Raw genomic sequence first — 144,179 nt, 5'->3', positions numbered from 1 at the left:
TACAATATAGCGGCGAGTCACGGTGGAACTTTGTACAAGACGAGCCCAAAGGGTGATCAGAACCGACGATGTAAATACTCGTTTTGGATACGTGATTGCTTGACACTTCATACAATGAACAGTTTTTTAAAATACAGATGTTAAAACTATTGAAATAAAAATGGATGAACTGTCCAATGGTCAGCAGTAGCTGTATTTTTTCAGGTCACTTACAAACCTATACAACCGGTTTTGCGACGTTTGAGTTGGATCTTCTGGTGCAAATATAAATGCTATGGCGTAGGTTACTGAATGCCGCAGTGTAACAATTGACGCGGCTAGGAAAGATTTCAGCACTCCTCAATTGATAAGAGAAACTATCGTCAAATGAAAAAAAGACCATCGTCAGAGATAAAAGTCGTGTCATGTCTGGGTTAATCGGAAGACATGACTTTCACCATTGCCGATGGTCTTTTTATCAGTTGAAGGTAGTTTTTTATCAGTTGAGCACTGCTGAAATCTTTACCTAGCCACGCCAATTGTCACACGACGACATTCTTAACCTATGACGTAGCAATTAAATTTTCTGATGTAAGGAAATGTTCTTATTATTAAGCCTCAGATTGAGAAGGGGAAGCAACATATACTTGCGTGGCTCACTTTCCCATTTAGAAAGTGCTGCGTACCATTGGGGAACAGCGAGGCTTTGTGCGAGCGAGGTGCGATTTGAGAAGTGAAGTTCGCTAAGAAATTTCCGGACGTCACTCGCACTGAAAATGTACCTAAGGCCCACTTTAAAACTCAGTTTGAAGAATATTACAAGGGGGGAGTAGAAGTAGTATGTTAACGTCGGCCTCGACTGTTCTGTCCACACAAACGTCGGACACGGTTGACTCCGTGGGAAAAAAAAAACTTGGCACATAGAAAATAAATGATTAAGGTTGTCCAGCTTGCAAATCAAACACAAATTTAGAGTAACTGATACTACAATTGCGAGCTTGGATTTAAAACACATATAACATGTTAACACTTACGTCAATAACAATGACAGAGCCTGAGTGGTTTGAAAAGTTTAGAAGTCACATATAAATGTTCATTCACTAACCACTCTGCGTTTTTCACACATACTAGTCTCCCATGCAACAAAGTAACAGTATATCTCTGTAGATTTAAACAAATTACAGATCTTATTATGACGCCTATGGTGATAAAAAGAGAGTGATAACGTCCGGCAGTGGACGATGGGTTGCGCGCTTTTTTTTTTTTTTTTTTTTTAAATGTCTTCAGAGTCTGCCTTAAATATCGATGTTTTTACAAGCTCGCTGAATTAGTCTATAGTTTCTTAGACGCGTCAATGGTGCTGGATTCACTTCTCCTTGTAAATTGTCAAAATACATCATTACAATTCGTAGTTAAATATTATATACTTTTTCAAATAAATGACTCTTGGACTCTTTCATTGCTCATTTCAGTGTTTTATGTAACGAGATGTGGTGGTGTGAAAATACAACATCTCAAATTGCACCGGAAGATGCAACTTAAAAGTTACGAAACCGGTTGTGTGGATTTTTAAGTGACCTGAACAAATACAGCTACAGCGGGCGATTGGAAATTTCATTGTTTCATTTTATTAGTTTTAACATACGTGCTTTGAAAAAACTATTCACTGTAGGAAGCATCAAGCAACCTCGTATAACTATTTTAGCTGTGGTTGCCCCAATGTTAAATTTATCTGTAACTCGTTATGGAACCACGGTGACTATTTCTTTTTTCAAGATCCGGTGGCTATCGAAATTAAGAATTCGGTGAAAATCCGATGAAGCTTTGAGCAGCTACACTACGCTGTGTGTCTAAAATGCCCGTCGATCGCGTCACATCGCATTTTTCAGTTCTGAGCGCACAGTGAACGTGTAAAGTTGTCTCCAACAGTTTAGTCTACGGCCAAGTGTGACATGCGTGCTGTCGTTTTATTTCTTCATGCTGAGGGTCTCCGCCTTATTTCCGTGCACCCCACGTAACGTAACTGTGATTAATGACAGTAAAGAGCGGTAGTTGTGCGGGAACTTTGAAGACGGAGGGAAAGACGTTCATGAAGATGCAGGTCAGGGAAGGAAGCGAGTGACAGCCAATGATTTGGGCAGAGTGTGCATGAGGTGATTCGAGAAAATCGTCTAGGAAGGGCCATTCAGAACAAGCCAAGAGTAATGTCGTCATCAGGCATTGCCCTTCTTCATGGCAATGCTCGGTCGCGCAATGCAGCTGCGACAGAGACACTCCTGTACCATTTTTGGTGGGACGTGTTTGATCACCAAGCAGCCCGAACTTGGGGCCCTCTGGTTTTCATATCTTTCCTCACGTGAATCCCAAGCTATGAAGATTTCGGAAGAGATGGCGAGCTGCGGGCTAGCATAGAGAATGGGCAGAAAGTACAGGTAACAACTATCTAGAGAAGTAGTTGGAAGATGTAGCTAAATGTTTCATATGAAACCTTTTTTATTTACGTGTATATTATCGTTTCCATTTATCGATCGATCAGACATTGAAATAAAAAATGATAATAGCTTGCATAATTCTACTGTAAGGAACCTGACCAAAATAGTTTTCTTTTGTCTGTATCTGAGACATAAATACTAGCGAAATCATAAAGTTCCTTAGGAAAACAACGAATATTTCTTGTATTTAGGGACGCCATACTTGAGAAGAAAATTCCTTGGGCAGTTGGACATATCACATTGCCTAACTGATGAGGAGGAAATAGGTAAGTTGCGCAGGTCGAAGACAGAAGGATTTGACTGTAAACTAATCGTGGATGATATACGTTTCTAAGTTTTCTCGGCGAATAAATGCACAGTGAGGTGGTTAACTGGACAGATTTCCCAGAAAAATTCATATTGTCTAATTACAAACATTTTCAATCAGGGAGATCGGAATTTGATCGCAGCGAGCAAACATCGTTCTGATCACACCTTCGAACGCGAACTTCTTCTCTGATGTCCGTTGACTTTGTTTCAATAAACACGTCAGTTCTTTTGCAGATAGCGTATACTGAAACTCAAAAGGTCGCAGCCTGTGAATAAAGAGGAGTCAAGCTGTGTTACAGGATGGCCACAATGAGACTTCAACATTTGAACTCATAAAATCTGAGAGGAAAAGACGAACAAATACAGGGAAATCGTACAGCGTCTCATCAAGTTTCCATACACAGGTGGACGGTTCAGTACACTTGAACATGGGCGCCACGGGTAGCGCGAAGAATATCAAGTATATAATTGATTTCGTGCCATGTGTTGCGGAGTATCTGTTCTGTGATAGAGTTGATGACAGTTCTTATGCTCTGTTTCAAGTCTTGCAGGTCCTTTACTGGTATAGCGTGTACACGGTCTTTCACATAACCCCACAAGAAAAAATTGAGGGGAGTTTTGTCGGGCGGACGTGGCGGCTAAGGAATTTTACCTCCACGGCCAATTCATCGTTGCGGGAACGTGTCATTTAAAAATTTTCGGATATCAAGGCTCCAATGGGGTGGTGCGCCGCCCTGTTGAAACATCACATTTGGCTGCAGGTCTGTTATCTGTGGCACGGCAAATTGTTATAAACGTGTCCAGGTAGATGGCTCCATTCACAGTCGACTACTGAAAGAAAAACGGCCCAACAATGCGATTTATCGTCAAACCACACCACACATTAACTTTGGAACTGTCGCGCATGTGTTCCCTAGGTGCATGTGGATTTTCGGACCCCCAGATGCGCCCATTGTGGCGATTGACAGCTCCTGACACGTGAAAGGTTGCATCAGTAAACCTCACGCGTGATAAAAATGTCGCGTCCGCGGCAATGCGATCTAACTTGACACATGCAAATTCTTCTCGCTTTGATCGATCACCAGGCTTGATTTCTTGCACAACCTGCACTTTATATGCGTACAAACGTAATCGCTGATGACGCACTTTGTGCACTGTTGAACGTTTCGTACGAAGTTCACGTGCTGCCTGTCGCGCTGACTTCTGTGGACTTTCTTCGAATGACCGCCGCACTTGTTCCACATGATGTTCGCTGATCCCAGGCTTACCACCACCATGCCCTTTCGCAACACTCCCAGTATCCAAGAACTGATCACACCATTCTGTATGGTCTTGAACGACGGGGGCGCTTTGTTGGAAACTCGACGAAACTTTCTCTGCACTTGGGTCGCCGATTTTGTCTCTCCTTACCACCAGACCACTTTTGCACGCTCCTTCATATCCTCCATTTTGCTAAAACAATTGATTGTAGCTCCACTACAGCCACTTGGCGTATCAAATTTGCGTACCATAAAGGTTATTAAAATGTTGGAGTCTCATTGTGGACTCCCGGTAATTTGATTTGGTTACTCAAAGGGCGTGCTGCGGTACTGTGGCTACGGTTGTTTCAGTGCTTACCAGGACTGCAGAAATGTTCCTAGAAACAAACAAGAAATTTTTACATGATTTAATTGATTTTTTCTAGGTCATGGTTAACCCTGAATGGCTACTCCTCGTAAGACAATATGTTTTTGGGGATTTACTTTATGAATGTGCTGCAAAGGAAGTACTACACAATGAAGAAAGTTGCCCAGGGCAAATCAAGCTGGATAATAATAACAGACACACATACAGGTATGGGAATCATGTTTCCCCATTATGTTAGACGTAGTTTGTAGTACAGTAATGCAAGAATTAAGGTATTTGCTAATGAAAAAGATACTTAAGGCATTTATTAGTAAAGAATATACTTAACAAATTTAACCATGCAGCTCATCCGATATTTGACGTAACAACTCTAAGAATAACTTCGCCAATAAGTTTGTTCGCAGATTTAACGTCCATATGATGTGCCACTGTGCTGACAAAAAAGTTGCATGCCACGTCATCCACTACACAGCCATTTCACCCTAAGCGCGAAGAAGTCCGTGCTTATCGACAAAAGCGGAAACAATTTGGTGGGTTGAGGGGCGACTGGCGCAGACGGAGTAGCGGATCGGCTGAGAGCCGTGCTGTCGTAAATAACGACACCTCCCCTCCCCTTCCCCCGCCACTCTTCCCCTCTTAACCCTCAATCTTCTGGGTCTGCCGGGGCGGCCATGGATTCTCCATCAGGCGCTGGCAGCGAGTCGGGTGAAAGTTGCCCCGGCTGCGAGGGGAACTTGGAGGGGAACAATCACGGCCGCTAATCCTTTTATCATTCAGAAACACGCCGAATAAATTAGTTCACCCCCCCTCTCCCCACCCCGCGCTACGGCGGTAAGACCATCTCAACTCGTATATTCCTCAACGTCACGCGAAAAGTCCGAGATGAGACTTTTTTTTACGGCTTAAACTTGGAATTGAAACGCTACGTGTATTATCTCCATAACAAATGGAAGGTTTTCCAAGCAGATACACAGTACTGAGAGTTAAGTGTAAATTAAGATAACATTATTACGTCTGAAAATAGACGGCGTATCAGAAATTAAGAAAGAAATGTGAAGGTGAAGTTAGGCAGGGGGTGGAAATAAATTAGGTAAAAACTTCGAAATCACAATTAAATCTCACACTAGTTTAAGTCTTGTCTCAAGCAGCGGATAATGACTGCATTATAGTTACATAGATGTTATCTAATGCCATGAATTTTAAAGATATGCACTTATTTAGTTTCTATAAGGCCATCTACAGGAGAGTCTAAGATCACTCACTCTGTATTTAGATTTACGTTGTTTATACAAACTGCACAGTCAAATGCTGACATGGTTCCTACAGACACACCAGCGATATTTATATGTGGGATACTTTTTTTTGGGTAATTGCAGTACTAGTTTGTTGAATTTCAAGTTTATTAGAGTTTCTAACAGTAGCTAAGTAACTAAGAGACTTCCGTACAAGAAAATTGTATTTTAGGAATTTTATTTGCGTAAGTGCCTCTACTTGGAAGAGCAGTTGAACGGAATGGACAGTGTCTTGAAAGGAGGGTATAAGATGAACATCAACAAAAGCAAAACGAAGATAATGGAATGTAGTCGAGTTAAGTCGGGTGATGATGAGGGAATTAGATTAGGAAATGAGACACTTAAAGTAGTAAAGGAGTTTTGCTATTTGGGGAGCAAAATAACTGATGATGGTCGAAGTAGAGAGGATATAAAATGTAGACTGGCAATGGCAAGGAAAGCGTTTCTGTAGAAGAAAAATTTGTTAACTTCGAGTATAGATTTAAATGTCAGGAAGTCGTTTCTGAAAGTATTTGTATGGAGTGTAGCCATGTATGGAAGTGAAACGTGGACGATAAATTGTTTGGACAAGAAGAGAATGGAAGCTTTTGAAATGCGGTGCTACAGAAGAATGCTGAAGATTAGATGGGTAGATCACATCACTAATGAGGAGCTATTGAATAGAATTGGGGAGAAGATGAGCTTGTGGCACAACTTGACTAGAAGAAGGGATCGGTTGGTAGGACATGTTCTGAGACATCGAGGGATCACCAATTTAGTATTGGAGGCCAGCGTGGAGGGTAAAAATCGTAGAGGGAGACCAAGAGATCAATACACTAAGCAGATTCAGAAGGATGTAGGCTGCAGTAGGTACTGGGAGATGAAGAAGCTTGCACAGGATAGAGTAGCGTGGAGAGCAGCATAAAACCAGTCTCAGGGCTGAAGACCACAACAACAACAAGTGCCTCTAGGACATAATAGCTCATCAACGAATGTACAAAACTAAGTCCACTGTCGAAATGGTCGCATCATAGTGTGTTAGTTTTACTTGTGTGTGTGTGTGTGTGTGTGTGTGTGTGTGTGTGTGTGTGGCCTTCCATCTATTGATTAGCAGATACTTTTATTTGCCGTTGTTTCTACCAGAGTGCATGCACTTATAATTTCGTAATAACAAGTAGACAACACTAATCTAATCAATAAAATTCTATCAAAAATTGAGTTAAAAATGAACTGATTTAGTCATGTAGTGGCTTCTGAATTCAAAAATAGGTGGTGTATGTCTCAAGTGCTGCTGAGGTAACGAGAAAGCCTGAGTGCTGCTAAGCAGCTGTAAGGTGCTTCAAATAAGTGTACTGGCTGAAGTTCTCCGACTAAAATGAATTACTAAAAACACACTACTATTTTTCAGATAATGGTGCTTCTCCAGACACAACTAGCTTGTAACTCACAACAACTATTCCCATTTTACTGAGAAATTGTACTTCAGAGAGGCAGTCTATAAAAACAGAGTTCATGGCATAACAGGGCAGAATACTAGAGTAGTTGACTGTTCCGTTTGCACATCAGACTTTTGTTTATACACCGTAAAATTACAATTATAAATTATTATATAAATGTTTACGAACAGGAGAGTGTTTACGAACAGGGGAGTGTAGTATTGGTTCAAATGGCTCTGAGCACTATGGGACTTAACATCTGAGGTCATGAGCCCCCTAGAACCTAGAACTACTTAAACCTAACTAACCCAAGGACATCACACACATCCATGCCCGAGGCAGGATTCGAACCTGCGACCGTAGCGGTCGCGCGGTTCAAGACTGAAGCGCCTAGAACCGCTCGGTCACACCGGGCAGCAGTGTAGTATTCTCAAAAACTCCGGAAAGCAGCGGGATACATATACGGCATACATATGCAAGTTAAATCGAAGTCGGTGACAGTGGCATATTATGGGAAAACATAATATTTTAACTGTGTGACCAGTTTTATGGGGTGTGGCGTATTAAATGGGGTGATAGTCGACCCCTTGTGTCTGAGAAGAACGTTACAACCACTCAGACATAAACAGTGTCGGCACGTGAAGTGTCCTGGGAAAGATTAACTATGATAGGTGGACTATAACAAGCAGCCGGCTATCAGCCTTATCCATAAAAGTAGCTAACAAGCGAATGCATTCTGATATACCCGTAAGTGTGATTCTCGCTCACGTGCAAATACATTGGATTTAAGATTACTGCAATACCTTCGAAAAATTAGACCGGTTAATGAGCCATTCAAGTATTCAAAAAACTTTGTTGAACGTTATGTACGACAGATAGTTCGGAGCCAAACATATTTTATATACTCTAGAGCTTTTACAGTAACAATATATTCCCTACATTTGGCGCTATTCAGTATAATTACTTAATTAATCGTAACTTGTGACTTTTTTCAATTCCTAGTTGTGAAAATTCGTCTTTCAGCTCGGCATGTAAGGTGCTCGAGAACATTTTTTCACACAAGGGTCGTATCATTTGGAGCTTTGCTCCCATCACAATGATATTATCTGACTTTCCTTGTGCTTTTGGTAAGTTTGGTAAGACCTCCAAACCTACATCTAGAGATCATGGAAGTGAGTCGTTTGTTCTTTCAAAATAAACACTATACAGAGACTATATTATAGACATTCCTTTATTGACAGAAATAAATTTATGAACCTTGTTCCAATTCTAAACAGTAAAACAAGAAACAATTCTGTTCCATTTGACGAATTCCTGAGTGATCAGTAAGAGCTTTTACTGCCAGGAGGAAGAACCAAACGTAAAGTATTGTACTAACCTGAATAAATATTCGCTATCTATTAAAATGAATGCAAGCAATTGAAATATAAAATTCCTATCATTTTTTTAGTTCAATATTGAAACTTTTTTTTGGAGTAAATGGACGCTCCAGGGAATAATTGGGCTTGAAACTACTTAGCATTGATAATCGGTAAGATAAGAAGAGATATTTCGGGATATGTACTGAGTTATATAATTTATAAAGTTTCTGAAAATATCGCGGAGAGACCGCTGCAAGAGACATTACACCCCTCTCTGTCCATCACCTCCCAATCCACTCTCTATCCATCTGCTGCTCCAGCTTTGTCCACGCCCACCTCCCCCCGTCTCTGTCGATCCATCCATCTCTTCTTTCCTTTCTTCGTGCATCTCTTCCCCCTTTCCTTGTCTATCTCCTCCTCTTACCTTTCTGTAACAATCTCCTCTTGTTCTGTTTCTCTGACCATCTCTTCCCCCCCCCCCCCCCCCCCCCACTATCAGTGTCTAACAATGATATAATCTCGTAGCTATGTTCAACGATATATTTGAAGAGTGTCAGCTAAATGTGTTGCGATTTAGTTGCAGATTAGTAATAAATTTAAATGTCATGAGGTCAAACCTGATCCGACGGTGTAAATGTAGTAACTGATAATCATTTTTCTTACTTTCATCGTTTTTTCGGGGTTGTAACCAAGAAAAGGTTTCTTAAAGGTTTGAAATTATGTGTAACGTTTGTTGCAAGCTACTAAACGCTATCGCTCACAAGTACTGGATAACGTGCACAGTAGCTAACATTACGCAACGTGTACATTATACAACAAACAGTGCGGAAGTTTGTATTAAATTCATTGAAGACCGTATAAACATTGTATTCATTACGCTGAATCATATCACGTAGCACATATCAACCAATAAAAGCTTTTTGACCAATATGACAAATTTTTGTAAAGTCAAGGAGCAAATATCTTTTTCAAATAGTAGATCTTTTCCGCTAATTCAGGTTCTATTCTTGAAATCGATTAGTATCTTGTGATACACACTTTGTAATGTAACCTATGTTATTACACTGGGTTCACGCTACCTCATTATCTAATTTTATCGAAATCGGTTTAGTGGCAGAGAAACAATAAATTTAAACACCATGCATGATGCGGTAGTTTTTCACACAACTCGGTGTTTATGATCTCATACATCCCGATCTATGAGTTGTACAGCGAAATAATTTTCCAGTCATATGTAAGAACACTGTCTGCTAATTTTATCACGAATACAGTTAGTAGTAATCATTTACTAAATTAAAACGTCGTATCTGAGGCGAAAATGAATAGCGACAATGTTGTAAGCCATAAACTTCTTTTCTTTAATCATTTTGTGGAAGGCAGGAGCGTGTCAGCGGGAAAAGTTTCGAAAAAGTTTTTAATGATGTGTAAGATTTTTACAAGCCAGTAAGTGCTCTCGTTCTCAGTCACTGGGTAAGAAAACTTTTTCTACTCGCTCGTCGTCTCCTGCACTTCGTTTTCGCCTGCAGCCTACCCCCTTGACAGTTTGGTGGTTCATATACAATAGCGATTCTGTGGTTTCGGAGGATGTAAGGAACAGACATACAACATACACACGTTTTATAATACGTATCTGTTTTCCGCTATCCGATATTGATAAATTCGAGCTTATACGGTGCCTGGGGCACAGTTTTTCGAAGACCCTTGTATTATTCACGTCGTAGTTTTGGAGATTGTCGTGTTATAATATACATACAAACAGAAAAGATAATTTTAGTACATCTATAAACTATCTTTGTTCCGTGATCCGATTTTGATGAAGCTTATACGTTACCTCGGCTTCTCGGAAGTTACCAGTGAAAACCCACGCGACACGACGGTTCTACAGTTTTATCCTTAGTATCGATGTAGAGTGGTCGCAATTAATAGCGAATAGTGATACGTGTGAAAGTACACAGGAGGCAAAAACGCTCGTGAGATCAAGGGTCCATAGCAAATAAGACGTTACAACTCACCACCGACATCAGTATAAAATATTGTCCTAGATTCGGTTAAGTCACGTCTAACTGGTTAAAATTTCACCCATGGCCTGCCGTACTTTGCACAACACTGGGGAATGAGGTACATGCATAGTGGGGCACAGGGACGTTTTGCTTCTGACGCAAGACGGCATATAACACGGCAGTCTGACCCAAGGTGGATAGTTCTGCAAAGAATACATCTTGGTATCTCAGGCCACCTGTTCCAAACCCTAGAAATTTTTCTTTCTCATGTCATCTCCAAAGTGAAGATTGTGTCGATATTGACGAAATGAGTCGCGGGTATTTGAAAGAATTCGTAAGTCACTGCACAGAAGAGTGCCCAAATTTCAAGATGACAAGCGGAATAACGCCTTTAACTGGTACGAGCGTACAATAAGAAGCATTTAACGTGGTGCAGTAGTGATCCACCCGGAGAGATAAGCGCGTTAAAGCACCACTTTCGTGATTCGTGGAGGCGAGTCTGCTTCGAATCGAATACTTGTCGCGGATGAACAACGAGGGATGGTTAAGCGGTCTGCCTGGATGTTGCTCGGGGCGGTTTCCCATGTCCAGTTAAGCAAATAACGGGCTAGTATCTATATCCACTCTCAATTACAAGCTACGCAATCACGTAGAAAAGGTTCTAACCCTTGTACATGAGATTTACAAAAGACGCAGACAGCTGGGGGACCCACAAATTCCGTCCTGAGGAGGGGGGATGAGGGGTTGTGCACCGAACTTGCATTGCTCAGACCCTTACAATTTCGACTCTTACGTAAACAGAAACAGGTAAGGAAGGAGAAGAATGACTTGTGCTGAAGCAGTAGCATATTTCTTGTAATAGGCCTTGCGTAAATTTTGATATCAGTTACGTGGATACTTAATTCAAAAGTTTACATTTCATATCCACTTATACCAATTAGGACAACATTTTATTGTCAAGTCATTGATGGCCCGTAACCACCAATGGCTGTGAGGAAAGCGGCAAAGAAGAGAATCGAAGAAGTCGAAACGTGGTGCTACAGAAGAATGTTGGAAATTAGGTAGACTGAGAAAATAAGGAATGAGGAGGTAGAGCCCCGAGAATTGGCGAAGAAAGAAGTATCTGCAAAACAATGACAAGAAGAAATACTGACAAGAAGAAGAGACAGGGTGATAGGACATCCGTTAAATCGTTGCGGAATAACTTCAGTGGCACTACGTAGAGCTCTAGAGCGGAAATCTGCCGAGGAAGATGGAAACGGGAATACATCCTGCAAATAACTGACGAAATAGGTTGCAAGTGATGCTCTGAGATGAAAAGAATGGCACGGTGGAGGAATTCGTCGCGGACCAAATGAAACCAGTTTGAACACTGATGATCTGAAAGAGCTTAATTATCATGCAAAGGGCTCCTGTTTACTGGTACGTTTTTGCCTCTATTGTACTATGCTTTGACCCTTGTCAGGTTTTGCTACAATGTTAGAACTGTACAAAAATTTTGATCTGGCAGCCCTCTAAGCTTGGCGCCGCAACGAGCCGCTTGTGTCACTTAGGCATTAAAGTGTCCCCATGTAGAAGAGGGTCGAAAGAGAAGAGAAGAACTATCTCGCTAGGTATCGTCTCAAGATGATAGTGTTTCTAGTGTATTGTGATAAATTGTATTACGACACTGTTATGTGGTCTAAAAATACAATCTGTAGAACTCACTCCACTTCTTGCACTACGGCTATGTATCAACTTTTTTTGGATATATTAAAATCTCTGTGTTCGTCTATGGTTTTTACTCTCTACAGCTTCCTCTCTGGTGTCTTAATGTCTACCATCCTGTCCCTTCTTCTTCTCAGTGTTTTCCGATATTTGTTTTCTCACTGATTCCTTACCTTATCAGTTCACCCATTTTTCGACGCTCTTCTGTAGCACTGCATCTTAGATGCTTCGATTCTCTTCTTTTCCGGTTTTCCCACAGTCCATGTTTCACTACCATACAGTGCTGTGCTCCAAACGTACATTGTCAGAAATTTATTCCTCAAACTGGGGACTATGTTTGATACTAGTAGACTTCCTTGGCCAGGAATGCCCTTTTCGCAAGTGCCAAACTGCTTTTTATTCCTCCTTACTCCGACCGTCATGGGTTATTCTGCTGCCTAGGAAGCAGAATTCCTTAACTTTATATACTTCGTGATCACAAATCCTGATGTTTAGTTTTTCACTGTTTTCATTTCTGCTGGTCTTCATCGCTTTCGTCTTTCTTCGATTTACTCTGAATCCCTATGCTGACTCATTAGATTATTCATTCCATTCAGTAGGTCCTGTAATTCTTCTTCAGTTTCGCTCAGGGTAGCAATGTCGTCAGCGAATCTTATCGTTCAGATCCTTTCATCTTGAATTTCATTTCCACTCTTGAATCTTTTATTTCCGTCATTCCTTATTCTATGTGTACAGTGAACAGTGTCGGGTGAAAGACTAGGTCCCTGTCTTACGTAATACTTAATCCGAGCATTTCGTACTTGGTCTTCCACTCTTATTCCTTCCTCTTGGCTCTTGTGCATACTGTGTATTAACTGACTCTCCCTGCAGTTTACCCCAATTTTACTCAGAATTTCAAACATGTTGCACCATTTCCCATTAAAGCACGCTTTCTCCAGGATGACAAGGTGTCTTGATTTTTCTTTAGTCCTGCTTCAATTATCAACCGCAATGTCAGAATTGTCTTTCTGGTGTCTGTACCTTACCTAAAACCAAACAGAACATCATCTAACACGTCCTCAATTCTCTTTTCCACTCTCCTGTAGGCTATTCTCGGGATAACTTGGACGCACGAACTGTTATGCTGATTGTGCGATAGTTCTCGCACTTCCCCGCTTGCACTCTTCGGAATTTGGCATATGATGTTATTCCAAAACTCACATAGTGTGTCACCATAACCACATATTCTGCACACAGCGTGAATGATAGTTGCGTTACACTTCCCCCAATTATTTTAGAAATTCTGGTGAAATGTTATCTATCCCTTCTGCCTGATTTGATTTGAAGTCTTCCAGAGGTATTTTAAATTTCAGTTCTAATACTGTATCCCCTGTCTCTTCTATATAGACTCCTTAATCTTCTTCTGTCACGTCATCAGACAAGTCTTCTCCCTCATAGAGACCTTCAGAGTTTCTTTCCTCCTACACGCACTGTTCTCTGCATTTAACACTGGAATTCCCATTGCTGTCTTAATGTTATCGTCCTTGCTTTTAGTTTCACACATGTTTATTTTCCCTTTGCTATATGCTGAGCCAATCCCTCCGCTAATCATTTCATGTTCGGCTTCTTCACGTTTTTCATGCTGCCATTTCCCGTTAACTTACCTGTACTTCCTATTTACTTCATTCATAAGTGACTTGTATCTCTGTAGTCCTGAATCTCCGGGAACATATTTTCGCACTTCCTTCTTTCCTCGATCAACTGAAGTATTTCTCCTCTTAGGACCAACGGTTTTCTTTACAACTTCTGTAATGGCCTTTTTTAGAGATGTCCATTCCTCTTCAACTGAACTGCCTACTGAGCTATTCCTAATCGCAGTATCTATAGCCCAAGAGAACTTCAAGAATACCTATTCGTTCCTTCCTATTTCCTTTTCCCGCCTCTTTGCATATTGATTCCTCCTGTCAAGTCTCTAAAGCTTCGGGCTCTCTTCATCACTACTGCATTTTCATCTGATCCTCCATGTGCACCATGGTACGCCTACAATCCAATATCTGATTTCAGAATCTAATCTAACACCTCCTCTTATGATTCTTGAACAGAGTATTCGCTATTACTTGCTAAAATTTATTGTAGCACTCAATTAATATTTCTCCTGTCTCCATATGCTCCTGTAACCCTTTCTTGTACTCCTTACCCAGCAACAGCATTCTAATCCTCCATGACTATTCGATTTTCATCTCCTTTGACGTACTGAATTAACCGTTCACTATCCTCATAGCCTTTTTCTATACCTTCATCTTCTGCTTGTGACGTTGGCATGTATACCTGAAGTATCGCTGTTTGCTGTCGATTTTGATGAGAACCATCCTATCATCTAACTTTTCATAGTAACTCACTCTCTGGCCTACCTTCATAACGCATCCCTCTCCCATTATAATATTTTCAGCCGCTGTTGGTGTTACCCTTTATTCATCTGACCAGAAATCCTTGCCTTCTTTCCGTTCCACTTCATTGCCCCTACTGTATCTAAATTCAGCCTTAGCATTTCGCTTTCCAGATTTTCTAGCTTCCCTGCCACATTTACATTTCTGACGTTCCACGCCCCAACTCGTAGAACTTTATCCTTTCGTTGGTTGTTCATCTTTTTTCTCATGGTCACCTCCCTCTTGGCAGTCATCTTCCGGAGATCAGAATGGGTGATTAATTCGGAATATTTTGCCAATGGAAAGAGCATCATGACACTTTCTCAATTACAGACCACATGTCCTGTGGTACACATTATGTGTCTTTAATGTTGCGCCTTTCATTGTTTTCTGCATTGTCATGCAGTTGAGCCGGCCGAAGTGGCCGTGCGGTTAAAGGCGCTGCAGTCTGGAACCGCAAGACCGCTACGGTCGCAGGTTCGAATCCTGCCTCGGGCATGGATGTTTGTGATGTCCTTAGGTTAGTTAGGTTTAACTAGTTCTAAGTTCTAGGGGACTAATGACCTCAGCAGTTGAGTCCCATAGTGCTCAGAGCCATTTGAACCATCATGCAGTTGATCATTGATGTTTCTTCCGCCTTTAGGGGCAGTTTTCCACCCCAATGACAAGATAGTGCCCTGAACTGTGTCCGCCCCTTGGCCCTCTTCCACAAGGTCATTGGCTGGATGAGGGTGACATCTTATGTCGAAAGTCTTCAGCAGCCACGGCTGACAATTTTTGTTCAAAATTTAAGCGGTGGTGGGGTTTGAACCCGGGACCGTTTGATTCCTAATCTAATATGCTGGGCGTTTTTATTCATTTACTTTTTATTGGTATCAGGTCGTGGGTTGATGGAGGCAGTGTGGAAGGGGTAGTAACCCAAGGCCTGGCTGTAATGTCTCCTCTCTCCCGTTCCTGGGGATGTGGTAAAAGGGATGAAGAGGTGTTTTTTCATTTGTTTGAAATTTTGATTCTATTTCATTTTTATTTATTTATTTATTTTTGCCTTTTGTAGGTGCAAAACGCAACATGCAGAAACCAAAGGTTCCATTCAACACAGCCAAACGTAAAACGGCTCCCAACGTCGCCTAAATCGAAAGATTTCAGTAACAAAATAAAAACGGGACCGTGCAATGCCCATTTGACACATATGCAGGTCGGCGCCTCGCTAACGTATATACGATATATATTCCCTTAGTACATCAGCCATGAAAATAAGTTCCTGAACCTTGATCTATCTTCTCATTGCACTTTTCGTACTCGAAACATTACATCTAGCAGGAGGTCCGTGGATAACGAACCCAAGTAATTAGAAAAATATGTCATACATTTCACATGTACTCTTGCAGTATGTACCAACAGTCAAATGACGTCCTCACATCGGTGCGATGCAGTTAATACGTCGCCATCCGACCCTCATCCAGTTTACGGCCATTTTCCTGGCGGCGGGGAAGTATAGTTTCTCCAAGAAGAGGAGATCGTCTGCTTTGATCGCCGTGTGCACCGTACGCAATAAAAGGGCCAGGATTTTCATACTGAGAAGCCAACACTCAATTGCTTGCCACAAACAAAGGGTGTTTGTCGGAGTCGAAGATCATATTGGCATGTTGACCAGGTGAATAGAGTGCAGTCGTTGACGGTTCGGGAATTTTCTGTTCACCAATACATTCCACAACGCACGTACCTCTGTAGGCAAATAGGGAGAGAGGGAAATGAACCGCGCTCCATATTCTCTGCCGCTGTATCGCTGGGATCTTTTGCTCGACCACATTGCGAGGGTGTTGTTAAAGGAAGCTTCGATGTATGAGTTTTGTTGTGGGCAACCTGGTCTCCGGCAAACTGTCCTGAACGTAACTGTAATTGACGAAGTCCCGTAGGTTTGCGAGCGGTGCCTTAATGTGGCCTACATTGACGGTTGGACGGAGTGAAAGGGGAGGGGGGGGGGCACTTCGTCGATCTCAGCACCCATTAAGGTGACGTGATCGGTTCTCCAAAAACGTTGCATCTTATTAAGAAGTATAGCACGCACCCTGCTCCTCATGTTTACGAGTCCGATGCCTCCTCCTCTCGGTGGCAGCGACAAGGTATCATAGCGGAGTAACTGAGTGACTGTACGAAATGCGACTGCAGCCTTGACGCGATCGTGGCGGGCAACGCCACTGTGTACGCCAAATGATCTATTTTTGGTGCCAGATAATTGTGCGCGCTGAAACGTATCTCTTGCGCGAAGTGCGTGTTGTCGTACTGATGTGCGAATCTGTCGCAGTAGCCGTCGATAATTACCCGCCCTGTACGTCATTTGTTTCAATGGAATTCCACTCCCAGACACTTGAGAGACCTTGGTAATAGGATCTTCTGTCTTTGGTGGCAGCCCTCCGCCCACTTCCACACATCGGGTCTTTCGTACGTTAATACACTACCCACCACCGTTCCATACTGCTGAAGTCATCATAGTGCCGCCTGATTTTCGTCTCCCGGCTTGACCAAAAGAACAACGTCGTCGGCGAATGCGCGGCATAGACCGTGTAGTGCATTTTCGATGTCGACAACAAGTAAGACGACCGGAAGCGGCAACCTTGCCACACCTTGCAAGACCGTCATAGTTTCTGAGCTAGCACCACTCACCAAGCCCCTGAGTGCGTGGTCATGAATCAACCGCAAAATCGGGTCCATAAACGTAAGGGGGATTCCCATCCGTTCCATGACCGCGAATACAAACACATGGCCATTCGGTCAGAAACGTGATCTAAATCCACTGCCACGAGGGCTCCTGGTAACCTACATGCCGACATCAGTGCTATGACATCCCTGTATGCTCCTAGCGCCTTCTGTATATTGCTGTTCCCACCGAGACACGTTTGATATACAAGTATTTTGTCCTTTATCCTCGCTTGAAGGTGGGCCGAAGGATATTTGTAGTCTCCGTTCAGTAATGTTAAAAACCGGTAGTCTTCTAGTCTTCAGCCACCACAAGGTTTTGGAACTGGTATCGTAATACCTTTTGTGAACTCGGTAGAGACCTGTAAGGCAGATGATAAGAGTTCGTTATACATCTGCAGACATGTCGGTCCCATCAGAGGAACAGTAGAGCTCACGAAGGAGTCCGTCTGCTACAGGAGCTTTATTTAACGCATGACACTTTAGGGTAGCGTTCAGATAATCTATGGTGATTTCAGCCAAAAAGCCGTTCACTTCAGTAGCTAGCATTTTTCGAAGCACATTTGCGATTCCTGCTCCGCCCAGCTGGTCCTCCGTATAGAAAGCGCGATAATGGTGAGCGAAAGTACGTGAAATGCCGTTCTGTAACGTGGTCCGCATTCCATCGGCCATTTCGACGTCTCGCATAAGTTTACGTCGGTGCTGCCTCCTTTCTCTCACTGCATAATGTAATGACGGTCGTTCGTTGCGTAATCTATCGAGGACGCTCGCATGTACTGGAATTCCTTCGCTCTTCACTTGAAACGTCCCCTTGGAAAAATTAGTGAATTACTGTGCTGATAAACCCCATACGTTATTTGATTTTCAAACAGCTGCGCAAAACTGAACGTACTCAGACATTTCTCTCTTTACTTATTCTGATCATCACTAAACTGACACACAATATTTTAAGCGCAACGCAATCTGTTCTTTCAATAATCCCCACAAAAGAATGGTCCTGACTAAGAATAACCTATACCTTTCATGAATCACTTACCTCACAAGAATCTTCGTTACTCGAACTACTGCAATAAGCAAGCGCCACTGCTGCCAGCTAAATAAGGCTGAAGGCACTAACTACTGATAGGCATAGTTAGCAAAAGAAAGATTGATGGAGAACAACCAATGTATTTACCTTAATAGTGTTCAAAAGTCATAATATATATATATATATATATATCAGTTCATGACATCCAGTCTTACAAATTTACTGTCTCTGATGGACACACGTCCAGATCACCCGCCGTCAAAACTCCGCCATCTCACTCCCCACATCCACCACCGCTGGCGGCTCACCTCCAACTGCGCAGCGCTACGCGCTGTTAACAGCCAACTGCCCAACACTACAATAGCAAATTCCAACAATGCAAACTAGCCACAGACTGCACACAGCACAGTCAGTGATTTTCATACAGAGCGTTACGTGACGTTACCAACATAAAAACCTAAACAGCCTACTTACACACTGCCATAAGGTGCAGCAGTTGTGCTTCGATACGTTGAACAGCCAGCTCACTAGGGTTGTGAAATAAAATTCGGAAGTTATCCGTTGGCAATGCGACCGTATAGCGTGAACGTTCTGTGTAAAGCCTGTTTGACACAGCAGAGCCAGCTCCTAAGCGCTGAATTGTACGCTCGTTGACGTCATCTGTTTTCAACTTCCCGGAAACGGTTGTCATCCCGCAAGTGGGTATCGTTGAGCTTCGTGGACTCGTACTGCGGCATGCTTTTGTCGTGGAACAGCGATTGTGCAGACGCAAGCCTGGTGATCTGTAAAGGTCGTAGGCCACATCACAGCGTCAATCGCCGCCACGCGTAGCCTACGCGACACATACACCCTGTCTAGCCGACTGCCTGAATAACTCGTGAAGTACAAATATCTGCGGCTGTCGCGTCTGTAACGCTGGGCTAGGGACAAAGTTAAAGCCACCTCCGACAGTGTAATTCTCCTGACACCCTCGAAAGAATGGTGACACATCCTCCGTGTAAAAAGATGTGCATTCGTGTCTCTTCGTCGAGTCAGACGGCGCGTATACATTCACCAAGGACATCCACTACAGTCAGGCCAACACCACGGGTCGATGGTAAGTATTCGATACCTTTTGCCACTATTTCTTCTCAGCAGTGTGGCAGTACCTCCACTACCGTCGTAACCTGTTACACGATAAATATCGTAACCTTAAACCTCCATTCGGGTGTCGTTTAGTACGTCCTGCATAAAAAACTATGTCGACGTCTTCTGCTCGCAGCATACCTTGCAGTATTTGGAACTTTACTGCGGTGCGAAAACCATTGATGTTAACTTCTTGCAGCGGTGTACCGTAGGTCTCTAGAACAGCTTAGAGTTCCAAAGGATTGGAAAAGAGCACAGGTCATACCCCGTTTTCAACAGATGTACAGAACTATATACCTATATCTCTAACGTCGATCAGTTGTGGAATTTTGGAACACGTATTATGTTCGAGTACAATGACTTTTCTGGAGACTAGAAATCTACTCTGTAGGAATCAGCATGGGTTTCGAAAAAGATGATCCTGTGAAACCCAGCTCGCGCTGTTCGTCCACGAGACTCAGAGGGCCATAGACATGGGTTCCCAGGTAGATGCCGTGTTTCTTGACTTCCACATGGCGTTCGATACAGTTCCCCACAGTCGTTTAATGAACAAGGTAAGAGCATATGGACTGTCAGACCAATTGTGTGATTGGATTGAAGAGTTCCTAGATAACAAAACGCAACATGTCATTCTCAATGGAGAGAAGTCTTCCGAAGTAAGAGTGATTTCAGGTGTGCCGCAGGGGAGTGTCGTAGGACCGTTGCTATTCACAATATACATAAATTACCTTGTGGATGACATCGGAAGTTCACTGAGGCATTTTGCGGATGATGCTGTGGTATATCGAGAGGTTGTAACAATGGAAAATTGTACTGAAATGCAGGAGGATCTGCAGCGAATTGACGCATGGTGCAGGGAATGGCAACTGAATCTCAACGTAGATAAGTGTAACGTGCTGCGAATACATAGAAAGAAAGATCCCTTATTTAACTACAATATAGCAGGTCAGCAACTGGAAGCAGTTAAGGGGCTCCGGAACGCCCTATACTTGCAATGTTAAAATAACGCTTATAAATTACATCTTTCCTCACAAAGTATTTGAGGTAGGAAGTTGAACTTTTTACAGATTATTTATTGGAATATGGGCTACAACTTAACACAGGGATTTTACAAAATTTTAGTTCAGTTATTAAAGATGATTTTTTTTCAATTGTAATGAAAATTCACAACATTTTTTTGTAATTTTTTATTTATATATTCAAAAATATACAGTTTTTTGGAAAAAGGCTGTGTTAAATTATGCAGAAGGTACTGTGTAACATTTACTGAAAGTTTGAAACAAATATGTTTGGAAGATCCTTAGAAAACATGTAATTAGTACGAGAAAATAAAAGTTTTGGGAATCGAACGACAAAGATTAGATTAACTTTTTAGTGCATTCCAGGTCCATAGGATGGATTATCTTCATCCTCTGCAAACTCCTCCTCCAGCTTCCTCTTGTTCCTCCTCCTGTTTACTCTTGCTTGTATTTCTAGACTCTTTACAGCCCTGTCTGCAGCCCGAAGGCGTTCCTTGTCTAAAGCAAGCATCACTCGTTGTTGTGTTCGTAGATTTTGCTACCATTTTCTGCAGTTGCAGTTACTGCAACACTGTTCCAAAAGGTGGTCATGTATGAACACTTATCACATTTCAGTTGTATTTCACTAGCAAGTCCTACGTGCTTTATTATGGAGAGTTCCAGACCAACTTCACTACAATGAATACATCTTACACAGTTTGAAAAAATTCCTTTGAGAACCGACATATCAAATATTTCATTCACATCCGATTCGCCCATAAAACATTCATAGTTTTCGCTCATTGAACCAAGCTTCTTCTGTGAGGTATTTTCTTTCCCACTTTGACTGCTATGGGCAGGTGTACTTGAGAGGTTAGGTTTACTCACTTGGTTATCGTCTTTATTGTTTACAGTAGTAACACATACCTTTGGCTTTCCAACATTTCTCCTTTTCTTGAAAGCCTTCAGAGGATTTATAATAACTTTACTTTTACTCATTATTATACTTCAACAAAACAGAGACTCAAGAAACAGAATTAATTACGAATATTTTCGAGATAACGACAGAGTAAATAAACATGAAACAATCGACAATCACACCAGCGATACATATTGAACCATCACAGGTTAGCCACAACACATACTTTATCTCACATCACTAAAATGTACCTGATGAACACGGACGTTAATAATAACACCATTTGACAGCAGTTTAACAGCGCCACAGTGGGTCACGCCCATGTAGAACACATTTCAAAAAAAATTTAAAAATACTTGTAGTCTTCGGAATTGAATAAATTATATATCTATTAAAAGGTAATAGTCTGCAGATTCAGAAAACGCAAAAAAGTAAAAATTGAACTTTTCGTGATTTTGAGCCTTTCCGGAGCCCCTTAATTCCATAAATTATCCGGGAGTACGCATTAGGAGTGATATAAAATGGTATGATCATATAAAGTTCATCTTTGGTAAAACAGATGCCAGACAGATTCATTGGAGGAATCCTAAGGAAATGCAATCCGAAAACAAAGGAAGTAGGTTACACTACGCTTGTTCGCCCACTGCTTGAATACTGCTCAGCAGTGTGGGATCCGTACCAGATAGAGAGGATCCAACGGAGAGCAGCGCGCTTAGTTACAGGATCATTCAGTAATCGCGAAAGCGTTACCGAGATGATAGATAAACTCCAGTGGAAGACTCTGCAGGAGAGACGCTCAATAGCTCAGTATAGGCTTTTGTTGAAGTTTCGAGAACATACCTTCACCGAGGAGTCAAGCAGTATATTGCTCCCTCCTACGTATATCTCGCAAAGAGACCATGAGGATAAAATCAGAGAGATTAGAGCCCACAGAGAGGCATACCGACAATCCTTCTTTCCACGAACAGTACGAGACTGGATTAGAAGGGAGAACCGATAGAGGTACTCAAGGTACCCTCCGCCGCACACCGTCAGGTGGCTTGCGGAGTATGGCTGTAGATGTAGATGTGTAACTAAACCAATACGGTAGACGTGTGACAGCGTATCGACTGTGAACTGCTAGAAGGTCTCGCACTAACGAATCGGCTGTCTGCGGAGCATTCTTGGTGCAAATGGCTCTGAGCACTATGGGACTTAACATCTGTGGTCATCAGTCCCCTAGAACTTAGAACTACTTAAACCTAACTAACCTAAGACAGCACACACATCCATGCCCGAGGCAGGATTCGAACCTGCGACCGTAGCAGTCGCGCGGTTCCGGACTGCGCGCCTAGAACCGCTAGACCACCGCGGCCGGCACGGAGCATTCTTCCTGAACGGATACGACACGCCACCGCCTCATTGACCGTCATGTACATGTTTCCTTTCCTACTCGTTGTCGGTGGGAGCCAATGACAATGTCGACCTCCTGGATCTCATCAGCGCCGGCCGCGATAGCCGGGCGGTTCTAGGCGCGCAGTCTGGAACCGCGCGACCGCTACGGTCGCAGGTTCGAATCCTGCCTCAGGCATGGATGTGTGTGATGTCCTTAGGTTAGTTAGGTTTAAGTAGTTCTAAGTTCTAGGGGACTGATGACCTCAGATGTTAAGTCCCATAGTGCTGAGAGCCATTTGAACCATTTGATCTCATCAGCTTGGTCCATTTCTTGTGCATTTTCCACTGGTGAATTGATGAAGACTCTCACTGTTGATGGGCGTTCATCTTCAGGTGGGACGTCATCCTGTTGCACAATTATATCCATCGCGTCTCCTTGATGTGGCGGCTCCTCCATGGTCTGTAGCACCGACGCTGTGGGTGTGACGTCGTCCTGATCAGTCGGTTAAAACAGTTCGTGATCGTTCCCACTATCTTGTTCTTCGCCTCGGTTGTACTGCTCGTCTTCTGTGGACAGCCGCCGCTTCTTTCGCCTCTTCGGCGACCGCCGTTTTCGTAGTCGTCCCTCCAAGTCTGCTGAGGGATGCTGGAGGGTTCTATTGGACCGTGGAAGGGCCGTGGCTCTGCAGCTGTTGTAAGGCGACTGTATCATGGAGTTACAAGGTTATTTGCGCCCTCAGTGACGTGGGATCTGAGACGATACTCGTAGGCGCTATGGGCAATGGGCTGTCATGCACGTCGCACACGTCTTTCCGTAGCGCTTCCACGTACGTAATAGGCAACAATACCACCTGCTCTGACGCGTGACGCGTGCTGGGTGTCTCCCAGGTAAATGTAATAGACATGCTGAAGAAGTCAGTTAGGACGTGACCTTCCTGCCCGCAGCCAAAGCAGGTTGTCGGTTGACCATCGTATATGACGTCACATTCAAATTTTGATACGTAAGATGGTATGTGGTTTTGGAGTTCAGTTCTTATTTGGCACCGAGCGAGGTGGCGCAATGGCTAGCACACAGGACTCGCATTCGGGAGGACGACGGTTCAATCCCGCGTCCGGCCATCCTGATTTAGGTTTTCCGTGATTTCCCTAAATCCCTCCAGGCAAATGCCCGGATGGTTCCTTCGAAAGGGCACGGCCGACTTCTTTCCCCATCCTTCCCTAATCCGATGAGACCTATTACCTCGCTGTCTGGTCTCCTCCCCCAAAAAATCCAATCTTATTTGGCACACTACATTGAGTACTGGATACTTTTCGAAAGTGGTCCATTTCTCCGCAGCATGATAAAGGTAAATACTGTAATGGAAGTTCGAATACACGTACCTTTCTAACTCCGAGACCGTCATGATCAACAGAAACCACACCCACGTTTCCTTCTACGTGCCAAAAGCGGTAGGTATTGATGGATCGATGAATGAGTGAGCCGTACGCTGCCTCGTATATGAGTTTTACGTAAATGACGCTGGCCACTATGGACAGGTGAGGTCCTATCGGCTCCCAGGGAACAAACTTCACCACTTCGCGTTTCAAACGTTCGATTTAGTGAGCTTTTGGTCTTTTCTGCTGTGCGTCGAACATGAACTTGATAGTCGCTTTACGGTGGGAAAGAGCCATCGTGATCAGTAGTACTCAATGCACCGCTATGCGAAGCCTCACGGATGTAAACAAAGCTCGCCCTAATGGTGCGCGGCCGCGGGTGCGCTAGGCTCGTCCGAGCCGCTACAACGCCGAAGGTGTTGATCGCAAGTGCCACCACTTCGAAATAACGACACCACTACAGCTCTCGCCTGTAAAGCGATCGACATCGTGGGTGTCGTAAACTTATAACTTCATTCCTGTCCTTCGGACTTTTCCCTACTTCTTGTACATCATCAAAATTCACGATCAATCCATTGCAGCTCAAAAACCTTTGACAGTCAGCTGTTTCGTCTGTTATTAAAGAACTTTTGAAATCAAAAGGCACTTTTAATATACGGAGTTTTTAAATCCAACTGAAAAGTATAAAATTATTTCTCAGAGTCGCACAGAGATTTCCAAACCCACAAAATTTGTCCTGAAAGTATGTCATTATTTGATTATGAATTTCTTGTAACTATGAAAGTCCTTGTAAGATTAAAACGGAAAAGTCCGCAACATGCAATAGATAATACTAAGAAGGTGAATTAATCATGGCCAGCCGCTGTGACCGAGCGGTTCTAGGTGCTTTAGTCCAGAACCGCGCTGTTGCTACGGTCGCAGGTTCGAATCCTGCCTCGGGCATGGATGTGTGCGATGTCCTTCGGTTAGTTAGGCTTAAGTAGTTCTAAGTCTAGGGGTCTGATGACCTCAGATGTTAAGTCCTATAGTGCTTAGAGCCATTTAAATCAATTAATCATGCACAGAAATGTATTGCAAGCACCCCAGTTATGCCGTTTTAAATCTTACAAGAAAGTCGATACACATTTATTTATTTACTTTTTATTTTAAGTCATCAGTCTTCTGACTAGTTTAACGCGGCTCGCCACGAATTTTTCTCCAGCGCCAACGTCTTCATCCCGGAGTAGCACTTGCAACCTATATCCACAATTATTTGCTGGATGTAATGCAGTCTCTGTCTTCCTCTACAATTCGTACCCTCTACAGCTCCGTCTAGTAACATGGAAGCTATTCCTTGATGCCCTAACAGACGTCCTACCATTCTGTCCTTTCTTCTTGTCAGTATTTTCCACATATTCCTTTCCTCGCCCATTCTGCGGAGAACCTCCTCATTCCTTACCTTATCAGTCCACCTAATTTTCAAAATTTTTCTGTAGCACCACATCTCAAATGCTTCGATTTTTTTCATTCCGGTTTTCCCACAGTCCATGTTTCACTACAATAGAATGCTGTGCTACAGAAGTACATGCTCGAAAATTTCTTCCAATACCTTAATTAACGAATACACGCGGGCCATGCTACTTCTGGTCAAATTTAGATATCGTGTGCACACGTGGGCGACAAAGAAGGGAAAACTTAACACGCAAAGGGCCGTTATGAAATGTTCACTAATATCACGGAGTATTGGAAAAGGAAATACATTCGCTGAAGGCGAAGTGATTACAAGGGAAGTTGAATTACACCGAACGTGGTGACAGAGTCCCAAGTATATTTTGCATACTGCAACCGACCAGGCTCTGACGCCAAGTCCAAGAACAAAATTGCTAAATGAGGAAGAAATAAAAGCAATGAGGTGCAAATCCCTCCGAAATTAAAGATCACCGAACGCGTTAATATGATTCGCGACTCAGTCCATGTTGGGATGGGAATTGGTGCACTTTTCGCCGGCCAATTAGGGGGCACGGATCTGCCGCCGAACTATCTGCCGTTCAAGCAGTAATTTTCGACTTGGCGGCGTGACTCACGATTGGACAGAATTTAGTCAGGAATTCGTCAGGGAGGCCTCTTTACAGAGCCAAACGTGCAGGAGAACCTGAGTTTTAGGTTGGCACTACTACTTAGAAGAATAAGAAGAAGGACGACTTTGGCTTCTCCAAGTCGTTCAAACTACCGGCCAATGCTTCCAAGCTCAATGGTCAGCGCTGGAAAAGGTAAGGCAACACGGCTAGCTGATGGACACTACTGAATATGCAAATAAAAGTACCTTGCTCCAGTCCTCTCTCCAGTTTCATTATGCCGTCGATACTGAAAAATCAGCAGAATAGCAGGCATACTATTGCCGTATTAGTAATGATAATAATATAACTACAATATCGTAAATCGTAAATAAATGAAACAAGTGCAAGATAGATGCACGTCTTTCAATATGTCTTACAGTTTTATGGAGCATATTTGCTTTTGTCATCCTCAGAGCATTCTAAAGACAGATCACTGTCAGAAACCCAGTGCAGCTGCCGGTTACATTCATCCATACAACTAGAAACAAGCCATCACATACTTATCTCGTCCCTATATTAATTGAATCTTAAGCCAACTGAACAGTTAGGGATGACTTTCGTTCGTGTTAATCGTTCTCTAAAATAATCGTCACGTACGCTTCAGGAGTCTAGGGAAACATTGCACACACTATATGGTACCAGATGTCCGAACGTGCGACCGGTCGACTACTCAACCACTGCCACCTTTTCTATGAATGAGCTCTAATCTCTATGTTCATGCTATGGAATCGCGATTCGTGAAATTGTGACTCAGCTGCGTTTATATTTGCTGAAGAATCTCCGTAGTATCAGCGATTGTCAGCCTCCAAATACAGGGCGATAAGAGTTATGTTACCACCAAAATGCCATTATTTTAAAGCTGAACATCATACATGCTTGACTCGCTTTTTTCCCTTCATATCATCAAGAAAAATAAAAAAGAGAATCTCACTATAGGTGTATCAGACTACATGAAATAAGACACATTGTTTTCGGTCACAAAAATAGAGCTAGGTCTATACCAGTTACTGAAGCAAAGAGTTTATTACCATTTCTCTATTTGAGTTATTCAGTGATCTGTACAAATATGATGTCAGACATGTTTACCACAAAGTAGGTAAACAGCTTGTTTATTCGATTCCTTTTTTAATGTTGACTGAAGACGTAAATTTCGCCATTATGTTTCTCTCAGCCTGCAGGTAACGTTCCTGATTCATACGTAAGCTGCCAAATGAGAGCACTTATTTATAAGTTTTTGCGTCACATCGGTCACAAATGAACGATAAACAATGAGTTGCTGTCTCGCATTTCTTCCGCTCAGCGTCGTCATTAACACACGGTTGCAGGGTGGGAGATAACACAAAGGAAAAGCGTCGACAGTTTATAATGATTTAATACACTTTCACTATTAATGAATTCGTATGGCTTCACTGCTAACACAGATCCGAAAAGAAGACATTCGTTGTCATAAACGTCCAGCGAGACTTTCACTTCATGCGCCCTTGTCCACCTTCCGACAGCTTATTCTACAGTCATATCCTCCAAATAATTTCACGAGTTCTCGACTCTCTGAGGGTGCTAAATATGGAGAAGGCTTACGGACCGCAAGTTATCAACCAATTTTATTCTCCACAATCAATCTTTAACTCTGAAGAGTGGTATGCTCTCACTGTACTTCCAGACAAATTAACACTATACACGGGATGGTAACTCGAATTTGATACCTGTCAATAAGAGATCGATTATTTCTAAAAATCTATTCTGCAGCCTGATTACTGAAAGGCATACCCACTAAAGGGCAGGAGTAGACACCTACCTCCATACCCTCAAACCTCTCTGTTTTGCAAACAGAACTCATATTCTGACTCGCCACACACACAAAAATTGTGAATTTAGTTTCACTGTGAAGGAAACCAGGATATGTGATAGACAGTGACAAGTAGTAGTATCTCGAAGCTGTCTCTCCACCACCATTATTCTCCTTATAACCGAAAGTGCTGGTGGCTATGTCTTGTAGTAATTGTATCTTCAATTCGCAGAATTTTGCTGTGTCTTAAGAATTACAGATTCAAATTGTAATCCGTATCATCAACTCATTACCTGTGCAAAATCTGCCCTCACCATCCCCAGATTTCTATGAATTAATGGAATGAGCTGTGCATTTTGGGATGTTATTCTTTTTGAACTGCAAATTCCTTAATCTTTACTATAAAGGGAGTGGAAGGACTTGACCCATACAGAGACCATTTCATTTCAACATATTTATCATAGATAAATCATTAAGAGAATTACCATCATAAATCAGAAAAAAATTTATTTAAGGAACGCCACTCAGACAAACTTTACTAACTTCTTGCTATAAAACCACAAATGAATTAATCTCTTCGAAAACATTTTAAAAAACCGCCAATCGGGCAAGTACATCATTTAAAATAAACTTTACATCAAATAACCAGGCAATCAATTATTATTTCCACATAGATTCTCTCCCCCCCCCCCTCCCCACCCGGGACAGATATTACCAAACAACTTTACAAGGTTATAGACAGTTTGGTCAGTAATAAACCAATTATTTCACCATCAAAATTGACATACGCCACTAAGGCTGAATTGCACCGCAATTTTATAAAACGGTTTCAATTAAAACACATTCTTCTAGAAATCCCTCAAAATTCTTTACACAAATATTTAAAACATTTAACCCGGCAACCTTGCAGAGCCACCACAAGTTTTAAAAAACTGCAGCTTGTACAATAACTGATGCCCGAGATTGTGAGGCCACAACTTGGCAACGAACGGTGGATGCGACTGAGTACTTACCTCCGAACTAAGATGTGGACTCCGTTTATACTTTCACCCCGTTCAGAACGCCGAAATCAGAATCAAGCAGCACACGCGAGCTCAGGCGAAGTCCACCGCCCGTACGCCTGCTAGTAATTTAAAAGGGAAGGCTCTGCGCTTCTGTTGCCCATTGCTTCCGATCTCTGAAACAAATCAGAAGTGACAACAGGGAACCAAACAAACCCTCCTTCACCTTAATACTCAAACTTATGCAGAAAACTACTTCGCTAAAATTGACAATAATAAAACTAATTTCATTCCTTTAAGCAGAACCACATACACTAATGATGCAAACGGAACTGGCTCATTAAAACCCAAGCATAACATGGAGCACCTTATGTGGGTCTGTAAGGTACCACACGGCAATCTTTAGACACAGAATAAAGATTAGATCGCTCGGTAAGGATGCGTACATATATCAGTTTTTTTTTTGTTTTTTTTTTTTTTTCTTTTTTTTTTTTTTTTTACGCTTGCCAACTGAAGTAAGAACAATACTATTAAGGAGCGAAGCACATACTTACTAAGAGGCATGAAATAGCACATCACAGTCCCTGCCTCAAGAGTAATCATCCTTATATTTCACTAATCGTTGGTAGGACTTGAATTACTGCTGCCAGCTGCTGGATCGATGTGACGAAGACGCCAGACGTTGCTTAGTCCGATAGTAACAGCGTGTTCCTTCACGGAAGCGAGCACATGCATAACTTCACGAGGTTGCCAAGAAGCCACAGCGCCGGCCCGCTGTTACTGACCCCAGTACGATCAGGCGCCAACAGCCGCCCGTACACAGGCACACCGTGCTCGCTGTCGTCTCTCCAACGTCACGCTAATACGCGCACTGCCGCGTGCGATGCCAAACGGTGTTCTCCCCCTTCCACTCGGTACTGCCCACTATATCCTGAGCCGGCCCAGGCTCCAAAGACAAACTTCTGACAGAGGGAATCGATAGTGCCTAAGCCAAAGATATCCCTGGCGCCAGTCCCGCCACGGCTCACATATATCTCCACGCCTCTGAGAATAAATAAGCGAGAATTGAACTACATACCAAGTATTAGATGACTACACGTCTCCCCCTGGTTACCTTCCACCACCTGATCAACAATAAGTCATTTTCCATTGCTCGAAATTAGCTCATTGCTACCGAACAGCGATTTAATTGTTCATCAAGATTACCAAATCAGTAGGCAAGAGAGCTGGCGTGGAAAATCAGACATGGGTGATGAACCAGTTCTTAGACTAATTTGACGTTTTATTTTGCTCCTCCTGCCGTAATAACCATATAAGTTAAGAAAAAAGCAACATATTAGAAGCTACATTTCACTAAAGAGTCCCCTTCGGGATAAAGTCGCATTAGTTTCACAAAAACAGCAATCTTTCAACATGCAAGTTAGAACATCCCAACAAATATCGCCTTCTCTGACACCTTGTTGACTGAGAATATTTAGATATCACTGTCCCCCTGAGTCACATGCCTGCAGGAAAGAAGGTGATGGAGTGGATGGGAGGGGACCAAAGAAAGCTTGTGTACTGCCATGGGGATGGTGCAAGGTTGTCTACGTATGCTTAGTCAGCAAAGAATTAGAGAAAAGTCGATACCTTTTCATATGTTCAAACTTGCATTAAAGAGGTCCAGCGTTACCTGTCACAAGTCAGTTTGGTTCGTTGTTGTTGTCAGAACACGAATTTACTTAACGTATTTTTTCAACAAAGATATGCATGCAAGAGGGATATGCATGTAAAATATTTAAGACAGTGGTTAGAAATAATGATTTTTCAGTTCATCAATGACAAATAGCATAAGGGGGCTGATTTTAATAATTTTAAGACATATTTAAGCAAGTAAATCTTGGGAACGTTAGGTTTCTTTGTTCCAGGCCAACAGTCAAGATGATACTGCTTGCATTAGTTTCTCATGTGAATTACAGTGAGTGGTTATTTCATATTGAGAAAATTTAAACATTCCATATGCAGTTTTTGATTAAATCAAGCACTTCCATCTGGTGAGTAGACTGTGGTACAGCCTTTGTCTCAGGGCACTGCGCAGACAAAAGGAGAACAGAAGTGCTTGACTAAATTTGAATCAGTAATCATTTTCAATTAGAATCAGTAATCATTTGTTATTCAAAAATTTTTCGTTAGTTAAAGTTTCTTGCTGCGAAGTAGAACAGAAGTTTTATTCAAATAATTCTGGAAAGTTTAAATTTCTAATTAAAAGGATTAGTAATATGTGCTATGTCTACACCAGACACGTAGTGACGTCACAATGGGCTAATCACAATGGGATAACACTCATGGCCTTAGCATCAACAGAAATATTTCATGTAGTAATGGTAGTTTAATTCAGTAATATTTCGTGTGAAGTTCTTTTGATATCTGGTACTCCGAGAAGGGATAAAGCTGAAAAGCCACTTGCCAGTTGCTCCACGTGGACTACGTCGCTCTGCGAAATGAGCGTAAGTGCTCCAGAGATTGAAATGTATTTTATATTGAAGGTTGCATTGTGAAATATGAAAAAATATTATCAGTGTGTGAAACTTACTTCAGCATGGCATGTGATGCTGACTAATATTTAATAATAGTGCAAAAATGGTGCGCAAAAAGTGTTGCCATGATCCTTACAACAAGAGACATGTAACGTGTGAAACTGAGTTAAAATTTTAACTGTGCGATAGCAGAACTGAGAGTTAAATGAAAAATTTTGATGTATTTCGCCTGTGAGAGAAAGATATATATTTTTAAGATTTATTTTCTATTACTTGTATATGAGTCCTCAGTGGGCTTGCAAACGAGATATTGAACCACAACGATTTAATGTTAGGCACTTGATCAGAATTTTAGTAATATTGTGGTTCCGTCTTATGGATGAGCCAAAGTGTTTAACTTTAGAAGTGGATATCTGGATTCTATCCACAACAGTTCACAGTAGAATAGAAATTTACAAGTCCATCGAAAGTGTATAGTGTTAACGATGTATCACGCCATCTGGGTAAACTTATATGTTGTAAGAAGTAATAAATTTCAGTCAGTGACACAAGACGATTATTACAGTTAATTACTAAAGCGCACCCATTTTTCTTCCGGCGACCCGTTACTTGTTCCTTCTCCGCTCAGAATGATGTCCGCCTGCAAATGGGCCCGTGTTCGATTCCCGGCTGGGTTGGAGACTTTCTCCGCTCAAGGACTGGTTGTTGTGTTGTTCTCATCATTTCATCCTCATCACCGGCGTGCAAGTCACCCACTGTGGCGTCGAATGAAATAAGACTTGCATTTGGTGGCCGAACTTCCCCGACCAGGGGCCTCCCGGCCAAAGATCCCATACGCTCATTGATTTGCAGTATTTAGGCAAAGGGTAACAATGTGAAAGATTACGTTAGTAAACTGCACTGTGATTTGTATAGAGAAGAGTCGGTGCAGCGGTAATGTTAATTAACTGTGTAATATTGATAGTTTGTGAGATGGACAAAGCGGATGTGCAGAATTAAAACAATTAAAATCATATTATAAGATCGGATGCTTAGGGTATAAATGTCGATTTGATGGGTTGTCATTGACGTTATGATTAAAAGAAGACTGTGCAATACTTGGCTGCATGTGCCATTAAGAATGCGAACTTAACTTGCCCGTCATATCACATATCTACTTTGCCTGACGGCTAGATAGGCAGCGATAGTAGAACCTTCTCAGCATGAGTTTTTTACATCTTATTACTGAGGTGTAATCTTCAAATATATCTGCTTTGATACCAGAGCCGACAGTTCTGTACGACTGGACCACAGAGAACAATTAGAGAAGACGCATTCTGTAATGAAGGAAATGTGTGGTGATTTTATCAACATGAAGAGTCGATGGGAGAAACCTGATAAGTCACAACTGTCATTTTTCTCAGGGGACGAGAGTTTCAAGACTCATAAAATTTTGGCTTTTCAAGTTACATTCTTCATGAATGCCCCCATCCCCTCCCAGTTACCCGCCTTTGTCCCGCTCTGCTAGCTCAGCATGTGGCTATGGTCTGTTTCTTATGCTTTGTTATTGCCTGCCACTTTTTATGACAGTAACAGTCGAAATCTGTAGCTGTAGTGTCAATACAAAACCCACATTTGACTGGTTAGTGAAGCTGAGTAATATTGTCACCAGTATATGCGTACGCAGTTTTACAATCAATATCTTTCACAGCTGTAGTGTTCAAGCCTGAAGGGAAAAGCGAACTCGAACATAAAATCAATAGTTTGCTGAAGACATCATATCGCGCATTCACAGCAGTTGAGTAGCCTCGCAGAGAGAACAGCTGAAAGCTACGTACCCTCTTCGAAGAGTTAACATTGCGAGTCGACGACGACGGACAGCGCCGGGAGCGACGCCCGCCGGGTGACGGAGGCGTTCGCGCTGCCTCAACAATGCACGCCACTAATTCTCGAGGCCCCTTTGTTCGGAGGCGATCGCGAGCGATCGGCGGCGATCCCTAATGGTGCGCGCGCATTGTTACCACGAACAATGCCACCCCCTCCCAAGTTCTCTCTCTCTCCCTCTCTCTCTCCCTCAGTCGCTTTCTGGTTCGCTCCCACGATCGCTAGAGTTTCTTCTAAAATTAAAATTCTGCGCGGGTTGCCAGGCATTCCGTATCCGGACTAACAGAAAGTGAAGGGATACGTCCCGAAACGTCACATTGCCCGATTGCAGGACATAACGGGAACTTCTATTAGTTTCCATAAGTACCGACTCATTGTGTGCTACACGGGATGTTGCAGTACTACTTCACAGATGTTGTAATACGTCAGGCTGTGGCAGCAATTTTAGCAAACGCAGGATTCCCAATTTTGACTGTTAGATATAGGCAGATCTGAGATGCGTAGCGAGCAATCGTTTTTCGCGGTGCAGGCTGTAGGTATGACATCATTTGACGTGATACAGGCTCACTACCACGAGAAGTACCTTGTAGAGGTGACGCATCGCATCCTTTGCTCTGGAAGTATATTTGTCATTATCGTTGTTTATATTTAAGCAGCCCTCAGCAGGAATGGTAAGTGGGAAATATTCTCGAATTGTAACTGCCGTTTTGCGTCATAACATACATTACTTAATGCTTGTTATATAAATCAGTCGCTCAATATGCTGATTACATCGCCTTCAGTACTACATATCCTGGTGTAACCAGTGGTGCCATCCCAGTGATCTTCCAAAAACCCAGCCAACAAAAATTAGCAAAATGCAAACCCTTCATTCCAACTCAGCGACGTGCATCGTCAAATAACAACCATCCAATTCAGTTAACTAAAACGCTAAAATGTCGCTGCATATTATAAATTAAACTCCCCATCGTGTTTTTCTGTCTTTGTGTGAAGGTTGATCCTACAAACTATTGCAAAGTCATTAGTATCATTTTATACTGACTGATTCACGAGGAACGTTTGTGCATTCCGACTAAATTTGCTGAACTACGACGAATTGGTCTCCTGACGCGTTTTTTGTGTCTCTGTATAAAAGCTAATCGCAGGAACTACTGTAGGAATTTTTGTAGGACTGTCGCCAACAGATAGACTGATTCACGAGGAAGGTTTGTGAATACATTTCATTGCCACTATGCAAGTAATTAGGGATATGTGTGCGAAACCATGTGAGGTCACTAACTTTGGACTGAAACTCGGCCAGAAACCAACCTAAAATCCGCAGCTATCAACTGTCCCAAAGAAATCCTATAATAAACCAAAGCTGCTGACCGGCTGAACGAGGAGATTAAATTTCACAGTCATCATTTTTACATGCAAATAATTCATCCGTTCTACCCTCAGCTGTGCCACTGCATTATGGACACGCAAGTGTTATGACTCGCTCTAAATCCTGGAGTGATATACACGCCGCCTCGCTTTCCGTATCCCACTACCTATTTCCCCCTTTACCTTATGAAGCTCGCACATCTCTTCAAGCACCCAGAACAATTTCACCTCTCCAACACTTTTATCTCTCTTATCCGTGAGAACCCCGGTCTGCCGCCGCGTCTTTATCAATTTATGCGTACCTTTCATCTCCAAACACTGCAAGTCCTGTTCCTAAGTAATTCCAATCGTCTTCGCCTATCAGACCCACAAAGACATCCAACACCATTTTTCATATAACGCTAACTCCGATGTATCCCATGACCCAACCCCTAATCATAGTTATCTGGAAGCGCACACTGTACAAGGTGTTTCAAAATGAACTTACCGGTTTTAAGGAGTTGTAGCATTTATTACGTTCAACTTACAATTGTAAATAATACACCAAATGAAAGAGCAACTGAAACAGTTTTGTTTGTGTTCCTGTGCGCAATCGAGAGAATATGGAATGACAAAGAATGACTAAAAAACGTGTAGAACGAGTTCGAGTCTTTTACGCTTAGCCCCAAGAAATATCCCCAAGGAAAATTTATGGGCCTTTCTTTTTCGGTGAATGAACTGTAACTGATGAAACTTCCTGGCAGATTAAAGCTGTGTGCCCGACCGAGACTCGAACTCGGGACCTTTGCCTATCGCGGGCAAGTGCTCTACCAACTGAGCTACCGAAGCACGACTCACGCCCGGTACTCACAGCTTTACTTCTGCCAGTACCTCGTCTCCTACCTTCCAAACTTTACAAAGCTCTCCTGCGAACCTTGCAGAACTAGCACTCCTGAAAGAAAGGATATTGCGGAGACATGGCTTAGCCACAGCCTGAGGGAATGTTTCCAGAATGAGATTTTCACTCTGCAGCGGAGTGTGCGCTGATATGAAACTTCCTGGCAGATTAAAACTGTGTGCCCGACCGAGACTCGAACTCGGGTCCCGAGTTCGAGTCTCGGTCGGGCACACAGTTTTAATCTGCCAGGAGGTTTCATATCAGCGCACACTCCGCTGCAGAGTGAAAATCTCAAACTGTAACCGATGTTTCTTACCTTTATGTGCTACAGCTATGGCCCATTCCTCTATAGGAAGAAGCTGAATAACACATTTTTATTTGGGAGCAAGTTGGTGCGCCGCCTCACAGGCATAACCTTACAGCCATCCTCAGGCGAGTGTTGACACTGGAGATTGCTAGTTTTTTTTTTACTTTATTGTTATTTTAAAACCTGTACAACTCAGGTAGGCTGGCAGCGGCACACTACGCCGCTCTTCAGCCATAGCGTTTTACAAGAGTATAAAAAAAGGTGAATGACAATGAACAAAGTGACGGGCAAAAGATAGAGGTCACAGAGACACAAAAAACATGGAGTCGTTCACATGTGACGATAACAACACTGAAAACACGTTGGCACGGCGCACAAAACACTGATGAGTCCGACGGCACAAGTGAACGTAGGAGTGGGACGTCGGACACCAAAAACACTATATGACGTCACACACACGAAACACAGAAGGCGACGATCTCCGGCGCGCAAATGTTCACTATGCGTGTGCGAGTCCGAGGACCTGCCAAGAGAGGAGGAGGAGGAAGGGGAGTGGGAGAGCGAGAGGGGAGAGCAGAGATGCCATGGGCAGGGGAGATAGGGGGGAGGGAGGAAGGGGGAGAGGAAGCACGGGGGAAGAGGGGGAAGGGAGGGGATGGGGAGATGGAAAAAGAAGGGAAGAGAAGAGAAGGGAGGGAGGGTGCCGAAAGGAAAGGACACGGGAAGTGGGGGGCGGGGCAGGGTCAAAGTTGATAGGAGGGGTAGATTCAGGGGACGAGGACATCATCAGGGAGAGGGAGCTGGCGGAAGCCACCTTGGGAGAGGGTAAGGAGGGTGGACAGATGGAGACCGGGTGGGACGTGGGAATACAGGTGCGGCAGCGGGCGGGGGTGGGAGAGGATCGGGGATACGACCGGGTGAGGAGGATCAAGTTTACGGGAGGTGTACAGGATGGAGATTGCTAGTGCAAGTCGCTCTATTTATACGTAAAAGTGCCGCCGGCGCGCATGCGCAAGTTACCACAGCATGCGCGCCACCTGTCGATTCCAAGGTCCTCTACAATATTACTGCATCTATGGAGCGCAAACGAATGCGTGAAAAAAGTAAAACATGCACACAGATGTGTCCAAAACTATAAAATGCAAAATTTCAATATTAAAATTAAAATTACTTGTCGCTCGACATGTCAGAAGCCATAAAAAGTTTTCTTTTGGTTGAAATTAAAGAAATCAACGGGTCCCAGGCCTTATTCAATAAGAAGCCGCCATCACGATTAATGAGATTTTCCGCTAAACGTATTTCCACGGATTCCTTCACATCTGAATCCCAGAAAGATATCGATGGGGCCAAGATTTTCGTGGCCGAATAATCTATAGTATGTCCTGTGGAAATACAATGTTCGGCTATGGCTGACTTACTGGGCTGTAAAAGGCGAGTGTGACGCTCATGTTCAACGCAGCGGTTGTGCACTGTGCGTGTGGTCTGACCAATGTAGGCTTTCCCACACTCGGAAGGTATTTTATAAATTCCAGGCTTCCGTAATCCCAGATCATCCTTGGCTGAACCCAGAAGAGCACGAGTCTTTGTAGGTGGCCGGAAGATTGCTTTAAAATTCTGCCTACTTTCGATGAAATGCTCCCGACATATGGGAGAAATGCTCTGGACTTAAACACCTCCTTTTCCTCTTGATGTTGTGGATGGTCACGTTTTTTCCTCCTTAAAGCAGTACTGACGTGATGTGCAGAATATCCATTATGTTGAAATACAGATTTCAAGTGCTCTAATTCGTCTGCAAGGCTGTCTTTATCAGACACAACATGTGCCCTATGCACCAATGTTCGAAGGACGCCCATAGTTTGTGACGGGTGATGACAGCTTGACGCCTGCAGGTACAGGTCCGTAAGCGTGGGTTTTCGATAGAATGCCCCAATGACCCATCCACCCTGCGTTTAACCATGACGTCCAGAAATGGTAGGCAACCATCCTTTTCAACTTCCATCGTAAACTGAATGTTTGTGTGGATGGAATTCAGATGTTGTAAAAACCGTGAAAGCTCTTCTTTACCGTGAGGCCACACTACAAAGCTAACGTCGACGTACCGCCAGAAGACTGTTGGTTTCAACATCGCCGAATCGAGAGCCCTCTCCTCAAAGTCTTCCATATAAAAGTTTGCTACCAGAGGGGACAGAGGACTGCCCATGGCAACATCGTCAAGTTGCTCAAAATATTCATTATTAAATAGAAAGTAAGTAGAGGACAGGGCATGGTGAAACAGCGCCGTTATATCGGCAGTAAACTTATTGCCGATAAGTGACAATGAATCCAAAAGCGGGACCCTCGTGAAGAGTGAAACGACATCGAAACTTACTAACAAGTCCGAATCCTTCAGCTGTAGTGTTCTCAGTCTGTTGATAAAGTCTGCAGAGTTGCGAATATGGTGCGTACATTTGCCAACAAAAGGTCTCAGTAGCGAAGCCAGATGACTAGATAAATCATATGTTGGAGCACCGACATTGCTCACTATGGGGCGTAAGGACACATTATCCTTATGGATCTTTGGAAGACCATATAACCTCGGTGGAACAGAACTGTGAGGTCTCAATCTTTTCACAACTTCTTGCGGCAGAGAAGAGGAGTTTAGCAACTCTGACGTTTTCCTTTCTACTTTCCGAGTAGGGTCTTAATCAAGCTTCCTGTACGTTGTCTCACTCAGCAATCTTCTGTGAGTGAGACAACGGAAGGCTGGAATTTATAAAATACCTTGCGAGTGTGGGAGAGCCTACATTGGTCAGACCACACGCACAGTACACGACCGCTGCGTTGAACATGAGCGCCACACTCGCCTTTTACAGCCCAGTAAGTCGGCCATAGCCGAACATTGTATTTCCACAGGACATACTATGGATTATTCGACCACGAAAATCTTGGCCCCATCGAGATCTTTCTGGGATTCAGTTGTGAAGGAATCCGTGGAAATACGTTTAGCGGAAAATCTCATTAATCATGATGGCGGCTTTTTATTGAATAAGGTCTGGGACCCGTTGATTTCTTTAATTTCAACCAAAAGAAAACTTTTTATGGCTTCTGACATGTCGAGCGACAAATAATTTTAATTTTAATATTGAAATTTTGCATTTTATTGTTTTGGACACATCTGTGTGCATGTTTTACTTTTTTCATGCATTCGTTGGCGCTCCATAGATGCAGTAATATTGTAGAGGGCATTGGAATCGACAGGTGGCGCGCATGCTACGGTAACTTGCGCATGCGCGCCGCCGGCACTTTTACGTGTAAATAGAGCGACTTGCACTAGCAATCTCCAGTGTCAACACTCGCCTGAAGATGGCTGTAAGGTTGTCAGCCGAAACATCGTGGGAAGAAGTCGATGAGATCCAGCTGCAATCCCGAAATATTGTGGAATACCCTGTGTTATTTTCGTAATGAAGAGGAGGAAGATCACCATCACCGCGTCATAAACATAAACGTCTTTAATTCCGTGTTTAATTAAGGTCAAACATTATATAATGCAGTGGCTGAAAAGCTGTAGTACGATCGCTGTCACTTCCCTACAGTGGTGAGAATTTAAGGAACTGATAAATGAAAAAATTAAAAAGATTTCCTATGAAACAAATGAATATGAAGTTGCGAAGCTGTCAGTCTTTGGCCGAGGTCTTTTGAAAAGCCTCTCCATGTCTCGCCCTCTTATCGACTGTCGGCATATCATCTTACATCTACATCTACACAACAAAAGCCTCCGTACAGGTATACGTGTAACTCTATCAATCCCTTACCCCTCCCCCCCCCCCCCCTTCCTCCAGTTAGTGTTGCAGTCGCGAATAGCGCTTGCAGGTATACTTCTGTGTGAGCTCGAATATCTAATTTTACGTTTGTAGCTTTTTACCAGCATATAGGTAGGAGGAAGCAGTTTATTGATTGCCTCTTCTAGGGACGTACGCTCTCGGAATTCTAACGGTAAATCATACCGTGATACTGAATGCCTCTCTCTGCAACTGGAGCTGGCTGAGCATCTCGTGACGCTTTACTACAAAAAACCTTGACATGAAATTCGCTGCTCTTCCTTGGGCCTCCTCTGTTACACCTATCAGTCCTATCCGATGCGACTTCCAACCTGAAGAGCACTACTCTTTGGTCGAATGTGGGTTTTGTAAGCTACCTCCTTTGTGGGATGATTACATCTTGCGAGGTTTCTTCCAATGATTCACTCTGCCATCTGTCTTACCTGCGGTTAGTCTCATGCGGTCGGTCCACTTTAAGTCGCTGCGTACGCATACTCTTTGGTATTTTACGATTGTGACTGTTTTCAGTGATTTTTCTGCGATCGTATAATCATACAATAATGGGTCTTTATGCCTATTCATCTGTATTGCATTACATTTATTTATATTGACGGTCAGTTGCCAATCCCTGCACTAAACGTTGATCCTCTGCTCGTCTTCCTGCATTTCGCTACAATTCCCTAGCTTTGGGGCTTCTCTGTATGCAGCAGCCGCATCCACGATGAGTCTCATAGAGCGTCCAACGTTATGAACAGGATAATTTGTATACTCGTACATTACGAAATATACTGGTCCTACAATACCCCCTTAGTCTACGTCCGAAGTTACTTTTACGTCTGTAGACTTCTCTCCATTGACAGACAGACGTCTTAAATACTGCCTTACAATTCTGTGCATCTGTTCCACGACCATTTTTGAAGACGGGAATGACCTGTGCTTTTTTTCCAATGTGCAGGATCGTTTCAGATCTCCTCCTACAAGAGGAATAAGTTCTTTCGCGTCTGTAGAATAGTACTGGTACTCCATCAGATCCAGTGGCCTTGCCTCTGTTGAGGAATGTTAGCTGTTTTCTTATCACGTGCTCATTTCTTTCGATATCTGTCAGTCTAAAGGTGGTGATGTGAGTTACAGGAAGTACCAAAATACAGTCTTCCTCAGTGAAACAGTTTCAGAAAAATGCGTTTAGTATTTCGGCCATCCTCTGTTCGATGCACTTATGGTCACATGTTACCAGGTCAGATGGCTGCCATCCGTTTACCAGTTTAATATGTAACCAAAACTTCTTAGGACTTTCTGTTCAATGGTTAGAGAGAATTTGTGTTTCGAATTCATTGAACATTTCACGCATGACTCACCTAACGCAAATTATGGTGTAGTTCAAGTTTTATTTCTCTGCTAGGTTTTGGCTACGTTTAAAATCGTAGTAGCTTACTAATACTGCTTTCGAACCAGGACGGGTGTTTTCTATCTCTCATATCTTTGATGGGAACTTCTTAGATTGATGCTGAACAATTTCGGTCCTGGAGATGAATTTTTCATGTTGACTTCTCACGTAATCTGAAGTCTGATTCTTATCACTCTTGCTAAGCAGAAATATCTTCCTACCTTACTTTGAATTCCTATTTACAGCAGTATTCAGTGGCGCTGCAAGGGCTTTATGATCGCTGATGCCCTATTCTTAGCTGAGTGGAATAGTTGGGGCCTGTTGCTGTCTGTGAGATCTAATATGTTGCTTTCACGAGTCGGTTGTCTGATTAGCTGCTGAAAGTAATTTTCGGATAAGGCACTTAGAGGAATTTCACCTGATTTTCTGCCACTACTCCCTACCGTAATCACATGAGTCTGCAGCTAGTAATTTGAATACTTCTTTTAAAACAATAGGATGTCCAGCTAACCTGTACGATATCATCTCCATATTTTCCTTCAAATGATAAATCAGTTCTACTCCTGAGGCAGGGCATTTATAAAAGTGTCCACTGACCATGTTTAATCCTTCAAGAAAATATGAACATCAAAAGAATTAAAGAAGGGTAATGCTATTTAGTTGATTTAAGACAGGCATTGCAGACAGAATTAGAATAGAAAATGGACCGCAAAAGTATCAGATTAGTTTTTCGATTTGGGCTGAAAAGGTTGAATTAGAGAGGATATACAATGTAGTCTGGTTATGGCAGGGAAATAATTTCTGTAAAAGAAGAATTTGTTAACATCTGAGGTTTAAGGAAGTATTTCCTGAATGTTTTTGTCTGAGGTGCAGCCTTCTACGAAATTCAAATGTAGACATTAAGCAGTTCAGACAAGAAGATGAGATAGGCTTTTGAAAAGTAGTGCTAAAGAAGAATCTTGAATATTAGATAGGTGGATCCAGTAAGTACTGAGGTTGTTGTGAGACACCATTGCAACGCCTTGATCGATACAAGAACAGACACAAAATCTGTGACGTACGACAATGCACAGTTAAGTATCTGCACTCTCAACAATGGGTTTCTACGGTTGCTTGAATTACAATGCACGACTGTCTCTAGTCAATAAAGTGAGCTGTGCAGAATGAAGTCAATTGTGAAAGCTTACTGAGGAAAGTATTCGTACTGTAGCCAAGTATCGTACTGAATTGTACTGTTGCGTGTTGGAAGAATACTGAACAGTAATACACAAGTACGGGATGTAGTCTAATATTGAAGGATTCATGAAAGCTGAAGTTTTATTCGAATTCCGTGGCACGAAATTGTTACTATAATTAAATAAATACTGTCGACAAAATATGTAATCTACTAACACTGACATCTCAATGCGTTGTCTTAAGGTATCCAAGCGACTTTCATCTATTACTAATGATGGAACATCAATCATTGACAAGGAGAAGAGTTATTATCAACGAAGTGAGAAAGTGACAAGAGCCTCGCAAATGGCGAAGGGTATGTCGGGCAACGACTTCATCGTAATCTTCGGGGGCGTTCGATGCTGCAGAATTGCAGTAAATGGTGAGCTTTTAGCAATCCACACTACCAGCATCTAATTCAGCCAGAAACAACATTCAAAAAGAATAATAAATATTGAACTCTAATCTGTGAATAGGTGCGATTTTTACAAACAATAGTCTATCTACCACCCTAACAAAGAAATTTGAGAAATGATACCACCAGTGAAGCTGGAATCAGTACACAGGACAATTCAACCTTGATTGTTGACTCTCAAAACTGAGGGCTTAAGGCATGGATAACAAAAACTCCAGTAAGGAAACTGTAAAAATTTTTAGATAAAGACCTCTCAAATTTTAAGTTAAGTAGGCTGAAGGCCTAATCCTAAAATATTTTGCATAAGGTTCGGCTGAAAGCCATATACTGAAGATAGAACAACTCATGGCTTTAAGCCTGGATAACAAATTAAGATAGAGAGGAAACTTTTGAAATCTCAAATGATTTTTGTTTCTTTGATGGCTGAAGGTCATACCTCAAAATACTTCACATAAATTTTGGTTGAAGGCCATATACTGAAAACAGAACAACTCAAGGCTTAAGGGCTGGATAATAAATTAAGATAGAGAGAAAATATTCAACTGATGATTTTTTTTTGCTTCAGATGGCTGAAGGCCGTATCTTAAAAAATTTCACATAAAGCTGAGCTGAAGGCCACATACTGAACATTGAAACAAGGCCTCGCACTGTACTTGAGACAAAAGCAAATCACAATCCCAAACAACTAAACAGTAGTGCTCAGAAGTGTTCCAAGGGTCGGCCTGGGAAGGAAACTCTAACAACAGCTTAGATGAGACAGGCAGCCAAGCGTAACACTAAATAATCGGGTTGTAGCACGACCTAGAGACGGATGAAGAACCAGCCAAAACCTAATCAATTCCCTTCCACCCACCCATCGGCACGACAACTGAAAATATCAGCGAGGACGAAAATCGCAGCAGCACTATGTCTTGATAATTGCCATCCAAACACAGTCAAGGCACAATAACCACGCAAAGAGAAAAAAAGAGGAGAACAACATCAACCTGTCAATCTACTCGTCTTGCCGGACAGCATCAACACGGTTAGGAAAACACACTGCTGGGAAACTACGCTAACGACCAGGGGAGGTAACCGGAACGTTGAAGGCTACAAGGCAGAAGATACCGCTGGTGCGCTTGACTAATAAGTTATAATCATTTCAATAGTTAAACACCATACAGGAAGACGGCTGCAAAATTTGCCGACTCCAGCACACCATACTGAACTCCAGCATCCAGGTTCTGTGGGCGATGAACTTTGCAGCTGTCGCAGCTAGCGCCTCAGAACTCCGACCGCGCGTGCACACCGCCAGTGGCCCTGGCCTGACCACAAGCTGTGGAGGCTTCCTCGCTGCTCTGTTGCAACCGACCCATTATTCACACCACACGGAAAATATAGCGGTCACACCTAAGATGGTACAGTAGTACTAGTATCGATAAACGCGGCTGCTTCTGCCACTGACGCAAGCAAGTGAGCAACTCGTTCATGTAGTCACTGAGGGAGCAATAAGGCGCCCCTCCATGGTGAGAAATTCCAAAAGGAAAAAAAGGAAAAAAAGATGGCATCAGCGCGAGCTGGCCACGACTAATTGATACCATACACAACAAAACCACCCTTGATGACAAGAAAGAGATAATCAGTGAACACTTGCAGAGATAGTACAGAGTTAACGTTCACAGTATAGTCACTCATTGAAATTATATCTGTTGCATAGGAACAATACACAGATCTGGTCATTAAATTCGAGCATGTGCAGCAGCCCATTTTAGATGAACATATTACAAGAGTCTGGCCCTAGACTCCTACTGTCGGCGAGCGGGTAAGAGCGACGCAGAATGCAGTGAGGAGGATCTACTTACGCTCGAGACGCTTTGACAACAACACATTCATTAGGCGGTAACATAGGATTGTCTTCCAACGCTCCGCACTTTAGCTTGGCCAGCGCAGCAGCACCTAATCAGGAGCAGAGTATCAGCATGCACTCGACTGGCAATATTGCCAGAGCAGCGAGACATCAATTGGTGGGTATTGCGTCAGTGGGGTGGTAGTCGACTCGTGGTCTCCGGCATCCTCCAGCTCTACATATCGATCTTCACTGATGTCGAGGGTTTGCACTCAAGGGTCTCGGTCAAGGTCCACCTGAAGTACTCACTGGCTTGCAGAACTCGGCTCCGAGCCACCTGCTTAGGAGACAGGAGCGGTAGCATTGGTGTCTGCCACAGGAACAGGAACACGATGAGCGACAGTAGGGGTCTCTAGCCCCCTCTCGAAGCCGGATGTCAGAAAGCGTCCAGGTCACGCACGGCGAGCCTCCAGCAGGCTTGCAGGATGATGGTGGCCTCCGCACGTAATCGGTGTTGCCTCGGAAGTTGGCAGTGCAGATGGCAGCAGCACCGTCTTTCCTGCAGGCCTCATGGTTCTATATACGACTGAAGACAGCTAGGCACGCTGAGGGTCAATCTCCATTGCCGCCCCTCACACTGGATAGCTGCAGCTGACACAAGGGCTGAGACTACGCAGTCGGCTGTCGGCGCTCAGCAGTCAGGCATTTTTTAAGAAGGATGGGATATTTATGTTGGCACTTCCTGTGTGGTCTGTGGTGGTAGGGACGTCTATGACGTTATGAGTCCAGGTATTCTCCCTCTGTCAGCTCTCCTAGCGAATTTCGCAAAGTCGCCTTTCATAGGCTCTTTTGTGTTTTTTCAGCACTTATTGTTGCATTGCACTTAACCGCCCTTGCGACACCCTGCTTTGTCAGTAGTATGACGGTAGTTCTTGGCTTCCATGATGTCATTATGCTTCGCTTCCTGATTTCGGCGCTCGATCGTTCCCCCCTGACGCTATAGCTTCCGTGTTTGGTGCAGCTTGCTCAGTACCTCCCATAGCTGGCAATCTACTGGACACTGGCTCAGGCAGTTCGCCTTCTGGGAGCTGCCAGGGTAGAACTTGGACAAATTTTGAGAGTGAGCCCGAACACTAGCCTAGGGTGTAACATCTGCCCCTTCTTTGAGAAAACTGGCGTCGAATTTTTCATTTTGGAGTGCCCGTCATAACACCATCCTTCATATTTACCACCAGTAGTTACACAGTAAATAACTTTAGTGTTCTTCCATCCCCATACAGCTAATCTACAAGATTTCCAATGGCTGACGTATCGAAGCGACAATGTAAGACTTCGTAAAAGCCATTTTCTTAGATATTATCACAATTATTCATATACTTAGAAGTCCATCTATTAATTTACACGTAATTCTATTTGCAAATCACCCAACAGGTATTTGGTACACAGATAGATCTGGGCGGTGCACTTACTTTCGTTTAAATCACAAAGCGAAGTCAGAACTTCTACAGTGCAGGAAGATGTCACGCTTATAGTCGTGGTACTATGGTGTTGTCTGTCGCGGTATTCCTGTATGTGCTGGAACATTTGTTCTGCTGTAGTTATACATCTTTGCACGGCTGCTAGTTCGTCTAGAGAGCGTAGAATGTCTGCTTCTCAAGCCAGCACAATGTAGGATGTTTCTACTTAAGTGTGGTCATACCAGTGATCATAGCTGGTAGACGAAATGTCGTACCTGCCAAGGCAGAAGTCGTACCAATTATTATTATTCTGCTTTCCCACAGTTTATCTCTATTCATACCTGGTGCTATCCCAGGTTTGTAACAGTTTACTATGACTGCTTCTAGTGAAAAAACTGGGTAGACCCAGTGGGTACCATCTCTGTGGAAATGTGGACTCCGCGTAGCACTTCACGTTGACATTCAGTTGCTTCGGCATTTCCCAGGAACAACTGGACCTTGCATGCCTGTCCGCCACTCTGTATCGTCCTACCTTACCAACGCTTGGCGTTAGTCGTACTGTTCTCGGTCTTTTGAATACCATCTCAAGCTGTCATAAATTTACACCTACATCTACATCCATACTCAGCAAGCCACCTTACGGCGTGTGGCGGAGGGTACCTTGAGTACCTCTATCGGTTCTCCCTTGTATTCCAGTCTCGTATTGTTCGTGGAAAGAAGGATTGTCGGTATGCCTCTGTGTGGGCTCTAATCTCTCTGATTTTATCGTCATGGTCTCTTCGCGAGATACACGTAGGAGGGAGCAATATACTGCTTGACTTCTCGGTGAAGGCATGTTCTCGAAACTTCAACAAAAGCCCTTACCGAGCTACTGAGCGTCTCTCTTGCAGAGTCTTCCACTGGAGTTTATCTATCATCTCCGTAACGCTTTCGCGATTACTAAATGATCCTGTAACGAAGCGCGCTCTCTCCGTTGGATCTTCTCTATCTCTTCTATCAAGCCTATCTGGTACGGATCCCACACTGCTGAGCAGTATTCAAGCAGTGGGCGAACAAGCTTACTGTAACCTACTTCCTTTGTTTTCGTATTGCATTTCCTTACGATACTTCCAATGAATCTGTCTGGCATCTGCTTTACCGACGATCAACTTTATATGATCATACCATTTTAAATCACTCCTAATGCGTAGTCCCAGATAATTTATGGAATTAACTGCTTCCAGTTGCTGACCTACTGTATTGTAGCTAAATGATAAGGGACCTATCTTTCTATGTATTCGCAGCACATTACACTTGTCTACATTGAGATTCAATTGCCATTCCCTGCACCATGCATCAATTCGCTGCAGATCCTCCTGCATTTCAGTACAACTTTTCAATGTTACAACCTCTCAGTATACCACAGCATCATCTGTAAAAAGCCTCAGTGAACTTCCTATGTCATCCACAAGGTCATTTATGTATATTGTGAATAGCAACGGTCCTACGACACTCCCCTGCGGCGCATCTGAAATCACTCGTACTTCGGAAGACTTCTCTCCATTGAGAACGACATGATGCGTTCTGTCATCTAGGAACTCTTCAATCCAATCACACAATTGGTCTGATAGTCCATACGCTCTTACTTTGTTCATTAAACGACTGTGGGGAACTGTATCGAACGCCTTGGGGAAGTCAAGAAACACGGCATCTACGTGTGAACCAGTGTCTATGGCCCTCTGAGTCTCGTGGACGAATAGCGCGAGCTGGGTTTCACATGACCGTCTTTTTCGAAACCCATGCTGATTCCTACAGAGTAGATTTCTAGTCTCCAGATAAGTCATTATACTCGAACGTAATACGTGTTACAAAATTCTACAACTGATCGACGTTTGAGATATAGGTCTATAGTTCTGCTCATCTGTTCGACGTCCCTTCTTGAAAACGGGGATGACCTGTGCCCTTTTCCAATCCTTTGGAACGCTACGCTCTTCTAGAGACCTACGGCTATTCTGTGGCCTATGAAAACATTAATATGTCATTCAAATACATCAAACATTGTTTTAATTTCAGTCCCCGCAATACACTATCCAATAAACTCTGAAAGGTGGTGGATTCTTGAGACCGAATGGCTTGCAACGATATTGGAAATGGTTCGCTGGAAGGAATAAGCTGCCTTTGGTCGATCTTTTGGAGATACTTATATTTCGTGGTACCAACTCTTTAAATCCACTGTGGAGAAGTAGTTAAACTGATCCAAGCTGTCGGGAGTCTCTGTTATTTGTGGTGTAGGATATGCATCAGTGATAGTTGGTGAATCGAGGTAGCAGTAATCACAGCAAAATCTCTATTTTTATAGTTAATAATACTGTCAGCTAGCTGCAGGTAAATAAGTTTTTCCATTATCAGATGCTTAGACTTTGGAAGTCGATATTGGTTATTGTACACTGTAGCATTATTCCCTGCTGGTATTCTATGTTGCGTGAAAAGCGTTGCTTGTAATGAACCACTCAGATTAAACATATCCATGAATTCCACTAAAAAAGCTTCTATGCTTCTCTGTCATTTCCCTGTAAATGAATCACTATCCTATGCAATGTAGTGTAGCCTCCCCCTCGCTTATCGACCTTAATGACAGTGAAAAATTAAACCGCGTGTACCTAATGGAAATTCGGGAAAAGCAATCGTCACCGAAGTTAATCTGTCGGTAAAGAGGGAGGAAAGGGTTACATCTAAATGAAAGGAAAAATGCAAATGAAACTGGTGGAAATTAATTTTGAAAAGGGGTAAAGTTAATAAAGAAAGTAAATGTGTGGTCGTCACGTTAACAATTAATTGGCGCTAATTAGATATTTGAGATTTGGGGGAAATTACGGTCGCCAGTCCTAAGGACAATTACTATAGTAACTGAAAAAAGAAAGGTTATTACACATACAATTAGCACTAGAAGCGTGGCAACTGAAGGTTGACACGTGTAGTGTGGAAACTGAAAGTTTGTCAGAAATAATAAATTTCGCTACACTCTGACTTAATTTAGCAAAAGAATTAATAAAACCGGAAAATCGAAAGTTAATTTAGTGACTGAAGTTAATAGTGAGCTTTCTTTCTGAAGCACATCGAAATTCAGTAAAATACGGTTAGTCTTGGACTACCTCAACAATCATTTCAAAAGCTACTTGAATCTACGCAATTTAGAAATAAGAGATTTCACTTTGAACTTGAATTAAATGATTCTGAACAATTAACGATAGTAACATTTAGTACGTACCAAGCTGAGTTGCAGTCACAGGTAAGCTAAAATACGGTAACAAAACTCGCACTCTTAAATTGTGCTTGTGTAATCTAAATATTGTATCCTGCTATGAATACCTTAGCTGAACTTTGAAATTAAAGCATTGAAATCGAATGATGCTGGCGTTTGAATTTCAACGACACTCGGGTTCATTCCGGAAAAGAAGGGACCCTGCTTGGTAATGGAATTGGGACAATGAACAACAAACGTTCATGCTAAGTTGCTGTAATTTTGTGATGCAACAATTTTAAAAGTTTGAAAAGCTGAGGTCTGCCATACAGTTCTAAAACTTTACGTGCTTCCAGTCTTCCTTGTTGGTTGATTGAAGGTTTGAAGCCGTCGATCGAGGAGGTGGCGACAGTCACTAATTGTCGGCCGTCGCTGTTGCAGAAGCTGGATGTTGGCGCGCCTTCTTCTCGACACTGTCACCAGACGAAACGGGCTCTTGATGTGCGCCAGCTAATGCTTCCCGTCCGCGATACCATGTCAGAAACTATCATCGCAAGTCGAGCGCAATTACATGCTGCCAAACCCCGAAAGCGCGGCAACTCGCGGGAGCTTCACACAACACACCTGCTCCACTGCACCACCCCAGCCAGACTCCCTCTCTCTGCCTGCGCTCCACGCGACAGAGTTAACACTACCAAAGATACTAAACACTTTGGTTCTCCACACGACCTATCGATGTATTCGTTCGATAGCACAGTTTTCCCTAGGCCAGACCCAGCGTATAAATGCAAATAATATTCACAAAACAAACCAACATAAATGCATAAATATGTATACATACAAACAGTAAAACAATTACAATATATAAAGAGACAGAAATGTCATATCTTCAGGTGACAAAATAAGGAAAAATCTATAGTACAATAGATGGAAATAGAAGGATATGCATTTCCGGCGTTACAGTAGCTTCTTTGACAGTTTGCTTGCATCAGAGGTCCTGACTTTACTTTTCCATATAATCTTTCTCCAAAACATCCAAACTAACAATCAGTAAAACCTTTGGCATATTCATTTAATTCCTGACCAAATTATCGAGACAGACTGACTAGAACCATAAAGTCTCCGTCCATGTCACTAATACATACTATACTTCTGTGTACTTAACATTGTCACTTGCCCAATTCTTCCTTAATTTCCAATGGGTCATTATAAAATAAAAGCTTAGGGAGCTCCATATATATGCCCACCCAGATTAGCTTCCCTGTACCACACAGTGTCATATCCCTTGAATTGACATGCGTCTGCGGTTTATTGGCAACCACATTCATGATCGATGAAACCTGCGACAAAGTAACACTTGTACCTGTTACGCCAGACGGAAACAGTGTCTCATTACCACTCTAGAATTTTGAAAAGGTATTGGGACTTGCCTGTCAAAGTCACGGGGCGTCTTATACAACAATTCCCGTTTTTTGTTAGCGAAAAATTAGCGCTCGAATGAACAAAGACATCAACGATGTGTATTTTATTGTAGGTGAAATTGAAGATCTTGCCACCAGAAGAAGGCGGCCTGACAACAATAATTCCGACATAAGAAACAGACACAATGAAGTAACGCGGAATGAGCATCAGCGAAACGATCGTAACGAGCCAAGAAAGTATGAAGACTGTGGGCAGCAGAGAAGATGACAGCGGGATAGTCACGAATTCCAGGCGAATGACGATCGCGAGAGTTACGATCCATTGCGGCAACAGAATAAATGATAAAGCTGTTTCAAATAGGAATTCGCAGAAAAACTTACTTTAGTTTCGGATGCATCGCACGCCGAAACTAAACGTACAGAAGTCGAATCACCTGTGGCATTACTAACTGTGCACGTACACAAAACATGAACATAGAAGACTTATTAAGGGAAGATGGACAATGTGCTAAGTATGCCTATACAGCAACCGTTGCAGCAGAGCTATGCGGTGTTGATGGTACTATTTTACAAAATTCTGGCTCGAAGTCCAGTCCAAAGAGAGAGTTATTATTTCAAAAGCAAAAAGATGGCTATTTTTAAGATATATGTATTTGTATTCGCAGCTGTTAATCGAACCAAACCAAATAAATACTACGTTCTGTTGAAATATCAAATTTCGGGAGAAAGTTTTGAGCAACCAAGTTTTGATATTCTGTTTTTGAGCGTTGTTGTCGTATTTGGTATCAATTGGATGACAGATGTTACTGAATGGATTTGGTACAAAGGTCTACTGCCGTGAAGAAGCGGGGAGAAGCGATGAAGATTTACTCTTGAGGAGCTAAGGGCGAAGATTGCGAAAACGCTATGGGCGTCGAGCTTCGTTTTACCAGCATGAAAGTAGATTGGGAGGTGCGGGTCCACAATTTCGAGGGAAAGATAAGACATGAGGACTCAGAACGACGTAAAAGACACTGCTACAGATACTAAACCGGAATTAGGTATGGTAACGTAACTTCGGAGTGTCAAACGGAAGATTTAAGAGATTTATTGTGATATCACCAAGATATAGTTTCGTCCGAAGCAGGAATAATTAAATGATATATACGCAAATTAAAAGTAAAGCCTCATGAAGCATTTTGTGTAAAATATTATTCTGTGCCATCAGACAAGACCAAGAGATTCGGAAAATGTTGGATACAAGAATCATCGAGCGATCGCAGTGTAAGTATAGCAGTCGCATCCATACAGTAATGAAGCAGAATGGTACCCTCAGCATTGTAGTAGGTGACAGAGCAATCAACAGGGTATTTCTTCTGCTAAGGAATCAACCTGAGAATTTAGAGGAGTTATTGCAGAGATTTGACAATGTAAAATGCTTATGTGTCACAAGCAGTTCTGGCAGTTTTCACTGCACTTGCAAAACCTAAAATACTCACAATTACTTCACGACAACAGTTAGAGCTAACAATTTAAGAGAGCACCCGTTTATTTTAACTGTATCGTCTATGAGACCATTTGATCAGGTGTTAGTGCCTTAGCTAGTTAACTCGATGATATTTTAATTGATTCAGCATTGTGGAAGAAACATCTCTCAATGTTATGATATGTCCTCAGTACATTTAAGAGACATGGAGTCACTGTAAATGGCTAAGTAGTAGTTTGGAAGGACGTAAATATGGTTTATTGGACATTTTTATTCACCAAAAATGGGCTGAATCACACTCACAAAAATTAAGACTATGAAAACTATTGGTACCTTCCCTATCCCAATGTGTCGAAAACAAAAGGGAGCAGATTTAAGTTTTGCTGAACACTCTCACCTACTGAAATTTCTGAAGAAAGATGCAGTATCGACCGAGCAGAAGAGCAGCGAAATGCTTTTGATAGTGTTTGTTCTGAAATGTTATCGGCGCCAATTCTACTCCACCCAGACTGGATATAATAATATTACCTAGCCTTAGGGGATCAGTTGCCATCCACTTCGTATGTACGTGGTCGATAGCTGTAGTGAGCACCACACGTTTACCTTCACCGACAAAGCCTTGGTTGTGTGAAAATGAAACAAATACTAAGACAGAATTATTGTCCAACATTTTAATAAGTTTCAATTCTATCTCCTAGGAAGACACATCGCTGTACACAGAGACGACAACGTATTTATCAATTTTGATCAATTTTGATGAATTCTTAAGTGACACACAACCGGCAGCTTGAGGCTGTTGCCAATGGGCACCACTGTGGGGAGCCGGACTTGGGTATCACGGGGATGTCAACCTCGTCCCGTCTGTCCCCAGATCGGTCTGCCGCTGTGGTTGCCCCGGTTGCTGCCCACAGTGGGGCTGAGCCGTCGCCTGTGGTTGATTGGGAGGTGGTTCCAAGGCGTGGCAGGCAGCGAAAGACGTCCCCGGAGGCTGATCAGAAAGCCTCCCCGGTGCGTCTGACAAACAGGTTTCAAGCACTGTCTCTGGCTGAGCCAGATGCAGCTGCCTCCCCTGTTTCAGAGGATGATTCTCAGCCTTCAAGGTCCGGGCAATCACAGAGGGTGGGCTTATTGGTAGTTGGGAGCTCCAATGTTAGGCGCGTAATGGGGCCCCTTAGGGATATGGCGGCTAAGGAGGGGAAGAAATCCAGTGTGCACTCCGTGTGCATTCCGGGTGGAGTCATTCCTGATGTGGAAAGGGTCCTTCCGGATGCCATGAAGAGCACACGGTGCAGCCAGCTGCAGGTGGTGGCACATGTTGGCACTAATGACATGTGTCGCTTTGGATCTGAGGAAATTCTCTCTGGATTCCAGCGGCTATCTGATTTGGTGAAGGCTGCCGGTCTTGCTTACGAGATGAAGGCAGAGCTCACCATCTGCAGCATCGTTGACAGAACCGACTGCGGACCTTTGGTGCAGAGCCGGGTGAAGGGTCTGAATCAGAGGCTCAGACGGTTTTGCGACCGTGTTGGCTGCAGATTCCTTGACTTGCGCCATGGGGTGTTGGGGTTTCGGGTTTCACTGAATATGTCAGGAGTTCACTACACTCAGCTGGCGGCTACACGGGTAGCGGAGGCTGTGTAGCGTGGACTGAGTGGTTTTTTAGGTTAGAAGGCCTCGGGAAAGTACGGGGTGGGCTGCAATCTCAAAGGGTGCATGGCAAATACAGGACGTGCTTTGATCAAGGAACAGTAAGAATTGTAGTTGTAAATTGTTGAAGTTGTACTGGGAAAGTCCCTGTGCTTCAAGTGCTAATAGAAAGCACAGAAGCTGAAATCGCTATAGGTACAGAAAGCTGGTTAAAACCTGAAATAAGTTATGCAGAAATTTTTACGAAGTCTCAGACGGTGTTCATGAAAGGTAGATCAGGCAGAATTGGTGGTGGAGTGTTTGTGTCTGTCAGTAGTGGTTTATCTTGTAGTGAAGTCGAAGTAGATACTCCGTGCGAATTGGTATGGGTGGAGGTTATACTTAACAGCCGAACTAAGTTAATAATTGGCTCCTTCTACCGAACCCCAGACTCCGATGATATAGTTGCTGAACAGTTCAGAGAAAATTTGACTCTCGTAACAAATAAATACCCCACTCATACGGTTACAGTTGGTGGGGACTTCAACCTTCCCTCGATATGTTGGCAAAAATACTTGTTCAAAACCGGAGGTAGGCAGAAAACATCTTCCGAGGTTGTTCTAAATGCTTTCACCGAAAATTATTTCGAGCAGTTAGTCCACGAACCCACGCGAATTGTAAATGGTTGCGAAAACACACTTGACCTCTTAGCCACAAACAATCCAGAGCTGATAGAGAGCATCATGACTGATACAGAGATTAGTGACCACAAGGTCATTGCAGCTAGGCTCAATACCGTTTCTTCCAAATCCACCGGAAGCAAACGCAAAATAATTTTATTTAAAAAAGCGGATAAAGTGTCACTAGACGCCTTCCTAAGAGACAATCTCCATTCCTTCCGAATTGACTATGCAAATGTAGACGAGATGTTTCACAAATTCAAAGATATAGTAGCAACAGCAATTGAGAGCTCCATACCTTATAAATTGGTAAGAGATGGAACTGATCCCCCATGGTACACAAAACAGGTCCGAACGCTGTTGCAGAGGCAACGGAGAAAGCATGCGAAGTTCAGAAGAACGCGAAATCCCGAAGATTGGCTAAAATTTAGAGACGCGCGAAATTTGGCACGGACTTCAATGCGAGATACCTTTAATAGGTTACACAACGAAACACTGTCTTGAAATTTGGTAGAAAATTCGAAGAAATTCTGATCGTATGTAAAGTACACTAGCGGCAAGACGCAGTCAATACCTTCGCTGCGCAGTGCCGATGGTACTGTTACCGACGACTGTGCCGCTAAAGCGAAGTTATTGAACGCAGTTTTCCGAAATTCCTTCACCTGGGAAGACAAATGGAATATTCCAGAATTTGAAACACGAACAGCTGCCACCATGAGTTTCTTAGAAGTAGATACCTTAGGGGATGCGAAGCTACTCAAATCTCTTGATACAGGCAAGTCTTCAGGTCCAGATTGTATACCGATTAGGTTCCTTTCAGATTACGCTGATACAATAGCTCCCTACTTATCAACCATATACAACCGCTCGCTCACCGATAGGTCTGTACCTACAGATTGGAAAATAGCGCAGGTCGCACCAGTGGTTCAAATGGTTCAAATGGCGCTGAGCAGTATGGGACTCAACTTCTGTAGTCATTAGTCCCCTAGAACTTAGAACTAGTTAAACCTAACTAACCCAAGGACATCACACACATCCATGCCCGAGGCAGGAATCGAACCTGCGACCGTAGTGGTGCCGCGGTTCCAGACTGCAGCGCCTAGAACCGCACGGCCACTTCGGCCGGCTTGCACCAGTGTTTAAGAAGGGTAGTAGGAGTAATCCATCGAACTACAGACCTATATCATTGACGTCGGTTTGCGGTAGGGTTTTGGAGCATATACTGATTTCAAACATTATGAATCACCTCGAAGGGAACGATCTATTAATACGTAATCAGCATGGTTTCAGAAAACATCGTTCTTGTGCAACGCCGCTAGCTCTTTATTCGCACGAAGTAATAGCCGCTATCGACAGGGGATCTCAAGTTGATTCCGTATTTCTAGATTTCCGGAAAGCTTTTGACACCGTTCCTCACAAGCGACTTCTAATCAAGCTGCGGGCCTATGGGGTATCGTCTCAGTTGTGCGACTGGATTCGTGATTTCCTGTCAGGAAGGTCGCAGTTCGTAGTAATGGACGGCAAATCATCGAGTAAAACTGAAATCAGGTGTTCCCCAGGAAAGCGTCCTGGGACCTCTGCTGTTCCTGATCTATATAAATGACCAGGGTGACAATCTGAGCAGTTCTCTTAGGTTGTTCGCAGATGACGCTGTAATTTACCGTCTAGTAAGGTCATCCGAAGACCAGTATCAGTTGCAAAGCGATTTAGAAAAGATTGCTGTATGCTGTGGCAGGTGGCAGTTGACGCTAAATAACGAAAAGTGTGAGGTGATCCACATGAGTTCCAAAAGAAATACGTTGGAATTCGATTACTCGATAAATAGTACAGTTTTCAAGGCTGTCAATTTAACTAAGTACCTGGGTGTAAAAATTACGAACAACTTCAGTTGGAAAGACCACATAGATAAAATTGTGGGGAAGGCGAGCCAAAGGTTGCGTTTCATTGGCAGGACACTTAGAAGATGCAACAAGTCCACTAAAGAGACAGCTTACACTACACTCGTTCGTCCTCTGTTAGAATATTGCTGCGCGGTGTGGGATCCTTACCAGATGGGATTGACAGAGGACATCGAAAGGGTGCAAAAAAGGGGAGCTTGTTTTGTATTATCACGTAATAGGGGAGAGAGTGTGGCAGACGTGATACGCGAATTGGGATGGAAGTCATTAAAGCAAAGACGTTTTTCGTCGCGGCGAGATCTATTTACGAAATTTCAGTCACCAACTTTCTCTTCCGAATACGAAAATATTTTGTTGAGCCCAACCTACATAGGTAGGAATGATCATCAAAATAAAATAACAGAAATCAGAGCTCGAACAGAAAGGTTTAGTTGTTCGTTTTTCCCATGCGCTGTTCGGGAGTGGAATGGTAGAGATATAGTATGATTGTGGTTCGATGCATCCTCTGCCAAGCACTTAAATGTGAATTGCAGAGTAGTCATGTAGATGTAGATGTAGATGTAGATGAAATGTACTTCATATGACTTTGAAACTAAATACCTCCAAAATAAAGGAATATTATTTCCTACACGCTGTCACGACTGCTCGAAAATCTAAGAGAAATCAGTACAGCATAGTTATTGGTGAAGTAAGTTTGACTGAAATAAACTACATGAGAAAAAAAGAGTGAAACGTCCTGAAGACATGGTCAGATGTCACTGTAACTTCGCACATGTTTTGTCCTCGTGTCTTACCTCTCATGTGACTGTACCCTGGGCCATATCTCAACATGAAAATTACACGTGTATGTGAATTTGGTACATCAATTTGTTTTTCAGAAAGGCTTTTCAATAAAAAAGGCTTTTCAACTGAAAATGATACATATGCTTTCACTGTTAAAATATTGAATGCATTGAATAACCGAACATAACCCATTGGGATATTTTGTGATCTCTCAGAGGCTTTTGATTGTGTGAATCATGAAATTCTTATTGATAAACTTAATTATTGTGGTATGACTGGGACAGTGCACAAATGGTTTAATTTGTACTTAATATATGTTAACGACTTACCACTCTATATTCATGAAGATGCAAAGCTAGTTCTTTTTTCTAATGATACAAGTATGGTAATCACACCCAACAAGCAAGAATCAGCTAAGGATATTACAAATAATGTCTTTCAGAAAATTGTTGAGTGGTTCTCTGCAAATGGACTCTCACTAAAGTTTGAGAAAACACAGTTTATACAATTCTGTACAGTAAATGGCATAAAATCATTGATAAATATAGACCATGAACAGAAGTCTGTGGCTAAGGCAGAATGCTTAAACTTTCTGCATGTGTGCATTGATCAGAAATTGAACTGGAAGAAGCACATCGACATCTACTGAAATGATTAGGTTCAGTTACTTATGATAGTAGGGTTATTGCAAAATTTTGGTGATAAACATTTCAATATATTAGCCTACTTTGCTTATTTTCATTCACTGCTTTCATATGGCACAATATTTTGGGGCAATTCATCATTAAGAGAGAAGGTATTCATTGCACAAAAGCGTGTAATCAGAATAATAGCTGGAGCCCATCCAAGATCACCTTGCAGACATTTATTCAAGGAACCTGGGATATTCACAGTACCTTCGCAATACATATATTTTCTTACGAACTTTGTCATTAATAACCCATCCCAATTCAAAAATAACAGCGAAGTGCATAGCTACAACACTAGAAGATATCTCACTTTGACATAGAAAACGGTGAATCTTGCTGCCACAAAAATCTTTGGTCACTTGCCAAATAGTATTAAAAGTCTGACAGATAGCCAACCACAATTTAAAAGCAAATTAAAAGAATTTCTGAATGACAACTCCTTCTACTCAATAGATGAATTCTTAGATATGAAATAGTAACTCTAAAAAAATTTAAAATTAATTATTTTGTGTAAAGGAAACTTATTTTAAAGTGAACCATTCACGTCATTACAAAATGTCTTATTCATGACCTATTGAACAAGGATTAATGTACGTATGTGTCTCTATGAACTATCTACGTGCTGTTGAGCTGCTCCTGTGACTAGCAACATCCCCCACCCTGTTCCTGGTAGAACGTTTGGGACCACCTTGGATGCCAACTATCCCAGTGCCAGTATCCTGAATATTAAGGACCAGTTACAAAATCTGTGTGCCAGCTTGCCTCAGAAAAGTATACAACTGCTCAACATCAGTCATTCCTAACTAATCAGTGCATACATCCATGCCAGAAGTGGTACATCATGCTGGGCTCATACAGTCAAGGTGTTTGTAATAATATCACATACCCTGTCTATAAGGGTACCAACGGTAAGATGACGCGAATATACAGCCTCTTTCATGTAACTGTCAACCTCACCTGCCTTTGGTGTACCCTGCCATGCAGACGAGGCTCTGACGACCGAGTATTGGCGGTATAGCCATGAAATTGAAGACAGAGGAAATGCTGTGCCATACTCACTCATGGGAGTTATGAGCAGTGGCTGGTACAGCTCAGAGGCGGCAGTTCCATCGCCAGTCTTACCTTCAATGGGGCAGTACCTCCTTCAGGGACTCAATAAACATACTTGCAGTATGCATTGTTGCCTCGGAAAAAGGATGGATTACCGGGATACAACATGGACCAGAAATGGGAACAAGAGAAAATGGTTTAATACAGCTAGGAAAGTTGCCTCGTGGGATGTCAGGAGATTTGCTCTTAAGGAAGACGAGTTAGCTAAACATTTCAAAAAATGGAAATAGACTCTTTGTGATTACAGAAACAAAGAAGAAAACAACTTGAACTAAATATGTAGGTGACTTTATTATGACCTTCAGCGGAGTAAAGCAGGAAGAAAGAGCAAGTAAAGGTGTTGACATCTACATTCATAGAAATGGGGAAGATAAAATACTGATTATGAATATGTAAAAGAATGCATCGTACTGGTAGGAATTAAAGGACCAAGAGGAACCATAAGAATAATAGCAACTTAAGTCTCAGAAGAAGGAAAAACTGAAGAGTCGAACGACTTTTACTAACAGTTACAAGTGACCTTAAACAGATAAAATAAAAATTAGACTTTACTTATGGAAGATCTCATTCTAGAATGGGAAATATGCTAATTCCGAAAATAGTAGGCACATTTAGAGAAAACTGTGTAATGAAACGGAAAAACACTAAGACATTTTTCTATCTTTAACAGTTTAAAAATCACCAATGGTTTCCTTAGAAAGAAAGACATACATAAATTTACCTGGTCAACAAAATGATATGTATGTGTTATAGATTACATAATAATAAATGATTTCCTGGGAAAGTTCGAAACCCCAAAGTGTATCTAGGAGTGGATAGTAGATCAGACCCTTTCTTAATGGTGTCAGTAGTTGACATCAATGCAAAATGGTGAATTTTAAACCGAGAAATACCACAGACAACCGATCGCCAATAATTTTTAATCCATTGATGTAGGTATCGGCACTTTAACAATGTCCTCGTTCGAATGAAATTTTAACCACACTGAAGTTACAGTGCAAACAGGCAGTAGTCAAAATTACGAGCATGGACGCTCAAGTCAGAAATTAATAATTAAAAATGTTCCAGCGTTTGGTATGTATACTTTGTAATGAAAAACAACTGACAAATTTGGTATTCTCTGTTCGCAGCGTAACTCCACCGTTGTTAAAATTTCAGTCTGATGGCTACTGAGAGACAGCCATGTTCAAAGCTACAAAATGGAGAAAATGGAAGAAAATAATTAAGAAGCAAAAGGAACAACAAGTTCTTTAAGTTTACCTTTCAGAAGATAGCAGCATAAGAGATCTCTATCAAAGATGGATGTCAAAAACCTTAGTAAATTTAGAAACGGTGGAAGACTTGGAATAAGAATTGAAAAACTTAAAAACAACTACATGGAACGTAGCTAATGAGGCTCTGGGGAAGAAAAGGACATACAGAAGAAGTAGAGGAGTAAGGATTCGGTGGCCAGAGAAGAAAGAACGATCAAAGAAAAACAAGACACTTTCAAGACCTACATAAATAATCTCACTAATGAAAACTATAATGAATTAAAGAGAAGAGAAACAATGCAAGATGCATAGCTCGGAATGCGCACACGAATCGCAGGAATGCTTTTTTTTTTTAGCAATGTAGAGCATGATTTATGTGGCAGACAAACTATCACTTGTAAAGTTAGGAAATTACCCAACAGACAAGAAAACGATCGCATGCATGTTAATAATGTAGGAGAGAAAGAATGGATATTTCATTGTAAAAAATTGTGGTGTGATAAAATTTTAATTCAGACATACCTGAAATACATGACTCAGAAAGACGTTGACTACGTTGATATGAGAAAAGAGACTGCAGATCTAAAAGAAAAAAAAATAGGAAAGCCACTGATTTAGGTTGTATTAATATGGAACTGTGGAAATATTTAGGATTATTCCTACAAATAAGCCTTCTTCACAAATTTAATCATTTTTGGAGAAATAAGAACATATCAAAAGTCCGGCTGGGAACCAAAATGGTATTTGTCTTTAAAAATGGTGATAAAAGTAAACGTAGTATCTATCGGGGAATAATCCTCTTGGATTCAGCTTAGAAATTATATTCCAAAATGCTGAATATAAGACATAAAAATATCATGGAAAGGTTAATACATGAAGAACAACCAGGTTTTAGAAAAGGACAAACTAATGCAATGTTTCCCAACCTGGGGGTAATTACCCATGAGGGGTAAAATGAAAATTTCTGAGGGATAAAAACAAAAGTATGCAACTGAGTTTCAGTCACGAAACTAAATAATCATTAAAAGCTCTTTCTGCTATATCTAATTCGTGTGGCTATAATACTGAGTACGGAAGTTACTAAAAATAATTCTCTTTAAATACTAGCATTAACGTGTGACACAATGTTGTAGAGATTAGAGTTTGTGAAACAGAATTATGAACAAACTTTTCCTCATATAATGGAGTAATAGTCCGCACTGGAAGGAGGTGTAAGACGATTAAATTTGTGGAGGGAAAAAGAAGGGATGAGTGAAAGTAAGCAGATTCAAATGGACGTAGGTTGCAGTAGTTATTTAGAGATGATTAGATTTGCATGGGAAAGACTAGCCTGGAGAGTTGCACAAAACCAAACAGCAACAACGTCTATGTTTGTCTGTTTTTTAACTAATACCTGCGTTGACTGCAGTTGTAAAATTTTCTAATTTTCTTTCCCTGCACTCCCTACGCCACTACAACGAATTTCCCTCCATTTTTAATACGAGACGCTTCACACAATGCACATTACAGAACGTCAACCCTAACAATACAGTTACTCTCATTAAAGCGTTACAACCCCTCAGTTATCTTAATATAGGTAACGAGACACCTCTTGACTAAGCTGGAAGCGGCGTGAAGATGTTACTTTTAATTAACATGCTTGTTTTCTTAGCAGAGATTATAATTACCTGCCAACGAGAAGAGTACGTGTGGGCAGCAGATTAGGGTAATAAAAGATAGTAAATATGAGATGAAGAAAAATACCTGCTGGGTGGAGATAAGATTTTACGTGTCGAGCCCCGGCTCTCTTATAACGGGTCGCTTCCATTAGGAGCGCAGCAGCTGGTGACGCGCTATCAGCTGCCGCCAGGCACGCGCCTGCGGGCAGGCATCCTGCAACGCAGCGCTCTCGCTCGCTCTCAGAATTGCCGCCATTCTCGCCGCACGGCAGACCTTCTTGATCGCGTTTCTTTGGACCATGGCCACTGGAAATCGAACGTTTCTTATACGTGAGCTTTCCCATTCAAGCACCGGATTCCATTTCGGCTGAAGTCTCCAGACGTACATTGGCCCGGTGGTACAAAGAAAACCTTTCGTCGCGATTAGCGACTAATGTGGTTCTACTTTGCAATTAATTTTTGTATTTATTTTTCGACACACTGAAATTATTAGCCTCAGTTCAGACACTATGCTCCTGCAGTATTCCATCTGAATGTAATAGAAGAACTTGAAAGTTTCTCAAATCCCCTGCGGAAGGCAGGCTCTGGATATCAACCTTGAAGCCGGAATCTGAAAGATTTATAACGTTTATCAATGTAACAGTCAGAAATGCGAAACTGTTATCAGTGTTCAATTCTCGTTCCCGCACACTGTTTAAGCACATACCAAATTTCTAGTAAGTACACAACAGCTGCAGAGCGGAAATTCCTTCTTCGTGCAACATTTGTCAAAGGAAAGAAGGGGTTTTCGTAACCCAGCGTTTTCCTAAGTAGTTCTCGATCTCTCATGATGTTTCTACTCCTCATCTGTTATCTATTATTCTTCTCTCTGCTGGAATATTTTAATTTACTGTTGTTTCATTTTTGGTGTGCAGTGTGATCCTACTACCACCAGATACGAGTTTGCTACACTTGGACAGTGTCAACAGGCAGACATTGTTTACTTTCCTCCTAGTGTATGTTTATCTTATATTTTTTGTTAGTTTCGCCTTTGAGGACGCTTTCTTTCGGAATCAGTTTGATATTAGAACTGTTTCAGTATTGTAAACTATAGGTTCAAAAGTATCCGGACATCTGCTGGTGAATATTAATAGGGGGTATGTCAACCCTTGACGAGTTGAATTCTGCTGAGCACAATTTTTTTTAGGGGTCTCATTGTCTATGGAGGACTGATAATTCATTCCCGGTCAAACGGCGAAACCGCAGAAGATGGTGATGATGGAGCGAAATAGACGTTCTAACTCTTGCAAAAATTGTTCCACTGCTTTGAGGTCGGGAATCTGGGTAGGATAGTCCGTCAAAAAGCAGTTGTCATCCTCAAACCACTGACTTACTGATGCTGCATTATGGCATGGTGAATTGTCATGTTGATACAATCTTAGTCTCTGGACTGTTCCTCCACTATACGCAGACACATAGCTGTAAAATGTGTTCATACCTTTTCCGACTTCGCGTTTTCTTAAGAACAATAGGGGGACAATACCCCCTCATTGTGTTTCACTTTTAGCACGCATGTGGCAGATAAAGTTCACCAGCTATTTGCCAGACTCAAACCATTCCATCGGTTCAAAAGTGGTTCAAATGGCTCTGAGCACTATGGGACTTAACATCTGAGGTCATCAGTCCCCTACAACTTAGAACTACTTAAACATAACTAACCTAAGGACGTCACACACATCCATTCCCGAGGCAGGACTCGAACCGGCGACCGTAGCGGTCGCGCGGTTCCAGACTGAAGCGCCTAGAACCGCTCGGCCACTCCGGCCGGCATTCCATCGGATTGGCCCGGGGTATAGCGTGATTTATCACTTCATATCACTCTTTTCCAGTCACCCACTGTCCAGGGGCGTAGCTCTACCTGATCTCATGGGTCGCTTAGCATTGACTACAAACGGAAGGAGCACGACCACTGTACCTCATTCTTTTTAATTCCCTACGCACTGCCAATTTGCTACCTAGATAGCAGCTAGCATTTTGGAACTCATGACTGATAGCTTTCGTTGATATCAAGCACTTTTTACAACCAGCCTTTGTAGGGCTAGATGGTCCCTTACCGTCAGTACGTGAGGTCTGCTTTGTCTTGGTTTAGCTGTGATTGTTCCTTTGCGTTTACGCTTCAGAATCACATCACCAACAGTCGAGTTGTGCAGCTTTACAACGGTTGAAATACCCCTAATGGATTTGTTACTCGAGTTACTTCTAATGACTAGTCCGCGTTGGAAGTCACAGAGCTCTCCTGTCCTGTTACATTGTTACTGCTTCTCTACTGACAACACAATACTCACTGACACGTTTTAGATAGGCGCGTCCGCAGTTGGTGACAGCCAGTCGTATGTCTCGCTTTACGTTAGGCTGTCCTTATATTTTTGATCAGATCGTGTATTTGTGGCTATGGAGATATTGCTTGGGTAGCTCAGTTGGTAGAGCAATTGCCACGAAAGACAAAGGTTCAGATTTCGAGTCTTGGTCCGGGACACAGTTTCAACATGCCAGAAAACTTCACATCAGCGCTCACTCCGCTGCAGAGTGATAATTTCAATCACGTATTGATATGTTTACGTCGCACGAGCCTTCTGTTGGTTAATCCCTAGTTGCGTGGCTACGGCCCCTATTGCTACTCGACACAACTCAGGGATAATTTCCATATTTGGCCCGGCGAGATGATTGGTCAGTGATAATGCTCCAGCTTTTGAATCTAAGTGCTTTAGGAGATTTAGATTTGAGCAGGCTATCCGCCATATCACAACTATAATTCATTTCTGGGAACAGCGTGCAGCAGGGTATGAGGGACCCTCTGGCGGTCACGTTCCTCTGACCACTTCTCGCCTATATGGCGTTCTGCCTTGGCGCCAAGAGAGAGTGCTGGTATGTGCGGCAGTCTGTTTTCATTCATTGGGCACCTGCAGCTATTTGTTTTGTAATGTTTGTATTATTCTGTGTACTCGGAAAACTGTTTATTATTTATGTCATTTTCTGAAATATCACCACTTGAGATTATTTGAATTGCTGTCAGTTAACTTTTTCCTTTTCAACAATCTAATTTTTGGCATGATTTAATTCACTGTATTTTATTAGTGTAATGACTTTTACACCTTATAAACCCACTACAGACTTTACTGTTTGTATCCTTCTTTCTATTTTACATCGTACAATTATCAATGAAGAAAATTTGTACGCGTACATTAGCGACATCTGCCGAGCTTGCAACACGATTTTATGGCTGTGTGCGGCAGTTTGTTTTGAACAGTAGATTTTATTGTTTTCGGCTGTAGACAATCTGCTAGTTGTATTTGTGTTTTTCCCATATTTTGCTACAAATCTGAACATGATCATTGCTGGCCGAGAAAGGTAGTCTCAGGACTTGCAAGTATGTAACCACAGACGTGAGATAAAAGAAATTTATTCCCAATTCCCTTTTGCAGACACAGTAGAAATTACAGTGGTCATATACCTACCCTTACTCACTACAATATGGGCGTACCTAGTGAATAACAGCAGTTACCCATCATTGTACTCTAGTTACAAAATCGCATTATTACTAACATAGCGAAATATAACCAAAGTACAAGTATCTCGGAGACAAAGAGAAATTAATTCATTTTATAGAAGTGACACGACCGCGGTTAGCTTTTATGTACCTTAGTTCAATTATAGTTTTAATCTGCCAGGAAGTTTCATATCAGCACACACTCCGCTGCAGAGTGAAAATCTCATTCTGGAAACGCCCCCCAGGCTGTGGCTAAGCCATGTCTCCGCAGTATCCTTTCTTTCAGGAGTGCTAGTTCTGCAAGGTTCGCAGGAGAGCTTCTGTAAAGTTTGGAAGGTAGGAGACGAGATACTGGCAGAAGTAAAGCTGTGAGTACCGGGCGCGAGTCGTGCTTCGGTAGCTCAGATGGTAGAGCACTTTCCCGCGAAAGGCAAAGGTCCCAAGTTCGAGTCTCGGTCGGGCACACAGTTTTAATCTGCCAGGAAGTTTCAATTTCCCAGTGGTTTAAGGAACATGATTTAAATAAAAAGCAATTAACCCAACCCACACTCCAACTCAAGATGTTGAGGAAGGTTCACAATTCACCAAATCTTAAAACAAATGTTAACCATCAAATTTACATCTTTCTGACATTTAAGATCAATAAATAGTTTAAAAAAAAAAAGGTTCCAGCCATTTAAGATAAAAGAACCCCTTTAGGGACCAGCCACACATACATTCAAGGCAAGCTTCAAACTATGTTACATTGATTTAAAATATTAAAGTCTACATGATGCCCCCATACGTAGTAAAATCTTATATCTTCTTTCAGTTAGACAACAAGAAAACTGTTAACATTTTAATGATTTGAGAAAAGGAAGAAAAACAAAAGAAACATTTCACAGCACAGGTCAAGGCACACCTTCAAGGCAATCTTTCAACTATGTTTGATGCTTTACGTAACTCTTGTTTCGGTGAGCTGTCTGCAAGAGCTGCCGCCCTTCAGTGTTGCAGGCCCAGGCGTTCCTCCGCCCCTTCGGACTGGTGTCGTCTTCTAAAAGGCGTGACCCCCACGCCGGCAAAACCAGAACACAGTAAGGCGTATGTTAATGGTTGGTTCCATACCACTAGTAGACAAGTAAAAAAAATGGTTCAAATGGCTCTGAGCACTATGGGACTTAACATCTGTGGTCATCAGTCCCCTAGAACTTAGAACTACTTAAACCTAACTAACCTAAGGACATCACACACATCTATGCCCGAGGCAGGATCCGAACCTGCGACCGTAGCAGTCCCGCGGTTCCGGACTGAGCGCCTGAACCGCTAGACCACCGCGGCCGGCAGTAGACAAGTAGTTTCAATAAACACACACGGGAGAAAAATTAAAGTCCTTTGTGAAACAGCACCACGCCTCTGTAAAACCACACTCAATGTGGGAACGCCAAGCCACCAGGGACTCAAGGCAACTGGAAGAAACCAAGGCCCACAATGCGAGGCGGCCGTATCGAACCAAAACACCATAACATGTTACCGAAACCCAGAACGACTCAAGAAATGACCGACAGATGCAAGGGTTAAACGTAACAGCGCCCAACTTAGGTCAGCTCGGAGGAGGCAGCAAGTCATAGTGTCCACGGGTGGAGCTAATGATACACACCCATTACGGTGAAGATGTCTCCACAATAGAACCGGATGGACCTTCAGATTAATTGGACTAAATATAACGCAGCCGCCAATAAAGTAACACTATCCAGGCATACGTTTCCAGGATTACACGTACGCAAACAGTTAAGCCGTAAAGTCTGTGTGTAACTAGGATAAAATACGTGTCCGGGATCACAGCACTACGACCACTCCACCAAATAACGGAAGTAAAAGAAGATCACTAAGTAGTGGAAACACGACCAGGGCGAGCCATCATTCCCTTGCTCAGGATGCCAACAGCTGTGGTCCCCTCATTCTGAAAAACGGCCACCTCCGTTCCTGCATCGATCGCTATGTTTGCCGCACTGTCGACCGCGCCTTCTCACGGCCTCCGTCGCTGATATCGAACTACCACCGCGAGGCAAGCGCCTCCACCAGAATGAGAACAACTCGGAAGCGGAGAAACAAAGGCCAAACAGACCCTGGAAATTCGAGGGAAGCTGAGCCCCACGGCACAGTCAGCGTCAATAGAGAATTGATGTCTGGTTTGGGATTCTTGGCACTGAAGTTTTATTGGAACAATGAAACACTAAACGGTAGTGCTTATGTCACCTTTCCATCATGAAACATTTCTCGTCTTCTGGATGAAATGTCGCTACGAACCAGAGTGCTTGTGTGACACCAACACAGTGGATGTCCGGCTTATAACGCCTTCACTACATGTCGTTGTCTGAACCGATGGTATCGTGCCAGATGGACTGGTCATGGAAGAACAGTAAATTGTCCCGCTGGTTCTCCTGACTTAACTATAGAATTTTTTTTTTTTGGAGGTGCATAAAAGACGTTATACATGGTGTTACAAAAAGGTACGGCCAAACTTTCAGGAAACATTCCTCACACACAAACAAAGAAAACATGTTATGTGGACATGTGTCCGGAAACGCTTAATTTCCATGTTAGAGCTCATTTTAGTTTCGTCAGTATGTACTGTACTTCCTCGATTCACCGCCAGTTGGCTCAATTGAAGGAAGGTAATGTTGACTTCGGTGCTTGTGATGACATGCGACTCATTGCTCTACAGCAAGCACATCAGTACGTAGCATCAACAGATTAGTGTTCATCACGAACATGGTTTTGCAGTCAGTGCAATGTTTACAAATGCGGAGTTGGCAGATGGCCATTTGATGTATGGATTAGCACGGGGCAATAGCCGTGGCGCGGTACGTTTGTATCGAGACAGATTTCCAGAACGAAGGTGTCCCGACAGGAAGACGTTCGAAGCAATTGATCGGCGTCTTAGGGAACACGGAACATTCCAGCCTATGACTCGCAACTGGGGAAGACCTAGAACGACGAGGACACTTCTTCGTGCAGTTGACGATAACCCTAATGTCAGCGTCAGAGAAGTTGCTGCTGTATAAGGTAACGTTGACCAAGTCACTGTATGGAGAGTGCTACGGGAGAATCAGTTGTTTCCGTACCATGTACAGCGTGTGCAGGCACTATCAGCAGCTGATTGACCTCCACGGGTACACTTCTACGAATGGTTCATCCAACAATGTGTCAATCCGCATTTCAGTGCAAATGTTCTCTTTACGGATGAGGCTTCATTCCAACGTGATCAAATTGTAAATTTTCACAATCAACACATGCGTGGCTGACGAGAACCGCACGCAATTGTGCAATCACGTCATCAACACAGATTTTCTGTGAACGTTTGGGCAGGCATTGTTGGTGATGTCTTGATGGGGCCCCATGTTCTTCTACCTAAGCTCAATGGAGCACGTTATCATGATTTCATACGGGATACTCTACCTGTGCTGCTAGAACATGTGCCTTTACAAGTACGACACAACATGTGGTTCACGCACGATGGAGCTCCTGCACATTTCAGTCGAGGTGTTCGTACGCTTCTCAACAACAGATTCGGTGACCGATGGATTGGTAGAGGCGGACCAATTGCATGGCCTCCACGCTCTCCTGAACTCAACCCTCTTGACTTTCATTTATGGGGGCATTTGTAAGCTCTTGTCTACGCAAACCCGTTACCAAATGTAGAGACTCTTCGTGCTCGTATTGTGGACGGCTGTGATACAATACGCCATTCTCCAGCGCTGCATCAGCGTATCAGGGATTCCATGCGACGGAGGGTGGATGCATGTATCCTCGCTAACGGAGGAAATTTTGAATATTTCCTGTAACAACGTGTTTGAAGTCACGCTGGTACGTTCTGTTGCTGTGTGTTTCCATTCCACGATTAATATGATTTGAAGAGAAGTAATAAAAGGAGCTCTAACAATGAAAGTAAGCGTTTCCGGACACATGTCCACATAACATATTTTCTTTCTTTATGTGTGAGGAATGTTTCCTGAACGTTTGGCCGTACCTTTTTTGTAACACCCTGTATACGGCGAAAGTTTAACGTCTCCAGAGAACATGCCTGGACGAATCGTCCTTGCTGGTAATTCACTTCAGCATGCCACACGAAAAGCAGCGACGAATTATTTCATCAAATGCGTAATCATTTTATCGGTATCCCTCATCAGCACTTCCAATACATTTGAATGTGTAGCCCCTTTTCGTACGCACAAGCTTTTATAGCACTATAAATCGGTATTAAAGAGCCCCATATCTGTTTCTTACTGCCAGAGGTTGGACAAATATATGGAAGCACCAAAAACGCAGCACGGTGTCATCCTTAACACACTGTAGGAAACGCATTGGTATTCAAAATGGCCTCGAGTCGTCTCGGAATAGAAAAACACAGATCGTATATATCTCTCGAGGGACTCTTACACCATTCATCCATCAAAGGAGTTGCAAGTTCGCATAACGATTGTAGAGGTGGATAGTGATCACACACCCTTCTCTTCAAAGTGGACCACAAAGCCTTAGTAATACTGAGGTCTGCTGACTGTAGTGACGTGGGAAGATGCGACAGTTTATCCCCGTGCTCACAAAATCAACATCACCACTGGGGAACGAAAGCTGAACCCTGTGACTGACATGATCAGTCGAACTGGCCACACAGTCTTTGGCGGTAAGTCGACAACGCAGAGTAATCGTGAGGCCCGTGGAATCGCACGGTATTGCTGCCCATATCATCCCCCAATTGCCGCCATGTTTCAATCTCTGGATGTAAATCCGGCCTGAAGCTAGTAACAGTGTGAGACAAGCAGTGTGAAACAAGACTCATCTGTCGAAATGACTTTCTTATACAGCACATACACTCCTGGAAATGGAAAAAAGAACACATTGATACCGGTGTGTCAGACCCACCATACTTGCTCCGGACACTGCGAGAGGGCTGTACAAGCAATGATCACACGCACGGCACAGCGGACACACCAGGAACCGCGGTGTTGGCCGTCGAATGGCGCTAGCTGCGCAGCATTTGTGCACCGCCGCCGTCAGTGTCAGCCAGTTTGCCGTGGCATACGGAGCTCCATCGCAGTCTTTAACACTGGTAGCATGCCGCGACAGCGTGGACGTGAACCGTATGTGCAGTTGACGGACTTTGAGCGAGGGCGTATAGCGGGCATGCGGGAGGCTGGGTGGACGTACCGCCGAATTGCTCAACACGTGGGGCGTGTGGTCTCCACAGTACTTCGATGTTGTCGCCAGTGGTCGGCGGAAGGTGCACGTGCCCGTCGACCTGGGACCGGACCGCAGCGACGCACGGAAGCACGCCAAGACCGTAGGATCCTACGCAGTGCCGTAGGGGACCGCACCGCCACTTCCCAGCAAATTAGGGACACTGTTGCTCCTGGGGTATCGGCGAGGACCATTCGCAACCGTCTCCATGAAGCTGGGCTACGGTCCCGCACACCGTTAGGCCGTCTTTCGCTCACGCCCCAACATCGTGCAGCCCGCCTCCAGTGGTGTCGCGACAGGCGTGAATGGAGGGACGAATGGAGACGTGTCGTCTTCAGCGATGAGAGTCGCTTCTGCCTTGGTGGCAATGATGGTCGTATGCGTGTCTGGCGCCGTGCAGGTGAGCGCCACAATCAGGACTGCATACGACCGAGGCACACAGGGCCAACACCCGGCATCATGGTGTGGGGAGCGATCTCCTACACTGGCCGTACACCACTGGTGATCGTCGAGGGGACGCTGAATAGTGCACGGTACATCCAAACCGTCATCGAACCCATCGTTCTACCATTCCTAGACCAGCAAGGGAACTTGCTGTTCCAACAGGACAATGCACGTCCGCATGTATCCCGTGCCACCCAACGTGCTCTAGAAGGTGTAAGTCAACTACCCTGGCCAGCAAGATCTCCGGATCTGTCCCCCATTGAGCATGTTTGGGACTGGATGAAGCGTCGTCTCACGCGGTCTGCACGTCCAGCACGAACGCTGGTCCAACTGAGGCGCCAGGTGGAAATGGCATGGCAAGCCGTTCCACAGGACTACATCCAGCATCTCTACGATCGTCTCCATGGGAGAATAGCAGCCTGCATTGCTGCGAAAGGTGGATATACACTGTACTAGTGCCGACATTGTGCATGCTCTGTTGCCTGTGTCTATGTGCCTGTGGTTCTGTCAGTGTGATCATGTGATGTATCTGACCCCAGGAATGTGTCAATAAAGTTACCCCTTCCTGGGACAATGAATTCACGGTGTTCTTATTTCAATTTCCAGGAGTGTATTTTATAGCTTCCCTGTTATGAACATTTGCATCACTGATAAGTGCTTTTGGAATTCCAGTTCTTCCAGCAATTTCCTACCTAAGGAGCACTCCCTTCTTGTTTTGGTGATGACAGGAATCGGGAGCGCAGAGATTTTACAGCGGTCGTCCATTTACTTTTACTCACACATCCGTTCAATGACTGTCCGTCACGATGACTCAACACACTCGTGTGTCTGCGTTGTGTCTGTGGATGATGTATTTGCTGTGTCGTATGAAGAAGACACAACCAGAGAAAAAGCACCAAAGGCGCAAAGATGCGAGCTGGTACCAGTGCCATAGAGACTCGCAACTTTCGCGAGTTCCACCGGCGCCACGGGAGGCGCTGATGATGAAGATATCGACTTCGCCTGTGTCACATGCCGGCCGAGTACAATCCGCCAATGTCCGGATGACAATGAACAGAAGCCTACTCGGAAGATAGAAGGGCAGCTCTCGCCCACTTGGTTATAGAGCATCGTCCAGTGCTGACTTAGTTAGGGAACTTCGTTTTATGATCTCTTAGAAGTGCCCTTGACAGTTGTTGTAAATTGCATTTGCCATGTACTGTGAAGACTACCTACGATTATTTGCACTTAGCCATTGAGGGCCTTTACGTGTTATATTACATGCAGTGTTACAGACTTCATTATTCAACAACTCACAAATATAAGTAAACCATTCTAACTGACTTGTGTGATTTTGTTACTAATTTGTGGTAGCGTTGTAGAACCTACGTTCCCCTATCCTGTTACCTGACTCTGGGGCATAGCTTGTGTAACAGTGGCAAGGAGAAATTGTCTTAGCGGTGTACTGCACCGGACGCCGTTTCACGAACTCATAGGCCGTGGCTGTGGCCGAGAGGTTCTACATCTACATCTACATTGATACTCCGCAAGCCACCCAACGGTGTGTGGCGGAGGGCACTTTACGTGCCACTGTCATTACCTCCCTTTCCTGTTCCAGTCGCGTATGGTTCGCGGGAAGAACGACTGTCTGAAAGCTTCCGTGCGCGCTCTAATCTCTCTAATTTTACATTCGTGATCTCCTCGGGAGGTATAAGTAGGGGGAAGCAATATATTCGATACCTCATCCAGAAACGCACCCTCTCGAAACCTGGCGAGCAAGCTACACCGCGATGCAGAGCGCCTCTCTTGCAGAGTCTGTCACTTGAGTTTATTAAACATCTCCGTAACGGTATCACGGTTACCAAATAACCCTGTGACGAAACGCGCCGCTCTTCTTTGGATCTTCTCTATCTCCTCCGTCAGACCGATCTGGTACGGATCCCACACTGATGAGCAATACTCAAGTATAGGTCGAACGAGTGTTTTGTAAGCCACCTCCTTTGTTGATGGACTACATTTTCTAAGCACTCTCCCAATGAATCTCAACCTGGTACCCGCCTTACCAACAATTAATTTTATATGATCATTCCACTTCAAATCGTTCCGCACGCATACTCCCAGATATTTTACAGAAGTAACTGCTACCAGTATTTGTTCCGCTATCATATAATCATACAATAAAGGATCCTTCTTTCTATGTATTCGCAATACATTACATTTGTCTATGTTAAGGGACAGTTGCCACTCCCTGCACCAAGTGCCTATCCGCTGCAGATCTTCCTGCATTTCGCTACAATTTTCTAATGCTGCAACTTCTCTGTATACTACAGCATCATCCGCGAAAAGCCGCGTGGAACTTCCGACACTATCTACTAGGTTCTAGGCGGTTCAGTTCCGAACCGCGCTGCTGCCACGGTCGCAGGTTCTAATACTGCCTTGGGCATGGATGTGTGTGATGTCCTTAGGTTTAAGTAGTTCTAAGTCTAAAGGATTGGTGACCTCAGATGTTAAGTCCCATAGTGCTTAGAGCCGTCTGAACAATTTTTGAACGAAGTCATAAACTAGGCCTACCGTAACAACAGTGGGAACTCGGCCTCGCAGCAGTAGCGAGGGGGCCTTTGTGAAACTGGCGACGAGGATTTACGAAAGTATTTCCGATTCCTTGCATGCAGTATAAGCCTTCGATAGAATGCCATTTGAAAAAAACAAACACTTTGGTTTCCTTGTTTACCGAAGCACCCACCATACGAGAACAAACAACTTGCTCACGTTAGAATTCACTTAGCACCGACGAAATGCACCCACAGCGACACAGGAAAGTGTTCTGACAACGACGGACCCTTGGATCGCATTTAGAACAGCACATCTCCCGTTCGTGATCAGATACTTGCACAAAAGCGCAGCCTGCAGGCAGGCTTGGCTAGCATCTGCATTTATCTGTGGTCAAGCATGCATTTCTGGTAAACTTCTTTGCCAAGATTGCTAATAACAATGTTTATCCTCGACACCCTGTTTTGGTAATCAAGGTTACCATCTTCAGATCTCGACAGACAGGCACTACATATGTCTTAAAATAGCAGTAAAGGTACTTTCTCATCAATTGCCAGGTAAAAGAGAGACTAGAGGACAGATGTTAAATTAAAACAACTATATAAACATTCACCACATACTCGTATATCTGGCTTATGTTAAGACAGATTACCTCAGTGCAGCGAAGGCGTCGGTAGACTAAGGCTAGCCTAGAGTCTAACGGTGACTTGGCTACATTTATGTACTCTGTTGTGGGTGATATATATAATGAATAGCTGTGTGTATAGTTGTTTTAATTTTCACATGGCAATGCATGTCATTTAGTCTGTTACGTACTTGCCAGCCCAAGAGAGAGACTACTTTTAGTGCTTTTAGTGCTGTTTTAAAACACATGCAGTAATCAGTCTGTCGAGATCTGAAGATGGTAAGTTTGATTACCAAGACCGGTTATCGAGAATAAAGATTGTTGTTAGCGAACTTGGCAAAGGAGTTTATCTTCAGTAATGTATTATCACAGGTCGCTCCTTTCTTCTCAAATTGAGTAAACTAAGTTGAAAAGAGACGTACAACTTTGCACATATTCGTAATGAATAAGGGCAGATAAGTTAGTTAAATAACATTTGCTTAATACTTTTTTTTATATTTTGCTACTGGACAGAAAGTTATTTAGTGTGGTCAAGATGAATGGGTCATCCTTCTTATATAGATGATGTTGTAAATGCTACTCTGAATTGAAGAGGGCTATACAGGGAAGTAAGTCGTGGCTGATGACCCCCACCCAAAAAAAGAAAAAGAAGTGATATATGCATGTTTTATGTCTCAGTAACAACGGCCTTGCCGCAGTGGATTCACCGGTTCCCGTCGGATCACCGAAGTTAAGAGCTGTCAGGCGTGGCCGGCCTTTGGATGGGTGACCATCCGGGCCACCATGTGCTGTACGCCATTTTTCGGGGTCCACTCGCCTCGTTATGCCAACTGAGGAGCTACTCGGCCGAATAGTAGCGGCTCCGGTCAATGAAAACCATCGTTACGACCGGGAGAGCCTGAGCCGTGGGAAAAATTGCTGTTTTGAAGAGCGTGCCGCAGCGCGTTGTGGGAAGCAGTCGCCCTCCGTTTCCGGCTGTGGCGCCGCTGTGGCAATCGCAGCTTTGGTGTCTCCCTCTGGTGGAAAACGGGAAAGGTTGCCTGTTCACGTGCATTTAAGGGGCGCTAGAAGCTCGCCAGTCGGTCAATTGGTCAGTCGGAGTGGGTCTGGGTCAGTCACTCGTCACCAGTTGCTGGTCTGTCTCTCGTTCGCATTTGTGCGGCAGTTAGTGTCTGTTTGTCGTTCGGAGTGCTAGTTTGTCGTATGGATCAAACTTTAAAGTTGAGAAAATGAGAGTCTTGCAACTCCGCCGGTAACAGAACTCAGCTAGTGGTCGCTCGGTCGGGGCTCAGTACCCGCATCTGCATTCTTCACAAGCCGCTTGGTTTTAGGGTCGTCCCACCATTCTTCTCCGTTTGCCCACCCGCGGGAAGGTGTTTTTTTTTAATCAAATTTGCACTTTCGATGGCAAGTTAATCTTTTAATGTTCGTGTTTTGTACCATTTCCATCCATCCTATGGGGTGCATAGTTTATGTGCTGGTGTGATATGTTAAAGTTTTTAGTTCAATTTTGTGTGTTACAGATTTGCACCAGTGTAATCTTTCAGTGGTTGTTGTGAGCGGTAGTGACTACGGCCGTGTCAAAAGGGAGCGGTAAGGTTCTCAGCCCGAAAGCTCATACAGTCAAAAACTTGATATTTCTGCCTCTGAATAAATTGAACTTGATATTTAGAGGGTGCTTTCTGAATACAATTTTAAATGTTAAAAAAAGGCCTTCAGGAATAAAATTTCCATTTGTTGAAAGAAATTTGATTTGTTTTCATCAATTATCCACTGGCAACTACTTCCACGCTCACATTGTGTGATTAAATGTGTTAATGTTCTTGATGAGTCTCTAGTAAATAAAGTAAATTCTTAAGAAAAAGTTTTGAAAGTAAATTCAAGGTTCAGAGCCCTGTGCTGACCACATGCCCTCCTATCCGCATCCTTTGCTGAGGATGACACGGCGCTCGGATGGTCCAAATGGGCCACTTGTGGCCAGAAGACGGAGTGCTGATGTCTCAGTACGTAGGTTCCGAAAAAATGTTATGGCCACGTAGGAGTGGAAGCAGACGCAAAGCACCGAGATATTACTCAGCGGCGGTGGCCTGCCCCTGGCAGAGCTGCCTCACGCGCTGCTGGCTACTTGCTGGCGTCAGCCGGCCGGCCGAGCTCGGGGGAAAGCGGCTCTGCCTGCTGCCTAACCCCCCGCCACGCCTCGCCCGCCCCAGCGGCCGCTGCTGGCAGCAAACGGCGGACTCATCGTCAGTTTGCGCGGTGCGGGCCGAGTTTCGCGGTGCGGCGCGGCCTGCCGCACAATTAACGTCATCTGGAGCCGCAGCCGGCCGTCGCTCTGCCGGAGCCCGGCCTGCCGGCAGCCGTTAGTTCTGACTCACCTCACATCGAATTCCGATAGTTGCCGCTGCTCGGCGCCTGCGGCCAGGTGTCAAGAATAAGGCTGGGGAGCGGCTGAGCCTGCGCTTTGCGCTTCTGCGGCGCTGCCGGTGCACTGCCGAGTACACACCTACCTGCGGTAGCCTCGCGCAGATAATTCAATAACTCGAAACGCGCCGGCCGAAGTTAGGGGCCGACTCGTTCCACAAGACAAGAATTATTAATATCTCTTTGCTAAAATCGAGTAAAATACACTAACGGGAAGAAAATCGCAACACCAACAAGGAGTTGTGCGACATAAAGATAGTCGGTGTGTTTCTACATCTGAAGGATGATGTCCATTCAGATTTCGCGCCAGTAGCATAAGAGCGGCGCCAGTAGCATTACGATGAGGATGCAAACCAGGCTTGCTTTAAAGACGCGCTGTAACCGTCTTGAGCGTTAGTTAACATTGAGGCTGGACGTGACGACGTTATTCAAGAATGCCTTTAAGGCGACAAAGACGTCGTTATCAGCATTTCACAGAGTTTGAGCTGGGTTGTGTAACAGGGCAACGAGAAACTACAGGTTCCTTCTGCGATATGACAGAAGGACTTGGAAGGAATGTAGCTTTTGTATCCCGCCTGGAGGCGGCGCGTGGGTTGGATCAGGAAAAGGTAAAACACGTCGGTACTGATGTATGAATTTAAATCCCCTTTACACAAGCAATAAGAATACATAACTTGGAATGAGGAGCGAAGCTGAAGCGAAGTGTCCTGGCTGGCTGCACCTGATGAAATGGGCTGAATCTGTAGCGATGCTCGTAGAGCTCTCCAGCGCCGGCTAGAGGGCGCTGTCGTCGGTATCTGTCGTAGTGCCAACCTAATCAGTGGAATTGTAGCTATCGATACATCAGTTGCCACTGTACATCACTGCTGGCAGCGGTGGTTACGTAAATGTACGGTTGCGAGAGAAGCGATCTCTGGACGGCTAAGTGTCAACAGCGAGAGAGAAGACCACCCTGGTCGGAGTATTGCTCTGGCGCACCGTATTGCATCTAGAGCAGCAATTTGAGGAGGAGTTGGCACCACGGTGACACACGAACTGTAACAAATCGATTACTTCAACACCGAGACAGATGGAAATGTCGTGTGGCTAGGGCCTCCCGTCGGGTAGACCGATCGCCTGGTGCAGGTCTTTCGATTTGACGCCACTTCGGCGACCAGATGCCCTGTGGCATGATTTCACTGACCCCAAAGAACTGCGACTTGCGACTTCAGTGGTGTCACGCGAAAGCTCATTGTAAGTCAAGGTGGAGGTCTGTTGTGCTTTCCGACGAAAGCTCGTTCCACCGCGGTGCGTGATACAAACACTGTTCCTGCACCTGGAATTGTTGCCTGGGATGCGATTTCGTATGGCAGCAGGAGCATTCTCGTGAAGATTCCACACACCCTGACTGCCAATTTGTACGTCATTGTGGTAATTCGATCCGATGTGCTGCCATTCATAAACAGCATTTCATGGGGTGTTTTACAAAGGATAACGCTTTCTCACATACGCTGTAGTAACCCAAAAAACTGTACATGTTGCTTCGGCCTGCTCGATCAACAGATATGTCTCCAATCGAGCACATATGGACATCACGAACGACAACGCCAGCGTCAGCCACAAACTGCATTAATCATCCCTGTATTGACCGACCAACTGCAACAGCTATGGAACTCCATCCCACAAACTGACATCTGTCGTCTGTACTATACAATGCGTACAGGTTTGCACTCTTGAATTCAACATTCTTGCCTTTACACCGGATATTAACATACAAGCATTTCGGGTTTGTAACGCTTAAAAAAAATGGCTCTGAGCACTATGGGACTTAACATCTATGGTCATCAGTCCCCTAGAACTTAGAACTACTTAAACCTAACTAACCTAAGGACATCACACAACACCCAGCCATCACGAGGCAGAGAGAATCCCTGACCCCGCCGGGAATCGAACCCGGGAACCCGGGCGTGGGAAGCGAGAACGCTACCGCACGACCACGAGATGCGGGCTTGTAACGCTTATCTCGCGCTTATATTAAACTGTGATCTTGCGATGTCAGTTACTTAAATATGCTATTTAGACAAATGTATTCCCGAAAGTTCATTTCCCTACACTAATAATTTTTTGGTGTTGTGCTGTAGTGTGTGTAAATTAAGGAAATAACGCTCCATACTTTCATTAACAGGTGCCAGTAGCTATAGCAATCCGCTAGTTGCTTTCGCAGTTCCTCCGGTTTCAGAGTGGTTCAAATGGCTCTAACCACTATGGGACGTAACATCTGAGGTTATCAGTCCCCTAGACTTAGAATTACTTAAACCTATCTAACCTAAGGTCAGCACACACATCCATGCCCGAGGTAGGATTCGAACGTGCGACCATTACAGCAGTGCGGCCCTCCGGTTTGCAAAGGACATCAAAAGCGAGATATTTGTCTCTGTGAGGAAATTGCTGCCGAGAGACGTCTGGTGAGTATTTGGAGTGCAAAAGTTGGTGTGGGGTCACGTGCATTTCAGTGACCGTTCAATTTTAGTGGCTGTGCGTGTGGGGGGGGGGGGGGGGGGGAAGGGAGAGCTACCATAAAAAAAAGAGACTCTCACTAGTTGTGCCTGGTCAGAGCAAGACCACTTGTGACTGTTGTTCTACTGTACTGGTCTCAGGGTACCGGGGTCCCGGGTCCGATTCCCGGCCAGGTTGAGGATTGTCTCTGCATTGGTACTGGATGTTTGTGTTGTCCTCATCATTTCATCATCATCATCACTGGTGACAGCGGGTAGATTGGACTGTGTAAAACTTGGACCGCGTAAAAATTGGAACTTCGTACGGGACCTGATGATCACGCAGTTGAGCTCCCCACCAAACATCATCATCATCTGTAGAAGAGCGTAGCGTTCCAAAGGATTGGAAAAGGGCACAGGTCATCCCAGTTTTCAAGAAGGGACGTCGAACAGATGTGCAGAACTATAGACCTCTATCTCTAACGTCGATCAGTTGTAGGATTTTGGAACACGTATTATGATCGAGTATAATGACTTTTCTGGAGACTAGAAATCTACTCTGTAGGAATCAGCTTGGGTTTCGAAAAAGACGGGCGTGTAAAACCCAGCTCGCGCTATTCGTCCATGAGACTCGGAGGGCCATAGACACGGGTTCACAGGTAGATGCCGTGTTTCTTGACTTCCGCAAGGCGTTCGATACAGTTCCCCACAGTCGTTTAATGAACAAAGTAAGAGCATATGGACTATCAGACCTATTGTGTGATTGGATTGAAGAGTTCCTAGATAACAGAACGCAGCATGTCATTCTCAATGGAGAGAAGTCTTCCGAAGTAAGAGTGATTTCAGGTGTGCCGGAAGGGAGTGTCATAGGACCGTTGCTATTCACAATATACATAAATGACCTTGTGGATGACATCGGAAGTTCACTGAGGCTTTTTGCAGATGATGCTGTGGTGTATCGAGAGGTTGTAACAATGGAAAATTGTACTGAAATGCAGGAGGATCTGCAGCGAATTGACGCATGGTGCAGAGAATGGCAATTGAATCTCAATGTAGACAAGTGTAACGCGCTGCGAATACATAGAAAGATAGATCCCTTATCATTTAGCTACAAAATAGCAGGTCAGCAACTGGAAGCAGTTAATTCCATAAATTATCTGGGAGTACGCCAGACTGAGATTCATTGGAAGAATCCTAAGGAAATGCAATCAGAAAACAAAGGAAGTAGGTTACAGAACGCTTGTTCGCCCACTGCTTGAATACTTCTAAGCAGTGTGGGATCCGTACCAGATAGGTTTGATAGAAGAGGTAGAGAAGATCCAACGGAGAGAAGCGCGCTTCGTTACAGGATTATTTAGTGATAGCGAAAGCGTTACGGAGATGATAGATAAACTCCAGTGGAAGACTCTGCAGGAGAGACGCTCAGTAGCTCGGTACGGGCTTTTGTTAAAGTTTAGAGAACATAGCTTCACCGAAGAGTCAAGCAGTATATTGCTCCCTCCTACGTATATCTCGCGAAGAGACCATGAGGATAAAATCAGAGAGATTAGAGCCCACACAAAAGCATACCGACAATCCTTCTTTCCACGAACAATACGAGACTGAAATAGAAGGGAGAACCGATAGAGGTACTCAGGGTACCCTCCGCCACACACCGTCAGGTGGCTTGCGGAGTATGGATGTAGATGTAGATGTAGATGTACTTTACTGGTGTTCAGAGCTGTAAGGATGTGAGGCTAGTTGGGTGTAACTGAAGATTTTCCAGAACTTCTGCATTTGTTTTGTTTAAACAGTGCTTAACATTAATTTTTAGATGTTTCGCGATTTTTAATTCTTTACATTAGTGGTGTGTGTTTGCGATGTCTTCCCTGTGTTGCTACTGCGCCTTACTAATATTAAGGGTGATCGAAAAGTTTCCCTTCAAAGGTTATACAGAATCCAGAATCGGTATGCCGATCAGCTAACTCGCCGTGAGCGTGAGGCAATCACACCACAGACCCACCACGTTGAAGATTAGCAGTTTACTAAAACGCTGTGGCCAGCTACGTGAAGGAGTCTGTATCGGCCTGCTGGAAGCCCTAGTCCGATAGGAATCGTCGACCCCTCAATGCGTTTTTTAAGGAGCCGATGTCGTGATAATAACTTGAGGTGAGATGAAGACTATAGAGCGGGTGCTCGAATGTCTCCCACTTAAATTGGCGAAACTTCTGAGTTATGACATTTCCGATATGGGGAACGTGTGCTGTCATGGAACACTAGCACACTTGGTCGCGGTTCACCAGTACGGAGGTTGTTGGCAGATATGCTGCCCCATACATTGTCTTCATTTTCCGATTGATGTCTACCGGTGTTTGTAGTTTACAGCCAAGAAAAAGACAGCATCACGTTGGTTCTGTTCGAACGTATTTGGTAATAACGTCACTGCAGCTCGCGTTTCGCATTTACCGCACGCACGTAGGAAAGACACAAACGCCACAGTTATCCTTATCCTACATTATGATCCTACACCAGAGTCGCAATACTTTTGTAGTTTCTAACATTTTCACAATCCTTCCTCTCCAAAGTATTTGATTACATAATGTTTCTCTAACGTCTCTGACAGTTCACGAATTTAATTCTGATAATGAAAACTGCTTCTATTTATGAATGTTCCATATGCTAGAAGACAGTGTTTCATGTAATTTTTCTTGTTAAGTAAACCCCCTTCGGTATAAACTATTTCAATGACGTTTCCTAACAGTTCCGATGATATGGTTCGTATGTTTTTCATGATTAATCAAGCTTTCATTGAATCCACATGAGGATAGTCAGTGGCACCGGTACACCGTGTTGTTAAAAAGGTCTCCACTAGATTTCTCTTCTTAAATTGGAGTGATTAAATTATGATGTAATTTTATTACCGTAATTTTATTGTTATGTTTTTTCCCTGAGGTCTGAGTATCTCCAAAGACGTGTATGTAATTGTTATGCAACATGTGAATGTCATTCTTATTTCTGTAGCTGACTTGTTACATTTTCCTCATTCATTGTTAGGTTAGTGGTAAGTGTGATAGTTCTTCTCCTTGTGGGGGTCACCTATATCTGTATGCCGAATAATCAGAAAGAAATGGTTAAGGCGCTTCATGTCAGTTAGAATGTGTTTAAAGAATCAACAAACAGAAGGCAGTCTGGAATAAGTTTTGCCGGCCGGAGTGGCCGAGCGGTTCTAGGCGCTACAGTCTGGAACAGCGCGACCGCTACGGTCGCAGGTTCGAATCCCGCCTCGGGCGTGGGTGCGTGTGATGTCCTTAGGTTAGTTAGGTTTAAGTAGTTCTAAGTTCTAGGGGACTGATGACCTCAGAAGTTAAGTCCCGTAGTGCTCAGAGCCATTTGAACCATTTTGGAAAAAGTTTTCCTCTGTCTGCTTGGATTCTTCGAAAGCAAGAATGGTCCATGCAAATTCAATATAAGTCGTGACTTCAAGTCAAGAAAGTCCTATGGAATTCATCGAATGTCGAATATCAAGCTGTTCGTAGGGTGAGTTTCTGTTAAAGTGCTGAATCAGCAGGATCCGCTAAGGTAGTGGTAGTTTTTCATATTAAAAAATTAAAAAATTTTTCATCGTAGTCCATTGTGTAGTGTGTACACAGTGATTTCCTCGTATATCCTGAAAATGTTTCTAGTGTCACTGGTGTCATATCTTTGTCGAGACTTTTCCTATGGATCCTCTGGATATTTTTCTAATACCATGGCCGTATAAAGTTTGTTTCCTTTGAGTGCAGGAATCGTTGACTGAGTTGAGCCTACGTAAGTCAGCTAAGGTCTACAGACGAGTGAATAACTTCTAGATGTCGAAGGCTGTGGTCCTCATAAAATAGTTTATGTTATAGTTTTTCTGGCAATTTTTTGCCATTCAGTTTTTTTAATGGTGTGGTTTTACAATAGGAGTGTGAAGTTCTTGGTATAGGAGATGACTGCAGAAGTAGTTACGTTAAGATTGGTCATAGCGGTAATTATCCCCTCTTTTGGTGAGTAAAATGAGCATCTCAGTTACTTATTGTGTTTTACTGTACGGGAATGATGAAGTTGTAAAGGTATAGATGTTTCCTGGTTGTGTATGCTTACGTAGCCAGAAGATCATATACAGTCTTAGTTTCATACATTTTGAGATAAAAGAGTAGAGGATGATGAGATATGTGAATGTACACGTCCGGAAAACACTTCGACTTAGTTACACGAGTACTAAGATCATTTTTGAGAGCTGGAAGGCAGTATTACTTCTTGTTGCACAAGTTAAGATCTTACACAAGTAAAAAAAAAAAAAAAAATCACCTCAACAAGAGGTCTGATAGAAAAGAACATATTCACATATTCGTTTACATAAAAATAATAGATAAATATGTGTTGTAACTATGACTAATATAATTATTAAACATGCCTACCACGTTCTGGTTAACCATCAGCTTACGAGAAGAAAACAGACGGAGGAACGACTTTGAAAATCGGGAAGCAAATAAACCACGTAAACTAACAAAGGAAGACTAAAGGGTGTTATACATTGTAAGACTAAGAGGAGGAAGAATATAGAAAATACATAAATAAATCTAAATGAACGTCAGTGATACGCAATGACTATGACACATCATTTTGAAATCTGGATCAGATCGAATGATGTTCTTCCTCATGGATGATATATTATCAGTGTGTCTTGTAGCTGGCTTCTGTTTGCAATAATCACCTAGCAGTAATAATAACGGGTTGTCTTTAACAGGACTCAGGGGATTTATAAGCAGAAGAACTGATGGTACTCGGTAAACAGTGTCTGAAACGCTTTGTCTTTATTTAATTAGGACGACAGCAAATGATTAAGGGAGCCGGTAATTTCACTCTCTCACGACCGTGATGGATTCATGGAAGTATGTCCTCCAAGACATGTATTGGAGATGTACGTATAATATAAACGGACGATGAACCACATGAAGTTATGTTATGAACTGTATTTTTCTGTTCTGGTGGTGATATTGAATATGGTGTGTGAATGAACGATTATCATGTGTGATTAAAGGAAGATAAGGTTTCCTGCCCGGAACAGAGAAGACGTAGTGGAACGTCCCTCAACATATAAACGCCGACATATACAGCCAATGGCTCACACTAGATCTTTCCATCGGGCAGCATGTAGCACCGGTGGCTCATGCTCAGCTCTGCCAATTATGGTACCAACAATCGCCTAAAAGTACTATGTATTACTTATCACCGAGGCACAATGAACAGCAGTGAACGTAATTTTGTGTGACTCTTCAACGAGAGAAATTCCTGACCAAATTAGATATCAAATATTTTGTAATTAACTTAGCCTAAAATTATTTTATGTATTTTATGGACTTTAAGAATTAAAGGTCAATATAGTAAACTAATAGCCTAGGGCGTTTGAATACGACGGCCACCCCCGGAAAAGCAACACTGGCATATGCAGGAAAGCGTGAACACGCGCATGGCCTCTCAGTGACCAACACAATTCTCAGCGCCGGCGTGAACATGCTGTACTGATGAAGGAGAGAGTCACATAGCGGTACAGGTGCTGATATTGTGATAATTAATATGTTGCCACTACAGTGTATTAATTGTTTCTTCTCTGCATCCAACAGTCTTCTCCTAACATGTAATATTTTCCGCATGGTCGTAACTGCGTTTGGAAATTTGTGTAAGGTCTTATGGGACCAAACTGCTAAGGTCATCGGTCCCCAAGCCTGCACACTACTTAACCGAACTTAAACTAACTAATGCTAGGGGCAACGCACACACCCATGCCCGAGGGAGGATTCGAACCTCCGACGGGGGGAGCCCTCGGACGTCGTAACTGCACCACGCAGCGGTGCTCTGCTGCCCAGGGGAAAAATAAACATTAAAGGTTTGCTTGTCCAAAGCATATTTCGAGGTACTAACCAACCTAAAAACATACTACTCGTAAAGCTGTAATTATCAGTGTGCAAATGACGTAAACGCTGATGTAATGCTGTTCAGTACACTGTCCTCAGCCATCAACAGAAATAACTGCCTTTATACACCAAGATCCTGTTTATTAAGAAATCACTGTTTACTTTACTAGAAAGCGTAAGAACTATGTTTATCTCTTCTGAATATATTCTGAAATAACAACGGTTCTTATGATTCGTGTGCGTGGTTTTATCACAATAAAACAAACTTCATTGTGACTGATCCTGCGTGGTGCTAGCCAGCTTTTTATGTAGCTCGTGACTTTAAGCAGATCCCAACAGTGTTCTCTTTTTAATTTAAATTCATTAAACTCTGGTCTTATTTGATTCCAGTCATTTCTGCATGTGTAACTTCTAAATTTTTACCAGTATTCTTTATCAGCTGACGCGTAGGGACAGGACGCCTTTTATTTCTCCACTTTATTTCAATTTTCGCACAATATCATTCGAGGTCGTTCGCGAGCGGAATTAACGCGATGTAACTGGCATTCGTGGGATATGTATGCAGGACGAGAATAACAGCTAATGCCGGAAATCTTCAGCCACAAATGTTGATGATTTGTATTCATAATTTAAGCACTCTCGATGTTCAGACTCAGGACCCAGGACGCCTCCACTAATAATAGAAGACGCTACCCCAGCATCATTGGTTATGATTGTCCTGGTGGTCCCGAATCAGCATTCCACCGAGACAACGTCGCACATTGCGAGCTGGTTCAAGGCAGCTACCATTGTATCTCTGTATGTACGGTATCGGTTAATAAATAATGTACCAGTTACACATGCCTTCTCCTATATATGAGAATGGAAGGTGTTTTTATACAAAATGAATGAGAAAATTAATCACTGGAAACAATTTAAAGGAATATAATCGATACCTGGGACTTCGGGTGGCAAAAGATGTAAGCAGCTATGGAAACCAGGTCGACTGGACAATGATGAACTTGTGTTCGTGGAACTGCCTTATCGACGGAAGACTTCATCTTCTTCCGCATCATCATCGTCATCAACATATGCCTCTGGAAGGCGCTAACCACCTTATTCTTAGTATTCCTAGATGAGATATACGATGATGCCAGTAGAATTATCACGTAGTCTTCCTCGCCTTTCGTGCTCTAGATTTACCCAGCTGGTTTCGCGAGAGCAACGTACCCCTTCATACAAAGGATGCCATTTAACAGTGTGGAACGAGATTTCCCAGCAACAGTTCCATCTTTCATTCATTGCCACTATTTCTAATGGCCTTGTAATATTATTATAATCTGGCACTCACAGCTTTCCCAGTATTCAGTTCTAGACATCAGTGCAGATTTGTAATCCTAAGCAGTAGTTTCTTGCCATCTACCAAGTCTATGGTAGTAATTTGTACTGCAGTAGTGTTATTGAAAGGAAATTTTCACGCCTTGATGTATCTGTACAAAGCAGTTGTGTATTACTTCTTTAACGCTGTGTTTTGTGAATAACTTAAATTTTATGCTCAAAATGGTTCAGTTACTCACCTTACGGAATTACTACCCACTCTAAAATGCTCTTTATCGTGCAGTAAAGAGCAGTGTGATACAACTTTTCTGCTTATGCGTTGAACAGGGATGGCACTGCATTTCTTCGGTCGCCTCTCTGACAGACAGGATGATGCTGTAAGGCAGTCGACGAAGGGACTAGACTGGTTCATCTGTGTTACTGAAATCACATCACTGGAAAGAAAAACAAGTGCTGTCAGCCTGATAGAAAGTGACAAGACTATACCTCATCGAGGTAGTGCTCACAAGGGCGCCGAGGCGAATGCGGATCAGGACCAAAAGCCCACGACTTGGCGCACCGCCTGAAGGAATCAGCGGAAGAGCCATGGATCAGCAACAGAGCCGCAGGGAGGGAGAGGAGTTACCGCACAGAGGCTGTGCAGAACAAGCGTCGTACAGTCGGAAGAACCTCACCAGAGTGTTTTTGTAGGGAAAGTCAATTTGTCAGAAGAGTAAAGTTTCGTGGTGAGAGGATTTGTCTTTCCAACAGCAACAACAAGGCCACTGCACATACACAGAAGTTTTCTTGTACGACGACGGGGCGGGAAATCGGTCATCGTGGCATTCACCTACAGAGATCAAGATACATCTATTACCTCACGCTATAGTTAGCCATAGCTATTAATTACCCGTGAATAGTCGCAGGGCATTCTCATACAACTAAAACTATAGGATGGACTTTAGACATAATGTTAACCACAGGAGGATTCCGAAAACGTTTCTAAAGCACATCTTCATCTTATATGATAAGTCTTCGGGGTGACGAAAACATCTTAATATACTAAAGGCGTGAAATGTGTTCGTTTCATATTTTTATGTTATTGTGTACAAGTTATTTTAATTTGGTTGGCGAAGTGTTTAAGCTCCACTGATATTTAAGCTCCACTGACAGAACGTATCGAAAGTCATTGACGTATAATTAATTACTCCCCCGCCTTTCTTGAAGGAGCCATAGCTAGGGCCCTAACATTTCATGTCGTAAATTAACACGTTTGCTTACAGTAATTTAACCTGGGTCTTAAGAGTGTGTCTGTCTCAATTTTTCAGGTTATTACACTCTCCCCATGTGGAGGTTCTGTAAATGTGGTAGTAAAAGTAATCATCAAGCAAGACGATAAAAACAGAGTTTCTTTCACAACAGAATCGTACGAGGGTTGCCCAGAAAGTAATGCACCGCATTTTTTTTTCTTCGACAATTCTTTATTGAACATAGTGAGAATTAATCAAACTAAAGAACTGTATTACATCTACACACCCTATTTTTCCAAGTAATCTCCATTCTGTTCTATGGCCATTCTCCAGCGCGAAACAGGGCTGTGTATGCCCTGTCGAGACTAATCCTTGTTCTGTTGGTGGAACCAATGCTTCACTGTGTGGCTCGCCTTCTCATCGGCCTCAAAATGTCTTCCACCAATGACGTTCTCTAATGTCCCAAATAGGTGGAAGTCCGAGGGTTCTAGGTTAGGGCTGTCAGATGTGACAGCCGTGAATGGTCCTGCCGACCGCTGCAAATGATGGAGCTCCGCCAAACCGCCTTCTGATGACCTCACCCTCCTTACCCACCAACAAACTGTACTTCTGTCGACAGCAGATGCTCCATAGACTTTGCACAAGCGTTTGCGAATATTCACCACAGTCCCTTCCTCCGCAATTAGAAATTTAATGATGGCACAGTGCTTGTAACACCACCTACAGACGCCATTTTGAAACTGTCCTGCAGCTACGCTATCTGTCGGAAGTGACAGAAACTTGGCGCGCTCTCTCAGGAGACTTCAAACAATACATACGGTACATAACATTTCGCATTCGTAGCATTGTTTTCGGCTGACAAACAAAATGTGGTGCATTAGTTTCTGGGCAACCCTTTTGTTGATAAATTCATTTTAACTTACTTTCTACATGATTTTACATGAGTTTCCAACAACGTACATGCTCTCAAATTAACAGCTGTGAAATGTTCGAAATACGACCCAACTCAAAAGTATAGCCAGCCCGCAGGAGAACAGCGACTGTTAGAAATTGGAATTGTGGAGTAGCCATCAGGCACATACAACTTCCCTTTATTAACATTTTTCACTCGATGGACGCAAGCATCTTCAGAAATTTAGTAGCCGAACGTAAAGTGTATGTCGCCGGTGCGAGACGCAGCCATATATACTTATTTTATGGCCTTTAGCCACAAAATTTCTGGAAATGGTGGCGTCTGTCGAGTGCAACATGACAATAAATGAATTTTTCATGCGACTGGTGGATATTCTACAATTTTAACAAAAATATTATTCTAAATAACTAAAAGCGATACGTAAATAAATATGTCAGGCAAATCGTTATATGAATTATTTAGTAACCGTACTGGTACTGAAGAGCAGGTCCGGTAGTTTGAAATCTATACTATTTATCTTGAAGAAATAACACGAAAATTCGGAGTTAGTAATACAAACAGAAAATATTACTATTTTTAAGTCAGTTTCAGATTTATGGCAAATGATACAAACGTTCTTGTTCGATAGCAGCTCCTAGATATGTCCCGTCCAGCAGGAAGAAAACTAATCCTGGCAGCTCTTTAGTGCTGTACCACTTCACTGGATCGCAATTCGTTTGTTACAAAAACGTACGAGATGGCGGAAATGAAGTTCTTGCTATTCCAAATGATAACGTCTTGAAATTCACGGTAACAGTTCATTGTTGAGCATTCTTTATCCTATTGATAAAGTTCTTATTTACTCCATAGTGCCCTTTCTTTCATTTTCAATAATCATTTCTTAATGTAGTAATTTTATAATTGTTTGGTATAATATCATTAAAACAGCTATTTACTTGGAATAAAAATCTCTATGAAAGTACCTTGTACAAGGAAAAATTATTTCTACAAATGAATTACGAATCTAAATTTGAAGATACTGACTTGTCAACAGCACCTGATCGAGTAAAGGCGCTCATTTCTTTCAGAAACATTCGCCCTCTAGCGGTTAGTGTGACACAAAACATAGTTAACTGACAGGAAGATTGTTTCATCTTTCCTTCCCACTTAGAAAATTAGTTCCTAGAATCACAGAGTAACCATAGCCATCATTTTTGTATGTACAGACTGACGCAGGACATGAAGGAGATACGAAAATCACTAGTGATGAATATTACAGCCCAAATTCCAATAAGATCACGTTTCCGCATGTAAGTTGTTGTCAGTATATCTTCCTGCCAAACGGTACGAATAATTGTATGTTGAGAACACCAAACTGACACAGCTAACTACGCGTTAAAACTAATGAAACTGCAACTGTTGAGATTCTAAATACTGAAAGTATAGGAAATTAATTACATTATTCCTGAGTAAAAAAATTTTTCACGACATCAGTCCTCACAATTTCGCTGTGGGTCGCATTATTTGTAAATTAATCAGTTGGATATACAGTGTCAGGTTGACTCACTTGTAGCACATCTTACTTTAACAATTATGTCAAACAAATTCAATGATGTTATACTTTCTCTGAAGAGATTAAGGTACCCTTGTTCCTTTGCATGGAACAAACCTGTTTGTAATCTCTAGATGAATACTTGTCTTTGTGGACTGTTGTCCTTAACCACAAAATACTTCTAATAACTCAATATCATTCACAAGAAATGCTTCTCTGCTTGGTGTACACACCCAGAAATATCTGAACTCAATTAATGGATATATTCTAAGCATAATTATTTTCCAAACTGGCTTACACAGAATTCAGTTACACTTTTAATATGTGACTGCTCTATCTTCACATCTTCACGTGCTCAAATGTTTTAATTATTTTGGTGTCATCGGATGCCATACAGACAAAAGCGGAATCCAAGTTTTGTAAAAAATAATAGTAAAAGGGTGGTGAATGCAACTATGCACCGTGAATTTGAAGTTTGCGGCACATTTTTCTTCCTGGCCGCCCAGCTGGGTGTGGGAGCACTGCTCAGACACGTGTAGTTTGGCCGGAGAGAGAGGGAGAGAGAGAAAGAGAAAGTTCTGTATTGTGTTTTCTAATCACACTCTAGGCGTGTTCAACTACTGTACACAGTTAAAAGTTTTATGATTTTATGCTGATGTTTGTTGTTTGATTTTTGTTGTCCACACCTTGGTGTAACCCTGTTTTCCGAACCAGTAATGAGAACCAAGCGGAGGTCGCTGTTGGATCTGACTTCATTCATTTATCGTACTTTGTTACCATGGTGGCCCACTTAGAATGTGTTATGGGCTGAAATTATGGAGACTGTGCATTTTTTTTCTGTAGTTCTAGGTGTGACAGGGGCTGAATCATATTTGCGTTGCACATAGCATAGATCCTTAAAATAAGTTTATTTATTGTTTGCAATTGTATGAGGCCCAATATTAAATAACAATATTTCTGGGCAAAATACTGTTGATTTCTTATTAACTGCTACCATTTCTATTGATTCCATTGTGTTTGTGTGCTATACAGGGTGCAAAGAGCATAGGTGTTGGTATTTCGATTGTTGACTGAAGACCGTGTACAGAACGACATTACATCAGTATTTATTTCATTTCTAGACTAATAATTATAGCTATTACAAATAGTACGTTATTAGATTGGTTAGTACCTCCAAGAACATGTGACAAGAGCAAGCCACAAATACCTATTTTTCCCTGGGTAGCAGATCAGGTGTTGATGCGTGGTTGCTTGGACCCAAAAAGGTGGAGTCTATTGTGAAAGGCGTAGTCGGCTTAGTGTGCAGTGATGACCATGCAGAAAACACCACGCTGTAAAGTTTGTGACATGCTTGTGGGTTTGTGAGAAGACTGTTTAATGCACTGAAAAACAACCATCGCCCTGATAATAGATGTAAAAATATCTGCACTTATACCTGTTACACCCTGTATTTGTTCCTAAATAAATGCGACTGTGAAACGTCACCAATGCACGGTGCTGGCATCTTGCTCGTGTGCCTTTGCTTTAAATTTTTGCTTTGTGGTGTTGAAGATACGGCTGCGAGGGCAGTGCCAGTTGCAGCATAGACGTGCAAGACGTTTATAGCTTACGATTGTATCCATTCGAGGACATGCCCTTGTGAGCGCTGTGACCGAGTAGTCCCGACTACTTCGACAGCTCATAAACGAACTACTGCAGTTGACATCAGGGCAGTGGATAAATGTGAGCAACACGACAATATTAGATTGCCATTCACAGAGATTGAACTAATACCGCAATTTTTTGAAAGTGAAAATCCTTCCATTTTGCAAATGCATAGATTACAGGTTGTTGCTATGCATTATGTTAATGATATGTTGCTATTAGTGAAGGAAGGAGAAAGTAGGTGGGCCATATGTGAATTACTGATTAGTGCAGGAAGGTTAGAGGCTGCGATTAGTGACTTTTTAAGTATTCTGTACCGACCAGGAGGCGGAAGTGATATGTTGTACTAGAAAGTGTGGCGTTTCTGGAAGGCACAAGGAGGCTCGATGGCTTATGGTAGTAAGCGGTTTGGTGCATTCCCGGAGACTTCACTTTTCCTTACTTGGGTGCAGCGCAGAGTGCTGTCTGGTTGCTGCCTTGGATAAGGCAAGCTGGATCTGATACCGCATCTTTTTGGCAGTACTTGGTTTTTCATTTTGTATGTGTCTGGGTGACTTCTCACTGTCATGCCTTTTCGTATTTTTATTGTTATGTTTGGTGTTTGAAATTTGATATTGTAATGTTTTCAATGTTTGTCTTCCCTGATCTGCTTGAGGCAGAGCAGAGAATTGGTTGGTGACCAGTAAGTGAGACGGAAGTTCCAGTCTGCATTGTGGTGTGCCTTGGAGACAGGCTGCGTGTGCAGTTACGACGGATAACACAGCGCATGGCCAATCTGAAGGGCGGGCGGTGTGTTTACCAAGTGGCTAGAAAAGATGGGAACCACAGCCAGTGGTGGGAAGCAGTGCAGAGTTGTTGTTACTGTATTTTACAGAGCAGTACGAGGTTCTTCGGTGGTCCACAGTGATTGGTGGCCAGCTGACAGGTCCTCAGACTGATTTCGTCGGTGGTGCTGCTCACAGTGACGACACTGGCTGGTGTTTGTGTTTCAGTACAATGCGTTTGTTAAAAGTGTGATGTTGTAGTCATGGCCTTAGCTGAGTGTTCTGTATCGTGTTTCATTTTCACGCTGAGGACATTTTTAACTGTTCGAGAGAGACTGTACTACATTATATTTTCTAATCACAGTGAAGACTGTTCAGCTTTTGTACATAGCTATAGGTTCCTTGAAATTTATATTTTTGGTGTATCTGGTGTAATTCTGCTGTCTATAACAGTAATCAGTAGGTGATTGGGACTCTTGGTACTGAAGGTAGCTCCTGTTCTGCTATTATTAATTTTATTATTCTGTATTATTACAGCGTCGAATTATAAACTAGTACAGGCTAAAATTACAGAAATTGTGATTTCTATTCTGTTGTTGTTGGCCTGTGCCCGCTTGTGTGTCTCTGGGGTTGATGAGGTACATGCTATACTTCCATAGGATAAGTTTCTTATCTGGTTTTTGTATTGAGCAACGCCCATTTTTCCATGAGAAATATTTCTGGGCAAATAAGGGTTGATTTCTTATTAAATACGCATCGCTTAGATGCGCACAGACTCTGCGTTGTATGAACTAACACCTACTCACAAGAAGCGCAGATAACAGTAGTCAGTCTCATTATAATCAGAATCAGCACATGTCTCTAAGCTCTCTGCATCAGAGAGCTAGCTTATTCTTACAAAGAATTAATTGTATAATCTGCCATTGGCAGCTCATAAACAACGTTTCCAGTGAATGCATAACATACTCACTTAAGTGTGCTCCCTCAGTTACGACTTTAGACAAAGAGTAAATGAGCATTTGGTAACTATCAAAGAAAGCATGATACAATATGGCTTAGGGATGGGAAATAACCAGGATAATCTTAATTATTGTAAAGCAACACGAAAGCACATGAATGAAATTACAGGAGTCCTTCATGGAACCAAATGGACCACCAATAATCAAAAAAAGAACAAAGCAAAAGTAGCTCAATATAATTCCTAATTACCGTAGTGATGCAGGGGATGTGGCCTCCTATGTGTGAGATGTTTGAAAGAGGCTGCCGCCCTATGGTGCACAAAGGCGCTAATAGAATAACCTTCAGTTAATAGTCATTTATTTCGGAGAGTTTTACAATCACTGTGTCTTCTTCCCAGTGTGGCCTAGCTGTGTCTTCATTGCTCGGAGGCGCTGGGTAGTGCATCAGCACCTGGCGAATAGCCTGCTGGTGCGGTTCAAGCCGTAATGTGCCACGCCGCAGAAGGGTGTTGCGGCCCGCACGTCTCTGTAGCCTGGCATGGCTGTGAACGTATGCCAGGGACTCGACGCGCTCGTTGACTGAAGCTCCGCTTAGGCTCAATCCCACAAATTTACATGGCTTTGTTGTCGGTTGTCGGCCAGTAGGCTGAAAATCCAACAGCGTCTCAGAGGACAGTCCGAGAGGGAGCCCCAGCCTTCAGTTGGTAACGCGGTACTTGGACTGCCCAGGAGTGGCAGCACAGGCACACTACTGAACTACTCACAAACGGACAGATCAGCTCTTCATTCACGGAAGATTGGCGCAGCCCTAAACGTGAGGTATTTACAGCTGCCCCTGGCAGGAATGAAGCTCCCAGACGGCTGAATACTCGTAGCAAGATACTCCAAGCTGTTGGTGGCTGGAAAAACTTCACTGTACTCAGTGGGTCGTGCTGCAGGTAGTTGCGTTCGCCTTCCATTGGTATCAGTGATGCAGAGTAAGTCGCCAGACTTTAAGAATGACTGAAAAGAAGGGGAGGTTTGTATAGGAGTCAGTGGTATGATGCCCCTGTAACGGTGATCAAATGCACTCCCATTTTATGAGCCTCTCAGCGTCCTTGGTTGGGCTGACGTTTAGTTTTAGAAAATCAGAAAGTTCTTTTATGCAAAGTGAAACTTCTTTATTGAGTTTATACTTTGACTGAAATAACTGGGAAGGTAAAACTTCTTAATTTAATTCTGAAACTGCTGAGTGTAATTGACGTAATGCCTCTTTGCTTGCCTTTATCATTTCAACACTGACCTACAGAATTTTCCCTGACAAATGGAGCTCAAAGTTATTCTATTAATTTATGACCCACAATGTACAACGATACGCAATCCGACTTCTCAAATAATTAACACAAAAGAGCGCCCCTGAATTAGGAGAAATCCTAACAATAACCCGTACATTTCATAAGTCACTTACCTGACAGGAAATCTTCATTACACAAAGTACAGCGATACAGCAAGCACCAAAAGAGCGAGATAAATAAAAATTCTAACTACTGTAGGCTCTAACTACTAATAGGCATGTGGTTAGCAAAGGAAAGATTTTGTTGCAGAGCAAACAATTTATTTAGCAGATATTACCTTAATCATGTGACAACCAGTTCAAAAATTATATAATCGTCCTGGACATCCAGTTCCGAAATATTATATAGATGTCAATAATTTTAAATGTCTATGACGGACACGTCCAGGCCGTCCACTCGCGCTAACACTTCAGACCTCTAACCTCCATCACTGCTAACTATTGACATCCAACCTCCATCACTGCAGGCTATTCACTCCCAAACTGCGAGTTCGACCAGCCACAGAGTCTCTTACAGAGGGCGCACAGCGCTGTCAGAGTTATTAATGCAGTCTATCACGTTGCCAACATAGAGACACATTAACAGGCTATTTACAAAAGTTTTCAACCTGAAAGGCATACTTGCGTCGTCCCTAGGTGTAGTTACTACTCTGCACTTTTGTCAAGGTGCTACTCGGAAGCTGACAATGCTCTGTCTCACACATTCTGGAGCACTTATCTTCCTGGTTGTTTGTGCTTCGATATGTCGAGTGCTGATTACACTTTTATTGCGTATTCGACGGGCATGCTCCACTTGACGTTGTCCCAGTTTGTTTCAATAAAACTTTATTCCTCACTTAATTACTATTATGCTGTGCAATGTCCCCCGCCGTTTATAAAATTCAACCTGAATTTTTGCACTTTACCAACTACTTTCTACTAATTCACCCTTCATGAGATATCTCTGTTTTCAAATGCAAGCTAATTTTACAAGTTATTAACCCTTTGAAATATTACACCAATTCCTAGTCAATTCTTTACTTGTACTTCCTAGTGCACAGTTTTACAATTCGACTTGATTACTCTGTAGCACTCCCTTTTATATTACTAAACCAGGCAACAAGTAACTGATGCACAGATAACTATGAGTGTGGTACAATTGCTCACTTGCAATAAAAATAAATTATGCAAATGATGATCAGAGTCATTACAGTTCTGCTAGCTGAAATGGTTGTTACGCTCCTTTTTACAGTACTGTTGGAAGTGTTGCAACATCTTCTCTATGGAAATCCGCGTCTCCCGTGACTCCATTAGTTGGTCTAATGACTTAAGGACATACAGGTTTATGGTATTGTTTATAAGTGTTAGATTTGGTCTGGCTGTATCTCTAACTGCTTCCCAGGCCAAACCTCCAACGTCTCCACTCTCGACAAGGTGTAGGAACAGCAAGATACACATTTTCTTACCAGTTTCCCATGCTGGCATGCCACCTGACAGAAAGGAATTTCACCTTCCCCTTCCAAAAACGTTCATACGTAGTAAAATACTACGAAACGCTTCAATAATATGAACCCCTTAAACTACATAGTGCAAACAAGAAAAAAATCGCCATGACAAAGCCACATATGCCTCAACAGCTCAGAAATAACAAGGCAAAATATACACAGCAAACAAAAGGAGTCTAAACGCATGGTGTTAATGCATACTGTGTTGCGAATTTTTTCACTAGCTTCTTTTTATCACCTAATTCAGGTTTCACAACCTCAAGGATATGGCATCCTGCAACCACTTGGTATGGTGAATGACCTGTTTTAGTGTACTTTAGAATTACATGCTGAGGCAATGTATTGAAGATACGTGTTCCATTTACCCTACAGACTATTTACATAATTATTCAACGTTTTCGAAATTTTGCTATAAACCCTCACAGTATATTCGTTCACCTGTGGATGGCAACCGCTAGAGAGAAGTTCTTGGTGTAAAGCCAGCGCCACAGTTACTTTAATTGTGATACAAAATCTGTACCCTGACCTGTAATTTTAGTATCAAGAACACTAGATGTCAGGATCTAATTAATAACCATTGCTACGAACTGAGAAAAGTGCTCTCTTATTGTCGATGACACTCTTATCCAGTGGTTCTCCAATTACATGGTTTAAGAATATCGAAGAATTTTCTTGCTTCTATAACCTTTGTAATGGCATATGTCTGTGACTAAGATCTGCTATTTGCACACACGGCACACAGTCTTTGACATACTGTTCAACATCTTGCTTTCTGGTTCTCCATTTTAGCTATACATCTATCTGTTGTCCTATATCCCTCATGACCCACAAGCAACTGATCATGTGCTTGTCACAATAGTTTGTGAACAACGTGAGTACCACCAAAGAGGGTCTGCACTTTACACTTCTGCACAGCAGGCTATCATGTGTCACAAACTGTGGCTGTCACCTACAAGTCTGAATGTTCATGTCAGCTGATTGTACCTTATGGCATTCCGTCAAGTTTTTGTTTAGTGCTTTCAAATCTCTAATTTTCCTACTTATCGTGTCTGAATTATTGTGCATCTTCAAAGGTTTACGCACTGCTTCATAATTAAACTCACTTAACTTCAATGCTCAGGTTGTCGATCTACTGAAAGTGTCTTTGAACCCCATCTCCCACTTAAGGGAAGCATTTTTAATAATTACCTTAAATTTTAAATAGCTGTAAAAGTTAGCAGTCCCATAAATAACAGCCTTTCTTTTTCTTTTTAATAATTGCATTTCGCCTTGCTCAATTGTCTTGATGCATAAGCCACTGGATGTTCCCTATTGTCCACGATTTCGTTCAATACGCAGCCAGTTGCCATCTCGCTCACATCACAAGATACGGTGAACTGTCACTTGAAGTTAAAACACAGGTCTTGATAGCAAAACATGTTTTAATTTCTCGAATGGAGCTTGACTCTTTACTGGCATTCAAATTAATTCCTATTCTTAAAAGACGATTCAACGGGTTGTCGACTTGCGCAAAACTTCTCTCACAGTTTCTACAATTATTACAGAGATCTAACAATGTGTTAGTAAACTTATGCACCACTGATATCAGCCACTGGTCAGTTTTCACTATTTCCTGGCTAATTACGTGCCCTAGACAGTTTAATTTTATTTGAGTGAAATGGTATTTCCGGCACTGAGTTTTAGTCATGGTAGCTATACTCATTTTAAAACGTCTTCCAATCATTTCATGTGTTCTTTCGCAGCCTTTGAAAATACAGTTATGTCGTCAGGATAAACCATGAACTTTTTAGGTTTCAATAGCTAAGGCACTCTGTGATGTAGCTGGTGCATTTTTCAGTCCAAACGGCATCCTGCATCATTAGTAATGCCGCAATGGCTGGTTGGTTGGTTCGGAGAAGGGGACCAAACAGCGACGTTAGCGGTCCTATCGGATTAGGGAAGGATGGGGCCGTTCCCTTTCAAAGGAATCATTCTGGAATTTGTGTGAAGCGATTTACGGAAATCACGGAAAATCTAACTCAGAAAGACGAGACGCGGGTTTTAACCGTCATCCTCCAGACTATGAGTCAAATGTGCTAACCGCTGCGCCACCTCGCTCAGTAATGTCCCCACACTATGGTAAAACTTGTCTTCAGCTGCTCTTCTGGAACTGATTCAAGCTGGTGGCAGCCACTCTTGGAATCCGTGGTCAAGAAGTGTTTATATTGACCCAGATTGTTAAGTTTTTCTCTATTGTTCTGGATGGCATGTGTATCAGTGACAGTCCTTGTGTTTAGGTAATGATAATCACAACAAGGCCTGTATTTCTTGACACTATCTTTGGCTCTTTGGTCACGATAGCAACACACGCACCCCATGGGCTACCACTGTGTCTAGCGATTCCATCTGCCAACTGCTGGTCAATAGGCCTGTATTTCTTGACACCATCTTTGGCTCTTTGGTCACGATAGCAACACACGCACCCCATGGGCTACCACTGTGTCTAGCGATTCCATCTGCCAGCTGCTGGTCAATAGGTTCCCTCATTAAAGGTTGTAAATTCTTTGGAACACTGTATGGCTTCCTGTACATTGGAGCTTTGTTTTCTATCGGTGTCCCACGCTGTGTTACATGTGTCACCGGTTATGGAGCCACTGGACTGAACAAATCAGTGAATCTAAGTAATAAAGCTTCAATATCTTCCCTATATTTCCCTTGCAATAGTCTGACTGTACCAAACAGTGTAGAATTGCTAACGACGTGCCTGTGGGCATGACCATCACACTCCAAACCACTCAAACTTGAAACCATAGGGGCTTTAGCAGCTATATCCAAATCAAAATTTTTCAAACTCACCCAAACCATACATTCTCCATCTATATATGTCATGTGTACTGCGTTCCTCCTGGTCAGCAAGCTGGACTTGTATTTGGGATGATAATTCTTCACATCTGGGTCCGGTCATCTTGATATAGGTTTTCAGTGATTTCCTTAAGTCGCTTCAGGCAAATGCTGGTATGGTTCCTGTGACAAATGGCATGGCTGGTTTCCCTCCCCATTCTTCCCCAATACGACAGTGTGTTCCGTCTCTAATGACCTCGCGGTCAAAGGCAATTTTAACACTAAGACCCTCCTCCACTGGGCTCCTCTGTAGCAAATGCGACTTATATAACTTTTAGTTACTGGCCAACGGTTCTACCATGCACAACAATTCGCTTGGTAAGTTCATAGCGACACTAAGCCAGATCAATTTACATGTACGTTCTGGTGTTCTCTCATGAATTAACTTTCAATGTACACTACTAACCATTAAAATTGCTACACCAAGAAGAAATGCGGATGATAAACGGGTATTCATTGGACAAATATATTACACGAGAACTGACATGTGATTACATTTTCACGCAATTTGGGTGCATAGATCCTGAGAAATCACTACCCAGAACAACCACCTCTGGCCGTAATAACGGCCTTGATACGCCTGAGTATTGACAGAGCTTGGATGGCGTGTATAGGTACAGCTGCCCATGCAGCTTCAACACAATACAACAGTTCGTCAAGACTAATGACTGACGTATTGTGACGAGCCAGTTGCTCGGCCAGCATTGTCCAGACGTTTTCAGTTGGTGAGAGATATGGAGAATGTGCTGGCCAGGGCAGCAGTCGTACTTTTTCTGTATCCAGAAAGGCCCGTACAGTACCTGCAACATGCGGTCGTGCATTATCCTGCTGAAATGTAGGGTTTATAATGGATCGAATGAAGAGTAGAGCCACGGGTCATAACACATCTGAAATGTAGCGTCCACTATTCAAAGTGCCGTCAATGCAAACAAGAGGTAATAGAGAGGTGTAACTAATGGCACCCCATTCCATCACTCCGGGTGATACGGGAGTATGGCAATGACGAATAGACGCATACATTGTGCGTTCACCGCGATGTCGCCAAACATGGATGCGACCATCACGATGCTGTAAACAGAACCTGGATTCATCCGAAAAAATGACTTTTTGCCATTCGTGCACCCAGGTTCGTCGTTGAGTACACCATCGCAGGCGCTCCTGTCAGCGACAAGGGTAACCGCAGCCATTGTCTCCGAGCTGATTGTCCATGCTGCTGCAACGTAGTCGAACTGTTCGTCCAGGTGGTTGTTGTATTGCAAACGTCCCCATTTGTTGACTGAGGGATCGAGACGTGGCTGCACGATCCGTTACAGCCATGCGGATAAGATGCCTGTCATCTCGACTGCTAGTGATACGAGGCCGTTGGGATCCAGCACGGCGTTCCGTATTGCCCTCCTGAACCCACCGATTCCATATTCTGCTAACAGTCATTGGATCTCGACCACCGTGAGCAGCAATGTCGCGATACGATATACCGCAATCGCGATAGGCTACAATCCGACCTTTATCCAAGTCGGAAACATGATGGTACGCATTTTTCCTCCTTACACGAGGCATCATAACAACATTTCACCAGGCAAAGCCGATCAACTGCTGTTTGTGTATGAGAAATCGTTTGGAAGCTTTCCTCATGTCAGCACGTTGTAGGTGACGCCACCGGCGCCAACCTTGTGCGAATGCTCTGAAAAGCTAATAATTTGCATACCACAGCATGCTTTTCCTGTCGGTTAAATTTCGCGTCTGTAGCACGTCATCTTCGTGGCATACCAATTTTAATGTCCAGTAGTGTATGTGTTCACAGTTTATCCGGTAACACCATCATGACAGGTACACCTTGTGACTTTGTATTAGTCACCTGTCTTCCCTACCAGAAACAAAGTGTCACCAAGTTTGTAACCTCCGCGTGGCACAGTACTCTTTAAAGCCTGTACTATGGTAAGTGAGCGGGGTTCACCTTATGAGAAAGGATTTTTGTATAGATATCGACCGCGTGTACCTGAATGGGGGCAAATCAGACTTACACCCACTCTGTAATAAGAATGATCCGTCAAGCAAGTTCGAAATGCAATTACACGTCAGAATGGACCAAAAGCAACACTGAAGATGCTACCAATTGGACAATAATACGGTCGCCAGCCTAATTAGGCATTAACTGAGTGTCTTCCCTGTACAAGTTGGTAGATATTCATGCAAAACAACAAGTAGTAACACTGCATAATATAGTAAAATTTTAGAACCAGAAAATCTATTGAACTGATAGTCTGATGTTCTCTACTGATATAGAAAAACCATGAATACATAACACTACACTATAATGTATACTACAAAACTTTAAACTGTCTATCAATCTGATTAAAATCGGGCATAGGTTACCCTCGAACTATCACTTTCGTGCCACACACAAAATGTCAGTTTTGATAAAGATAAAACACTGATAAATTTTGACTTTTATATTGACTTTAACTTTTGCTGGTCAAACCAATTTACAACACTTCAGAATTCAAGTGAATAAAAAGGGGGGGGGGGGACCTTGAAACTATTATGATCACTGTATTAAAAAAATGATTACTGAATTTATTATGCGTTCAAGATTTCCAGTATATAGTTTACTACTCTTTTCATGTTATTTACTGCTCATTTAAATACCTTTATATCTGTCTCTAAATAATTAAGCTTCATTACTATATCAATATTGAAGTTATCTTTCAACTTCGTTAGACCTTCGTTATTCATTTACCGCTTCATTAACAAAACATTTCTTTCAACACCATTCTAACATAGCTAGGTCTGCAAATAATTATTATTAACACAAAATTTAATTTTTCATTTCGGGACACTCGGATTGCACAATATTAGGAAAGGACACTGTCTAGGTCAGTTGTTTGGATAATTAAATGATGAGAAAGTTCTGGTAAAATTTAGGTAATTATTGCACAGTTCACTCTCTGATCCATACGAATACAGTACTAAAAGTTTCAACCTGCTAGTATCGATGTGGCGGTTGGCGGGCGGCGAGTTGGCGAGGCACAGAGCACACATACAACCACAGCAATGGCTCTTGATGTATCGGCACTTTAATTCTTCTTAGCGTCGCAATACTTTTCCATTTAGTGCCTATGGAATTTTGCCATGCTGTGTGGGCGTTGGAACTGCATACCCGAGGCTCAGAGAAGCTACGTCTTCCAGGGGAGCCTCCTCGCTCCAGAACGTGTTGCTCAAACCAGTGGCAAACTCCAACTACTAACTGCTGCTGAGCCCGTTGTTGTCGTGCAGTCCCCGTGCTCATTTTCCCGCGCTCGCCTGCCATCCACCTTTTACCGCTCCCTTACAGACAGGATATTCACCCGAGGTTTTGCGTTCTACATATCCTAACACATTGCCTACGTATGGACCAAACGCACAGTTACAATTTTAAACATCTTACAACCGTTTCAACATTTGTTACATTTCAATTCTATTACAATATTGCTTGACATTTGACATGAACATTAATATTCACATTGAAACTTATTTACAGTTTTCTTACCATAATGACATGAAACAAAAAGGAAGTGAAATCAGAACATCGATTACACAAGTTTATCGAATAATCAGAAGAAAGAAATATTATTTATATGTACAATAGTACAGTGTCGTTGTTGATACAAGTTCCTTCATATTTCGTGAAATATCAATTATAGCACGGTGTTTACCTAGAAAATAGATTGAAATAGTTGCATATTACCCCTCACTAAAGTGTGTTAACACTTCCGTATGGTCCTTAAACCTTGAAGCACCGACGGTAAAAGTTAGCAGTGTTGTCCACCATGATTCCACCTCATTGTCGCATACTCCGTCTAATCTGTACCATGGAGACTGAAGACTCTTCCTAGCTAAGAGCTCCAGGCCAACAACTTACAAACGTGCACTCTTTGCTACCAAGAATTTAGATTCCTCATTATTTACTGCACCAGTCAGACAACAATCCATCTTTGCACATGTCCTAACAATGTACTATATTATTGGGAATGACCTGTGACCGTATAGGCACCCCCATTAGCGTTTAACTAACAGCTCCTCTTATGGAGATTACCCTGCTTTCTACTTTTGCAGTTACGCACCTTACACCCAATCTCACTACGTTCAAAACACTGTGGCTGGCGACACTGCTTCTTCACTTGGCTCAGTCGTCCACTTTTGTAGCTTTTAATGTCGGAGGAGAAGACACCATGCTCAGTCCATTTCTGAGTTGCAATATCTATCTCCTCCAGCTGCATAAAAATCTTGATAGCTGAGGACAATCACTACGATTTTCCATTCTCACCCTTTGTGACGTATCCACTGAAATAACCCTTACGAGGTCCCGTCCTCTGCTTCCTGCAAGAGGATTGTATCCGTCTCTGCTTTGCGCATAAGTTCGTAAGTTTGCAATTTCACCTGATAAATTCTGTCAAACAATGCCTCTATTGAGGCACTGTGCTAATGTGTTAATCCCATGGGCTTTTCCCTGAAAAATCTGACACGATTTTGCTTAACACGGAAATGGGCGAATCCTTTGTCTCGATGGTCACATTGTGTTTTGCTAAGGGTTTTGTAGTAGGTGGCATACATTTTATTGTCACTCATTAACTGGAGCTCACCCATAGACAGGCATGTAGCATCGGACCAACTCTCTGAGTTGGTTGCCTCACTTCATCCAGAAAGGCTGATACATTCTCATATGTTTTCCCAGAAAAAGGCGCAACGAGACTAGGGCTGCAGGATCGATGGATAGGACAGATACGTACCCTTTTTGGGATTGCGTCAGCTCAGTCATAGTACATAAAATTTCAGTCCACTTGCTTTCCTGCACTAATGTGCTTTTTTCTGCTTTATCATGGGGTAACGTGGCTATTTGACCTTTCAAATCTTCAATTACCTCATAAAAAGTTGTAACATGTGTTTATGGTCGTTGTATAGTTTCCATTTTGAATTAAACTACAGAACAAGTGGGACTCTAGTAAATTGGCACGCTACCAATAAGCGAAAACAACTGTAATAACATTTAGTATGTATTATGGAACAGAGGGACTCACTGCATTGTGTGCTTCCTTGTAGAAGTTTTATAACTTACTGGTACTACATAGTATAGGTCAGCTGGTGCCCTGATAAAGTTCAGTACAGACACTTAGTGCACTGTAAGTACTTTTCCCTACAGTTACCATGGGCCTGTGGTAAGTCTGCAGGTCCTCGTGGTCTAAGCAACATCATTTTCAAGTTCTTATGCAGCTCCTAACGATTTAATATGCCGCCCCCTACTCCCCTACTCCCTCTGTGCAAAAAAAAAAAAAAAAAAAAAAAAAAAGTCCAATAAAAATTTGCTACTCACCACGCTGTGTAATGCTACAGAAGTCTTTGGCTACTGATGTGCAGCTGCGGCTCCTTGACGGCGAAGTTGAAGTTCCCTCTACTGCCAGATGGCTGTAGACTCGTAGCAGTAGGCTCCAAGCTTGCAGCGGCTGGTAACACTTCATCGTATTCACCGGATTATCTTGCAGTTAGCAGAGCTGCCCTTCCGTCAGCATCAGTATGCTGATGAAATGGCGAGACTCTGTGAATAAGTGGAAGGAGGTAGATGCTTTTATAGCCGTTGATGACGATGCATCCATATCCATGATCGGAAATGCTCCTCTTTCCTGAGCCTGTCAGCATTCATAACTGGACTAATACTTAATTTCAGCTGGCCGTTGTGGCCGAGCGGTTGTAGGCGCTTCAGTCTTGAACCCCACGACCGCTACGGTCGCAGATTTGAATCCTGCCTCGAGCATGGTTGTGTGTGATGTCCTTAGGTTGGTTAGGTTTAAGTAGCTCTAAGTTCTAGGGGACTGATGACCTCAGATGTTAAGTCCCATAGTGCTCAGAGCCATTTCAACAGTTTGAACTTAATTTCAGAGCGTTCTTCCACGCAAAGTTTTCAGTCTGGAAGACGTTCTTCCGTCGTCCCTAGATGTAGATACTTCATTAACTTTGGACTGTTGTCAAGGTGCTAATCAGGTATTTCGAATAGTGTCTCTCCCACATTCTGAGTCAATGAACTCCCTGTTTGTTTGTACTTTCGCTCTTCTGAATGTTGACAGTGGATATGACATTATTGCAGGCTAAACAGGTGTGCTCCACTTAACATCGACCCAGTAGGTTTTAACAAAATTTAATACTCCTCTTAATTACTATTCTGCTGTGAGCCACGATCTATATGCACTGATGAGGTATTGTAAGACGAATATTGATCCTAGAACGGAACATCTCGCTCTGAACAACAGATTAATCCTTGGTCACAAAAAGATCATAATTAATAAAGCTGTAAAGTAAGCGGAATTGTGCTGTAGATGCATGATATCTTTGCATGTTGAAGCGGTACAGTAGTTTCCGCTCCATAAGCAGCAGGTTTCGTTGCTCGCTCGCACCAGGAAGTACAAATGGAGGCGGCTCTGCCGCCAATTTATTGCACGACGCGGCCGGCTGCGGGTGCATCGGAACCCCATGTGGACGGGTGGAGAATGCGTTAGGCTTTCATTATACATATTTATATATGTCGCGTATCATGTATTTCTTGTAGTTGAATGTGAATCCTCCTCCCACCTTTCCATAAAGCGTGGCCCAACATTAGCTGGGAAATAGCTGAAGTAGTTCTGTAGTACGGTAGCGCCAAGCTTACTCCTGGGTAGGGGATGAGAGATACAGCACAGGCAGGTCGAAGTAAAGACGATCCAGTATCATAAGATTCGGGGTGAAGAGGTTGGTCACGGCCAAGTGGTTCGACCATCCCCTCCACCGGGGCCCAGGAAGACATCCGGGTGCCCGCCATATTCTAGAGTTCTACAGAAGACGGTTAAGTGATCAGACGTGCCCTCAGTGCGCCTGTCTCGATGTTCACAGGAAGAAAGGTATTTGAATATTTGAACTAATTCTTTTATTTCCAGTTTCAGATTAGTCACGGAAATGAATGTACGTAATGATTGCTTTCTCGTTTATTTCGGAAATTTTGCGTGGAAACAGAGTAGGCTGCCATCCTTTGTACAAAGCGACGGGGTGTCGCAAGCTGCAATGTCTAATCAGTAGTTGCAGTGTATAAATTCTATCGCACATATCGAGTGCAAAGCACTATATTAAAAGGCAAGTGACTTATTTTGGTCGAAAAATTGAACTGTAAAATGTTTCTTTGTGTGAAGAGGGTCTTAGAACACATGGTCTGCCCCATGCTAGTAATAGTGAGCATCGTTGAGCATTGGGTAGCCAAATTATAACATCGAACGGTCACACTAATTCGACGCCTTACAGCATAGTTAAATTAGTCGTCGTTTCCTCTCCCTTTGTAGCTGGGTGTACTGTAGTTTCACGTGGTCGATCGTTCGTTGCCGGAGGGCACGAGTTTCAAGTAGCGACAAAACAACCATCGCTCCGCTAAACTCCTTCGACACGCTGTGTTAATGTATCTGGTCCCCAGTTTGCCCGTTATCCTCCTCTCACATACCGAGCGAGGTGGCGCAGTGGTTAGCACACTGGACGCGCATTCGGGAGGACGACGGTTCAATTCCGCGTCCGGCCATCCTGATTTAGGTTTTCCATGATTTCCCTAAATCGCTCCAGGCAAATGCCGGGATCGTTCCTTTGAAAGGGCATGGCGGACTTCCTTCCCTAATCCGATGAGACCGATGACCTCGCAGTTTGGTCTCTTCCCCCAAACAACCCAACCCCTCCTCTCAAATAGTGGATGTTCTATGTAAAGTAATGGTAGAGTTTGGTGGTACACGTTTGGCCAAACGCAGTTTCGTCTTGCCCATAAAACAATAATGTGCATGCAGATTAGCATACAATATAGCCGAGCAATAAGACCCACACATCAGCGTGTGAGCCCTCCAGCCTCCATCCCCCTGCCTAGTAACGCGCAAAATACGGCACGCTCTGTTCTCTAGGTAGCGATCTCAGGCTCCCCTCCCCAGTTATCTGTTGCACCATTTTCATTCAAGGCTAGTGGCAATGCGTACCTCTTTTAATAATGCCGATGTCAGGTGTCGCTTTTCCCATGGTTGTGGACCAGTATAGAAACAAGAAAATCCAGAAAAATCACGAGAGCAGAAATACGAGCGTTGCCAGAGGGTTTTAAGCAAGTACGGGCAAAAGCATAGTTTTCTCCACAACAAAACGGTTAACTTTCATCTGGCGCCCTTATGCCAGGAGTCTTGATGGGAATCTTTCATTGTACTGTTTCTAGTCGCGCTTGCCTCCACTCTGGTAGTTGCAGGCGACAAGGTGGACGCCGTCCCAATGTAGGGAGTGCATAAGCGGCCAGAGGAGGATTATAATCCGGTGCTTGGCTGGCGGGGGATGCTGGCTTGTGGCAGTGGTAGATATAGCGGTGATCACATAAGAAGAGTGGTGGGACCATGCACCGTGACAAGGAAAAGTTGTAGGGAAGCAGCCTACTCAGGCCGTATAAAATTCACATCAGTCTTTCCATTGTGTGCCAGCCAATCCGCTGTAACTAGCTCTGACGTCAAAAATGTTGCACAATACTTTAAAAATCAAGTAAATAACCTGAAACGTTTCTAGCATGTCAGAAGTAATACTAAATCAATATGTGTTGAATATCAGTTCAATAACTTTAACCATTTTCGAAATTTGGATGTTTTTCTGTAAAAATCATTGGCGCAGCAGAAAAGAGCTAGAAACTTAAAAATTTATATTTAGATTACTTTTGCATAACAATTTAGTAGAAACAGTATGCTGGATCTCACAAATTAAAATTTTAGTTGAAATTCATGATTTTCTGGTTTTTGTCTAAAAAATTAAGGAAGCAAGATAGATTAAGTAGGCGAATAAATAAGGCTAGGATGTTTAAATTTAAGTAGGAGGGAGATCCGCTATAATCATAAAGATGTGAGAAGTTTCAACTGAATAATTATAAAACTATAGCGATAGCGTATCTCCAAAGAGCAAGTTCAGAGCTCGTCTACTGCGTGTAGTGTAATTAAATTAGTTCTCTCGCCTAAAATATTTGACTTAACCACGTCAGACTTTTATTATGATTACTTACCTGTGTGCTGATTGCACATATAAATTGAGAGCTTCATCGGCCATCAGCAAAGGAAGCAATGATTTATTCGATAACTTAAAGTGGTGCATTACTAGCCCAGCGGCTAGTCGGGAGAGCCGATTTGTTCAGGCATTCCCTTAGCCGTCCGCACCGCGGCTTTATATGTAAGAACGCTGCGCGAAAAAGAAAAGGCCGCAGTTCTCTCCAGACGCTGATTAGCGCACCATCTGTGCCGGGAGTCGCGTCGCATCCGTATCATTGCTATAAACAGCCTCGGATGCCGTAATAAGTTACTCGGGATAAGCGTAACCATGAAATCGTTTTCGAGTGAAGTATTAATTCTGGGATGACTTTAATGATCTATTTTCAGTTTGCGTATGTCGTATTTTCACGTGTCGCCGCGGGACAGACATTCTACCATTATTTAGCGTGGCGTTTGATAAATATTATCATCAAATTATGGCGAGCATTCACTTAAACCTTTAATTTGAACAGTTATAGTTGCATCAGCGCATTAGACTCTGAACTGCTCTGATAGTTGGATTGTGTGGATTCTTTTTTGGTCTGTGACTTTCAGAATATAGTGAACATTTTAGAGAGAATCGCCTTTGATTATGAATCCCAGACAATCTCCTAATTCCTCAGAGCTATAAGCTGTAGCTATTTCTCAGATGAAGTGGGCACTAGGAATTCTAATTACAGGCTTCACGTTTTGCTAATCACTTCCTGGTTGCCAATATTGTAGTTAGAGAGCCAGTGTTGAAAACGGCAAACAACAGCATTAAATAACAAAGAGGAACATTTTATATGACAACTACTCCACCCACGGCCCCACATATGGTGCTAATCGGCCGGGAAAAACAAAACATTTTATATAACAATTAATTCCACCCGCTGCCCCACACAGTGTACCACGTGCTGCTCCAGCCAATAGCATCATTCAGCCAGGTGTGCCTGTAACACACGCATGGGTGTATGTAGAACATTTAATGTCTCAATTTTCATGCTACTTTAGGTATGGTAAGGTTACTGAGCCACTATAATGTTCACTATGGATGACCTAAGGAAAACATGACAAGTGACTGTAATAGTTTTCCGAGCGAGAAAATTCTTCTGTGCAGCGGCTCAAGCAGGATCATTTGCCATCTGTAGTACTCACCCCATCGTTCCCAGCCGGCCGAAGTGGCCGTGCGGTTAAAGGCGCTGCAGTCTGGAACCGCAAGACCGCTACGGTCGCAGGTTCGAATCCTGCCTCGGGCATGGATGTTTGTGATGTCCTTAGGTTAGTTAGGTTTAACTAGTTCTAAGTTCTAGGGGACTAATGACCTCAGCAGTTGAGTCCCATAGTGCTCAGAGCCATTTGAACCAACCCATCGTTCCCAGTTACCAGTGTAGGCAACGGCTGAAGTGTGAGGGGTGGGACGTAAACAGACAGCTCTGTGACAACGGCTCAAAGTATTCTATGTCCCTCTCCTTGCATAACGTATCACACTGCCACTATAGCGGCCCGTTTTTTTTGGAAGACGTGTGCGTGGTCCGTGTTGGCTGAACATTTCTGGAAAATTGGCAACGTCGCTTGTGAATCGTTCTCGACGACATCACACTAGTTGGGAACTTGAGTCTTTTTAACTGTAGCTGGTGGTTGAAGGAAGCGATCCTCATTGGGGACATGTTGTTAGCACATATTGTATGCTATGGATAGGTGCATCATAACTGGCTCTAAAATCATGCATCCAGGTTTTTCGTGCGATTCCTTAACAGTTGTGGCATTGCTACTTTATGAGATTATGAGCCAAAGCTGCCCATTTTGTCTCGTAATTTAGCACGTGTTTGCAGTTGGTAGCGATCCTGGATTAAAAGCGAAAACCCGTTGCTGCCTTGTGGCGTTTGTAAAAGGCTGTTTTCTATTACCTACTTCAATAGACTGCTTGTTCTGCTCTTTGCCTCCTGTCGCCAGTCTATGGAGGCGTTCACTATTTCGTTGAACAGCGGTCTCAGGCGCCTACTGTTAAGATTATTTATATTTCGCTGTCTCGCACGTCATCCATTAGTCTCATTTAATTTGTTTTTCTAGTGCTTTAAGTGAGTATTATACTTACGTAACGTGTTGGATATAACTACCAAACCGTTATATTTCATGCATATGTTGCTGAGCACGTATCCCATTACTGTATGTGTTAGGTAGCGGTGTGACGTATGTCAAACTGAACTTGTAATATATTCTTTATAGTGATTTATTTTGATAAGCGAGCTGGCCAGCTAATCGCTATAGATCAGTATTACGTGCTGTTCATTATTTTTTAAAAAATCCTCTGCCTGTTACTTATTTTACAGCTGTTTATTTTATTTTGCTGACTGGCCCTTGTCCATTCCACGGGTAGTTTTGACCACCTATTGCCGTTGTTTACTCCCCTGAAGTTAAACATTGGTTCCGCCCAAGGGCCTCCTATAATATAAATATACTTACATAAACACAAGTAGGGCATACGTTATTATACAACAAGTTTTTGGGGTCCAGAGATCTCTGGGCCCCAAAGGCTTGTTGTATAAAAACGTATGCCCTACTTGTGTCTATGTCGGATTTCAGTGCAGATCCTAAAGGCACCTTTGCCAAATGTATTGCTCGTCTCATTGGCCAGAGTTTTAAAATTTGGTTGTAGCTATAATGTTAGTTTTAATATCCCATCTTTAACAGTTAATGTTACTCTCACTGCTACGATTTAAAAGGAAGGCTGAAAATTTCTTTCATAACTTATCTTGGCATGCTGAATTCAGTGGGCAAATCCAATTTGTTAAACAAATTTTTTCATCAATTTGGATTTCTGAGTTTTGGAGAAAAATCATTACTTTTTAAAACCCATAAGTACAGTTGTTGGTTAGAAAGGAATGAACTCACAAAAAAAGTTTGAAAAAAAATATTTAAAACTGACTGAGGAGTAGCAGTTTTTACTGTGGCCGTTTTGATTTTTTTTTTCCAATATCATTAAGTACAGTTAGGTTTCTATCACTAGATAGATATATGCAGGGCAGAAATTTAATTTTACTTGACTATGTCTGCTTATGTGCATAAAGTCCGTAATCGTGTGTGAATATGTGCCTAATACATATGTACATCCGAAATCAACACAAATAGTGTAACTACAGTTTAAACTTTTTTCCAGTTTATAGACGTGAGGGTTTAGGTTCGCGGCGGACTCAGTTGCGAACTGGAAGGTAAATATTTATAAAGGTTTCTTGTCCAGGATGGGTGACAGAGGAGTTTGAGGTTCTTGGCTCGGGCAAGTGATCAACATAAAGTACAGTTACTTTACATAATTTCATTCATACCACGATACAATCATAGCGTCTAACAGTATCGCCCCTACGGTCTACCAACCTTAACGTGACGTGGAAGCCCGGCGATTGGTTACAGTACGACGCCTCGCGGTCAGAGAAGAGCTACTTTCATTCCGCGTGACCAGCTGTACCAGCGGCCGATTTCCGACCCCTGCGGACGCAGCTGACACGGGAATGTGTGATTTACTATGTAAACTGAACACGAAGAGTACAATTTTCAAACGTATCAAGTCGTATTTATTTTTACATACTGGAGCAAAGATTGTGCACTACTGGCCATTAAAATTTGCTACACCACGACGATGACGTGCTACAGACGCGAAATTTAACCGACAGGAAGAAGATGCTGTGATGTGCACATGATTAGCTTTTCAGAGCATTCACACAAGGTTGGCGCCGGTGGCGACACCTACAACGTGCTGACATGAGGAAAGTTTCCAACCGATTTCTCATACACAAACACCAGTTGACCGGCGTTGCCTGGTGAAACTTTGTTGAGATGCCTCGTGTAAAGAGGAGAAATGCGTACCATCACGTTTCCGACTTGGATAAAGATCGGATTGTAGCCAATCGCGACTGCGGTTTGAAGTATCGCGACATTGCTGCTCGCGTTGGTCGAGATCCAATGACTGTTAGCAGAATATGGAATCGGTGGGTTCAGGAGGGTAATACGAAACGCCGTGCTGGATACCAACGGCCTCGTATCACTAGCAGTCGAGATGACAGGCATCTTATCCGCATGGCTGTAACGGATCGTGCAGCCACGTCTCGATCCCTGAGTCAACACATAGGGTCGTTTGCAAGACAACAACCATCTGCACGAACAGTTCGACGACGTTTACAGCAGCATGGACTACTATGAGCTCGGAGACCACGGCTGCAGTTACCCTTGACGCTGCATCACAGACAGTAGCGCCTGCGATGGTGTACTCAACGACGAACCTGGGTGCACGAATTGCAAAACGTAACTTTTTCTGATGAATCCAGGTTCTGTTTACAGCATCGTGATGGTCGCATCGGTGTTTGGCGCCATCGCGGTGAACGCACATTGGAAGAGTGTATTCGTCATCGCCATACGGGCGTATCACCCGGCGTGATGGTATGGGGTGCCATTGGGTACACGTCTCGGTCACCTCTTGTTCGCACTGACGGCACTTTGAAGAGTGGACGTTACATTTCAGATGTGTTACGACCCGTGGCTCTACCCTTCATTCGATCCCTGCGAAACGATTCATTTCAGCAGGACAATGCACGACCGCAATGTGCAGGTCCTGTACGGGCCTTTCTGGATACAGAAAATGTTCGACTGCTGCCCTGGCCAGCACATTCTCCAGATCTCTCACCAATTGAAACGTCTGGTCAATGGTGGCCGAGCAACTGGCTCGTCACAGTACGCCAGTCACAACTCTTGATGAACTGTGGCATCGTGTTGAAGCTGCATGGGAAGCTGTACCTGTGCACGCCATCCAAGCTCTGTTTGACTCAATGCCCTGGCGTATCAAGGCCATTATTACGGCCAGAGGTAGTTGTTCTGTGTACTGCTTTCTCAGGATCTATGCACCCAAATTGCGTGAAAATGAAATCACAGGTCAGTTCTGGTATAATATATTTGTCCAATGAATACCCGTTTATCATTTGGATTTCTTCTTTCTGCAGCAATTTTAATGGCCAGTAGTGTATAATGTCGCAGTAATCCCATTTTACGCTGAATTCTTCTCACATATTATAAATGAAAAACTTTTTTAACTGCTTAACACTTTTCGTATGTATTAAGAACTAAACTTCAGATTCTTTGAAAAAATCAAACTGTCGAAACGAATAAATACTACTCCTCAATTTTAGATATTTTTGACTAAAACAATTTTGTGAATACATTCTGTGATAACCAACAGGTCACCATATGGTTTTGAGAAAACAGTTACCTTTTCGAAACCTAAAAATTACAAATTGGTGAAAAAAAATTGTTTAGCAAATTGGATTTACCCACTGAATTCAGCATGTCAAGATAGCTTATGAAATAAATTTTCAGCCCCTGTTTTTTTTTTTTTTTTGTGCAACTGGGATAAAATTTCACGTGTATCTCTCCTTAAATAAAGAAACGCCGTTTAAGAGGCAATCTGTAATTAAGGCTCCATCTGTTTTCTTGGCCACAGTGCTTATGGACTTTCCTTATATCTAAGGGCAACTTCACGCTAATCTTAAACTATCACGCCACTTATAAAATGCTTTTCTTGGCCACATGCTTTTAATTCAGTTAATCTATACACACCCTGACTTACTTCGTACAGTTTGCAGCCACATTAATATGTGTAGTGCCTGCACAGAAGTCAGGTCGTCTACTGGGCCATAAGCCTTTTGATACAACTGTCAAGTGCGAATCATTCGTTCCAAGTTTCCACGTTCTTAATTTGTAATTGTTCCTTGTATTTGCACTTCGTATCGTAATAAAACTTCCTTTTCTCAACTGGCCCTTAAGCCGTCGGAGCAATTATCAAAAATCTCTCGATTTGCCTTGCACCTTCATCTGTTTAACTATATCTGCTTGCAACCATTTTCTGGCTTCCTGATGAAAGGTACTGTAATGGCGTTGGTGCACTTATTGCTTTGTTAACTTTATGAGCTTGTAACAGTTTTTTGCTTTCTGGTGAAACACATCTTTAACAACGAAAGCCAGTTTTCCTGTTGCTAACTTTCTCACTTGCTTCTTTTCCTGCCTATGAATGAAGCCACCAGTCGGTTGAATATTTAAGGGCAAACTGACTTTTTTTTTTAATGTAGCTATTCAGAGTTAGTTTGCTGCACAAAGGACTTGATACTTGCGCTGCATGTCAATTTATAAACCTTCAAATTTCTTCTTAGCTATGAATGCATTATCGTACTATCATTGTAAGGATTTTGTTTTTTAATATATTTTATTTCGGTGGTCCCAGTATCTTTCCTCTCCCAACTACCTGCCTGCCGCTTCATTATGACAAAATCGCCCAAGCAGGCAGCTTTCTCACAATAAACTCTTGTAGATTGTAGCTTAGACTACGGAAATTAAACGTTAGACAATGTCTTCGAATTTGAAGCAGTAGAGCTTTGGGAAAGTGCAGGCAGCGTCCTCGGAATGGGTCTAGTCCCAGAGCTCCCGGAATAATGCTAGGTCAAATCTCAACTGTCTTGACACAGGATCTCTCAGTCACTAAACATACAGATGTGTGTTTGTGTTATGCAGCCAAAGACTGTGGCTTTCCTCGTACACCAAACCGGAGCAGAGGCTGTCTTATCTAATGGCCAGTGATTTATCAGTCGCGTAAACGTAAACGATAGGGGACAGGTATTCTAACGAATGACTTTCAACTCGAAATGCAAATGGTTATGTATAGATATGAGCAGTCGTTTGAACGTATTAACGATTTTTCGTAGACGAGGTTATGCATGTAGATGGTAAGAATACCAATGAAAAATCAAATTTCATTGCTTGCTATGTACCTTTTTAGAATCAGCCTAAGATTCAGGTAACGAAAGTTGTGGACAACCTGAAGAGCGGTGTGCTGACGCCATGCTATGAGTGTACCAAAATTATATTAAAATACTGATGTAATGGTTCAGAATATGTTACCCTTCTTTGGTATCGTGACCTCTAAGCTCTTACAAGCTAACATTTTGAAACAGGTTCCTCTCGCACTATGGAAGTTATGCCTTGATGTATTAACAGATGTCCTATCACCCTGTCCCTTCTTCTTGTCAATGTTTTCCATACATTCCTTTCCTCGCCGATTGTGCGGAGAGCATCCCCATACCTTATCTTATCAGTCCATTTAATTATAAATATTCCCCTGTAGTATCGCTTCTCAAATTCTTCTGTTGTCTTTTGTTCCAGTTTTCACACAGTTCATGTTTCACTACCATACAGTGCTGTGCTCCAAACATATTTTCTCAGGAATTTCAGCCTCGAATTAAGGTCTGTGTTTGATACTAGTAGACTTCTGTTGGCCGGGAGTGCCCTTTTTCCTAGTGATAGTCTGACTTTTATGTCCTCCTTGCTCCTTCCATCTTGGGTTACTTTGCTGCCTAAGTAGCAGAATTCCTTAACTTAATCAACTTAGTGACCACCAATCCTGATGTTAAGTTTCTCTCTGTCCTCATGTCTGCTACCTTTTATTACTTTCGGCTTTTTTCGATTTACTCTCAATCCATATTCTGTGCTCATTAGACTGCTCATTTCATTTAGCAGATCCTGTAATTCTTCTTCACTTTCAGAGAGGACAGCAATGTCGCTAGCGAATCTTAACACTGATATCCTTTCACATTAAATTTTAATCCCACTCTTGTATCCTTTTGTTTCCCTTCTTGCTTCTGAGATATGTATGTTCAACAGTAGGAGTGTAAGACTACATCCCTGTCTTATACACTTTTAAATCCGAGAACTTCATTCTTGTTCTTCTGTTCTTATTGTCCCCTCTTGGTCCTTGTACATACTGTATACTACCCGGCTTTCCCTACATCTTACCGATAGATTTCCAACATCTTGCACACCATTTTACGTTGTCGAACTCTGTTTTTCAGGTCAGCGAATCCTATGAACTTTTCTGGATTTATCTTTAGTCTTGCTTGCATTATCAAGCGTGACATCAGGACTGCCTTTTCGGTGCCATTACGTTTGGTAAAGCCAAATTGATCGTCTTGTAAAACATCTTTAATTTTCTTTTCCACTCTTCTGTATATTATTCTTGTGAGCAACTTGGATGAATGAGTTGGTAATCTGACTGTGCCATAATTCTCCCACTTGTGGGCTCTAGCAGTCCTCGGGATTGTGTGAATGATGTTTTTCGATAAGTAAGATAGTATATAGCTCTCTCATACTTGCACACACGAACGTGAATAGCCTCTGACAGAATTACGCGGGTCACTACGAAAGAAATGCAGACTATTTATTTTAAGTCCATCTTTTATTCTACATGTTTGAAAGTTATACAGTATGTAGATACATCCTTTAGGAACAATATTTTCATTTCTCCACGTAATTTGCATCCCTCCCAACTGCCTTACTCCATTTTGGAACTAGCGCCTGTATACCCACACAGTAAAATTCTGGACCAACCTGTTGGAGCCACTGTTTGGCAGCGTGCACAAGGGAGTAATCATCTTCAAACCTTGTTCCACGATGAGAGTCTTTCAGTTTCTCAAAGAGATTATAGTCACATGGAGTCTGGTCAGGACTGTAAGGCGGGTGTTTCATTGTTGTCCATCCGAGTTTTGTGATCGCTTCCATGGAGTTTTGACTGACATGTGGCCGTGCATTGTCGTGCAACAACAAAACATCCTGATTTTGCCGATGTGGTCGAACACGACTAAGTCGAGCTTGAAGTTTCTTCAGTGTCGTCACATATGCATTACAATTTATGGTGTTTCCACTTGGCATGATGTCCACAAGCAAGAGTAATTCGGAATCGAAAAACACCGTAGCCATAACGTATCCAGAAGAAGGTGTGGTTTTGAATTTTTTTTTTCTTGGGCGAATTTGCATGATGCCACTCCATTGATTGCCTCTTCGTCTCTGCCGGCCGCGGTGGCCGTGCGGTTCTAGGCACTCAGTCCGGAACCGCGTGACTACTACAGTCGCAGGTTCGAATCCTGCCCCGGGCATGGATGTGTGTGATGTCCTTAGGTTAGTTAGGTTTAAGTAGTTTTAAGTTCTAGGGGTCTGATGACCACTGACCACAGATGTTCAAATGGCTCTGAGCACTATGGGACTTAACTACTGAGGTCATCAGTGCCCTAGAACTTAAAACTACATAAACCTAACTAACCTAAGGACACCACACACATCCATGCCCGAGGCAGGATTCGAACCTGCGACCGTAGCGGTCACGCGGTTCCAAACCGACGCGCTTAGAACCGCACGGCCACACCGGCCGGCACCACAGATGTTACGCCCCATAGTGCTCAGAGCCATTTGAACCATTTTTGAACTTCTTCGTCTCTGGTGAAAAATAATGAAGCCATGTTCCTGCATCTGTCATAATCCTTCCAAGAAATTCATCTCCACCATTCTCGTACTGTTCCAAAAGCTCGCGGCATACCGTTTTTCTTGTTTCTTTGTGAGCCACTGTCAGCACCCTGGGAACCCACCTGGAAAAACCTTTTTTTAACGCCAACACTTTGAGCATTCTGCAAACACTTGCTTCCCCTATCGCAACGTAGCGTGACAATTCGTTCACTGTGATGCGTCTGTCAGCAGTCACCAATTCGTTAACTCTCTGCACACTGTCTGGAGTGTGTGCAGCACGAGGCCTGCCGCTGCGAGAACAATCCTCAATATTGCCTTGCCCGCTTTCATCACGTAACCTGCTTGCCCACCGACTAACTGCGTTGCGATCGACAGCAGCATCTCCATACACCTTTTTCAACCTCTTGTGGATGTTTCCCACTGTCCCGTTTTCACAGCACAGGAGTTCTATGACAGGACGTTGCTTCTCACGAACGTCAAGTGAAGCAGCCATCTTGACATGCTGTGACGGCGCACTCACGGGAACAGGTTGAACTAAGTTTGAAAACAAGCGGGAAGGATGTATCTACACACTGTAAAACTTTCACACATGCAGAATGGAAACTGTATTTTTACGAAAGTAGTGTGCTTTTCTTTTGGAGTGACCTCGTATATAATCGAGACAGTGGCGCAAGAGTCGTAGAATGACAATGGAGAGTTTATATCAGGTAAACGAAACAGCTGGTAGAAGGGGATGAAGTGCTTTTCACACTGTGGCAGGATGTACGACACCCAGGCTGTCCGTATTGTGCAATCTTTTCTATTCCTTTTCACCGTAGCCGTCCGCAAATTGTAGGCCGCAGACCGAGTTGACACTGACCCCTGCCAGGCGACCACGTGCACACACACACACACACACACACACACACACACACAGGGACACGTGTCGCGGGCTGGCGCGCTCTGTTGTTTGGTCGCTCGCTGTGTCAACAAAGGCCCGGCCGGTGGGCGGCCGATACGTGCGCCGCCGCTGCCGCTGCGGCTGCCACCGCAAACAAAACTGTGGCGCGTGCCGCCCGCCGACAGCCGACTGCCGGGGCCAAGCAGCGCCCGGCGGCGTGGGCGGCGCGGGCGGCGGGCGGGTGCAGATCGCGCGGTGGGCAGCAGCGCGTGAATTTTCCACCGTAATGAAGCAGCGGCCGCGGCCGCGCAAGTTGGCAGCAGCTCCAACTAGTTAGCGACGCGACTGTACAATAGGACGCGCTGGCAGCGGGCGACCCGAAATTCGTGCTCGAGTAACCAGCAGGATCAGTCGCCGTTATACCGTTCTGTGAGGGCAGCCGCCACGGAGAGTTTCTCGGCGCAGCCCTGCGGCGCGACCCCGGCGTCTGCGTAGGTCTCAGGTCCTCACCTGCTTGGACAGACAGCTGCCGTCTCTCACCAACTCCCACCAGTCACTCAGGAACTATGACGACAGAGACAGTAGCGTACTGAGGTAGTGTACCCTCTCCTTCGTTGTTGTACGAGTATGTGCGTGTGAATTAATCACCCCGGTAACTTTTTAGACGAGCATATCTCTGGCATCCAACAAGAACAGCACCAGAACGATATCGTCTCCTATAATTTACCTTTTTAAATGAATCTATCACTATAGGGCAAAGAGCCGTAATCTGCGTGTATTCAGTATGAAACGTATGTAAACAGTTCTACGGAAGAACCTGTACCGAAATTAAAATTAGTTTTCAAAATATTTTGTTAATATTTTTGAGTCTTTAAAGGCACTTTCGTAATGGTGAATATATTTGTAGTTTCCCACAAATTAAACGAGAATTCCGTAAGACCTAGTACTTACTATGAAAATTCGGGAATAGCTCGTAAACGCAAACAGACATATTAATCGTTGCATGCAGAAGCAGTTAACTTTGTTCACACACCAAACTCCTTTCCCTGTCGCTATTTTAGTGATATTTCTGTTTCTGATAAATCACGGTAGAGATTAACTTTTTCCTTAAACCAGTTACATTTTTCTCTCATCACAATACGCGAACATAACAAAAGATTCAAACTTCCTGGCAGATTAAAACCGTGTGCCGGACCGAGACTCGAATGAGGGACCATTGCCTTTCGCGGGCAAGTACTCTACCAACTGAGCTACCCAAGCACGACTCACGGCCCGTCCTCACAGCTTTACGTGAGAGCACTTGCCCGCGAAAGGCAAAGGAGTTCGAGTCTCGGTCCGGCACACAGTTTTTATCTGCCAGGAAGTTTCTTATGAGCGCACACTCGGCTGCAGAGTGAAAGTCTCATTCTGAATACAAAAGATTGCCGATACGTACACTCGTAGAAGTGAACACCAGAGAACGAAACCATATAACCAATGCACAGCAGATAGCTTCATGTTCTTTATACTACGTTATTCTTATTTCTCTAGATCAGTTCGATCTCACTATTATTTACATAAATATTTTAAAAATATTATTTTCTTATCTTTTGCGAATGGCTAAGAGTCTTAGCATCGCATATTCCATCGAAATAAAACAATAGTTACTGTAGCTACCCTACCTTTTCAGCAGCTGTTTTTGTAAAACGTGGTGACTGTGTAGGGAAAAAATACTTATTTCGCTACTCTTGACACTTCGTCAAATGTACTGACAGCTAGCCAATCTTGAACTCATAATCGAGAGAGACAGCCAGTCAAAAAAGTCACAATGTTTATAAAGTCGGCAAGTGAAGTCGCATCTCACAGTGCTAATCCCTCCTGAGAAATTATTCACACTTCTTTACGCACTGATGAGCCAAAGAAACCGGTATACCTGCCTAATATCGTGTGGAGCCGCCGCGAGAGCCCAGAAGCGCCACAACACGATATGGACTCAACTAATGTCTGAAGTAGTGTCTGACGGAACTGACATCATGAATCCTGAAGGGCTGTCAATATATCCCTAAGAGCACGAAGGGGTGGAGATCACTTCTGAACAGCAAGTTGCAAGGCGTCCCGGATATGCTCAATAATGTTCACGTCTGGGGAGTTTGGTGGCCAGCGGAAATGTTTAAACGCAGATGAGTGTTCCTGGAATCACTCTGTAGCAATTGAGCTGCTCGGGGAAACAAAATGGTAACCGCCAAAATCACAGTTTCTAGATACAGCATATCTAAAGTTTCAATTGATCTGCAAATCTGAATAATTTTTTTTTCGAAGAGTCCTTTTATTCTGTAGTGATTCTAACATCTATCTTCTAGTATACAGATGTAAATGAAACTCAGAACTGACTAAAACAAATGAAATATACAAAAATGATCACATTACCATACACCATTTACAACACATAGTGATAGAACATTACATATTAAATTTTACAGTAATTCTTCAACACTTTACTGAAACTGCAAAAATTATTCATCAGTCTCATTACTAATGTCTTTTTCATCCAAAACTGTTGGCTTTAGTGGAAGAATAAATCCATGGTTGACAGGAGGTATGTAATTTAGGAGCGACAGGACGTCAGCAACTTTCTTCTTTTCAATAAGCCTTGACCCATTGTATTTAGGTCGAAGCATAGGGACTGGTCCTTGCCTTCCACGTTTCCTGAAGCTTATTTCATGCCAAATGTCATGACAAAATGTCTCACTGATGAATAAAGATGATGGATATTCGGAGGTCACCTTCCACCTACACACTTTCCTTAGGTTGACATCTCGACCATCAACTGTCTTCTTGCTGAAGACAAACGCTTCTTTAGAGTATCGTATTTGATAGAAATCCTCTCTCTTCATATTATATACAAGCAATGGGTTCTTCTTAGCCGACTTCTTGATGATCTTGCACCACTGATCTGGACTGTACACATCTTGTACTTGTCGGTGAACGTAATTTTCAATTGTCGCGAAATCTCTATCGTACGGCAACATTGTGTGTCCGCTCACGGGGAAGTGGTGTTCAATCACACGAAATCTACCAGTTGAAATTAGATATTCCCAAAACAGTACCATGTTCCACTTCTTACTTTGGCCACAGCAGCACCTTTTCCGAGAAAACCTCTTTGTCTGTTCCTGAATGTTTTCTGCAGGAGCGATACACTGTTCGTTGTTTTGGGAAATATGATCTGATTCTCTATTAACCTGTATAACAACGAGACTACTATTTCCGTTATCATTACTATTATTACATGTAACAATATAAATGAGAAATGCGCATTCACACACCTCTTAGCCAAAAAAATGTAGCCATTCTAAAATAACCTCAAAATTAACGTACTTCAGGAACATAATGGTATGTACATGCACTAACCATTATGTTTGTGAAACGTACTATAGACAGTATATTTACAAAATAACATACCTTTGAGTCATCTGAATCGTGAGGAATGTATCCTGGATCCCTCTCGAAGTTATTAGTATCATTGGAAGTATATTTCTCGTCTTCTGCCATGTTCACGGTTGCCATTATCTAGGAGATGTTTTTATTTGCCGCCATTCTCTCTGTCACTTACCATTATGTTTCCGCAATAGACGGACAGTGGCGCTTACCATTAAGCTCGGCCCTGACATCTGTTCAGTGAATTTGGAACTACTAGTAAGTTTACTGCATTGTGCATCCCACAGGTGGTGTCATTAGCCATCTACCGCAAAGTACACGGCGATGGCGCTTACCATTGTGTTCCCACGAGCAGCTCAATTCTGGACGCGTAAGGTGTCGCGTTGTCCTGCTGGAATTGCCCAAGTCCGGCGGAATGCACAATGGACATAAATGGATGCAAGTGAGAAGACAGGACGCTTAAGTACGTGTCACCAGTCAGAGTCGTATCTAGACGTATCAGGGGCACCATACCACTCCAACTGCACACGCCCCACACCATTACAGAGTCTGCACCAGCTTGAACAGTCCCCTACTGACCTGCAGGGTCCGTTGATTCATGAGGGTGTCTCTATACCCGTACACGTCCATCCGCTCGATAAAATTTGAAACGAGACTCGTCCTGTCAGGCAACATGTTTCCAGTCATCAACAATCCAACGTCGGTGTCGACGGGACTGGGCGTTGTGTAAGGCTTTGTGTCGTGCATCATCAAGGATACGCGAGTGAGCCTTCAGCTTCAAAAGCCCATCTCGATGACGCTTCGTTGATTGGTTCGCATGCTGACACTTGTTGATGGGCCAACATTGAAATCTGCAGCAATTTGCGGAGGGTCACGTTGAACGATTCTCTTCAGTCGGCGTTGGTCCCGTTCTTAACACGATATTTTTTCGGCCGCAGCGATGTCGGAGTTTTGATGTTTTACCGGATTCCTAATTTCCACGGTACGCTCGAGAAATGGTCGTACTGGAAAATCCCCACTTTATCGCGACCGCGGAGATCCTGCGTCCCATCGCTCATGCGCCGTTTGTAGCACCGCGTCCAAACTCACTTAAATGTTGATAACCTGTCATTGTAGCAGCAGTAACCATCTAACAACTGCGTCAGGCACTTACTGTCTTATATAGGCGTTGCCGACTGCAGCGCCATTTTCTGCCTGTTTAAATATCCCTGTGACTGAATACGCATCCCTATACTAGTTTATTTGGCGCTCCAGTGTATCTACTCCTAATTCATACGTTCTGATAGTTGCGCCCTAAATTTCGTCTTCTATTTCCGCGTCCCCAACCTCACACCTTCATCAAGATGATAAACTGCGGTGGCGCAATGACTCCTTAATGAAGTTGTTTCCTGTGGCGGCAATTATATTTTAAGTTACGCTTCCAATGTTTACCCTCTCTTTCAAGCCTTCCGTGTTGAGTACTTATTCCGTCCGTGGGAGAAGACATCCAGACCGCCTCGGTAGCTTCGCGGCCAGCGCCGAGGATTGGTAAGCGTATTGGCCGCGGTTCTATTCTTGACCTGGTCGGAGGTTTCTGCTCTGCGTGACTGGAGATTGTATTGCCCTTGCTTTCTCATCGTCATAATTGACACCGCTAATGAAATGGGTGAATGGACGCATGGAGGGAAATAATTGAAGAGCGAGAAGAAAATGTGCAAGATGTGAAAAATAAAATACGGTCTTCTTGACATACTTTCGCCGTCACCGACAAATAAAAACAAAGGGAACTGGGAGTCACCATTAATCTTTCTGCTGCATTAGTAGATCTCCTAAAATCTGGATTCATCTTGGAAAAAATTTTAGTGCCTACACAATTCAATAGCAATTCGAAGTCTGTAGCTTTCGTTGTTGTTGAGGTCTTCAGTCCAGAGACTGGTTTGATGCAGCTCTCCATGCCACTCTATCCTGTGCAAGCTTCTTCATCTCCCAGTACCTACTGGAACCTACATCCTTCTGAATCTGTTTAGTCTATTCAAACCAAAGTCTCCCTCTACAATTTTTACCCTCCACGCTGCCTCCAACACTAAGTTAGTGATCCCTTGATGCCCCAGAACATGTCCTACCAACCGAACCCTTCTTCTAGTCGAGTTGTGCCACAAACTTCTCTTCTCCCCAATTCTATTCCGTACCTCCCCATTATTTACATGATCTACCCATCTAATCGTCAGCATTCTTCTGTAGCACCACATTTCGAAAGCTTGTATTCTGTTCTTGTCTGAACTATTTATCGTCCATGTTTCACTTCCATACGTGGCCACACTCCATACAAATACTTTCAGAAGAGACTTCCTGATACTTAAATCTATAATCGATGTTAGCAAATTTCTCTTCATCAGAAACGCTTTCCTTCTCATTGACGGTCTACATTTTATATCCTCTCTTCGTCAGCCATCATCAGTTATTTTGCTCCACAAATAGCAAAACTCATCTACTACTTTAAGAGTCTCATTTCCTAATCTTATTCCCTCACAATCACCCAACTTAATTCGACTACATTACATTATCCTCGTTTTGCTTTACTTTATGTCATCTTGTATCCTCCTTTCAAGACACAGGCCATTCCATTCAGCTGGTCTCCAGGTCCTTTGCTGTCTCTGACAGAAATACAGTGTCCTCGGCAAACCTCAAAGTTTTTATTTCTTCTCCGTGGATTTTAATTCATACTCCAAATTTTTCGTTTGTTTCCTTTACTGCTTGCTCAGTATACACATTGAATAACATCGGAGATGGGCTACAACCCTGTGTCACTCCCTTCTCAACACTGCTTCCTTTTCGTGCCCCTTGACTCTTATAACTGTCATCTGGTTTCTATACAGGTTCTAAATATCCTTTGGCTCCCTGTATTTGACCCCTGACATCTTAAGAATTTGAGAGAGAGTATTCCAGTCAACATTGTCAAAAGTTTTCTCTAAGTCTACAAATGCTAGAAACGTAAGTTTGCCTTTCCTTAATCTATCTTCTAAGCTAAGTCGTAGGGTCAGTATTGCCTCACGTGTTCCAACATTTCTGCGGCATACAAACTGATCTTTCCTGTGGTCGGCTTCTATGAGTTTTTCCATTCCTCTGTAAAGAATTCGTGTTAGTATTTTGCAGCCGTGACTTATTAATCTGATAGATTGGTAATTTTCACACCTATCTACGCCAGCTTTTCTGGGATTCTAATTATTATGTTATTCTTGAAGTCTGAGGGTATTTCGCCTGTCCCGTACATCTTGCTCATCAGATGTTAGAGTTTTGTAATAGCTGGCTCTCCCAAGGCTACCGCTAGTTCTAATGGAATGTGGTCTATTCCCGGGGACTCGTTTGACTTAGGTCTTTCAGTGCTCCTTCAAGCTCTTTACGCAGTATAATATATCCCATTCCATCCTCATCTACTCCCTCTTTCATTTCCATAATATTGTCCTCAAGTACATCATCTATGCTTAGAACTGACTTTCCATCTGAGCTCTTGATATTCATGCAAGTGGTTCTCTTTTCTCCAAAGGTCACTTTAATTTTCTTGTGCGCAGTATCTACCTTGCCCCTAGTAACATATGCCTCTACATACTTACATTTGTCCTCTAGCCATCCCTGCTTAGCCATTTAGCACTTCCTGTCGATCTCATTTTTGAGACATTTGTATTGGTTTTTGCCCGTTTCATTTACTGCATTTTTATATTTTCTCCTTTCATCAATTAAATTCAATATCTCTTCTGTTACCCAAGGATTTCTACTAGCCCTCATCTTTTACCTACTTGATCCTCTGTTGCCTTCACTATTTCATCTCAAAGCTACCCAATCTTCTCCTACGGTATTTCTTTCCCCCGTTCTTATCAATCGTTCTACATCTACATCTACATCTACATTGATACTCCGCAAGCCACCCAACGGTGTGTGGCGGAGGGCACTTTACGTGCCACTGTCATTACCTCCCTTTCCTGTTCCAGTCGCGTATGGTTCGCGGGAAGAACGACTGTCTGAAAGCCTCCGTGCGCGCTCTAATCTCTCTAATTTTACATTCGTGATCTCCTCGGGAAGTATAAGTAGGGGGAAGCAATATATTCGATACCTCATCCAGAAACGCACCCTCTCGAAACCTGGCGAGCAAGCTACACCGCGATGCAGAGCGCCTCTCTTGCAGAGTCTGCCACTTGAGTTTATTAAACATCTCCGTAACGCTATCACGGTTACCAAATAACCCAGTGACGAAACGCGCCGCTCTTCTTTGGATCTTCTCTATCTCCTCCGTCAACCCGACCTGGTACGGATCCCACACTGATGAGCAATACTCAAGTATAGGTCGAACGAGTGTTTTGTAAGCCACCTCCTTTGTTGATGGACTACATTTTCTAAGCACTCTCCCAATGAATCTCAACCTGGTACCCGCCTTACCAACAATTAGTTTTATATGATCATTCCACTTCAAATCGTTCCGTACGCATACTCCCAGATATTTTACAGAAGTAACTGCTACCAGTGTTTGTTCCGCTATCATATAATCATACAATAAAGGATCCTTCTTTCTATGTATTCGCAATACATTACATTTGTCTATGTTAAGGGTCAGTTGCCACTCCCTGCACCAAGTGCCTATCCGCTGCAGATCTTCCTGTATTTCGCTACAATTTTCTAATGCAGCAACTTCTCTGTATACTACAGCATCATCCGCGAAAAGCCGCATGGAACTTCCGACACTATCTACTAAGTCATTTATATATATTGTGAAAAGCAATGGTCCCATAACACTCCCCTGTGGCACGCCAGAGGTTACTTTAACGTCTGTAGACGCCTCTCCATTGATAACAACATGCTGTGTTCTGTTTGCTAAAAACTCTTCAATCCAGCCACACAGCTCGTCTGATATTCCGTAGGCTCTTACTTTGTTTATCAGGCGACAGTGCGGAACTGTATCGAACGCCTTCCGGAAGTCAAGAAAAATAGCATCTACCTGGGAGCCTGTATCTAATATTTTCTGGGTCTCATGAACAAATAAGGCGAGTTGGGTCTCACACGATCGCTGTTTCCGGAATCCATGTTGATTCCTACATAGTAGATTCTGGGTTTCCAGAAATGACATGATACGCGAGCAAAAAACATGTTCTAAAATTCTACAAGAGATCGACGTAAGAGATATAGGTCTATAGTTTTGCGCATCTGCTCGACGACCCTTCTTGAAGACTGGGACTATCTGTGCTCTTTTCCAATCATTTGGAACCCTCCGTTCCTCTAGAGACTTGCGGTACACGGCTGTTAGAAGGGGGGCAAGTTCTTTCGCGTACTCTGTGTAGAATCGAATTGGTATCCCGTCAGGTCCAGTGGACTTTCCTCTATTGAGTGATTCCAGTTGCTTTTCTATTCCTTGGACACTTATTTCGATGTCAGCCATTTTTTCGTTTGTGCGAGGATTTAGAGAAGGAACTGCAGTGCGGTCTTCCTCTGTGAAACAGCTTTGGAAAAAGGTGTTTAGTATTTCAGCTTTACGCGTGTCATCCTCTGTTTCAATGCCATCATCATCCCGTAGTGTCTGGATATGCTGTTTCGAGCCACTTACTGATTTAACGTAAGACCAGAACTTCCTAGGATTTTCTGTCAAGTCGGTACATAGAATTTTGCTTTCGAATTCAATGAACGCTTCACGCATAGCCCTCCTTACGCTAACTTTGCCATCGTTTAGCTTCTGTTTGTCTGAGAGGTTTTGGCTGCGTTTAAACTTGGAGTGGAGCTCTCTTTGCTTTCGCAGTAGTTTCCTAACTTTGTTGTTGTACCATAGTGGGTTTTTCCCGTCCCTCACAGTTTTACTCGGCACGTACCTGTCTAAAACGCATTTTACGATTGCCTTGAACTTTTTCCATAAACACTCAACATTCTCAGTGTCGGAACAGAAATTTTCGTTTTGATCTGTTAGGTAGTCTGAAATCTGCCTTCTATTACTCTTGCTAAACAGATAAACCTTCCTCCCTTTTTTTATATTCCTATTAACTTCCATATTCAGGGATGCTGCAACGGCCTTATGATCACTGATTCCCTGTTCTGTACATACAGATTCGAAAAGTTCGGGTCTGTTTGTTATCAGTAGGTCCAAGATGTTATCTCCACGAGTCGGTTCTCTGTTTAATTGCTCGAGGTAATTTTCGGATAGTGCACTCAGTATAATGTCACTCAATGCTCTGTCCCTACCACCCGTCCTAAACATCTGAGTGTCCCAGTCTATATCTGGTAAATTGAAATCTCCACCTAAGACTATAACATGCTGAGAAAATTTATGTGAAATGTATTCCAAATTTTCTCTCAGTTGTTCTGCCACTAATGCTGCTGAGTCGGGAGGTCGGTAAAAGGAGCCAATTATTAACCTAGTTCGGTTGTTTAGTGTAACCTCCACCCATAATAATTCACAGGAACTATCCACTTCTACTTCACTACAGGATAAACTACTACTAACAGCGATGAACACTCCACCACCGGTTGCATGCAATCTATCCTTTCTAAACACCGTGTGTACCTTTGTAAAAATTTCGGCAGAATTTATCTCTGGCTTAAGCCAGCTTTCTGTACCTATAACGATTTCAGCTTCGGTGCTTTCTATCAGCGCTTGAAGTTCCGGTACTTTACCAACGCAGCTTCGACAGTTGACAATTACAATACCGATTGCTGCTTGGTCCCCGCATGTCCTGACTTTGCCCCGCACCCGTTGAGGCTGTTGCCCTTTCTGTACTTGCCCAAGGCCATCTAACCTAAAAAACCGCCCAGCCCACGCCACACAACCCCTGCTACCCGTGTAGCCGCTTGTTGCGTGTAGTGGACTCCTGACCTATCCAGCGGAACCCGAAACCCCACCACCCTATGGCGCAAGTCGAGGAATCTGCAGCCCACACGGTCGCAGAACCGTCTCAGCCTCTGATTCAGACCCTCCACTCGGCTCTGTACCAAAGGTCCGCAGTCAGTCCTGTCGACGATGCTGCAGATGGTGAGCTCTGCTTTCATCCCGCTAGCGAGACTGGCAGTCTTCACCAAATCAGATAGCCGCCGGAAGCCAGAGAGGATTTCCTCGGATCCATAGCGACACACATCATTGGTTCCGACATGAGCGACCACCTGCAGATGGGTGCACCCTGTACCCTTCATGGCATCCGGAAGGACCCTTTCCACATCTGGAATGACTCCCCCCGGTATGCACACGGAGTGCACATTGGTTTTCTTCCCCTCTCTTGCTGCCATTTCCCTAAGGGGCCCCATTACGCGCCTGACGTTGGAGCTCCCAACTACCAGTAAGCCCACCCTCTGCGACTGCCCGGATCTTGCAGACTGAGGGGCAACCTCTGGAACAGGACAAGCAGCCATGTCAGGCCAAAGATCAGTATCAGCCTGAGACAGAGCCTGAAACCGGTTCGTCAGACAAACTGGAGAGGCTTTCCGTTCAGCCCTCCGGAATGTCTTTCGCCCCCTGCCACACCTTGAAACGACCTCCCACTCTACCACAGGTGAGGGATCAGCCTCAATGCGGGCAGTATCCCGGGCAACCACAGTCGTAGTCCGATCAGGGGATGCGTGGGACGAGCTGGCCGTCCCCGACAAACCCCCATCCCGACCCCCACAGTGATGCCCATTGGCAACAGCCTCAAGCTGTGTGACCGAAGCCAACACTGCCTGAAGCTGGGAGCGAAGGGATGCCAACTCAGCCTGCATCCGAACACAGCAGTTGCAGTCCCTATCCATGCTAAAAACTGTTTTGCTAAGAACGTCTGAACTAATCTACAGAGAGCGCAAACAAATCGACAAAATTTAAACGGTTATTAAAATACAAGATTGCCTAGTAAATGCAGTAATGCTGCTACTTGCGCACTGCTGACACTGCTCGGCGGCGGAAGGAGACTAAGCGAAATTACACTATTCAGGTACTAAAACACGATGCTACACTCTCAAATACTATAATACGCCCGAAATTTATGAATTAAACAATGCAAGAACCAAAAACACGCAAAGAAATTAAGAATTAAACTATGTAACAAATGAGTGAGCTAGGAGTATACGACTTGCTGCTGCAGCTGCTTATCCAACGGCGGCAGGGAGCACACTAACTGCGACCAACCGACACTGGCCGTTCAAAACAAAACAGTAGACAAACGACTACGCGAATTCACACTATTCAGGTACTAAAACGCGATGCTACAACTCTCAAATACTATAATACGCCCGAAATTTATGAATTACACAATGCAAGTACCAAAATCACGCAAAGAAATTAAGAATTAAACTATGTAACAAATGAGTGAGCTAGGAGTATACGACTTGCTGCTGCAGCTGCTTATCCAACGGCGGCAGGGAGCACACTAACTGCGACCAACCGACACTGGCCGTTCAAAACAAAACAGTAGACAAACGACTACGCGAATTCACACTATTCAGGTACTAAAACGCGATGCTACAACTCTCAAATACTATAATACGCCCGAAATTTATGAATTACACAATGCAAGTACCAAAAACACGCAAAGAAATTAAGAATTAAACTATGTAACAAATGAGTGAGCTAGGAGTATACGACTTGCTGCTGCAGCTGCTTATCCAACGGCGGCAGGGAGCACACTGACTGCGACCAACCGACACTGGCCGTTCAAAACAAAACAGTAGACAAACGACTACGCGAATTTACACTATTCAGGTACTAAAACGCGATGCTACAACTCTCAAATACTATAATACGCCCGAAATTTATGAATTAAACAATGCAAGTACCAAAAACACGCAAAGAAATTAAGAATTAAACTATGTAACAAATGAGTGAGCTAGGAGTATACGACTTGCTGCTGCAGCTGCTTATCCAACGGCGGCAGGGAGCACTCTAACTGCGACCAACCGACACTGGCCGTTCAAAACAAAACAGTAGACAAACGACTACGCGAATTTACACTATTCAGGTACTAAATCGCGATGCTACAACTCTCAAACACTATAATACGCCCGAAATTTATAAATTACACAATGCAAGTACCAAAAACACGCAAAGAAATTAAGAATTAAACTATGTAACAAATGAGTGAGCTAGGAGTATACGACTTGCTGCTGCAGCTGCTTATCCAACGGCGGCAGGGAGCACACTGACTGCGACCAACCGACACTGGCCGTTCAAAACAAAACAGTAGACAAACGACTACGCGAATTTACACTATTCAGGTACTAAAACGCGATGCTACAACTCTCAAATACTATAATACGCTCGAAATTTATGAATTAAGCAATGCAAGTACCAAAAACACGCAAAGAAATTAAGAATTAAACTATGTAACAAATGAGTGAGCTAGGAGTATACGACTTGCTGCTGCAGCTGCTTATCCAACGGCGGCAGGGAGCACACTAACAGCGACCAACCGACACTGGCCGTTCAAAACAAAACAGTAGACAAACGACTACGCGAATTTACACTATTCAGGTACTAAAACGCGATGCTACAACTCTCAAACACTATAATACGCCCGAAATTTATAAATTACACAATGCAAGTACCAAAAACACGCAAAGAAATTAAGAATTAAACTATGTAACAAATGAGTGAGCTAGGAGTATACGACTTGCTACTGCAGCTGCTTATCCAACGGCGGCAGGGAGCACACTGACTGCTTTCTCTGAAACTCTCTACAATCTCTAGTTCTTTCAGTTTATCCCGATCCCGTCTCCTTGAATTTCCACCCCTACGCAGTTTCTTCAGTTTTTACGTACATATCATAACCGATAGATTGTGATCAGAGTCCACCCATGTCCCTGGAAATATCTTACAATTTAAAACCTGGTTCCTAAATCCCTGTCTTACCATAATATAATCTATCTGAAAGCTACCAGTGTCTCCAGGCCTCTTCCACGTATACACCCTTCTTTCATGAGTCTTAAACCAAGTCTTAGCTATGATCAAGTCATGCACTGTGCAAAATTCTACCAGCCGGCTTGATCTTTCATTCATTATCCCCATTCCATATTCACCTACTGCTTTTCCTTCTCTTCTTTTTCCAACTATCGAATTCCTGTCCCCCATGACTATTAAACTCCCTTCACTTGTAAGTAGGCTGTTTAGGTTTTTATGTTGGTAACGCCACGTAGCGTTCTGTATGAAAATCACGGGTTGTGCTGCGTGCAGTCTGAGACTAGTCGGCATTGTTGCAATAGTCGCTATTGTAGCGTTGGGCAGCTGGCTGTTAACAGCGCGTAGCGTTGCGCAGTTGGAGGTGAGCCGCCAGCAGTGGTGGATGTGGGGATAGAGATGGCGGAGTTCTGAGAGCGGATGATCTGGACGTGTGTCCATCAGAGACAGTAAATATATATAATGGCTTTTGAACATTATTAAGGTAAATACATTGTTTTTTCTTCATCAAAATCGTTCATTTGCTAACTATGCCTATCAGTAGTTAGTGACTTCAGTAGTTAGAATCTATTTAGCTGGCAGTATTGGCGCTCGCTGTATTGCAGTAGTTCGAGTAATGAAGATTTTTGTGAGGTAAGTAATTCATGAAAGGTATAGGTTATCGTTAGTCAGGGCCGTTCTTTTGTAGGAATTATTAAAAGTCAGATTGCGTTGCGCTAAAAAAAATATTGTGTGTCAGTCTAAGCACAGTCATGTAAAATTTTTCTAAGGGGACGTCTCATATGTCCACCCTTAGCCGAGGATACCTCACTGGAATCTTCTGATTTTTTCTTGTAGTTTGTGTAATTAGTAGAGCTATTGTTTATTGCTAGCGCGTAATTATACAGAGAATTTCGTTTGTATTTGTAGTTTTTCATTGTTGTACAGTAAAACAGGTGTGGCATGCATGTAGATTTGCACCAAGTATTTCGCAGCTGTGCTTGCAATTAACTAGATTTTATTTTCAGTGCTATGTTAATGTGTTTTCTTATTTTGCTCTTCAAATTGTGCTTTTCTGTGTTATGGCGTGAAATATTGTGATAATAGTGGGGTGTGAAAAACGTAACACTAGGCTCAAAAGTAAACTGAGAAATGTCTCTGAGCACTATGGGACTTAACATCTATGGTCATCAGTCCCCTAGAACTTAGAACTACTTAAACCTAACTAACCTAAGAACATCACACAACACCCAACTGAGAAATAATAGTGACGACGAGCCTAGCTTATCAGCACCACTGTGTAATGAATTAACAGACATTCAAAGTAGTAATTTGGTAACTGTGCATAGGGAAATAAAGCGGGCGGCAAATAATGGCGTAGGCTGTGAAACAAATAGTGAACAGGGAAGCATTATCGATCGATCGGTCGGCAACAGCTCGCCTCAGGATTCCGAAATGACAGGACACAATCTTGCAAATACTGTAGATTCAGATTTTTCGTCCTCACCGTTTTCTCAAATAAGTCAAGACACATTTTCAGCTTTTCAAAATGCGAATATTGCCGGTTCAAATGCACTGCCGAATAGCACTGAGGAACAGGTTTCAGACACCAGTGCATTGCTATTACAATTAATGCAACAAATGGGACAAAAGCTTCAAAAGTTAGACACAATGAAACAAAATCTTCAAAGGTTAGACACAATGGAACAAAATCTTCAAAAGTTAGACACATTGGAACAAAATCAGAGACAAACACAGCAAAAGGTAGACGCAATGGAACAAAATCAGAAACAGTCACAGCAACAGCTTCAAAAGTTAGACACCACGCTCGAACAAACACGTGAAGGTTTAACTGCTGAGTTACTTAAAATCGAATCGAAATGTCAAAAAGTCTGTAATGACGTAAAAACACTAATTTGTGAGCATTTTCAACCTATTTTTTCGCGTCATGAAAATGCATTACAGAATCACGAAGCAGCCATAAAAGAACTGCAATTTATTGTTCATGAAAGTCACGACACCTTGCAAGCTAAAATTGACTCAGTTGCATCTACTGATTCGGTTACGCAACTTGCAAAAACTCGGGAAAAATTAAAGGACACAGTAGATACGATTTCAACATAAATGGACACTCTGAAACTTGGTTCAGAAAAACACACTGAGGAAATCAGTTCACTATCGGAGAAAGTAGCCGAACTTTCGGATCAGTTCACTAACTTATCTACGAAGGTAGATGATACTCTGAATGACACAAGACCGGTAGTCTTTAATGACACAGAAGAGTATGAACAAATAAGAAAATTCAAACAAAATCAGAATCAAATCAATACACAGTACAAAAGAGAAATCCTGGAAGTAGAAGATCAGCTGGCACAAGGAATACAAGAATTACGTATTTCAGACGAGACTCGAGCTCCAACATTGTAAGAGGGACTTAGAAATACGGAAAAGCCACAAAATAATAACACTGGGCATTTCGGAAAGTATGAAAGAAATTGGCAAGGTGCACCGAATTTTGAGATGAAACCGCCGACACGACGTAACAATGACCGATATGAGACTCGCCGACACGATGATTTTGACTATAAGGTGTTCATTACTACACGTAAATTCTAAACATTTAAGAATTCGGGCAACGACGTTCATCCATAAGCGTGGTTCCATCAATACTCTCATTGTTTTCCTCCCAACTGGTCATTGGAGCAAAGATTAGAATTCATGTGTGGCTACTTAGATATAGAACCAGCTGTAAGAATGCGATCAGTCATTCACGATTGTCACAGTGAAGGAGAATTTTGGCATGCCTTTCTCTCACCATATTGGTCTCAAGCTACTCAAGACCGAGTGAAACATAGCGTCATAATGATGAAATATTTCGAACAATCTGAATTTTCCAGTCTTGTCAAATATTTCGAAGACATGTTACATAAGAATCAGTATCTTTCAAACCCATACAGCCCCTCAGAACTCATCCGCATTTGCTTAATGAAATTGGCTGAACATTTACGACATATTATTTTGGCTGGACGTTGCAAAGACGACATTGAAGCTTTTCAGGGACTGTTATTAGAATTGGAAATTGACACTGACAATCGCGGAACGCGAAAACAGGAGCACAACAATTACAGGTTACATCCGCACAACTCCGCGATGACAGAAACAACAACTAGACACGACAAGGCTATTCTTACAACGTAAATCGTGACCAAAATAGACACCACCTGTATGACAACCATTGGCACAGTAGTAAGAATTACAGGGAAAGATCACCTCTCTGCGGTAATGACTATCACAGAGACAATCAGAGAAACAGACAATATGGGAACCAAAATAATTATTATCAAGGGAGACAGAATAACTTCAGACGCAACGGTCCACCGTGCAGTTATGATTCCATGAGAAATTCTCCACCAGATGGCCGACAAAAAAGGAACTATGTAAAGTACCGACAAAATGACAGACCTGAATGTCATCAGAACTGGCGCGATTCAAACAGGGCAGGGCATACTCGACAAGGCGAATTAGTAAACGTTAGATCTCCAAAACCCAATAACGACGCGCAAACAAAGAGGCAGACAATGACTCGCACTGCAGGCAGCCACGTGCCCCGGCTGGCTCAGAGAAAAATAACATAGACGCTAACCTTAAAAAAATTTTAGCATTCCTTACTGATATATACCACATGATAATTGCTTTGAAGTTGAAACTCTGCGCACTAGAAAGGGTAAAATATTGTACCACATTTCATATGTAAAACCGTTTATTGAGAGATAATCGGCTTTTTAACTTTGTCTTTGCCATAAAATTTTTCACTTCACGTTACAAGTACTCTTCGTCACACTTAGAAACTGTTTACATGCAATTATGTTTTAAAATTAACTATCCAGTCTAGAACCTAGGGAACATATTTGGACAGTAATTACGAATGCATTGTTATAGTGAACAGACGACACAGTGTTATTGTGTGGGTACATTTTTGCTTGTTAGTTGCACGATTACGTAACGACTATAAGGCTTACATACTTAGAACATATACCAGTACTGCTAATGAGGTTTTACTGCAACATTTTGGTTTACTTGAAAATACATTATGGATTTAAAGTGATTTCTGAGAGATATCAGATGACACAGTGGTTAGTTTATTTGACAGCTACATGACTATATTACGACGCTACTAATGTGTGACACAATTTACATTGTTGCTTTTGCGGTGTATCTGTTTTATATCTGCACAGTTTTTCTGAATTCTTCTGGAAAGGAAAACATGTTTTAGTAGTAACTTTTGTGGTATAGCTACAATGAGACAGCCTTTTCTGTAGCACAACAATACGTTACAGTACATTACCTACTTCATCACGGAAATAAGCGTAACAACTACGATATCTATACGCATAGCAATTCACTTTGTTTATTACGAGGTAAGTACATTGACTTCTACAGAACTTTGCTTACTGACGACGAAAATTACGACACTTGCCACATTTTTTACCCTTAAGTAATGACAGAGATTGTGTTACAACAAGACGCACAGTTTAGCGCTACAGTACACGTATTTGAGTGATTGATTTTGTACTTAAAACATATATGTTTAAAGATTTTTGAATTACAATGTTACAAAGGTTTTCTGTGATACATTTCATTCCATTGCTGTAATCTGTAACACCTGAGGGTATAATTACATTAATCCTCATGGGGTACACGCTTACTTTGTGTACCATGTGTTTGGCAAGCACAAGGATCCCTAGCTAATATGGTATTTGCTTATACAACTTTACACATCGGTACCATATTCCTCTAACACAGAATTACACAGCTATCTGATTATTTAACAGAGAAACCAACTTTTTTTTTACTACATCAGTGACATGTTTACGTAATTACACAGTTGGATAACTTCACACTTATGAAATTGTATTTTGTATGTACTTTGTGAGCTGTTCATATATTTTTTGGAACCATTGTCATACTATGAGAGCTTTGAATGATGTATTTGGTATGGGATCATGTTTTTAAAGTACATTTGTGGTAGATGACACTATTGAAATGAGCAGAGAATTTTTTTTAGGTTTTGAAATTATTGCAGAAAGCTACGACGTTTTTGAGATTTGGCTGAGTTTTTATGACATTATTACGATGACAATGTGTATTATGCTGTTGAGGTATGTTTGTGATCAATAAGCTGATGCTATATGAGGAATCTGATTATGCTACGTATTTATTATGATGAAATATTGAAGTGTCGACGCAAGATTGACGAATATGTATATGTGTAATAAGGTAAGGAATAATAAGTAGAGGTTAGGGACTCTGATTTGTGAAAAAGGATGTTGGAAACCAAGAATCGTACTTTAAGAGTTATGAAATGTGTGTAAATGCGTGAATGTATCACAATATCGGCGAAAATTTTTGGACACTGTTATATTTATAGGATTTTGTTTCTACACATTTGAAACGCAAATTTTCGACCTGTGAAAATTTTTGTATTAGGCTGTCACTGTAGTGGAAACTGCTGTCGTAAATATCTGGGTAAGAAAACTAAGTGACCTTGACGTAATGCGTTGTGGGCGTCCAGCTGTACCAGCCGCGTGGAGAAACAGCCATTAGGTGAAAAAAAAGAGGCCATTATTCTCGCTATTGACATTTCTTTGTAGAAAGCATCACAAATACAACACGCTCAAACTTGAAAACATATGATTACACTGTGGGGCTCTTAATTTATGATATTTATTAAAATGCCTAATGAAATGATGAGAAACATTTTTACATCTATTGTCTTTCTAGTTGAGAGATTGCTCATTTTGTTTAATATCTAGTTTCTAGCTGCACTGCAGCATTGGTTACAATAAAATTTAATAGATGTACTAATATATTTATTTTATGCCTACAGATCCAGTAAATAATAATTTTATAATCTACTTCCATGAAACCGAGGGAACATAAATAGACATTTCCCTTCACAGGAATTGCATAAATAATTTTTTTACAATTTGGTAACTTGTCTGCTAGGGTAAGTTCTCGTGATCCATCACTCTAGTGTTAAGATGTGACATGTATTAAACATGGCCATTTTTACTGTAATATTTTTTCTGCATGAGCTTTTTAATGTTTAGGTATACGTTATTGCATTTGGTGCTGCTGCTTGCCAAGCATAGCGCTATTAAATTTCACTTTGTATTACTCTGTTAAGCCAGTTTTACTGCTGATTTATTTTTCTTTTTGCTGCACATTGGCTCATATTAGTGATAACGTTGCATTTGCCTTGCTAATTTATATATATTGCTGCTTGCTTTGCCAATTTGCATTTTTTGTCATTGCTGTTTGTGTTAATAGTTTTGTGCTGCTGCATTGCCTCGTCCCTTAGTTTAGCATTTGAGCTCAGTAGATTTAAGTTAGCTTAAGATGGGGTAGGCTATATAAGAGAATGAGTTGTGATGAATTGGAAGTAAGGCATTGACAAGGTATAAAAAAAAAGTGAAATAAGAGGAAACATCTATGAAATGAAGTTTTGGATTGGACTGCAGTACCAAATGTCACACTGAAAACAAACCCTGATCTGTCCATTTGTGTCATTCCACTATGTGTCTGTGTACCTTATGTATTTGTGTTCTTCCTGTCTTTATGTGTTTATCTGATAAGACTTATGATGCAGAATTTTTCTAATACTCAGCTACATTCACTATGATGAGGAATACTGTTATCCTCAAGTATGTTATTTACTTTCTAAAGATGTTTAGACATTATTTATTCTGTTTTGTTTTAATGCTCACGTGTGAAGTTGATGTTTCGAAAGTTATTCAGACCTTTTATGTATTTACCTATGTCATAATTCCTGTCACACTGATGTATATGTTATTTCGATTCATTCATAAGGCCTGTATTACTACAAATGTTATCTGAATTTTTATGTTTTTAATGAAGTTTTCTGTACATTTGTAATTGTATTCTCATGTTATAAAATTGTAATTGACACCAGTTCATCAAATTAAGTAACTTGTAATCATACATTTCACTGTACACGTTTCTGTTGATCATAGTATAAGCAAAATATGTGAGAAGTTGGGACTGTTAGTGTTTGCACATGTGAGGAAAATTCAGCAAGGGACTGGTTAACAGCATTGCTGGTTCTAAGGATAATCCCAAAAACTTTTTGAGTGCACAGGTGGTGGTTTATGGACTTGTTATTGCTGGTTCTAAGGACAATTCCAAAAACTTCGGGAGTGCGCAAGTGGTGGTTTATGGACTTGATATATTGTCCGCAAGACTCGTCAATGGTGATTGTGCACTTGCACAGTCGCAACAGATGGCTGCTGGCCGTCTCTACAAGGACTGCAGAGGGTGTGCACCTTTGATGGTCCACCAATACCATTATTTTTACAAGTACTGCAGTGGATCTGCACCTCTGGTGGCCCACCAATACCATAATCTCTACCTGGACTACAGTGTGTCTGCTCTGTGATGACCTACCTACCAATATTCTCCAAAACTTCGACTGACTATGCTGTGGGTTTGCTCTGTTGTGGCCCATTACCTGTCTGCATGTCAAGAGTCAGCACTGTCTTTCCGTTGGAAGGACAACAACACTTGTTCAAAACTGCTTGGAAATCCACTATTTCCATGTGCATTTTCTTTTACTACTCAGACTTTGAAAAAAAAAAAAAAACACGGATATTTTACTGTGATGAATGATCATGACTGTCTTTATGGACTGTAAGAAAATTTTAGCTTTTGACCAACATTGTATCAATAAGTGTGTGCATTTGATTTCTTTGTTACTGTAATTATGAAAAATTTTTTCAAATCTGTATTGGCCACTACCCAAAACAATTTGTAAAATTTTGTGAAGAGCATGGGGGCTATGTAAGTAGGCTGTTTAGGTTTTTATGTTGGTAACGCCAGGTAGCGCTCTGTATGAAAATCACTGGCTGTGCTGTGTGCAGTCTGAGGCTGGTCGGCATTGTTGCAACAGACGTTCTTGTAACGTTGGGCAGTTGGCTGTTAACAGCGCGTAGCGTTGCGCAGTCGGAGATGAGCCGGCAGCAGTGGTGGATGTGGGGAGAGAGATGGCGGAGTTTTGAGAGCGGATGATCTTGACGTGTGTCCATCAGAGACAGTAAATTTGTAAGGGTGTATGTCATGAACTGATATAAATATTATGACATTTGAACACTATTAAGGTAAATACATTGTTTGTTCTTCATCAAAATCTTTCATTTGCTAACTATGCCTATCAGTAGTTAGTTACTTCAGTAGTTAGAATCTTTTATTTAGCTGTCAGTATGGGCGCTCACTGTATTACAGTAGTTCGAGTAATGAAGATTTTTGTGAGGTAAGTGATTCATGAAAGGTATAGGTTATCGTTAGTCTGGGCCATTCTTGTGTAGGGATTGTTAAAAGTCAGATTGCGTTGCGCTAAAAAAAAAAAAAAAATTGTGTGTCAGTCTAACCACAGTCATGTATAATTTTTCTTAGGGGACGTTTCACCCTATCTGAATAATTTGTTGTATCTCATCATATATTTCTTCAATTTCTTCGTCATCTGCCGAGCTAGCTGGCATATAAACTTGTACTACTGTGGTAGGCGTGGGCTTCGTGTCTATCTTCGCTACAATAATGCATTCACTAAGCTGTTCGTAATACGTTTTACCCTATCCGAGCTCCTATTGTTTTATTAATTATTAAACCTACTTACATCTATTTGAATTTGTATTTATAACCCTGTATTCACCTGATTAGAAGTCTTGTTCCTCCTGCCACCGATCTTCGCTAATTCCCACTATGTCTAGCTTTAACCTACCCATTTCCCTTTTTAAATTTTCTAACCTACCTGCCCGATTAAGGGATCTGACATACCGATCGGTAGGATGCCAGTTTTCTTTCTCCTGATAACGACGTCCTCTTGAGCACTCCCCGCTCGGAGATCCGAATGGTTCACTATTTTACCTCCGGAATATTTTACCCAAGAAGACACGATCATGATTTAACCATACCATAAGGCTGCATGCCCTCGGGAGATTTTAGGGCTGTAGTTTCCCCTTGCTTTCAGCCGTTCGCAGTACCAGCACAGCAAGGCCGTTTTGGTTAGTGTTACTAGGCCAGATCAGTCAATCATCGAGACTGTTGCCCCTGCAGTTACTGAAAAGGCTGCTGCCCCTCTTCAGGAACCACACGTTTGTCTGACCTCTCAACACATAACCCTCCATTTCGGTAGCACCTACGGTATGGCTATCTGTATCGCTGAGACACGCATGCGTTCCCACCAACGTCAAGGTCCATGGTTCATGAGGGAGGCTGTAGCTTTCATTCGGAAAAAATTATGAAATAGACCATATTACGATCCAGTTTTAAGGTAGACGTTAGTTATATCCCACCACACTGCCCCCTACGTTTTGAAAGGGAAGCCGTCCACCAGCCTCGTTTCTTCTTTTTCTGATTATCGGTTTGTTTGCAGTAAAATAAATGCTGAGCAAGCCACGACAACTAAATTTTCTTCTTTCCCCATAATATCGGCTACTGAAATTGTAATTGAAATGCCACTCCTTAATTATAACAACTTCGCCAAATTATGAAAGTCAACTGCGTTTCCATGTGCCAGAGTCCCTTCGCACCAAGCCCTTCGTTTGCTGTGCATGAGAGGCCGAACGCTGAATTCATTGGCGACCAGCGTGCGGCCGAATCCACAGTCCGTCGTTCGTTGGTCTTCGTTTGCCTAGTGTGTACGCGCTTCAAGACGGTCTGCTACGCATACCTTCATCCCTTGCACTGTGTAACTGTGCGACCCTCACAGTTACTTTACACATTCTCCAGCACTACGAATATTCTTATGCATTACGTGAATTCCAGCATTTCCAGGTTATTAATCATGTAGGAGGCTGATGGTACATGCAGCAGCGCAGCCAGCACTCGCTACAAGACGGCTGTTAACAAAAAGCTGGTACAAATGTGAGTTTTGCTTTCAGAGTTTAGTGTTTTTGTACTTAAGTAATATGCAACGTTGTTACGGGTTATACAATCTTCATACAAATGTGAATGGCGCGGACGATTTCCTATAAGAATATATCCATTACACTAACACCTCCTAAGCTATGCATTCCAAAGGTTACTTACCATTTTATAGTACTAATTAATTATTATCACGATCACACATTTACCTCTGATAGTCAGGAGTCTATTTTCCTTTTCACTTGCGAAGGTTAACTGTTGGCGACACATAGTAGCAACTGTCAGGTAGGTATTTACATTGACTTGTCGGATAAACAGTTTAAAACAACTTTGGCTCAGTTATTAGTTACTTGAAGATGATAGTTAACTTAAGCACACAAACACTAAACCCTGAACGCAAAAGTCGTATTCGTTTGAGCATCTAGTAAGAGACGACCTGTAGCGACTGCGATAGTTAGAAACGCTATGAAATTCACCTGCATACAGATCGTGAGGATTCATATGTAACAAGCAATTTGGGCAATGAGAAGAGATCAATGCAAGATTTTTTATAATTAATCAGATCTTTTAAATATGCTAAGATCAGAGGACTTCCTGGTGGCTATGCCATGTTGTTAAAGAGACGCTGTAATGCAGCAATCTTCAAAAGCTTCTGAAGATGTCACGTGTGCAATGGTAAAGACTAATGTATATTTCGTTAATACAGTGTCCACCAAGTTAAGTACCTATTGTGCTACGAGAATGAGCGAATACAGCATATAATCTCGGCGTTTCATAAGCGGTGTTGCTCTATCCGCCTGGCTGTTTTAATGACTCACTGAAATACTCAATTTTGGCTGCCTTTCTCAAATAGAGGCAACAGTGCACAGTATATAGCAGTTATTAAATTAACAGCGTCAACATATATCAAACAGTGATAGCCGAGTTACTTGAACCAAGGAATAACCTCATATGAGTTATAAAGTTCTTATTTTTATTTTCTCTATTATGTAATGAGCGTGTTGTTAATGTTATTGCGTATTGTTATCAATTGATTTTTATTTATGGTTTGGTTTAGCGATTCCTTTTCACTGTTTGCTCCTTTTATTTGAGTCCTTTTAATTATGTTTGCGATGGTTCTGAAGTCTGTATTGTTTACTGTTCTCCATAAGTTAAAGAATACGGTAATACCATATGCGTTTGGCAGCAACAGATCTCGTTGAGTCTCCTTGTTGGAGCTTCTCCACCTGAAATCGCTAAAGATAATTTATCGCTCTACGGAAATCGGTCGGTACAGCCAAGTGCTATGTTGTGTCATGTGTATGGAATGTGTCGTCCAACTTTATTTCGTGAAATTATTTAGGTCCTCGGAGAAATATTCTCGGCGAATCCCAAACCACACTGCAGGTTCGCACCATCAAACCACATAACACTTCCGAACGACTTGTCTTTATAATCACTGAATATTTGTTTTGAAATGATTACGGGTTATGAACTCTACGCACCTGATACACCTTTTGTGCTTTTTGTGTATTTATTTTCTTCAATACCATAAAACACAGATTACTGCCTTAATGGCAGCTTCCAACTATCTCCTCTCAATCCGACATAGAACATCTCTCTAACAGTGTCCAACACAAAATAATTACCTCTTTGCCTTTGTTATCGAGTTCCACAGATTATTTATCTCTCGCTCAGGTATTTTACATTTATCGTCGTAAAGCACTTTATTTAAGGGTTTTTGCATCACGAAACGATTTTCTGTATAAGACAGTACGCGACCAAAACATTCACAACATGAGTCTACCTTTCCCTAGCATATTACTGGGTGAAATGTACTGGCGGCTGACAACAACATTTGCCGCTTATTAACTGTGTAACTTTCATAATCACTCTCTGCTTGTCATAAGGTTAAATTTTTTACATTAGCCGTTAACAGTTACTCAAACGGCTAATGTCAAAAATTGTTGTTAGCCGCCAGTACATTTCACCCAGTAATATGCTAGGGAATGTTGTGAATGTTTTGGTCGCGTCAAAGCCTTCCCATTGGGGCGAGGGTACGTAAGGAAAACCACGAAAAACCCGGAACAAGGCTCATTTAACCTTATGTTTGCACCCAGTACTTTACAAAATTGGATTAAAGGTTTGAACAAACAATCTGAAAATTGTCTTAATCAATGGTTGTTCTTGCATTGGTGGAGTCGGGTAATTGTCAGTATATCTTGGTAGCGGCGTCTGCACGCCGTCTGGTGGAAGTTGCAGGTGTGATTTGAGATGTAGGGTGACCTCTTGTTATCGTGGGTGAGATGGTATGGATGGACAGGAACAGGGTTGATCCTCATGTAGTATTCCAGCTGGATCAGACCCTCATAGCGCCATATATACGGATGGTTTGAACACGAAACCTAATTATAACCCGTATCAGTAGTCATAATCACTGATGGAAAAGGGCTGTGAGAGAACGGATTAGTACAAAATATTTGTCAATCTCACGTTCCTGGTCTGAATTTCGTGATTCGGGAGAAGTAACATATACTTTTAACACTTCTCTCGTTACAATCCTCTATTCTTTCATCTTTTGCAAAATTGTCCATCACTGTCAGAGTACCATATCTTCCTTAATTGTCTTTGGTAAATTGCTGTGATTATTCGCACTTAAGACTTTCCTGTTTCTTTGATTACTCACAAAAATAGTTCAAACATGACGCACATGAGTATATCT

This window comes from Schistocerca serialis, chromosome 2 (assembly GCF_023864345.2).
Source record: "Schistocerca serialis cubense isolate TAMUIC-IGC-003099 chromosome 2, iqSchSeri2.2, whole genome shotgun sequence".
Classification (NCBI taxonomy): domain Eukaryota; kingdom Metazoa; phylum Arthropoda; class Insecta; order Orthoptera; family Acrididae; genus Schistocerca; species Schistocerca serialis.
Note: the sequence above shows the minus strand (reverse complement) of the source record.